Source organism: Tachyglossus aculeatus, chromosome 19 (assembly GCF_015852505.1).
Source record: "Tachyglossus aculeatus isolate mTacAcu1 chromosome 19, mTacAcu1.pri, whole genome shotgun sequence".
NCBI lineage: Eukaryota > Metazoa > Chordata > Mammalia > Monotremata > Tachyglossidae > Tachyglossus > Tachyglossus aculeatus.
In genome coordinates, this window is record NC_052084.1 from 28,154,474 (window position 1) to 28,287,972 (window position 133,499).

The 133,499-nt window shown below is 44.3% G+C and overlaps 1 protein-coding gene across 2 annotated transcripts; it reads left to right on the top strand.

Annotated features, from left to right (window-relative positions):
* Positions 1–28,447: 28,447 nt before the first annotated feature.
* On the top strand, positions 28,448–120,883 carry FILIP1 (filamin A interacting protein 1). 2 transcript variants are annotated; one of them, XM_038761158.1, is made up of 7 exons: positions 28,448–28,721; positions 62,956–63,237; positions 79,110–79,283; positions 81,701–81,879; positions 101,454–104,259; positions 109,208–109,432; positions 120,178–120,883. In XM_038761158.1, the coding sequence occupies exons 2-6, from the start codon at positions 62,962–62,964 to the stop codon at positions 109,412–109,414; spliced, it is 3,642 nt and encodes a 1,213-aa protein (XP_038617086.1). In that variant the 5' UTR covers positions 28,448–28,721; positions 62,956–62,961; the 3' UTR covers positions 109,415–109,432; positions 120,178–120,883. The 2 variants fall into 2 exon arrangements, with proteins under 2 accessions (XP_038617086.1, XP_038617087.1); XM_038761159.1 differs by having other exon boundaries at positions 109,208–109,265.
* Positions 120,884–133,499: the final 12,616 nt, after the last annotated feature.

Consider the following 133,499-nt stretch of genomic DNA (forward strand, 5'->3'; position numbering starts at 1 on the left):
GTCCCTGTCCCACATGGGGCTCACAGTCTTCATCCCCATTTTACAGATGAGGTAAGTGGAGCTCAGAGAAGTAAATAGACTTTTCCAAGGTCACACAGCAGACAAGCGGTAGAGCCAGGATTAGAACCTATGGCCTTGTGATTCCCGGGACTGTGCTCTATCACTACTCCATGCTGCGTCTACAATGTACCAAGTGGTTGGGAAAGTACAGTATAAAAATGAAAGGACACATCCCCTGCCCTAAAAAAGCTACTGGCCACATAGGCCTACTATTGGCGATGCAAATCTCCCAAAGCCGTGGAAGGATTCACTGATCTCTGGGGCTCACAGAATAATACTAGAGAAGCTGTGTAGCCTAATGAATAGAGTAAGGGCCTGGAACTCAAAAGGATCTGGGTTCTAAACCTCCGTTCCTCCACTTACCTGCTGTCTGACTTTAGGCAAGTCACCACTTCTCTGTGCCTCAGTTCTATCATCTGTAAAATGAGGATTAAGACTGTGAGCTCCATATGGGACATGGATTGTGTCCAGCCTGGTTAGCTTGCATCTAGCCCAGCGTTTAGTGCCGTGCCTGGCATGTAGTAAGCACTAAAGAAATACCATAAAAAAATTGGGGTGTGTGATAAGTGCTCACTAAGGGCCCGGCACTGAACTTCGTGCTGAGGTAGAGGAGACAAGAAAATCAAGTTGGACATAGTCCCTGTCCCAAATGGGGCTCACACTCTAAGTAGGAAGGGGAAATCAGGTATTGAATCCCCATTTTTATAGATGAGGAAACTTGGGCACAGAGAAGTGAAGTGACTTGCCTAAGATCACACAGCAGGCAAGTGCTAGAGCTGGGATTAAAACCTGGATCCTTTGACTCCCAAGCCGAGACTCTTTCCACTAGGCCACACTCAGCATCATTCTTATTCCCCACCCCGAAGCAGAAGGTTATTAACATTTATATATGTCTGTAGGTATGTATTACTCTGTTTATTTTATTTGTACATATTTATTCTATTTATTTTATTTTGTTATCATGTTTTGTTTTGTTCTCTGTCTCCCCCTTCTAGACTGTGAGCCCACCGTTGGGTAGGGACCGTCTCTACATGTTGCCAACTTGTACTTCCCAAGCGCTTAGTACAGTGCTCTGCACACAGTAAGTGCTCAATTGATATGATTGAATGAATGAATGAATTTAGCCAACCTCAGCTTGTCTTTTCCTCCTGGCCAGTTTGGGGGTCCTTCATTTTGGCCTTATGACTCAATCATCCCAGAAAATGATCCTTTCTCCTTTCGAGGGCCATTCCTGCCTAGTCCCCATTTTGCTTTGGCTGACTAATAATAATGATAATAATAATAATAATAATAATATTCTCTCTCCTCCTCCTCTTCCTCCTCCTGCCCCTCCTCCTCATCCTCGTCATCCTCCTTCTTTTCCTCCTCCTTGTCATCCTCCTCCTTTTCCTCCTCCTTGTCATCCTCCTTTTCCTCCTCCTTGTCCTCTTCCTCCTCCTTCTCCTCCTCCTCTTTAAACTTTTTCTCCTCCTCTTTCTCCTCCTCCTCCTCTTCTGTTATATTGTACTCTCCCAGGTGCTTAGTACAGTACTCTGCACACAGTAAGTCCTCAATAAATAAGATTGATTGATTTTTAAATTAAGACCTTGGCTTCTAGGTGACTCTGGCCCCTTTACCTGGTTACCTATTTTTTTTTCCAGAAACAGCCATCACCTTTATTCTCTGTAAAGGTTCTATTTAAATCTATCCCTTAGCAGATTGGAAAACTCCTAGAATCCTCGCTTGGCTTGCGCTGCCTGTCTCCAGGTCTCCCGGGCAGAGCCGGGCAGGGGGGAATCTCTCAAGGGACCCACGCTGAACCAAGAACTTCCTCTTTGGCTTCCAAAACTCCTCACCCCTTCCCACTCCATTTTCAGCCGCCTATTGTTTACCATATTTATCTGCCATCACTGCTGTTTTGTTCACAAACAGAGAGAGAAATGCCAGGACTCCGTTTCAGCTCACCCCCGGAAGGTTGGCGGTGGGCTTCAGGAATTGTATGACAGATGGTCTTTGAATGATATACGGAACCTCTGCCCTGGGGCCCTGCTTTGGAGGAACCGTTTTGGATTGCCGCTCAAAAGAGTGGGAGGTTGTTGTGCGATATGCGATTCTTCCATAATAATTTTAATTATTTTGCCTGTTTTCAAACAATGGTCTCTGCCTCTTTGAATTTTCACACTCACTGAGTTGGGACACAGGCATTCTTTGCTCTCTGTTAGCAGAGATTAAAATCAAGTCTTGTAACCCTTCCCGTTTTTTCAAATAGCGCACATTTAAGTGAATTACCTGGTATAGATAACTGAGTTACAGGACAGTCTCTTAGCAGGCAGGTGGGCAAGAAAAGAATCTATCCGTGTCAGCTGCTAGGAGAGGAAAGCCTAAGTTACAATTTAACGCTCTTTTTAGCCACGGAAAATGAGATCCTGGGACTGGCTTTTCTTTGCAACTGGTCTCTTTTTGTGGGCATCCTTGGGATAGTGCAAAGACATGTTCCTTACCCACAGCAAACTTACAGATTAGAGGGAGAGATGGACATTAATATAAATAAATTGTGGATCTGTACATAAGTGCTGTGGGGCTGAGGGATGAGGGGTGAATAAAAGTGCAAATCCAAGTGCAAGGGTGATAAAGAAGGGAGTGGGCAAAGAGGAAATGAGGGCTTAGTTGCAGAAAAGCACTTGGGAAGGTGCTTTGAATTGGAGTAGCAGCCTGCCTTAGTGGACAGAGCACAGACCCGAGAGTCAGAAGGACGTGGGTTCTAATTCCAGCTTTGCCACTTGTCTGCTGTGTGCCCTTGGGCAAGTCACTTCATTTCTCTGTGCCTCAGTTACCTCATCTATAAAATGGGGATTAATACTGAGCCCCATGTGGGACAGGGGTTGTATCCAACCTGATTAACTTGTGTAGTAATAATAATAATAATGGCATTTATTAAGTGCTTACTATGTGCAAAGCACTGTTCTAAGCACTGGAGAGGTTACAAGGTGATCAGATTGTCCCACGGCAGGGCTCACAGTCTTAACCCCCATTTTACAGATGAGGGAACTGAGGCACAGAGAAGTTAAGTAACTTGCCCATAGTCACACAGCTGGCAATTGGCGGAGCAGGGATTTGAACCCCTGACCTCTGATTCCAAAGCCCGGGCTCTTTCCACTGAGCCACACTGCTTCCCACTCCTTGTATCTACTTCAGTGCTTGGAAAAGTCCTTGATACATAAGAAGCGCTTAACAGTACTCTTATTATTATGATTATTATTAATGAAAGGGCAACCAAAGTAGGTATCAAGACCTGAAAATCCAAGGATCTGCCAACATGGACTCCCCCTGTCCACCTCAAGCCCCTTAGGCTGCATTAAAAACTGTCAGGCATAATAATAATAATGGTATTTGTTAAGCACTTACCATGGGCCAAGCACTGTTCTAAACGCTGGGGTAGGTACAAAGTAATCTGGTTGGACAAAGTGCCCATCCCCCATGGGGCTCACAGTCTTAATCCCCACTTTACAGATGAGGTCAGTGAGGCACAGAGAAGTGAAGTGACTTGCCCAGCGTCACACAGCAGGCACGTGGCAGAGCCAGGATTAGAGCCCTCATCCTGTGTTTTTTCCACTAGACAACACTGCTTCCCTAATCTCCACCCGTCCTGTCATACGTGACTCCAGACTCGTTGTGGTTACAGGAATATGGGAGGGAGGTCAAGGGGTTACCCCCCTCCGCCCCCATCTCTGAGCAAAAAGTCATTTTTGCTCTTGCGATCAACGCCCAAGTTCCAATCAGAATCACCCCCAAACCTCCCCTCATCTGTTCCCCAACTCCAGCCGAGACCGGGTTTTCCCCTCTAGCCATCGCACCCCACCTCCAGTTCCTTTCTCTGCCCGTCATCTCGAGCCCCCCGAAATTTTGGCCTAAAGCAGGTTAACACGCTCCTTTGAAGGGAAAATTGCGGGCCGGGATGGGAGAGTCCTGTTTAGAAACAAATAGCTATTATTACATCGCAGAAAAGCCGGTGTCACAGAACGCTGTGGGATTGAAAAGCCGGGAGATAAAAATCAAAACGCGAGGAGCGGATGAGAATACGGCTTTTCTTCCAGCGCTGCCTATTTTGTCGTGTCGGTTATCTTACCCTGTAATTAGGGTGGCATTCAGAAAAGGGGGAGAAAGTTGGTATTCTTTTCACAATCCTCCCCCCGCCCAATCTTCGCACTGCTGCGTGAAACTTTGGCTTTAGCTTTTCCCTGTTCATTAACCATGCCCAAATTTTTAATCTAACACCACTGTTAAAGAGTGGCAGGCTTCCAGGGAAATAGATCAGCCAGCCTTATTAATTTCATGCCAAGTGCTGGAGGCGTGAATGTAGAGAATGCTGTTTGACTTTGGATAATAGGAATCAGGCAGCTTAAAGGCAAGGGATAAAGATCAGGAGCCTGAGATCTCCTGAGGAAGAGCAGGTGCAGGATTTAAGCAAGGCCTTCGAGCCCAAAGGGGAACCCGGGCTTAAAACAATCTGCGGTGGATTTTTTTTTTTTTTAATTTGGCATGTGCCTCTCACAGCTTAACAGACCGCTGCTCCACAAAGACTGGTAAACAGAGAAAGGGAAATTAAAAAGGGAAGTCCCATGATAGACAAAAACAAATTAGGGCAAACAAATTACACAGAGTCAACAAATAAACAAGGGAACATCTGTGAATCTATTTCTTGGATTTTTCTCATTCGGAAAACAACCCGAGAAATGGTAAAGTAAAGGGGTTCGGTCTGGCCCCAAGTAATGTCTTGGTAAAGGAGGGTGAAGAGGGAATAATAATAATAATAATAATGGGGCTTTGAGGGGTCACTGGCTCGTAACTTTTGGGGTAGACTGGTGGAAGTTAGGGTCGGGTGATTTGATCCCGTTAATTCCCAGCGTTTTGTACACCGCTCCTCCGAGCGGTGGTACGACACTCGGAGAATTCATTCATTCAATCGTATTTATTGAGCGCTTACTGCGTGCAGAGCACTGTGCTAGGCGCTTGGGAAATACAAGTTGGCAACATATGGAGACGGTCTCTACTCAACACCGGGCTCACAGTCTAGGAGGGGGAGACAGACAACAAAAGAAAACATGTGGACAGGTGTCAAGTCATCAGAATAAATAGAAGTAAAGCTAGATGCACCTCATTAACAAAATCAATAGAATAGTAAACATGTTCAAGAAGAGAAGCAGCATGACACAGAGGAAAGAGCCCAGTCCTGGGAGTTGGGGAACCTGGGTTCTAATCCCGGATCGGCCAAATGCTTGGTGTGTGTCTTTGGGCAATTTGTTTAAGTTCTCTGCCTCAGTTTCCCCATCTATAAAATGAAGATTCAAGACCCGTATGCCCTCTTACTTTCATTCGTTCATTCAATAGTATTTATTGAGTGCTTACTGTGTGCAGAGCACTGTACAAAGCGCTTGGGAAGTACAAGTTGGCAACGTATAGAGACGGTCCCTACCCAACAGTGGGCTCACAGTCTAGAAGACTTAGACCATGAAGAGGGACTGTGAGACAGGGACTGTGTCCGGCCTGTATCTCCTATCTACCCCAGCCCTCAGTACCCTGCTTGACACATAGTAAGCTTTTAACAAGTACCATCGTTATTACTAATAGTAGTATTATTATTACTGCTATTATTATTATTATTATTACTATTATTAAAGCACTTAACAAATACCCCTTCCTGTGACCCGCTGAGGGCCTTCTTAGAACCAGGACCACCCTGTTTACGAGAGGGATGTGGAGACGGTTACAGATGCTAGAGAAACAGCGTGGCTCGGTGGAAACAGCCCGGGCTTGGGAGTCAGAGGTCATGGGTTCAAATCCTGGCTCTGCCGCTTGTCAGCTGTGTGACTTTGGGCAAGACACTTCACTTCTCTGTGCCTCAGTTACCTCATCTGTAAAATGGGGATGAAGACTGTGAGCCCCACATGGGACAACCTGATCACCTTGTATCCTCCCCAGCGCTTAGAACAGTGCTTTGCACATAGTAAGAGCTTAACAAATACCAAAATTATTGTTTTTATTATTATTAATACTGCCGCACAAGGTCAGCAAAGAAACTTGAGTTTCAGACTTCCAGGGCATTAGAAGCAATATCAGTACAACAACTAAGACTTTCTTTCGTTATTTCAGCTGTACGGGAGTGTGGTATTAGCATTTCTGAAGGTAGAGACCTTCACCCTCTAATAATCGGTATTTCATGTGCCAAGCACTGTACTAAACAATGGGGTGGTTACAGAGCCATTAGATAAGACACAATCCCTGTCTCACAGGGGGTTCACAGATTAAGGGGGAGGGAGATCAAGTATCTCCTAGACTGTGAGCCCGTTGTTGGGTAGGGACTGTCTCTATATGTTGCCAACTTGTACTTCCCAAGCGCTTAGTACAGTGCTCTGCACACAGTAAGCGCTCAATAAATACGATTGAATGAATGAATGAATGAAAGTATTTACAGACGAGGGAACCAAGGCACAGAGAAATGACTTGCCCAGGTCTAGTCCCGGGTTGGGACTAGAACTCAGGTCCTCTATCTCTTTCCTGCTGCTTAGGTAGTAATTAACTTATGCACTCGTACACTTTTTCTTCTTCCTTCTATTTGTAAATTATTTGTGTGTGACTCTCCTGTTAAATTTCTTGAGGGCAGGGATCATGCCTACTAACTCTATCGTAATAATAATTATGGTCTTTGTTACGCGCTTACTATGAGCCGAGCACTATTTTAGGTTAACAGGTTGGTCTCAGTCCTCGTCCCACAGAGGGCTCACAGTCTAGGTAGGAGGGAGTAGAATTTCATCCCCGTTTTACAGATGTGGGAACTGAGGTGCGGAGAAGTGAAGTGACTTGTCTAAGGTCACCAAACGGACAAGTGGAGGGTCCAGGATTAGTGTCCGCATCCTCTGATCCCCGGGCCGTGCTTTTTCCACTAGGTCACTTTGATTCTCTAATTGTATTCTCCCCAAGCCTTAGCACAGTGATCAGTTCCTAGCAGACACTCAGTAAACACTACTGATCGATTGATAAATTCATTGGTGTTTGTTTCTTCAAAGCCCTAGACTTCTGGAATACCACTGATATGACTTAATCTCAAACCTGAGAGTGATGGATACTTTCGCTCTGTAATTTATATCTGTAATCTATTCAATCATATTTACTGAGCGCTTACTGGCTGCAGAGCACTGTCCTAAGCGCTTGGGAAGTACAAATCGGCAACCTACAGAGACGGTTCCTACCTAACAACGGGCTCACAGCCTAGAAGGGGGGAGACAGACAACAAAACAATCTGTAATGTATTCATACATCTGTAATTTATTTATTTGTATTAATGTCTGTCTCCCCCTTTAGACTATAAGCTCATGGTGGGCAGGGAATGTGAGCGCTTAAAACAGTGCCAGTGCTTAGAACAGTCCTTGGCACATAGTAAGTGCTTAACAAATACCATTATTATTATTGTTATATATGTTATATATTATATATTTGTATATATATATATGTTATATTGTACTTTCCCGACACACTAAGAACTCAATAAATATGATTGACTGACTTCTTGGCGATCAGTCTCACCAAGAAACTGTGCCCCACGAATGCTGTCAGTAAACCAATCAATCCGTGTTATTTACTGAGTGAATTCTTTGTGGAGGGCATTGTACTAAGTGCTTGGGAGAGTATAACAGTACCAGATACATTCCCTGACCCCAAGGATCTTACGGTCTAGAGAGAGACTGAGTTAAAACATGAATGGAGAAAGCAGACGTTACTATATTGGTGTTTTGATCTAGGAATAATCATTCCAGGTTGAGGCAGGGGAAATGACACTGGTGGTGGTAGTTGAAGTGGTAATGGTGTTTACTGAGCACCTTCTGAGTGCAACGCACTCAGCGAAGGACAAAAATTAACGGCAGGGGAGGAAAGCACCTAACTGAGTCTCCCTTAACAATAATAATGATAATGGTATTTGTTTAACACTTACTATATGCCAGGCACTGCACTGAGTGCCATGCTCTATCTTACCTCCTTCCCTTCCCCACAGCACCTGTATATATGTTTGTACATATTTGTTACTCTATTTATTTATTTATTTATTTTACTTGTACATATCTATTCTATTTATTTTATTTTGTTAGTATGTTTGGTTTTGTTCTCTGTCTCCCCCTTTTAGACTGTGAGCCCACTGTTGGGTAGGGACTGTCTCTATATGTTGCCAACTTGTACTTTCCAAGCGCTTAGTACAGTGCTCTGCACACAGTAAGCGCTCAATAAATATGATTGATGATGATGATGATGCTCTATCCACTAAACCACAAGATAGAGCCTGGCTGTGCCACTTGTCATTTCACTTTTCTGTGCCTCAGTTCCCTTATCTGTCAAATGGGGACTAAGACCAGGAGCCCCATGCGGGGCAGGGACCGTGTCCAACCCGATTAGCGTGTAATAATAACGTTGGCATTTATTAAGCGCTTTCTATGTGCAAAGCACCGTTCTAAGCGCTGGGGAGTTTACAAGGTGATCAGGTTGTCCCACGGGGGGCTCACAGTCAATCCCCATTTTACAGATGAGGGAACTGAGGCACAGAGAAGTTAAGTGACTTGCCCAAAGTCACACAGCTGACAAGTGGCAGAGCCGGGATTTGAACCGATGACCTTTGACGCCAAAGCCCGGGCTCTTTCCACTGAGCCACGCTGCTTCCCTAAATGTATCTACCCTGTATCTAAGTGTATCTAAGTGTATCTTCCCTGTTGTATCTACCCCAGCGCTTAGTTCAGTGCCTGGCACACAATAAGTGCTTAATATATATCATTAAAAGAAATGTCACTTCTCTGTACCTCAGCCCCTTCATCTGTAAAATGGGGCTGGCACACAATAAGTGCTTAATATATATCATTTAAAAAATATGTCACTTCTCTGTTCCTCAGCTCCTTCATCTGTAGAATGGGAATTAAGACGGGGACACGGACTGGGCCCAACCTGATTAGCTCATATCTACTTCAGCACGCAGTTCAGTGCTTGGCACGTAGCAAGTGCTTAACAAATACCACTAAAAATAATAAATAAATACCTCCTGGTGGTTACTGAGTCTCTAAGTTTGGCTCTAAAAATGTTCAAAGGGTGCTTGGGCAGACGTCTGAGTTTATACCCCCTCCATGCCACACCTTTGATTCATTTTCCAGACCGTTCTGGTGTAAAACATCTATTTTTTTTTTTTACCCTGCAGTCCCCTGCAGTAAGTCTGTTCTTGTTTCCTATTTATATCCAGAGAATAATTGTCTATTGATGAGTTGGTGCAAGGGCTCTGATGTGTTATGGATGAGTGAACCCAATGAATATTTATAATGTGTTAATGTCTACTCACCCCCTGCTTCCCCTTGTTCCAGAGGGATCCCCAGGGGCTGAATGCATCCTATCAGTTGGAACCCGCAGGTGAACTGAGGTCCGGGAGCACCTGAGAGAGGTTTTGTACCCTGGAGTTGGTCTGGAGATGAGGAGAGCAGGGATGGAGTGGAAGACACAAGGGGAAATGGGAAAAAGAACAGGGAACTGGAGAGAGATAAGGGAGGAACAGGAAACAGGGGAAGAGATCAGGGAGGGAAAAGAAACTGAGGAAAACCCAACGAATATGCCGTAGATCGCAGATGGATTTTCTCTTCCTCGACATCACCGGGATTCTTGCGGAGAATGTTAGTGGGGCATTCATTAAGCATTTTCAGTGGACGAAGCATTTGATTAAGTCTTGGGGAGAAATTCAAGGACGTTGATTTCCATCTTGGGAAGGGGAAGAGAGCTATGCACGACTTAAAGGGCTGAGGATGAATTTGTGAACATCGCTGCTGTCTTTTGGTTCTGAGATAAAAGCAAGCCTCCCCGGATACTCCCCTGATCCATCAGTGGCATCGCTTCTAAGTTGAGGTTTTAGGAATTATTATTTGTGGTATTTGTTAAGCGCTTAGTATGTGCCAAGCACTGTTCTAAACACTGGGGTAGATACAAGATAACCGGGTCGGACATGGTGCCTGGCACATAGTACGTGCTTAATAAATACCATAATTATTATTACCATTATTGTTAATGATAATAATAATGTCGTTATTTGTTAAGCGCTTACTATGTGCCAAACACTTGTTCTAAGTGCTGGGGTAATAATAATAATAATGGCATTTATTAAGCACTTACTATGTGCAAAGCACTGTTCTAAGCGCTGGGGAGGTTACAAGGTGATCAGGTTGTCCCACGGGGGGCTCACAGTCTTCATCCCCGTTTTGCAGATGAGGGAACTGAGGCACAGAGAAGTGAGGTGACTTGCCCAAAGTCACACAGCTGACAACTGGCGGAGTCGGGATTTGAACCCATGACCTCTGACTCCAAAGCCCGGGCTCTTTCCACTGAGCCGCACTGCTTCTTATTATAGAGGAGCAGAGTGACCTAGTGGAAAAACCACGGACTTGGGAGTCGTGAAGCCTGGCTTCTAACTGGGGCTAGGTCATTTAACGACTCTGTGCCTCAGTTTCCTCATCTGTTAAATGAGGATTAAATTTCTGTTCTCCTCCCTTAGACTGTGAGCCCTGTGGGATAGGGGCAATATCCAATTGGATTATCTTGCCTTTCCTATGATATTTAGTACCTAGCAAGCACTTAATAGTTACCACAATTAGTTTTATTACCTGGTTTCTAATCCCTACTCTGCTACATGTCTGTTGTGTGATTTTGGGTGAGTCACTTAATTTATGTGTGCCTCATTGTCCTCATCTGTAAAATGGAGCTAAAACCTCTGTTCTTCCCCTTTGGCTGTGAGCCCCATGTGAAACAGGGACTCTTTCTAATCTATCTTGGGTCTCCTACAGCAGATAATATAGCAATTGGCACTTAAGTGCTTTATAGATATTATTAAAAGAGTAGACACTTTTCGGTCATTAATAATAGTAATGATTGTGATATCTGTCAAGCACGCATTATGTGGAAAGGACTGGGGCAAATTCAAGACACGATCCCTGTCCCTTTTGGGGTGTTGGTTTACAAATTTCAGGATTCAGAGACATAGCTTTTATTTTTTTATGGCTGCCGTTCTTGAGCAAAGACTTTGTGAAGATTAGGATAGCAAGAAGCACCTCAAACACACAGACAGTTTTTGGGATCAAGAGTTTATCTCAGCAATGATTAGTCAATCGAAGATATTTGTGCAGAGCATTCTACCAAGTGCTTAGTAGAGCACAGTAAAACAGAGTTGGGAGATAGGTTCCCTCCCCATAAGTAATTTAAAATTTAGAGGGGAAGGCAGCTCCTAAAATAAACAGTGCCGAAGGGAGTTGATCAACCTTTGCCACACCTGATACTAGCACCATCTTCTAAAAATTATGGACAGCTAAACATAATAATAATAATGATGGTATTTGTTGAGCGCTTATTATGTGCCAAGCACTGTTCTAAACCCTGGGGGGGTGGGGATAGAAGGTGATCAGGTTGTCCCACGCAGGGCTCACAGTCTTCATCCCCATTTTACAAAAGAGGTAACTGAGGCCCGGAGAAATGAAGCGACTTGCCCAAAGTCACACAGCTGACAGGTTGGAGAAGCAGGGTGGCTCAATGGAAAGAGCCCAGGCTTTGGAGTCAGAGGTCATGGGTTCGAATCCTGGCTCCGCCAATTGTCAGCTGTGCGACTTTGGGCAAGTCACTTAACTTCTCTGGGCCCCAGTTTCCTCATCTGTAAAATGGGGATGAAGACTGTGAGCCCCCCGTGGGACAGCCTTATCACCTTGTACCCTCCCCAGCACTTAGAACAGTGCTCTGCACATAGTAAGCGCTGAATAAATGCCATTAAAAAAATTGTCAGCTGTGTGACTTTGGGCAAGTCACTTCACTTCTCTGGGCCTCAGTTACCTCACCTGGAAAATGGGGATTAAGACTGTGAGCCCCACGTGGGGCAACCTGATCACCTTGTATCCTCCCCAGCGCTTAGAACAGTGCTTTGCACAGAGTAAGCGCTTAACAAATGCCATCATTATTAAGTGGCGGAGCCAGGATTAGAACGCGTGACCTCCCAAGCCCACGCTGCTTCTCTGATGGGCGAGTCTTTTGACTTTTTTTTCCTGTCACTTTGAGACTTCCTTTGGCAAAAAATGCATATTCCTTCTTTCATTCAGTCGCATTTATTGAGCTCTTACTGTGTGCAGAGCACTGTACTAAGCGCCTGGAAAGTACAGTTCAACAGAGACAACATGTGTTGCCACTAGATGTCAGGGTTGTATCATTTAAAATACCGAATGTCACAACCCAAGTGACAAAGTTTCTAGATACAGGATAATCCAGTTGGACACAGTGCCCGTCCCGTATGCAGCTCACAACCTATAGAACAGGGAGAACAGGCATTAAATCCACCATTTGGGGGCACAGAGAAGTTAAGTGACTTTCCCAGGGTCAAACAGAAGGCAAGCAGCCAGAGCAGGGATAAGAAACAGCAGTGACCGGTGGGAAGAGCAGAGGCCTGGGAATCATAGGGCCTAGCTTCCCAACTTGTCTGTTGTGTGACCTTAGGCAAGTCACATCACTTCTCTGTGCCTCAGTTACCTCATCTGTAAAATGGGGATTAAGAGAGTGACCCTCTTGTGGGACATGGACTGTGTCCAACCTGATTAGCTTGCATCTACCTCAGCACTTATTACAAGACCCGGCACACAGTAAGTGCTCAACAAATGACGCTGAAAAAAAATCTAGGCCCTCTTACTCCCGGGTCAGTGTTCTTTAAACAAAGTAAGGCTGCTTCTCTGGCTCAGAACTCCACTGGTTCTCGTAATAAATATTGTGGCATTTGTTCAGCACTTACTATGTGCCAAGCACTATAATGGAAACGAGCAATCCGGGTAGGACACAGTCCTGTCCCACTTGGGGCTCACAGCCTTAATCCCCATTTCACAGCTGAGGCACAGAGAAGTTCAGTGCCTTGCCCAAGATCAAAGCCCTACTCCTCCCTTCAAAGCCCTACGGAGAGCTCACCTCCTCCAGGAGGCCTTCCCACACTGAGCCCCCTCCTACCTTTCCCCTTCTTTCCCCTCCCCATCCCCTCCATTACCTCCTTCCCCTCCCCACAGCACCTGTATATATGTATATATGTTTGCACGTATTTATTACTCTATTTATTTGTTTCTTTTATTTGTACATATTTATTCTATTTATTTTATTTTGTTAATATGTTTTGTTTTGTTGTCTGTTTCCTCCTTCTAGACTGTGGGCCAGCTGTTTGGGTAGGGACCGTCTCTGTATGTTGCCAACTTGTACTTCCCAAGCGCTTAGTACAGTGCTCTGCACACAGTAAGCGCTCAATAAATATGATTAAATGAATGAATGAACAGCAGACAAGCAGCAGAACCGGGATTAGAATCCAGGTCCTTCTGACTCCCAGGGCCATGCTCTAGCCATTAGGCGACACTCTCTGAGTGCTTCTTTTTCATTTATTTTTGACGACTGGTCTTCTTCGGGCCTATTTGTTTGGGTGGGACTCCAGGTTCCATTCTGGATTCTTCGTTCTTCTCACTTTCCCCCCTCTCTCTCTCCAGAAGTTCACGTTCTTGCTTTTTTTCCACTACTATTTCTCTGCAGATTGATTCCCAAGGGGGCATCTCCAGTCTGACCCTCACACCTATTCTGGGATTATCATTATTGTACCTACTGAGCACTTAATGTTTTAAGCGCTGGTGGAGATACAAGCGTGACTCAGTGGAAAGAGCTCGGGCTTGGGAGTCAGAGGTCATGGGTTCTAATCCCGGCTCCACCACTTATCAGCTGTGTGACTTTGGACAAGTCACTTAACTTCTCTGTGCCTCAGTGACCTCATCTGTAAAATGGGGATTAAGACTGTGAGCCCCGTGTGGGACAACCTGATTACCTTGTATCCCCCCAGCGCTTAGAACAGTGCGTGGCACATAGTAAGTGCTTAGCAAATGCCATCAATATTATTATTACTATACAAGGTAACCAGGTCAGACCCAATTCCTACCCCACTTGGGGCTCACTTGAAATAGAATTTAATTTCCATTTTACAGAGGAGGGAACTGAGACTCAGAGAAGCGAAGTGACTTGCTCAAGGACACACAGCAGACAAGCAGGGGAGCCGGGATTAGAACCCATAACCGTCTGACTCCAAGGCCTGGGCTCTATTTACTAGGCCGTGCTGCTTCTGCACAAGTAACTTGGGCAGTTACTTGTCCTGGACTCAGTTTTCTCCTCTGGAAAATGGGGATAAAAAGAGATTGTGAGATCTGTGTGGAAGACAGTCCGGATCCAATCACCAAACCTCGTATCTAACCTGATTTGTCTTACGGAGAAGGAGAAAGATCAGGGCTGGAGATGGAGACTGAAGAAACATCTGCACCGAGATGATTGAAGCATGAGGGTGTAATCTCACTGTGGGTAGGGAATGTGTCTGTTAGATTGTTGTTTGTACCCACCCAAGGGTCTAGTACACAATAAGTGCTCAATAAATACATTTGTTTGATTGATTGATTGATCAGAGGAGTCTTTGAGGGAGTGGGTGTGGATGGAGAATGGAAGGTGACTCCCACACAGTTAAGAGGTGGGAGACAGAGGAGGAGCCCTTGAAAGAGACAAACTGAGCAGCCAGAGAGATAGGAGGAAAAGCAGCACGGTCTCAAGGAAAGAACTCGGGCCTGAGGGTCAGAAGACTTGGGTTCTAATCTCAACTCTGCCGCTTCTCTGCTTTGGGACCTTGGACAAGTCACTCAACTGCCTGGTGTCTCAGTTACCTCATCTGTAGAATGGGATTTGATACCCAATCTCCCTCCTGTTTAGGCTGCCACATGGGGCAGGGACTGGGTCCAACTTGATTATCTTGTATCTAACCCACTGTTTAGCGTAATGCTTGGCACAGAGTGTTTCCCCAATACCACAGTTATTATTATTATTAGATATTCCTATAGTTATTTTATTCACAGGTTCAGCATGTCAGATGGACACGAGCTTTGTGACATGTTGTCCGGGGAATATCTCCATGCTTGTTTTGACAGGGGGAAGTAAAACGATTGTTTTCGCTTAGTTTAATCTTTAGATTGAAAAAACACTTTCTCTGTGCCAGTTCATCACAAAAGCCGCACTCTATATTGGAAAACCAGGCCTCCGCACAAGCTCGACACGGTCTCTGGGAACAAAAATCTGTTGAGAATGGCAAATATGTGTTTCGTGCATGATTTCCACCCACTGGGAAGGCAATGAGAACTGACCCTATTCACCGGTCTCTGAATTAATCTCCCTGGTAAGATGCGGCCACTCGGGAGGGAGACACAGCTTCCTACACTGAACTAGAAGCTACAGCTTATTTCAAAGTTTTTCAGACTCGTAAAATGTGCAGACCAGTTTATGATCTTCTCGAACGCCCCATCAAGGAATTCTCTTCAAAGTTGAGCGAGTGGTTTGGTTCCATGAACAGAAGGCGCATCTTCTCCTTAAAAAACAATCTGGAAACATCTCTGATTCTTCTTTTTTTTTCTCCTGTCTCCAAATTCCTCAGCTGAGGACGATGCCCAGAAATCTCTGGAAGCTCGTGGCAGATGCTGTGGTAAGAGTTTCCATTCTGCTATTTCTGTGAGCAGTTGAGGACCTTCATTTTGCTTAGATCCCAGAAATGCCACACGATGCCAATCGGTGGCATTAATCGTTTCCTCTGGGAATAAAGGAGTGATTGAGTTGGGCTCGGGAGAGTACTTAATTTCCCAAGTGCCGATTAGCTTTGCCGATTAGCTGAATGGAAATGGTGAACATATTTATATAGCGTTAAACCTTCAGCCAGTCACCTGTCACTCACGTTCCTCTTGGTTAACTTGGTATTTGGCTATGAGAAGCAGCGTGGCTCAATGGAAAGAGCCCGGGCTTTGGAGTCAGAGGTCAGGGGTTCAAATCCCGGCTCCGCCAACTGTCAGCTGTGTGACTTTGGGCAGGTCACTTAACTTCTCTGTGCCTCAGTGACCTCATCTGTAAAATGGGGATAAATTAAGACTGTGAGCCTCCCATGGGACAACCTGATCACCTTGTAACCTCCCCAGTGCTTAGAACAGTGCTTTGCACATAGTAAGTGCTTAATAAATGCCATTATTATTATTATTATTATTATTATTATTATTAGAAGCTCCCTGAAGGTAGGAATTGTGTATATTTTATTGTCTTATCCCAACTGCCAACTCTGGTGTTTTGCATGCAGTAGGTGCTCAAGAAATGCTATTCATTCATACATTTAATTGTATTTATTGATTGCTTACTGTGTGCAGACCACTGTACTAAGCGCTTGGGAGAGTACACTGTAACAATAAACTGATGCATTCCCTGCCCACAACGAGCTCACAGTCTAATCAGATCCTTTGTGCTGTGCTGTGATTTGGAAAGCTAAGTAGTAATGGTCTACTTCTGCTCTTTGAATGGGTCACGGATGGGCATGTCAAAGCTGAAGGATTTAGAGAAGCAGCGTGGCTCAGTGGAAAGAGCACAGGCTTGGGAGTCATGCCATGAGTTCAAATCCTGGCTCCGCCACTTGTCAGCTGTGTGACTTTGTGCAAGTCGCTAACTTCTCTGTGCCTCCGTTTCCTCATCTGTAAAATGGGGATTAAGACCGCGAGCCCCATGTGGGACAACCTGATCACCTTGTATCCTCCCCAGCGCTTAGAAGAGTGCTTTGCACATAGTAAGCGCTTAACAAATGCCACCATTAATTAATTAGAGATGTGCTGTTGGCCACCAAACTCTGGAATTTTACTCATCACCAAAGCCTCTTTATGATCCCTTTCACACTTCCACAGCATCATTACAGGTTTCAGATGAAATCACCCTCACTGTGGGCAGAGGGAATCGGATATGTTGCCGATTTGTACTTCCCAAGCACTTAGTGCAGTGATCTGCACGCAGTAAGCTCTCAATAAATATGATTGAATGAATGAATGAAGTAGTGTGGCCTAGTGGAAGGTTCTGGGGCCTAGGAGAGCTGGGTTCCAATCCCAGCTCGGCCACTGGCCTGCCGTGTGACCTTGGACAAGTCACTTCACTTCTCTGTGGCTCAGTTTCCTCACCTATACAGTGGTGATTAAAATGGGGATTGGGTCTGAACTGACTATGGCGCTTCTACTGCGGCGCTTAGTACAGTCCTTGGCGTGTAGGAAATATCACAGGTAACATTGTTATAAGGTCACTGAAAAGAACAGAATGATGAATTTTTGATAGGTTGTCACCATTAAGATTCTGAGAGGGATAGAAAACTGGCTACCTTTGGAGGCTTGGCTTTAGCCCTGATTTTTTGGGGAGGTCAGTAAGCTGCAGTCAAAGTCATAAAACATGAGAAAACACCACAATCTGATACCATCCCTCCAGATATCTCCAAGCAGCGTGGGTTAATGGATAGAGCACAGGGCTGGGTGTCAGAAGAAACTTGCTTCTAACCCTGGCTTCGCCACATGTCCGTTGTGTGAACTCAGGCAGGTCACTTCACTTCTCTGTGCCTCAGTTATCTCATCTGTAAAATCAATCAATCAATCAATCATATTTATTGAGCGCTTACTGTGTGCAGAGCACTGTACTAAGCGCTTGGAAAGTACAAGTTGGCAACATATAGAGACAGTCCCTAGTGGGCTCACAGTCTAAAAGGGGGATAAGAGTGTGAGCCCCATGTGGGGCAGGGACTGTTTCCAACTTGATTATTCTATACTTCCCAAGCACTTAGTACAATGCTCGGCACACAGTAAGCGCTCAGTAAATACGATTCAATAAATGAATTATGTGCTATCTATCCCAGTGCTTATTCAGAGTCTGGCACTTATTAAGTGCTTAAAAATGACCACAAATAAAAAGGACCAGTGATGTCTGCCTCTTACCTTGTATCTACCCAGCGCTTAGAACAGTGCTTGGCACATAGTAAGCACTTAATGCCAACATTATTATTATTATTATTATTATTATTATTATTATTATTATCATCATTATATCCAAACCTCAATCAGGAAGAGCCACAAGGCGGCGTTATGGCCCTATTCAGAAATTGCGAGGATGGTCCACTGGAGTTCCAAGTGGAAGAATTAGTTTGCTGACAAACAGAATATCTATCATTCATAAAAAGTAGGATGGCTTGACTACATCCCTCAACAACCATCTGCTCGAATCCTTTAAGCGTCATTAAATAGCCTTAAACAGCGCTATATAAACGCCATCACCCCTCACCCCATCCTCTCCTCAAAAATATAGCTGTGTTATTGTGTTTTCTGATTCCCGGGTCCTAATAGTGAAACAGTCTTAACTCTTTCTCCTGCAATTCCTACACTTGAGTTCATTCATTCAATCGTATTTATTGAGCACTTACTGTGTGCAGAGCACTGTACTAAGCACTTGGGAAGTACAAGTTGGCAACATATAGAGACGGTCCCTACCCAACAGTGGGCTCATAGTCTAGAAGGGGGAGACAGAGAACAAAACAAAACATATTAACAAAATAAAATAAATAGAATAAACATGTACAAATAAAATAAATAAATAGAGTAATAAATACGTACAACCATATATACATGAGTCTTTAGCATTTAAGAATTAACCTCCTAAATGAAGCTAGGAATGTGTAATCTGTTTTAAACTTCAGAAGTCTACTAAGTCCCTAAAATATTTTCAGATCACTTTTAATGTACACACTCTGAATGGATTGCGAGGAAACATTCAATCAATGATATTTATTGAGCTTCAACTGGGTGTACTAAGCGTTTGGGAGATTACAATATAAAAGAATGATTAGACACATTCCCAGCCCAGAATGATATTCAAAAAGACAAGAAACACTTAGAACTTCAATATTTTTAGCTGCATTTGAGCAGGCTGTACTTGTATTTGTGCTTCCAAGGATTAGCGCGGGACATGGAGAAAGTAAGAAAAACTATGATCTCCTAACCTAAATAAAAACCCCCTCAATTTTAACATGTCCATGAAACTTACTTTTTATTTGTACGATTCTTTCCACAAAAGAATAATGCTTCCTCATTTCTGAGGGCAATGTCACGTAGTTTGCTGACACACATCTTGCAATAGCCATAAAAGATGTATAACAGGTTCTGTATTCATAAGTAAGGTTGTAGCTTTGTATTTTTCATTTTTCTAGTCATCACAGGTCTAAAATTAAGTTTGAGTTCATCCGCTAATCCCTGCCTGCTATGAGACACATGCCATTTTGATGCCCAGTTTTGCTTATTCTGGCTTCCATTTTTTCAGCCTCAGTGTGATGTAATGTTCCTTAGAAAAACCTTGTATAAACAAAGGTAAAAGCGGAGTCGTTTCATTTTCCAAAGAAAATTCAGCTTTTGGACTTTCGGAACTTACTCCATGTTCTACCCGTGTTTACGTTTGCTTTGACTGAGGCAAGCATGACCACAGAGAGAGTTTACCTCAAGTAACCAGAGCTTAAGATGAGGTTTCGGGGTTCGGCTATGACTGAGAGAGGCAGACTGTGGCGTAGAGTAAACAGAAATGTCATTGCGTATCTCCTTGGGAATGCAGGCTTCGGATTAGAATGAAATCCAACAGAGAGCCAGTGGCACCCTTTTCTTTTGAGCCTGATGATCTTCCTCTCCATTTCCCACACAATCCGTGAACACAGGGGAGACAAAGGACAGTGCCAGCATTGCGGCTGTTCACTTCATAATAATGATGCTCCACCACATGTCAGCTGTGTGACCTTGGGCAAATCGCTTAATTTCTCCGGGCCTCAGGTACCTCATCTGTAAAATGGGGATTAAGAGCGTGAGCCCCACCTGGGACAGGGACTACGTCTCACCTGATTAACTTGTATCTAGGCCAATGTTTAGAACGGTGTTTGACACATAGTGAGCACTTAAGTACCATAATTTTCTTTTAATTTTTTGTTTCCCATCCAACTTTGTTCTCTGAGTTCTCACCCCCATTCAATCCCCAAATAACTGTCACCTCAGAAGAGGGAATTGTGGGCAGACAAATTGTCAGGTGTCAGTGCCAATGCCTTGCTTAAATCCGGGTCCATCATATTTAAATACGACGCCTCTGATGTTCATCTATCGATCAATCAATCAATGATATTTATTGAGTATTTACTATATGCAGAACACTGGATTATGTACTTGGAAGAGTACAATACAACGGAATTAGCGGATACGTTCCCTGCCCATAACACGTTTTCCATTTAGAGGGAGAGAATATGGTTGTATCCGTGGTTGAAAAGGTACAGACAAAAACTTCCCCTTATTATATGCCATGCTTGCTTTTGCAGTCATGAACACTATATGCAATGATTCTTATTATCCTTTTTAGGTGATTCTGCTAATAAAGAGCTGATCGTTTCTTGATTTGCTGTACATCTTACTTGTCTGCTGCAATGTTCTCCCAGCATTCAACTTTCTGCTGTCTTGCATTAGTGGTCTAAATGGCCATGAATCAGTCATTCAATTGTATTTATTGAGAGCTTACGGTGTGTAGAACAGTAGAGAAGCAGCGTGGCTCAGTGGAAAGAGCCCGGGCTTGGGAGTCAGAGGTCATGGGTTCTAATCCCGTCTCCGCCACTTGTCAGCTGTGTGACTTTGGGCAAGTCACTTAACTTCTCTGTGCCTCAGTTCCCTCATCTGTAAAATGGGGATTAAGACTGTGGGCCCCACGTGGGACAACCTGATCACCGCAGTGCTTAGAACAGTGCTTCGCACATAGTAAGTGCTTAACAAATACCATCATTATTATTATTATAAGACAAGACAATCAAGGGGTAAGAACAGACATAGAGTTGTGTATGATGGTTGAACAACGTGAAACAACTGTATTTGTTGAGCGCTTGCTGTGTGCAGAACACTGTACTAAGTGCTTGGGAGAGTGCAATATAATAGAGTAGGTAGGCATATTCCATGCCCACAGTGAGCTTATCATCAATAAATCAATGGCATTTGTTGAGCACTGAATGTGTGCAGGCCAAGCATTCATGTATTAACAAACTATATGTCTGAAAAAGCAATCAAGTTCCTTGCTGACCAAACACAAGCCCAATCTCCTAATCACCTTGTATCCTGTATATGCTTGTACGTATTTATTACTCTATTTATTTATTTTACTTGTACATATCTATTCTATTTATTTTACTTTGTTAATATGTTTTGTTTTGTTCTCTGTCTCCCCCTTCTAGACTGTGAGCCCACGGTTGGGTAGGGACCATCTCTATATGTTGCCAACTTGTACTTTCCAAGCGCTCAGTACAGTGCTCTGCACACAGTAAGCGCTCAATAAATATGATTGATCGATTGATTGATCCCCCCCACCCACTGCTTAGAGCAGTGTGTCTGTCTCCCCCTTCTAGACTGTGAGCCCATTGTTGGGTAAGGACCGTCTCAATATGCTGCCAATTTGTACTTTCCAAGCACTTAGCACAGTGCTCTGCACACAGTAAGCGCTCAATAAATACGATTGAATGAATGAATGTATGAATGAACAGTGCTTGGCACATAGTAAGCGCTTAACAAATACCAACATTATTATTACTAAGCTCTTGGGAGAGTACCATACAACAATATTACTGAAACGTTCCCTGCCCACAATGAGCTAACGGGTCTGCCACCTCTGTTATATTGTACTTTCCCAAGAGCTTAGTACATGCTCAAATAGAATTGATGAGCAAGTGCGGTCTATTCTTTCTTGTAAACAGTTGGAGAGAGTTTGCAGAAAATGCACTGATATTCATTCATACACTGATAGTCCTCACTGTGGTAGCATGAGAATAATTACAACCAGTCTCTCTTAAGCACTTACTATATGCCAAGCACTGTACTAAATCCTGGGGTAGGTAAAAGATAATTAGATTTGGGTCATGGTCTAAGGGAAAGGAGAACAGTTGTTTAATCACTATGTTACAGATGAGGAAACTGAGACACAGAGAGGCCAAGTGACTTGCTAAATGATTTAATATTCTCCGACAGTCCCACAACACTCATGTACATATCTTTAAATTATATCTTGTAAATTACTATTCACCTTAATGTTTTTCTCCCCATCTAGACTGTAAGTTTGTTGTGGGCCAGAAGCATGTCTGCTGATTCTGTCGTTGTACTCTCCCAAGCACTTAGTATTGTGCTCTGTGCATAGTAAGTTCTCAATAAAGATGATTGATTGATTTAGGGTATAATGTAACAGTTGGTAGACTTGTTCTCAGACCACAATGAGCTTACAATCTAGAAGGGGAAAACAGACACTAATATAAATACAAAATTACAGTTATATACATGAGTGCTGTGGGGCTGAGGGTGGGTGAAATACTCTCTCTCTTTCTTTCCCTCCCGTTGATATCCTCTCCTTCCTTTCCCCCACCCACTTATCTTTTCTTACCCTTTTTCACTTTTTCCCTTTCCCTCCTTTCCTTTCCTCTCCCCCTCCCTTTCTCCCCTTGTCTTTTGTCCCCAGCCTCAGGATCCAGAACACCCATTTAGATGATGTCAAAGGAGAAATGATGACGATGTCAGAGGAGAAGGGCTGCTAGAGTATCTGGTATAAATTTATTTAAACCAGGAAAGACAGTGCTGAAAATGCATAGGCAGCTTACAAAGTTTCAGGGAGAATGTGCTGTTCACACTTCCTAACGAAACCTAGACATGCCTACCAGATGGTACATATGCCATTTATTAGCTATATTTGGAACGTGAGCATAACCATTTTTTTAGAGCTAACTAGTTGGAGGAGCCAAAACTTAACAGAAGCAGTAGAAAATCCCTTTTCCCTCGCTTTGGTTGGGTGAAGAGTAAGTTGGGAAAGCGGCATGGCCTAGTGAAAAGAGCACAGGCTTGGGAGTAAGAGGTCCTGGGTTCTAATCCCCGCTCCACCACGTACCTGCTGGGCAATCTTGGGCAAGTCACTTAACTTCTTTGTGCCTCAGTTCTCTCTTTGCAAAATGGAATTCAATACTTATTCTCCCTCCTACTTAGACTGTGAACCCCACGTAGCAACTGGTGGTCTCTTATTTACGCCAGAACTTAATACAGTCCTTGGCACATACTAAGTGCTTAACAAATACCATTGTTATTATTACCATTATTATTAATAAATCTCTTCAAGCTTGCCTTAACAGAACATGAAATAAAATGCACTCCGACTTCTTCAAACCCTTTCTTTAAGGATGAAAGCATTTTGCTAACGAATCCTATATGTTCCCAGATTAGTTCCTTTCCGTGTAGCATTGGCCTGAACCTAGGAATAAGACCATTTGCTATAGCTCAGACCCCTGTTAGTGTCTGTTTGGCTCTTGAGATGGTCCAAAATCATTTTAAGTTTGTCAACAGTCTGCACCTGGGGAGAACCTGGTCCTTGAAGATGCTATTTATCGAAGTGACAGTCCTTAAAGATGTTATTTATTGAAGTGACAGTCCTTCAAGATGCTATTTTATTGATGTGATCTCTCTAGAGGAGCAGAGTGGCCTGGTGGAAAGAGCGCAAGACTGAGTGTTAGACCACCTTACTTCTAGTCCCTGGCTCCACCACTTTCCTGCTGTGTGACCTTGGGCTAGTCACTTAACTTCTCTCATTTACCTCATCTGGAAAATGGGGGTTATGACTGTGAGCCCCCAGTGGGATCTGGACTGCGTCCTACCTGATTACTTCTATTACTCTACTGCTTAGTACAGTGTCTGGCACACTATAAATACTTAACAAATACCATATTAAAAAAAGCATTGTAATGAGCACTGAGGTAGATAAAATATAAGCAGATCAGAGATAGACCCTTTCCAGTATGGGGCTCATAGTCTAAGGGGGAGGAAGTGATATGGAGAGTACAAATAACCTATTGGCATGAACCCTGCCCTCAAGTAGCTTCTGATATAATAGGGAATCAATCGGTGAATGGTATTTATTGAGTTCTTTCTGTGTGCAGAGCACTGTACTAAGCATTTGGGAGAGTCCAATACAACAGAACCCCTCTCAGTGTATCACCTGCAGAGTTTCCAGTAGTCTACCAGTGTCGGCTACGGGAGGGATAGTCAAGCAGGGGCATGAGAAGCAGCGTGGCTCAGTGGAAAGAGCACGGGCTTGGGAGTCAGAGGTCATGTGTTCAAATCCTGGCCCCGCCACTCGTCAGCCTTGTGACTTTGGGCAAGTCCCTTAACTTCTCTACGCCTCAGTTCCCTCATCTGTAAAATGGGGATTAAGACTGTGAGCCCCACTTGGGACAACCTGATCACCTTGTATCCTCACCAGCGCTTAGAACAGTGCTTTGCACATAGTAAGGGCTTAACAAATGCCATCATTATTATTATACCCATTCCATTCCTAGCTTGGGCAGTGGCTAGTTAGTGGAAGGCGATCGGCTACAAGTCAAAGCTCACCCATGCTGGGTAGCAGCGGTGTGGAAGAGAATCGAGGGTGGAGATTCAAGTTTACTGCGTGGAAGGAGGCAGTGGTAAACCACTTCTGTATTTTTATGAAGAAACCTCCGTGGATACAGTACCAGAACGATTGTAGATAGAGGTGGGGCTTTCTGGGAGAAATATGTCCGGGGCATCGCTGTGGGTCGGAGATGACTCGACAGCGTAAGACAAGACAAATACAGCGGAGTTGGTAGAAGAGTTCCCTGCCCACAAGGAGCTTACAAACTAGGGGGATGCTTTTGGCTCTCCTCTTCCTCGTCATAATGAAATCCCAGTTTTGGACCCCTAAGCCTATAGGGGAGTCATGAAATAATCTAGTTGACACCCCTGGGCTGAGAATTTCTAATTTTTAAAATTGCTACAACTTTGAAGTGTTTGGGTGGGGGTGAGTTGCAGTTTGAGTCTTGGTAGAGAGTTTCTAATTTTTAAAATTGCTACAACTTTGAAGTGTTTGGTTGGGGGTGAGTTGTAGTTTGAGTCTTGGTAGAGCAGTTGTTCAGTGGAGGCAGATAATATGTCAGATCTCTGTTTCACTTGCATTTATCTACTGTCACTATGGATCGATTGTATTTACTGAGTGCTTACTATGTGCAGAGCACTGTACTAAGCACTTAGGAGAGTACAATGCGACAGATTTGGTGGTCACATTCTCTGCCCACAATGAGTTTACAGCCTACTCATTACACGGTTTTATAAAGAAAGTTGCACCATGATCCACTTGAATAATTGGGAGGAGAAGGAAATCCTTCCTCGGCAGTGAAGTTATCAATCTCCCTGTCTTTCTAACCGGCTTTGAGATTGTGGAAAAAGATAGGCCAAGCATTCATGTATGAACAAACTATGTGTCTGAAAAAGCAATCAAGTTCCTTGCTGACCAAACACAAGCCCAATCTCCAAATCGTTTTTAATGGCTCTGCTTCCTCCACGGATTACCTAGGAAATGGCTTTTGTTTGAATAATCATGCCCGGAGGGTAACAGCCTTAAAAATAAATCCACCGATAACCGTGTCGAGAAGAGATTCAGAAGGTGGGACGGCTCCCAGTTCTATGAAACATATATTCGATGGCTCAAAGGTAATTTTCAAATGGAGAATAATAATAATAATTATGACATGTGTTAAGCGCTTACTACGTTCCAGGCAGCACTGTACTAAGCGCTGGGGTGGATACAAGCAAATCGGGTTGGGCACAGTCCTTGTCCCACATGGGCTCACAGTGTCAACCCCCGAGGAAACTGAGGCCCAGAGAAATGAAGTGACTTGCCCAAGGTCACACAGCAGACAAGTGGCGTAGTAGGATTAGAATCCATGACCTTCTGACCCCCAGGCCCGTGCTCTATCTGCAATTATGTCTCTGCTGTGGCAAGAAAGAAGACCCAGTCGAGACCAAGCCAGGACCACTGCAGTGTTTCTTGGGTCAGGGATGGGATGCAGTGTGACCCAGCCGAAAGAGCCTGGACCCAGAAGTCAGAAGGACCTGGGTTCTAATCCCGGCTCAGCCACTTGTCTGCTGTGTGACCTTGGGTAAGTCACTTCACTGCTCTGGGTTGCAGTTCCCTCATCTGTAAAATGGGGATTAAGACTGTGAGCTTTACGTGGGACAACCTGGTTAGCTTGTGTCTACCCCAGTGAGTAGTGCAATTCAATTCAATTCAATCGTATTTATTGAGCGCTTACTTTGTGCAGAGCACTGTACTAAGCACTTGCACATAGTAAGTGCTCAACTAATACCTTAAAAAAGGTATTAATTTAATACCTTTAATTTAAATTAAATTAAATTTAAATTTAAATTAATTTAATTTACCTGTTAATGAAGGGAAGCAGAGAATTATTTGGATTCTTGTTCTTTCATCAAAATTATAATGCTAAGAAGAAGAATAAAGACTGTCAATTTGTTGTGGGCAGAGAACGTATCTACCCAAGCACTTAGTACAGTGCTCTGCATACAGTAAGTTCTCAATAAATACCGCCGATTGATTTTGGTCCATAATTTATTTATTTATATTTATGTCTGTTCCCCCCCCAGGCTGTGAGCTCATTGTGGACAGGGAATGCGTCCACTGACTCTGATATACTCTACTCCCTCAGGTGCTTAGTACAATACTCTGCACGGCGTAAATGCTCAGTAAATACAATTGATTGGTTGTGGCCTCTTTTTAAGCACTTACTATGTGTCGAGCCATTATCTGACATCTACTACTCGAGATAATGTGGATGAGAGAATAAGAATCCAGATAATTATCTTGGATCTCTGCTACATTTCATTAGCATTAGGGAGAAGAAGCATTTTATTGCCATCTTCCAAAGCCTTTCTGAAATCAACTCTCACTCATTCATTCAATCGTATTTATTGAGCACTTACTGTGTGCAGAGCACTGTACTAAGCGCTTACCTCCGAGAGGCCTTCCTCATTTAAGACCTCCATTCCCCTTCTCTTGCTCCTTTCTGCATCACCTTTGCATTTGGATCTGTTCCCACTAAGCACTGTGATAATTACTCCACCCCCAGCCCCAAAGCATATATGTGCATAAACCCCTGTAATTTAGCTAAACGTCTGTTTCCTCCTCTAGTCTGAAAGTTCCTTATGGACAGGGATATTGTACTGTGCCCCCGCCCCCCCCCCCCCCCCCCCCCAAGCATTTAGTACAGTGCAATAAATACCACTGATGGATTGATTCACCATCAATCAAGCAATGAGATGACTCTGTCCAACCTGATAACTTTGTTACCTACCCAGCGCTTAGAACAGTGTTTGTAAGCGCTTAATGGATATCATAATTATAATAAATTATTGTTGTTTAGTGAGTGTTTCTGTGTGCAAAACACTTTCCTAAGTCCTTGGGAGAGTGCCACAATAGAATAGGCAGATATGATCCCTGCCCTCAAGGAATTTATAATGTAGTGGTGTTGATAACCTAGTCCATAATCCACATTCATTCATTCATTCAATCGCATTTATTGAGCGCTTACTGTGTGCAGAGCACTGTACTAAGCTCTTGGGAAGTACAAGTTGGCAACATGGAGAGACACACATTTTACAGTGGAGGAAATTGAGGCCTAGAGAGGTTGAGTGACCTACCCGAAGTCACCCAGCAGGCAAGGGCAGACAGGACTCAGACCTAAATAGCCTGCCTGCCAGTCCCATGATATTTCATTATTATTGTTATTAATAATAATTATAAGAATATGTAATATACTTATAGATATGCACTTATATATACTTATTATATATATGTATAATAATTATAATTATTTGATAATAAATATGATAATAATTAATTATTGTTATTAATAATAATGGTACTTGTTAAGGGATTACTATGTGCCAAGCACTGGGGAAGATACAAGTTAATCAGGTTGGACACAGTCCTTGCCCGACATGGGCTCACACTCTTAATCCCCATTTTACGGATGAGGTAACGGAGGCCCAGAGAAGTAAAGTGACTCGCCCAAGGTCACACAGCAGCCAAGTGGCAAAGCCGGCATTAGAACCCAGGTCCTTCTGACCCCCAGGCCTGGGCTCTCCACAACTTTCCTCTCCAGCAGGCTCTCAAACAAAAGCCCTCCATCGCTTTTAATGCCAATCATCACTTGGGCAATATCAGCCCAAGCGATCTTGGGAAAAGGGATCTTGGGATCTTGGGAAGCGATCTTGGGAAAAGGACTGGGAGGGCCCTCTCCGCCTTTCCCCTTCTCTCACCCCCACCCCAATCTTGCAGGGAGGCAGGGCTGGAGTCCAGCAGTTATGCCTCCTTGATAACTCAGCTGCCGAGGAGCAGAGACTAGAGACAAGCCGTTTGCAAAAGTTCAGCTGTCGACAGGATTGACTTGCTGAGAACACTGTTTAAATATAGCCCAGCAGCCTAGCTCTGTCCCTGCTCTGACTGGAGGGGAAGAGAGCAGGAAGAGGGGAAACGTAATCTCAGACCCAACCGTCCAGAGCCAAACAACACCTAGCAACAGTTGGGGAAAAAAAAAAAAAAACTTTGAAACAAAAGTCTGGGTGGGAGAAGAGCGTGTGTGCACCCTTCTGTTTCTGCTGCTTGGGATTTCAAGGAGAAGAAACCGCATTCCTGTTCTGCTTTCTCCTCTGTTTCCTGCATGACTTCAGCCGCCGGTTAGTTCTGGGAGGGTTGGGGGAAGCTTATCTGTGTATTCTTCTGGACTGGATCCCGTTCCAGACCTCAGTCTGCCTCGTGCTTGAGAATCATTCTGCCGGCCCCCAAAACTCTTTCAACGGTGAAACTCTCTCCGGATGACCTGCCGCTTGTGAAGCCTCTGCCAGCAGGTAAGGCTGACCTAGTCATCTAATTCATATATATATATAATATATATATATAATTAATTAATATATATTAATCATCTAGTCATCTAATTCATATATATATTAATTAATTAACTAATTAATTAATATATATATATTTCCCTTGCAAGGAATGATTTTCCCATCTGCATGTTCCCTGCCTCTTGGTGTCGGAAAAAATTCCTGGATAATGAACTTTGTGAACCCAGGGCCAATCTTCTTGAGTCTCTCTTCTTCTGTTTTTGGTGTGGGTAGAGGTCTGTATGTATCACAGAAGCAACTGTGTATGCTGTTTGTAGCAATCAGAAGAATAATGCCATTATCTCAGACAGAAATCAGGGATTGTGGAATTTAAGACTCCCTCTCTTCTCCTTCCCCCATGCATTGCTTTCCTATTAAAGCACTTATTATCAAAAGCACCAAAGAAATATTGTCCTCTAACACCAGTAGAATTTACAGTTATTCAGCTAATGCCCCTGAGTGGCAAAGAAAGGAAATCCCCACTCAGTGTCTAGGTTGATGGACTTGAGATTGGTTGGTCTCTACATCCCACTTTCTGCGTGATTCTCCGATCACGCTGTTATGCTTTGGATCTTGACCTTGTGGGGTGAAACCCCTAAAGAGGTCCTGTCCAGAGATCAGAAAAGTACCTACTCGTAAAATCTCTCTCCTATTCTTCAGCTGGAGAATGCAAACAAACCAGAGAATGTCCCGATCATCATGTCAGTGGGTGTGCATAAAACTTAGAACAATTTGCAGACAGATGGGGCCGATTCTACTCCTCTTGAGCCAGATCAAATGAAATTGAAAGCCTTCTATATTGCTCGCCCGCGTCGCCTAAGAGAAATCTGTTTCTTATCTGTGAGAAATCGTTTTCCTCCCACTAGTTCCTGGGTGACTTTAAGAAGAAATTGTCCAGTGAGGTTAGTTCAATATCCAATCTGGCAAAAGGGGTTGGGTCATGTTGGAGACGATTTGCAATGACGCCTGATCTCATGTCTCTGCGTTATGTTGGTGAGGGAATATTGTCCCTCAGAAAAACTGACGTCCCCCTTAGGGCAATTTTACATACTCAAATGATAATGTGCAAATGTACACATTAGCCTCAAAATTGATAGGCACTTCAATGGCATTAGAAAACCATGGCCTTTCAGAGTCAGTTCCAAGAAATTCTAGGAATTTTCTTCTCTCTAATTACCGTTTACCTGTATTTCATCCTGAAAGACGGGTGTTTGCTCCCGAGTAGCAATGGACTGAGTCGCTGGGCTGATCAACATGACTCTCTGAGGTGAAGGCAAACAAACATCTCTTTGATGGGATAATCATTAAGAGTTTGCACGTTCAGAAGAGGTTCCCTTCACAGGTACCCTAGCACATCACCCCCCTTAAACTCTGAATGAAACCATTCATGTCCAGAAAGGAGTCAATTGATGGTGTTTATTGAGCACTCACCGTGTTCAGAGCACTGTAATGAGAGCTTGAAAGAGTACACAGAGATTTTGTGAACAAGGCCCTGGCAGACAAAGGAGCTTTGGACATGTTTCTGTAGGATGGTCAAAGCCCCCCTGGACTCCTGCTGGGTGAGTACCAGACACCTTCTTGCGGACTTTGAAACCTAAATTACCCTAAACATGGATCATAATGTAACGGAAAGTGATGGTGCCGGAAAGATAATGCACAACCAGGCTCTTTGTGGAAGTTTGCCAGAACTCTAGAGTTACTCAAGGGAAGCGGCATAGCCTAGTGGATAGAGCTCGGGCCTGGGAATCAGAAGGACCTGGTTTCTGATCCCGGCTCCACCACTAGTCTGCTGTGTGCCCGTGGGCAAATCACTTCACTTCTCAGTTCCCTCATCTATAAAATGGGGATTAAGACTGTGAGCCCCATGTGGGACAGGGGACTGTGTCCAACCTGATTAGCTTGTATCTACCCCGGTGCTTAGAAGTGCCTGGCACGTAGTAAGCACATAAAAAATACCATTATTATTATTATTATTGTTATTATTAAATTGGAAACCTGGGGATGGATAGACTGGGTTAGTGGCTGGGGACCCACTGGCTGTCAACATTGTTTAATGGCTAGCCGGAGTTAGGCGAACCTCGTTCCCTGCTAGGCTTGCCCAGCAGGGCATAGCGGATAGAGCACAGGCCTGGGAATTAGAAGGACATGGGTTCTAATCCCAGCTCAGCCCCTTGTCTGCTGGGTGAACTTGGTCAAGTCACTTCACTTCTCTGGACCTCAGTTACCTTACCTGGAAAATGGGGATTGAGACTGTGAGTCCCCCGATTTTCTTGGATCCACCCCAGTGCTCATTACAGTGCCTGGCACATAGTAAGCGCTTAACAAATACCACAATTATTATTTTTATTGTAGGGCCTGTGTCCAACCCGATGTCCTTGTATCCACCCCAGCGCTTAATAAAGTGCCAGGCACTTAGTAAGTGTTTAACAGATAGTATCATTATCGTTATAATTATTATACCATCCTGCCAGCAAGGTTATCTACCTCTGACCCACAGTGGTCCTTTGCATGAACCCCACTGGAGGCCACTGGATGTCTGAGATGCACAGAGAGCTGGACTCCCAGGTCTCCAAGAGTTCCTGTTCTAAAATAATAATAATCATAGTATTCATTAATAGAGATGGGGAAGAACCCTCTGCCCCTCTTTAATGGGTAAGGAACAAGGAACGGCCAGGGGAGCCCGTGATTTGGAGCAGGAGACCAAACAAGATGGAGACTGAGAAGTCGAGCAGAAGGAGGGAGAAGTGACTGGGGGTCAGAGGTCAGGTGACTGAAAGCCTCCTGCAGCCCTGAGGAACTTTAGGGCTTCCTTACCCTGTTGGGGGTTGAGGGAAGAGGGTCGGGGCTGGCCTAGTAATCCTTCCAAGGACCAAATTTACCCCCCAGGGTCTCTGGCCCTGCGTTTGCTCTCCCTTTTAGCAGGGCTTGGCTTCCCCGTGGGGATCTGGGGTGGATTGTGAGAGGGTCATAGGCTCATCCCATCAGAAACACAGACTCCCACTGCCCCCCAGCCCCCACTCCAGCCCTGCTCCCCATTTCCCTGGGCAGCAGCCTGGCCCATTTGGGAAAGGGCTCTCAGCTGCTTCTTGGCCGGTCAGAATCACCACAGAAGCAGCTGCAGCTGGAGAGGGGTGGTTGGGTTGATGAGCCCATTTGAGGGACAGCAGGGGAAGGGCTGGTGTTGGGATAAAAGCGACAGGGGTAGGTGCTTCTCTCTCTCTGTTGTTCTTCTTTTGGATGACTGATAAAAGGTGGTCAGGTAAGATGGAGGGTCTGAGGAGCAGGAGCGATCTGTGCTCTCCAAGGGTGAGTCTAGTCTGGAAGAGACAGGGAGTAAAGATTGTAATCCTCATGAGGGCAGGGATTATGCCTATCTGCTCTACTGTACTCTTCCGAGTGCTTCGTGTGGTGCCCTGAATGCAGTAAGTGCTGTGTGGCCTTGGGGAAGTCACTTTCACTTCTCTGTGCCTCAGTGACCTCATCTGTAAAATGGGGATTAAGTTTGTGAGCCCCACATGGGGCAGGGGCTGTGTCCAATTTGATTTGCTTGTATCCTCCCCCGTGCTTAGTAATAACTATGGTATTTGTTAAGCACTTACTATATTCCAGGCACTGTATTAAGTACTGGTGTGGATTCAAGAAACTCAGTTTGGACACAGTCTCTGTTCTGCAGGGGTTCACACTCTTAATCCCAATTTTACAAATGAGGTAACTGAGGCCCAGAGAAGTGAAGTGACTTGCCCAAAGTCACACAGCTGACAGGTGGCGGAGCCAGGATTAGAACCCATGATCTCTGACTCCCAAGCCCATGTTCTTTCCACTGAGCCACGCCAATCTCACCGACTTCTTCTCTTGATTTCAGTTCCAGAACTCTGTGTCAATCCACTTTTCCTAGATCTGGATAATGATTAAAAGCTCTGAGTTTGATGGTGAATCCCTTGTGTGACAGGAGTTGTCTCCTATTTGAGTGCATGCTCCCTTAAATTGGAAACCCCTAGGGCAGGAATCGGGTCTATCAACTCTCTTGTCCTCTCTCATGGGCTTAGTCCAGTGTTTAGCACACAATAAGTATTCAGTCCAATTCATTGATTGAACTGTTTATTGGCATTTTTCCCAGTGCTCAATACTCAAAGGTGCAGAGAAGCAGCATGGCCTAGTGGATAGAGCGTGGGCCTCTGAATTAGAAGGACCCTTGTTCTGATCCCGGCTCTGTCACGTGGCTGCTGTGTGACCTTGGGCAAGTCACTTCACGGGGCCTCAGTTTCTTCCACTGTAAAATAGGTGGGAACCCCATGTGGGACAGGGACTGTGTCCAACCTGATTAAGTTGCTGGGGATTGGGACTGACAGATGTTAAAATGTGGAAGATAGCTGCAGTTAAATGCTCTGGAGCAGTAGCTGATGATACTCTTGTTCCATTTAGGGTGAGTAACTTTTATGTGGAGTTGACTCTCAAACTTTTGTATTTGTTGAATTAAGTAGCTTGCCTTAGTGGAAACAGCACAGACTTGCAAGTCACAGGATGTAGGTTCTAATAATAATAATTACGGTATTTGTTAGGCACTTACTATGTGCCAAGGACTGTCCTAAACTCTGGAATAATAATAATAATGGTACTTATGTGCTTACTATGTGCCAGGCACTGTCCTAAGCACTGAGGCAAATACAAGCAAATTGGATACACAGCCCCTGTTCCATGTGGGGCTCGCAGTCTCAATCCCCATTTTACAGATAACTTTTCTGGGCCTCAGTGAAGTGGCTTGCCCAAGGTCACACAGCAGACAAGCGGCAGAGGCAGAATTAGAATCCATGACCTTCTAACTCCCAGGCCCGGGCTCTCTCCACTATACCATGCTGCTTCTCTCCGCCACTTGTCTACTGTGGGACCTTGGACAAGTCACTTAACTTCTGGACCTCAGTTTCCTCATCTGTAAAAATGGACTTTCAATCCTACTCCCCTTCTTAGACGGTGAGTCCCCATGCGGGATAAGGGAACTGAGCTCCCTTTTATCTTTCCCAGCTCTAAGTACAGTGAGTGCAGTAAATTATAAGTTACTGACAAGTGCTATAATTATTATTAGTAGTAATAGCAACCTAAGGATGCTTTCACACCAAAGGTGGAATATGCTGGGAAACCAATTGATCTTCTTACGCATGCCCTTATCTGAACTAAATTGTACTTCCTTTGAGGGGCAGTCCATAACTTGCACTGATTGAAACAAATCATGAGGCCCCGTGGATAGTGTCAGTGGCTTCAATAAAACATAAATATGAAGCAATCCATTATCAACTACTACTAAGCTAAGTCATGGGCTTCCCAAGTTCCATTGTGATAACTTAAATTAACCCAACCACTTTTGGGCATTAGCTTTCAGGCTAGATCTGTAAACCAGGCATAGAAAACAGCTGTGGGTTTTTGTTGGGGTTAGTGTAAAGTTGTGTAAACTAGTCATAATGACTGCTGATATGTGTCAGCACCAATACTGGATTTTGTTTTTGTTTCGGATAGTGTTAAGTTGTGTATACTAGTCTTAATGGCTGCTCATACTCTTCAATTTCAGTACTGCATTAGCTGCCAGGCTACATTGCACTTGGGGAGAAATTATTTTGGTCAGATTTACACTCCTTTCAACCCGTATGTTGAGGTGTAGACTCTTACCAACTCCCAAGGGCCAGCACTTGTCTGCATCAGGTCAGCAGCTTGGGTCACTCTGTTGCCAACTTGTACTTCCCAAGCGCTTAGTACAGTGCTTTGCACACAGTAAGCGCTCAATAAATACGATTGATTGACTGAGAACTAGCTCCAGACAATGGTGTCCCATGTTTCTTTGGAACTTGGGAAGAAGAGGCTTTCTGGAGCCAATTCAGCTCTCCCCAGGTGTCCTCCAAATGAAGAAAGATAGGTCCAATTCAAGTAGAAAGGTTGCCTAGTGGTTGATTTGCTTTCATCAGCCAGGGGATCTATTTTCCCCCCTCAAAACAGTTGTATGCTATTTCAGCTGGGCATCACGCTCCCATAGAAGGGTGGTGGGATTGGCATAGCCATGTTGAAAGGCTGTTTTTGGCAATCAAATAAAGCCCCTATCATTAAAGGCTGCACATTCATTCTTTAAAGTGAGATGATGTTTACTGCGGCAGGCACCTGGAGTTTAGGTCAGATCTGAGGCTCTGTAATACTACCTGCATAAATCAATCAATCAATTGTATTTATTGAGCACTTACTGTGTGCAGAGCACTGTACTAAGTGCTTGGGAAGTACAAGCTGAACAACATATAGAGACAGTCCCTACCCAACAGTGGGCTCAAGAGCTGAACATAGTGGGCTTCATAGAGGGGAGGACTAGGTCTCCCTGTGAGTCCAATTTTCATTAGGTGGATGCCTTGGGTTTTATTCTGAATATAAAGACTACTGAACTTGGGCTCATTCAAAACTTTTTATTGAATTGCACTACTAGATGAAGAGAAAACTGGGGATTTGGTGCCAAGAAATAACCTCTTTGGTCAAGAGAAAATTGGCTGAGGTTAGAAGTGATGCTACAGTGTTACCTAGGTCCCACTTCTTAGAGATGAGGTTCATAAGCAAATTTCTAACCAGGCAGGGTCTTTTGGGGGCACTGGTCTGTTTTGAGTTTAACTGTTAGTCAAATTAGTCGATGGTATTTTAGTGCTTACCTTTGTGGTAAGCACAACCGTGTGCCAAAGACATGATCCCTGCTGTGGATATAGAAGGCCAAGTGCTTAGTACAGTGCTCTGCACACAGTAAGCGCTCAATAAATACGATTGAATGAATTTATTACTCTATTATTTATTTATTTTACTTGTATGTCTTTATTCTATTTATTTTATTTGGTTAATATGTTTTGTTTTGTTCTCTGTCTCCCCCTTCTAGACTGTGAGCCCACTGTTGGGTAGGGACTGTCTATATATGTTGCCAACTTGTACTTCCCAAGTGCTTAGTACAGTGCTCTGTACACAGTAAGCGCTCAATAAATACGATTGAAAGAATGAATGAATTTATTACTCTACTTATTTTAATTGTACATATTTATTCTGTTTATTTTATTTTGTTAATATGTTTTCTTGTCTGTCTCTCCCTTCTAGAGTGTGAGCCCACTGTTGGACAGGGACCATCTCTATATGTTGCCAACTTGTACTTCCCAAGCGCTTAGTACAGTGCTCTGCACACAGTAAATGCTCAATAAATATGATTGAATGAAATTTTTCCTCTATTTATTTTACTTGTACATCTTTATTCTATTTTATTTGGTTTATATGTTTCATTTTGTTGTCTGTCTCCCCCTTCTAGACTGTGAGCCCGCCGTTGGGTAGGGACTGTCCCTATATGTTGCCAACTTGTACTTCCCAAGCGCTTAGTACAGTGCTCTGCACACAGTAAGCGCTCAATAAATATGAATGAATGAATACAGCCTAAATGGGTGACACAGACAGATGTCAATCATGTAGGTATAACACAAAGATGTAGTGGTTAGTAACACCAGTATATTGTGTTGAAGTGACCAAATGAATAATTGAATATGTACATTTGTTAATGCTGAGAGTGGAGGGCAAGAGCATGCACTTGGGAGTCAGAGGACATGGGTTCTAATTCTGCTTCTGCCACTATATCTGCTGTCACCTTGGGCAAGTCACTTTACTTCTCTGTGTTTGTTATCTCATGTGAAAAATGGGGATTGAGACTGTTAGCTCCATGTAGGACAGGGACTGTGTCCAAACTGATTACCTTGTATCTACCCCAGTGCTTAGAAAAGTGCTTGGTACATAGTAAGCACTTAACAGGTACCATTATTTTCTACTCCAGCACTAAGAACAGTGACAGCCACATAGTAAGCATTTAACAGGAACCATAATAATTATGTGAGCTTGGTTTTTTTTAATGACATTTATTAAGCATTTACTATGTGCAAAGCACTGTTCTAAGCGCTGGAGAGGTTACAAAGTGATCAGGTTGTCCCACGGGGAGCTCAGTCTTAATCCCTATTTTACAGATGAGGGAACTGAGGCCCAGAGAAGTGAAGTGACTTGCCCAAAGTCACACAGCTGACAATCGGTGCTCTTTCTACTGAGCCACACTGCTTCTCCCTGCTTGTTATGGGGAGGGATTGTGTCTATTGTTATATTGTATTCTCCCATGCTTTTAGTATAGTGCTTTGCACACAAGCACTCAAATATGATTGAATAAATAAATGCCTCAATCAAGAGATGGCATGGATGAGAAGGGCTAGGGAGGTTCCTCTCAGTGACTGTGTGGCTCGAAACTCCACTCTTGCCAATTCACTCAGCAAGGAGCCCCACCTGTATTTTGCTGTGCAGACTGGTAAGTGGAATTGAGAAGTGAAAAATCAAGAAGCAACAACCAGGAGGAGAGCGATGACCACAGTGGGTCCTGAAAAGAGTTTGGGAATTTATTGTGCAGCCGTCAGGCTTCTTTCTCCTCATGCTACTTAAATTCCAGCCACTAATGCCCCTGGATGAGGAAATTCCCGACTGGCCCATCTTGGTTACTCACTTGGAGCGAAGGATGGGGGCTTGACCAGAGAAGCAGTGTAACCTAGTGGAAAGAAAAGGGGCTCGGTAGTCAGAGGACCTGATTCTAATCTTGGCTTCTGTAGTTGCCTGTTGTGTGACCTTAGGAAAGTCATTTCACTTTTTTGGGTCTCAGATTCATCATCAGTAAAATGGGGATTGAATATCTAGTGTCTGTCCCTCCATATATTGTGAAAGCCGTGATAAAGACAGGGACTGTATGCCCACCTGATTAGCTTGTATCTCTCCTCGTGCCAAGTACGGTGCACGGCATGTAGTAAGCACTTAACAAATACCAAACTCATTTTCATTAGGTGAAAGGAAGGAAGCTTCTGTGAACTCTGGTTATCATCTGTGAGCAAGTAAAGACCACATGTGGATGTTCAACCACGAAGAGGAGATCTGTCCTCCACATTCTGCTCTGATTACATTTGGGTGATATTGGTAAAAATCTGAATTCATTTCATTAATGAATTTGGCCTTCAGTAACCCCCAAACATGATTCAGGATCATCAAAACTCATTTTTCTAGCACTTTTAAACCATCACGTCAGATGTCTTCGAAGGAGCAACTAGATCACTGACATGGCTTCTTGCACGAAGAGATTTTTTTCCAAGGAAAGCAAAAATTTGTTTCTCTCTCAAGCGCTGAGCAGTCATGTCTGTTTTGCCAATGGGAAATCCTTCTCTTTCTATTTTAGGATGGGCCCACGGCTAAAATTACTCCTCTGAACAGGTGTCTGGTGAAAGTCACTATGGAGGTTTCTAATCAAATTGGCAAACCAGCTAATGGAACCCTTAAGAAACTGGTTTACTTGTGGTTCATTAGATCTCGTCTTTAGCAGGAAAGGAGGTTCTGAGACGTGAGCCTCTTAAACTAATTCTGAACCAAAAGGATTTTTTTCTTTTTGAAGGTAGATATTTCCCCGCTCAAGAGCTGTCCCCTTGAAGCGCCTGACACCCCCTTATCGGTATTCTGTTTCATTGGCTATTTCAGTGATTACTCAGTCTGTGGCCTTTGAGAAAGTGCAGAGTAGGAAGGTGAAGAGGAAAAACAGAGAGAGGGTGAGGTCATTTTTACTGAGCAGTTATGGAGGAAAGGGGATTATAAATAACTTGAGAGAAATGAGTTGTGTAATCGTCTTTTATAGTCCAATACAGAGGTGCTGCTTTTTAACACCACATGGAATCCAAAGGGGGCTGATCATGAGAGGTCATCTACACCAGTCCCCTGCCTCCATGCAGATGACCAGCCAGGACAGATGAGTGTCCATTCTTTTCTTAAAGATTCCACAATCTCCTTTGAAAATCATCCTGATGATTGGGAAGTCCTTTATTCTGTCAAACAAAATCGCTCCTAAAAAAGACATTAATTCATACCACCTTGGGTTTGCACCGCACTTTGTTTTTTGTTAAACTAAGCCAGTTTACAATCTCATCTCATTTGGTCCTCAGTGGACCCAAAGTCAACTCTTTAGCATTCTCCCCACAAGCCCTTCATAGACTTGAAGAGCATTAATTTTTGTTTTGGTTTGTTTTTGCTGAGTGCTTACTGTGTGCGGAGCACTGTACTGATTGCTTGGGAGTGTACGATTAAACAATGAACAGACTCTCCCGATTGATTATACAGTGCTCTGCTCAAAATAAGCACTCACCAAATTCCAGTTCTTAGACTTCTTACTCCAAGCTCATCCCCAGTTCCTTTAACTTTTTCTTCCCCACCTCCCCCTGGTCTAGGCCTCTGGGTCATCCCTCTCCCTCTCACTAAGCAGAACCTAGCAACTGTTAGCAGCCTCAACACTCTTTGGTTCCAGAACTGGGTTTCAAGTTTTGTTGATGATGATGGAATTCATTAAGCACTTACTATGTGTCAAGCACTATTCTAAGCGCCAGAGTAGATACAAGCTAATCAGGTTGGACAGTTTCTGTGTCCCACATGGGGCTCTCAGTCTCACTCCCCATTTTGTTGCATTCCTATGTTGTGAGACTTAGACTCTTTATTTCTCCTCCTTGGAGAATGCATCCTGCTAACCTCCGTATATTTTCTAAACTCTAGGTTTTACACATCATATAGGACAGACGGGGAATGTATACACTGAATCTGGAATCCTGTTGGAATGCACTCCCCGGCTGGATCGCCTAAAACCAGAGTGAATAGCAGCCAAATCTATAGAATGGAATTTTATTTCACCCGTCTTCCTCTCCCTTATCATTCAGCAGCTAGTTATCTTACGGAAGAATGAACGATAATGTAGGGAAATTGTAATCTATCAGTGTGTGTTATTACATGTTTTTGTTATGTACATGTGAAGAGACATTTATAATGAATTCTTGGGAATATATGGAATACAAGATTCCACTGTCTAGTTGTATTTGGAAACTCTTCCTCTGGGGAAGTAAATGCTATTAGACTTTTTTAATGCCTAATTTCTCCTCTCCTTACCCCAAATCTTGTATGTTTCATCTATTCATTTTCTTCTATGACCAGTTTAATGCAAACCAAACTGAATTAGTATTAGACGCGCCAATACTATTGATCACCCCAAAACTGTGTAGAGAGCGCTGTACTCAACCAATAATAATTGCGGCATTTGTTTAGTGCTTACTAGGTGCCAAGTACTGTTCTAAGCGCTGGGCTGGAAGCAAGCAAATAGGGTTGGACACAGTCCACATAGTGCTCACAATCTTAATCCCCATTTCACAGCTCAGGTAACTGAGGCACAGAGAAGTGACTTGCCCAAGGTCACACAGCAGACCAGTGGCAGAGCTGAAATTAGAACCCAGATACTTATGATTCCCAGGCCTCTGCTCTATTCACTAGGCCATGCTACTTCTCTACCTTTGGAGAATATGTAGAAGAATCAATCAGTGGTATTTATTGGGCCTGTACTGTGTTCAGAGCAGTGTACTAAGCGCTTGGGAGACTACGATGCGGTTGAGTTTGGAGACGTGAACCCCGATCTCAATGAGTGTTAAAGGACAGAAGACTTTTCTCAGGCACATTAAACTCTATCACACTAACTTCTAATCCTTATCACACTAATTCTCAGTGTGAGAATTAGGTACTAAACCTGTTTCCACCACTTGTCTGCTGTGTGACCTTGGGCAAGTAACTTCGCTTCTCTGTGCCTTAGTTACCTCACCTGTAAAATGGGGATTAAGACTGTGAGCCCCATGTGGGACAGGGACTGGGTCCAGCCCAATTTTCTCAGATCCACCCCAGAGTTTAGGATGGTGTCTCATACATAGTAAGTACCTAACCAATACCACACTTAAAATGGTATTCACTAATAATAATAATAATGATGATGATGACATTTAAGAGCTTACTATGTGCAAAGCACTGTTCTAAGCGCTGATTACCTGTTCTCCCTTCTGTTTAGGTTGTGAGTCCCGTGTACGACAGGGATTTTCTCTAACCTCGTTATCTTGCATCTATCCCAGTACTTACAACAGAGCTTGGCATCTAGCAAGTGCTTAACAACAATTACAATGGTGGCATTTGTTAGGGGAATCTGTCTGGCATCTGACAGAAGAGCGTTTCCAAGTCCTTGCTGCAGCTGGTGAAAACTCAGACCTGGAAAAGGTTTTGGAAGTGATTCACCCGAGCAGTTACCAATTGGTTTAATCAATCAATGGTATTTATTGAGGGCTTACCGTGTGCAGAGCACTGTACTAAGCACTGAGACTACAATGTAACAGAGTTGATAGACATGTCCCTCGCCCACAGTGAGCTTAGGGTCCAGGTGGGGTGAACCTTTTTGTCATAGAGCGGGAGGAAAATCCAGGTGGATCTTAAATCCTTTGCACTGGACTAGAACCTTCACACTACCCTCTCAACTCCACATTGCCAAAGAATTTTTTGAGAGTTTTCCCTTTCTGGGAAATGGCATCAGAGTGGAGAATGTTGAATGATTTATATGTTTCTTGGGTCATAGAACTGGAGACCGAGTCCTCTGTCGAGACAAAACTAGTCATCTAGATTGAATGGTCTGATTTTGAGCTCTCAAAGTTCAGGGATTTTTTTCCGGTTTTGCTCTGTTGCCTCAAGTGCTGCGGTCTGGATGGAAATGATAGCAGAATTGGTTCATGTTTAAGCTCTTTGGCTCATCTGTCTTTGAAAATTTTATTCTGTTCTACCTCACTGGTGGTCAATTAGCTTGTTAGAACTGAATTTATAGAAATACATTTGCAACAGAAAATCCCAACAGACCCTCTCTGTTGCTATCAAAATTGGACGGACACAATTTTTTATGACGATCTTGGAAAAAGTAAAGCAAATGAATGTTTGATTTAAGTCAGTAGATGGTTGACATCACCAGGACAATTAAATTACTGCCAACTTGCCTTGTTTATCCAAGAGATATCTGAGGAAATAAAGTCTTTCCCACATATCCATGAGTCATAGGGCATAAAAGGTCCAAGTAGACTTTTCTTCTCATTTTTTCTCTTTATCACTTTTTCTCCTGCATTATGTTCGATTGAGCCTTGTTTTAGACCACGGTTTCTCTAAGCACCAGCTAATGCGAAGAAAAGTAGAAGTAGAAAGTAATAGTCATAGTAGAAGTAGCAGTGTTAGTAGTATTTGAGTGTCCACTAGGTGAAATCAGTCGGTGGTATTTACTGAACGCTTACTGTGTGCAGAGAGCACTGTACTAAGTGCTTTGGAAAACAATATAATGTCGTTGGTAGATGTGAGGGCAAAGTTGCCCTCAAAGACTTATCTAAAGGAGAACACAGACATTAAAAAAATTATGGATAGAAGATGACAGTGAAACACACTCTACTCAGCACTTGAAGTACAAAATAAGCAAGTGACATATTCCTGCCCACGAGAAGTTTCTCCTAGAAAATATTTACATTTAGAGTAATCAAAGGTAATATTTGAATGTGTAACTGAATAACCTAGATGCTCAGGGTGGGTATAAATCGTGTCTCAATGGAAAGAGCCCAGGCTTTGGAGTCAGAGGTCATGAGTTCAAATTCCAGCTCCGCCACTTGTTAGCTGTGTGACTTCGGGCAAGTCACTTCGCTTCTCTGTGCCTCAGTTACCTCATCTGTAAAGTGGGGATTAAGTCTGTGAGCCCCACGTGGGTCAACTTGATTACCTTCTATCTACCCCAGTGCTTACAACAGTGCTTTACACATAGTAAGCACTTAATAAATGCCAGCATTATTAATAAATACTGGAGATTACTGGGAGGGTTGTACTACTTACGGTGCTGGGAAATAATCAAAGGGTGCTTTTGGGAGGAGGTGGGATTTTTAAAATGTGGGGAGAGATTTATTCTGTCAGACTGGGGGAACAGTTTTAGAAGTAGTGAGTCGCTAGTCCCGTAAAGAACTGCCTGTGGAATTAAGGAAGTGATCTAATCGCTCTTCCTCTGAAAGTCTGCGGTTACTATGACGACAAACACAAACTAGTGGAAAACAAAAAAAACTAAGCTGGTGCCGCATAAACCATTAACATGAAATTCAGTTTCTTTGCACAGGTTTTCTTCGGTCCAGATGCTTCAGGAGTGGGGCTCACCCATGGTTCCTAATGGGAGACTCCCTCCATCCATGAGTCTTATTTATTGTGCACTGTACTAAGCACTTGGGAAGGTACAATACATCAATAAGCAGACACATTCCCTGCCCACAATGAGCTTAGAGTCTAGAGTCTGTCCATCTGTCGCCAAGCAACATAGTCTAGTGGATGGATAGAGCATGGGCCTGGGCGTCAGAAAGACCTGTGTTCTAATCCCTGCTCTGCCACTTGGCTGCTGTGTGACCTTGGGCAAATCACTTCACTTCTCTGGGCAGTTCCCTCATCTGTAAAATAGATTGACTGTGAGCTTTATATGGGACAGGGACTCCATCCAACTTGATTAGCTTGTGTCTACCCCAGTGCTTAGGACGGTGGCTGGCACATAGTATGTGCTTAACATATACCACAATTATTATTATCCATCCATCCAATTTCATCTACTTTTCAAAAGCCTTACACTGGGCTTCTGAATCGGTTTGCTTGGGTAGGGGGCCCAATGCGTGGAGCACTAGAAATTTCACTGAACTTTGAGCATCGCACCAATATAGTTGGCTAACCCTGTTTGAGGTACAGATGTATCTCTGAGGAATTGAAAAGGGAGATTTAAGGCTTCTCTCTGCTTTCTTTACCGGTAGAGCAAAAATGAATGCTTTCCCCAACTCACCAGGGCAATCTTCCACAGTGCTGAAATTTCAAGAGTAACTAATCGCTAAACTTCTAGACCTCTGGAAACTAGAAAGGCTGGGAGATTTGATCTCTTGGCATATCTGCCCCTTTGGAGTCTAACTTTTCAAGGGTAGGGGTAGTAGTAGTAGCATTTTCTCAGCACCCATTTGGCCCAATAAACTACATTAGGCCCTCAGGAAATACAGAATAATGAAGTGACACAATCCCTGCCTACAGGGAGCTGACACTCAAATGACTTTAACTTCTCATATCAGTTCTTAAGCACTGAGAAGTTCTATGTCCTTAAGAACTTAGTTCAGACCTCTGCATCTAGGAGATATACCCCAAGTTATATTTATCCCTTCAGCCAGTTCCAGCACTTGTGAACTTCTTTATATTCTCTTTAGCACTCGGTTATTTTGTTGTAAATATTTTTGTGATTTATCTCATTCATTCAATCTTATTTATTGAGCGCTTACTGTGTGCAGAGCACTGTACTAAGCAGTTGGAAAGTACAAGTTGGCAACATATAGAGACGGTCCTTACCCAACAGTGGATCTCCCTTGTCAGAATGGAAGTCGGTCCTTTCGTCTATATTTTCCTCACACCTAGTACAGTGTGCCACACTAAGGGACTCAATAAACATTACTTCTAGTGATGATGATGATTCTTTAAAGTAGTATTTAAGTGCTTATTATGTGCCAGGCACTGTATTCAGGGCTGGGGTAGGTTCACCCTAATCAGATTGGATATGGTCCTTGTCCCTTTGGAGCTCCCAGTATTAATCCCTATTTTTACAGATGAGGTAACTGAAGCACAGAGTGACTACCTCCATATTTACTATTCTATTTCTTTTATGTTGTTAATGATGTGCATCTAGCTTTACTTGTATTTATTCCGATGACTTGACACCTGTTCACATGTTCTGTTTTGTTGTCTGTCTCCCCCTTCTAGACTGTGAGCCCGTTGTTGGTTTGGGACCGTCTCTATATGTTGCCAACTTGTACGGCCCCAGTGCTTAGTACAGTGCTCTGCACACAGTAAGTGCTCAATAAATCTGAATGAATGAATGACTACTTCTTTTAAAAGTCCATTCTGGAATTGATATTCAACAGGAAAGGAAATATTCCAAAAATACCCAGCAAAGTAACGTGCTAATGAGTTATCTGCAAAAACACCCAGTTCTATAAATTGGAGAAGGAAAAGTGATTTGCAATTTGCCTTTGAATGAATGGAATAATACAATTTTCCCTCAACTAGCAGAGCAAGGCCAGACCATTATTAGTCATTTAATTTACCCCCCCATCTTACCTCCTCCCCTTCCCCACAGCACCTGTATATATGTATATATGTTTGTACATATTTATTACTCTATTTATTTATGTTTTTATTTTACTTGTACATATCTATTCTATTTATTTTATTAGTATGTTTGGTTTTGTTCTCTGTCTCCCCCTTTTAGACTGTAAGCCCACTGTTGGGTAGGGACTGTCTCTATATGTTGCCAATTTGTACTTCCCAAGCACTTAGTACAGTGCTCTGCACATAGTAAGTGCTCAATAAATATGATTGATGATGACTTAATTTAGTGTATTAAAGAGCTAGACCAGCAGAGGACAATTAGATAGCCATGTATCACGTCCCAGGATTATCAGTCCAGTTTCCCTGGATTGTACATGCACCTCAGTGACAATCTTATCATCCTAGTCTAAAAATCCAATATGGCTCTCCATCAGAGCCATGGGGCCTGAAAATCTATTTTGGAGGTAGTGGGGAAACAGCTGCTGTTTCTGAAATATTTTTGCCGACAGCTACAGCTGACAGATTCCATTTTAAAACGTGTCCTGCCATCGACACGACCCTCTAGCGTTGATTAGAACTGTACGCTGACTAGGGGTTTCTCACTGATTTTTAAACTACGGTCATTGTTTTGCCAGCCAAACAATGCCATTTATTGAGAGCTTATTCTTTGCTAAGCACTGTACTGAGTGCTTGGGAGATAGAGAAGCAGTGTGGCTCAGTGGAAAGAGCACGGGCTTTGGAGTCAGAGGTCATGGGTTCAAATCCTAGCTCTGCCAATTGTCAGCTGTGTGACCTTGGGCAAGTCACTTAACTTCTCTGGGCCTCAGTCACCTCATCCGTAAAATGGGGACTAACACTGTGAGCTCCCCGTGGGGCAACCTGATCACCTTGTAAACTCCCCAGCGCTTAGAACAGTGCTTTGCACATAGTAAGCGCTTAATAAATTTCATTATTATTATTATTATTACCCACTCAGCCATGCTGGGTGTCACCTTTTGACCTCAGTCAGGCTCAGACTCATTCTAGGTCAGCTTCAGTTTTTCCTTCCTTCCAAAAAACCTTTTACTTTCTGCTCAAAAATGTAGAATTGCCACTCCGGCTAGTCAAAGGGGCCCCCTAAGGAATGTGTCAATGTTTGAGTGCCCTCAGCCACTTCTCGAAAGAATTCGGCCAATCTCTAAGTGCACTTGAGCCACAAAGCAGCCTCTTTCAGGGGAACTTGGGGCCTTTGGTTTAGGCCTCCTTATCTGACTCAGAAATCAAGAGTCTGTGCTTGTCACGGCAAATATGTGGCTTTTTCTCCCCATTTGGGACCTACACAAGCCTTGGCTTGCAACTCTAATGAATCCTTTAGGAGGTCAGATTTACTTGGTCTTGGAAAATAAAACTTAATTCTTCCCATAAAACTTTCACGCAGGCAAACCGCAGAAACGGGGTAAGGGCCAGGGAAGCTTAGGAGCAGGCTGATTCAGGACTCTTCATGAGGAAAAAGTCCTTACGTCTCAAGGAGGCTTCTCCCAATCGATCATTCGTGTTTATTAAGCACTAGCTGTGTGCAGAGCACTGGATTAAGCACTTGAGAGAGTACAATATAATTGAACTGGGCATTCGATCGTATTTATTGAGCACTTACTGTGTGCTGAGCACTGTACTAAGCGCTGGGAAAGTACAATTCGGCAACAGTTAGAGACGATCCCTACCCAACAACGGGCTCACAGTCTAGAAGGGGGAGACAGACAACAAAACAAGTAGACAGGCATCAACAGCATCAAAATATATTAAGAGAATTATAGATATATACACATCATTAATAAAATAGAGTAATAAATACGTACAAATATGCGCAAATGCTGTGGGGCAGGGAAGGGGGTAGAGCAGAGGGAGGGAGTAGGGGTGATGGGGGGGAGGAGGAGCAGAGGAAATGGGGGGCTCAGTTTGGGAAGGCTTCCTGGAGGAGGTGAGTTAGTAGGATTTTGAAGAGGGGGAAGAGACCTAGTTTGGCGGATGTGAGGAAGGAGGACATTCCAGGCCAGGGGTCCACTTATTGTGTGCAGAGCACTGTACTAAGTGTTTGAAGAGTATAATATAACAGAGTTGGCACCTTCTCTGCCCACAGTGAGCTAACAGTCTAGACAAGGAGGTGGACATTAATGTGAGAAGAAGAGAAGCAGCGTGGCTCGGTGGAAAGAGCCCGGGCTTTGGAGTCGGAGGTCATGGGTTCAAATCCCAGCTCTGCCAATTGTCAGCTGTGTGACCTTGGGCAAGCCACTTAAATTCTCTGGGCCTCAGCTACCTTATCTGTAAAATGGGGATTAAGACTGTGAGCCCCCCCCCGTGGGACAACCTGATCACCTCGTAACCTCCTCAGCGCTTAGAACAGTGCTTTGCACATAGTAAGTGCTTAGAACAGTGCTTTGCACATAGTAAGCGCTTAATAAATGCCATCATTATTATTAACAAACACTATTATTATTATTATTTCTCTTTCGATACAGAGACAGCAATTAGAGGTAATTGCAGACTGGTGTTTTCTTCCCTCCCCACAGCTCATTTAGCTTCTCTCCTTTCGGAATCCTTTACATTCTCCTTCAGACTTTTTTTTTTTTTTGGTAATACTATTTGTTTGGCACTTACTACATGCCAGACACTGTACTAACCATTGGGGTAGATGCAAGACAATGAGGTTGGACACAGTTCATGTTCCACAGTGGTTTCACAGTCTTAATCCTCATATAACAGATGAGGTAACAGTTCCCTCATCTGTAAAATGGGGATTCAAGACATGTTCTCCTTCGCTCTTAGACTGTGAGCCCCATGTGGGACACAGACTGTGTCCGATTTAATTATTTTTGCATCTGGCACCTAATAAGTGCTTAGTAAATGCCATCATTGTTTTTACATAAAGGAAACACTTCTTTACGCAGTGGGTGGCAAGCATATGGATTTGATTCCCACAGGAAGTTCTGAAGCAGGCAGAAACTATTAGTAGTTCAAGAGAGATCTGAATAACTTGTTGGATGAGTTGTCTATGAAGGATAATTCAAGGGAAAAGTTTGGGATTTAAACTTTCCATCCCAAACGGGCATGTCCTCCCCCTCTAGACTGTAAGCTTACTGTGGGAAGGGAATGTGTCCTCTTATACTGTTACATTATACCCTCTCAAATGCTTAATACACTGCTCTGCACACAAGTGCTCAATAAGTGTGATTGAATGGAGTAAATACAATTGATTAACTGATTCTTCAAGCAGACAGTTTAGGTGAACCTGTCAGCATCAGTGAGAGAAAGAATGTCTCAAATATATATATAACTAATTATGGGGGTCAGACAGACCTGTCATGGCTGATTTAGAGCCAAGGGAAAGGATGGGGGAGATAAAAGAGAGGTTTTGTTTGTGGAGGGACACAAAGCTTAGAGGCTGGAATGGGGGCACACATGAAATGTAATAACATCATTTATTAAGGTGATGTTGGAGAAGGCTTTTGCGAATACCATGGACTGCCTGAAAACAAACAATGGATTTTAGAGCAAATTAAAGTAAAGTGGTCTTTGGAAGCCAAATGACTCGATTTAGATTAGCATATTTTGGACACATTATCAGGAGGACTAATTCTCTGGAGAAGACACTAATGCTAGCAAAAGTCCAAGGAAAATGTGGAAGAGGCAGACCAGAAGCTAGATGGATAGAGACCATAACAACATTAACAGAAGAACCATTAATAAGGTTGCAGATTATGGCAGAGGACGGGATGTTCTGGAGAAAGTATATCCATGGAGTCGCTATAAATCGGAAATGACTCGTCGGCATTTAATAATAATAACTTTATGTTGAGCACTGAGATAGATATCGGCACTTAATAATAATAACTTTATGTTGAGCACTGAGATAGATATAAGACTCTCAACTTGGTCATAGGCCCTATCCAAATGGAGCTCACAATCTCTCTTATCCTTATTTTGTAAGTGAGGAAACTGAGACCCAGAGAGGTTGTGACTTTTGCAGAGCACTGTACTAAGTGCTTGGGAGAGTAGACCTGTTCCCTGTCAGTCTCGAGCTTACGTTCTTTCCCTTTTTAATAGCTATAATCATCTCACCAGGGCAATGAATTGTAAACTTCCTGCCAAGTGAGGCAACTGCCAGGTGGAAGAGCATTAATTAGTTCAAACTTCAGCTCGCTAAGTTCTATCCTAAAATTATTTTCAGGAGCCTGAATAGGATCCCTGTGCTGCATTGGCATTCGGTCTGGAGAAGTTAGAGCTTGAGGCTGGTAGATATATTTTTCCTTTATGTTTTAATCAATCAATGGTATTTATTGGTTGCTTATTATGTGCAGAGCACCGTACTAAGCCCTAGGGAGAGGTGCAATCCAACAGATGACACTTTTTTTCCATGTCTGTACTGAGCTGAGTCTAGAGGGGGAGACACAATAACATAAATAAGCAATTTATAATAATTTAGAGATATGCACACAAGTGCTGTGGGGCTGGGGGGGTCAGGTGAATATCAAATGTCCAGAGGCCACAAATGGAAGTGTGAAGGCAATGCAGAAGGGCGAGCGATCTGGGGAAAAGAGGGCTTAAAGGGGGAAGGCCTCTTGGAGGAGATGGGATCTTTATAATGCACTGTAGGTGGAGTGGTGGTCTGGTGAAAATGTATCTTCACGGTATGAATTTAAAAAAAAGGAATGAGCAACCAAAAAGAAATAGAGTTTTCAGCAAGGCTGAAATCTGCTAGCACTCTTTCTGAAAATTCTTAATCGATGGGTACTTGTTTGGTGTTGACAATTTTTAAATCGCCTAAATGAGGTCGCCTTAAAGTTTCCTCATCCAGTGCAAAAGTTCCTGTGATGCAGCATTAAGATTTACAATGACCTATTTGCCATCTTTTGACTTACTGAGAAGACTTTTTAGGTTGACATTCATTTTAAAGCATGGTTCAAAATGGTATTCTAATGAATAGAATTCCTAGGGCAATCTGAAAATCCCTGGAATCTGTTTTAAATGCCATTCAGAACACATCATTCCCCTTCTCAGAAACCTCCGAAGGCTAACCATTTATCTCTGCATTAAACAGAAATTCCTGGCCATGGCCTTCAAGTCTCTCCACAGGTGGCATCTTTCTCACCTCTTTGTTCTACTTTCCCAGTACACTCTGACTCTCACTCTTTGTTATGAAAGGTATTTATTGAGTGCTTATTGTGTGCAGAGCACTGTACTGGATGCTTGAGAAAGTACAACAGAAGCATTTTGGAGTAGTGGATGTAGCACAGGCCCAGGAGTCAGAAGGCCCTGGCTTCTAATCCTGACTCTGCCACTGGTCTGCTGTGTGACCTTGGGGAAGTCTCTTCACTTTTCTGGACCACAGTTCCCTCATCTGTAAAATGGGGATGAAGACTGTGATCCTTCCATGGGATATGGACTGTGCCCATGCTGATTAACTTGTATCTATCCCAGCGCTTAGTACAGAGCCTGGCTGGGAGAGATAAAAGATATCAATCGTTCATAGTGAGTGCTTACTGGGTGGGGAGCATCGTACTAAGCATTTGGGAAAGTAAAATATAACAGTTGGTGGACGTGTTCTGTGCCCACAACAAGCTCACAGAATAGAGAGGGAGACAGACAATAATATACATAAATTAAAGATATGTGCATAAAGACTGAGGGGCTGAGAAAGGGGTGAATAAAGGGAACAAATCAGAGTGACAGAAGGGAGTAGGAGAAGAGGAAATGAGGGCTTAGTCAAAAGACATCTTGGAGAAGATGTGCCTTCAATAAGGCTTTGAAGGTGGAGAGAGTCATTGTCTGTCAGATATGAGGAGGGAGGGCCTTAAAGTCGACGGCGATGAGCTTCTGTTTGATGTGGGGGTATATGGGCAAGCACTGGAGATTCTTGAGGAGTAGGGAAACGTGGACTGAGTGGTTTTGTAGTATAATAGTCTGGGCAGCAGAGTGAGGTATGGACTGGAGTGGAGAGAGATAGGAGACAGGGAGGTCAGCAAAGAGGCTGATACAGTTCTCAAGGCAGGATTGGATAAATGCTTGGATTAACTTGGCGACAGCCTGGATGGAAAGGAAAGAATGGATGTTAGCGATGTGGTGAAGGTTGGACCGGTAAGATTTAGTGATTGAATTTGTGGATTTAATGAGAAAGAAGAGTCAACGATAGCACCTGTCTTACAGACTTGGGACACAAGAAAGATAGTGGTGCTGTGATGGGAAAACCAGAGGGAGGACAGGGTTTGGGTGGGAAGATAAGGAGTTCAGTTTTGGAAATGTTAGGTTTGAGGTGCCGGACACAATTCCTGTCTCACATGGGAGTCACAGGTTGAAGGTGAGAGAGAACGGGTGTTTCATCCCCATTTTAGTAGTCGTCATAGTATTTATTAAGTCCTTTCTATGTGCAGAACACTGTGCTAAGCCCTGGGAAAGAATACGCAGGTGGGAATTAATCACAGTCCCTGACTGTGAAGCAACTCACAGTCTAGGGGATTAAGTGGGGAGGAGGCATTGGAAGTGTTTCCTAATCTTACAGACCAGGAAACTGAGGCACAAAGAAATGACTTTGCCAGGGTCACTAAGCTGACAAATGGCAGAGGCAGGATGAGACCCCAGGTCCCCTGACCCCCAGGCCCAAAGCTGAGCAAAGACGTTTCAGTGCGGTGAATTCGATTTTGATCCTGCCTGGTTTGGCAGTCTGGTTCAGTCACGTTCACCGGGTCTACCAGCATGGCCTAGTTGACAGAGTACGGGACTGGAAGTCAGAGGATGTGGGTTCTAATCCCAGATCTGCCACGTGTCTACTGTGTGACCTTGGACAAGTCACTTAACATCTCTGAGCTTCAGTTACCGTAGCGTGGCTTAGTGGAAAGAGCCCGGGCTTGGGAATAAGAGGTCACGTGTTTTAATCCCAGCTCCACCACATATCAGCTGTGTGACTTTGGGCAAGTCGCTTAGCTTCTCTGTGCCTAAATTACCTCATCTGTAAAATGGAGATTAAAACTGTGAGCCTCACGTGGGATAACCTGATTACCTTGTATCACCCCCAGCACTCAGAACAGTGCTTGGCACCTGATAAGCACTTAATGTACCATAATTATTATTATTATCCGTAAAATGGGGATGAAGACTGTGAGCCCCATGGGGGACTGGGACTTTGTCCGATCTGCTTACCTTGTATCTATCCCAACGCTCAGAACAGTGCTTGGCACATAATAAGTTCTTAACAAATACCGCAGTTGTTATTATCACTACTACCCAGGACCTGGTCGACTCAGCCTTCGATGAGAGTGAAAATAGGGTGATAGGTCATTTTTAGCCCCAATTTGGTGGTGTTCAAAGTGGCCTCAATTTTCATTCCTTTGGTTTTTTTTTTTTGTCTGCCTCGCCCCTTCTAGACTGTGAGCCCCTTGTTGGGTAGGGACCATCTCTGTTGCCAATTTGTACTTACCAAGCGCTTAGTACAGTGCTCTGCACACAGTAAGCCCTCAATAAATACAATTGATTGTACAGTGTTCTGCATAGAGTAAGCGCACAATAAATACAATTGAATGAATGAATTCCCAGTAAAAACCCAAGTCGGGGTTGATTGAAATTTAAGGGGACACCCTGGAGTCTATACCAAGTTTGCCTGTAATTTGGAGGGTGTTGAACCCAAACAGGTTGAGAGTCCAAATGATAGGGAAATTCCAAGTGAAAATCAATTGTTTCCCTTTGGCTTGTCTTCTCTGAAATTGGTCGTTTCTTCTCTACTCTGTGGGTCCTTGCCCACTGATAGGTTTCCGTCATACCTCTCAGCCTGTTGGGGCCCAGAAAAATGGGAGAGAGACTAAGGGGGCAGAATAACTCCCCAGAATCTTTTTTTTTTTTTTTGGCGGGGGGATGCTACTGGGGCATAGAGCCCTGTCCTGATCTGGCCCATCTATGGATAGAAAGGAAAGGGAAAAATATTCCTGAAATACTGGAAAAAATATGTTTTTTCCTCATGGATACTTCATCCATGACTCTTGAAAAAGATGGAGACTTTTCTGTTTTTGTGTGACTTGTTTTTTCAGACTTTCTCACAGGGAAACACAACCCAGATAGGGGAAAAAATTGTGGGTTGGGTTTTTTTTTTTTAACTACAGACCATTTCTGCACCTTTCCCTCCAAAACTCATATATTCTGGGAAAGTGACAGAAGCAGAGTGGCAGAAGCAGAGTAATTCCGGCTCTGCCACTTGTCTTCAGTGTGACCTTGGGTAAGTCACTTTCCTTTTCCTTTTCTTAGCCCTTAGAACAGTGCACCCCACCAAGTGGGAGATTACCATTAGTAGTACTAGCATTACTGCTGCTACTTGTAGAACGACAAAGACTGCTACTACTACTATTTGAACAACTATTACTCCTTGTATTCATTCAGTTGTATTTATGGAGTGCTTACTGTGTATAGAACACTGTATTAGGCGTTTGGGAGAACACAATATAACAATAAATGGACACATTCCACGCCCACAATGAGTGTAAGGTTTGGAGGTCTTGAAGCAGCGTGGCTCAGTGGAAAGAGCCCAGGCTTGGGAGTCAGAGGTCATGGGTTCTAATCCCGGCTCTGCCACTTGTCAGCTGTGACCTTGGGCAAGTCACTTAACTTCTCTGAGCCTCAGTTCCCTCATCTGTAAAATGGGGATTAAGACTGTGAGCCCCAAGTGGGACAACCTGATCACCTTGTATCCCCCACAGCGCTTAGAACAGCGCTTTGCACAGAGTAAGCACTTAACAAACGCCATCATTATTATTATTAGAGGGGGAGTCAGTCAATTGCATTTATCGAATGCTTAGTTCATTCATTCAGTCGTATTTATTGAGCGCTTACTGTGTGCAGAGCACTGTACTAAGCACTTGGGAGAGTACAATATATGACACATTCCCTGCTCACAATGAATTTACAGTCTAGGCGACCATTAATATGAATAAATACGTTACAGATATAATATAGTAGAACTACTGCTTCTACTACTAGTAGTAGTGTGTTGCCAACTTGTACTTCCCAAGTGCTTAGTACAGTGCTCTGCACACAGTAAGCGCTCAATAAATATGACTGATAGTATTACTTCTTCTATTTGTACTATTGCTACTACTATAAGTCAGGTTGGACACAGTCCCTGTCCCCCCCGGGCTCAAAGCATTAATCCCCATTTTACAGATGAGGTAACTGAGGCCCAGAGGAGTGAAGGGATTCTGCCCAAGCTGATTTGGCAGGCAAGAGGCAGACCCACTCCTTTCGGCTCCCAGGCCCATGCTGTATCCACTAGGCCAGACTTCTTCAAGGTCTTTCAGAAACAGCGTGGCTCAGTGGAAAGAGCCCGGGCTTTGGTGTCAGAGGTCATGGGTTCTAATCCCGGCTCTGCCACATGTCTGCTGTGTGACCTGGGGCAAGCCACTTAACTTCTCTTGAGTCTCAATTACCTCATCTGTAAAATGGGGATAAAGACTGTGAGCCCCACGTGGGACAATCTGATCACCTTGTATCCTCCCCAGCGCTTAGAACAGTGCTTTGTGCATAGTAAGTGCTTAACAAATGCCATTATTATTATTATTATTAAAAAGGAGCTCTATTTTGTCCTCAGGCTCAACCCAACTAGTGGAAAGAGCGGATAAATCAAGAAAGACGTAATTGAACGGACTTAGGAACAGATCCAGCCCAGGGCTCCATACATTCCAATTTATTTTTAAGGTTGGTCTTTTGCTTTTAAAAACAGCCTGGGGATTTTTAAACTATCAAGTCACTGGAAAAGACACCTGAATGCAGTTTAAATATCTGCAAACAATTAGAACATATGAAGTCATCTTCAATGCACAGATGGGGATATCTGTGCAGTATTTCATTTTTCCCCTTGTCAGCATGAGGCAGTGATATCATCCAAGCCCTTGAGAACATTTTACCCAGGGCAGATTAACTCTTTCTCTGTTTCAGTTGCCCCCAGTTTGGGGTTAGTTTCCACGGTCCCTGGGAGATTCACTGAATCTTCTCCCATTGCCTGTCTCGGAAAGTTGTCTCCCTTACAGCTCCTAGTCACAGAGATCCTAAAGAGCAGCGGAGAAGCAGCTTGGCTCAGTGGAAAGAGCACAGGCTTTGGAGTCAGAGGTCAGGGGTTCAAATCCCGGCTCCGCCAATTGTCAGCTGTGCGACTTTGGGCAAGCCACTTCACTTCTCTGTGCCTCAGTTACCTCTTCTGTAAAATGGAGATTATGACTGTGAGCCCCCTGTGGGACAACCTGATCACCTTGTGACCTCCCCAGCGCCTAGAACAGAGCTTTGCACATAGTAAGCGCTTAATAAATGCCATTATTTTTATTATTATTATTAAAGTTCAGGGGGTGGGGGAAGTTGTTTTTCCACAGAGAAGTGGAAATGATACAGGAAGCTGGATTCATGGCTTGTTGGGAGCAGACATGTGAGGGCTGTCATCTGGACAGAGTAGCACTGAAGTTTAGTGGTGAACTGAGAAAAGCAGCACGGTGTAGCGGAGAGAACACAGTCCTGGGAATCTGAAGGTCATGGGTCCTAATCCCAGCTCCATCGCTTCACACCTGTGTGACCTTGGGCAAGTCACTTCATTTCTCTGGGCCTCAGTTACCTCACCTCTAAAATGGGGATTGAAACTGTGAGCCCCACGTAGTACAGGGACTGTCTCCACCCCAAATTGCTTGTATCCACCCCGGCCTGGCACATAGTAAAACAAACAAAATTAACAAATAAATAAAATAAAATTAACAAATAGCATGATTATTATTAATTATTGTCAGCTGAGATTGTACATAGCAGGTGTGTGTCACTCTTGGGAAGCAGAGTTAGCTGGGAGAGAATTGTACCTCTCTGTAAGAAAATTATGTTATCTGCAGCTCCCAAGCTTGCTTGCAAGCAAAATAATTCTTTAGGAGACTGCGGAGTACCATATCGGCTTTTGATGCCTGTTTGAAATTCCTGTTAGCACAATGGACTGGATTTAGTCAACAGGGATTGAAAGGGCTTCCATTGTTCCCATGGCAGAGCTTTGAAATGAAATGTGTTTGCTGGTTTAAGTTCAGATTTTGCATCCTGTTTACTTCACCCTGCCTTGGGAGTTGGCTACGTTTTTTTTTATGGTATTTGTTAAAGCGCTTACTATGTGTCAGGCACTGTTTTACTATTTTCAATGCCCTCAATAACTTAGTAGGAGTGGGAAATGGCTTCTAAACCCAATAATAGCAATGGTGTTTGTTAAACGCTTACTGTGTGTCAAGCACTGTTCTAAGTGTTGGGGTAGATAGAAGCTAATCAGGTTGGACACTGTCCCCGTCCCACGTGGGGCTCACAGTCTTAATCCCATTTAATCGTTGAGGGGACTGAGGCTCAATGAAGTGACTTGCCCAAGTTCACACAGCAGACAAGTGGCAGAGCAGGAATTAGAGCCCAGGTCCTTCTGATGCCCAGGCCTGTGCTCTATCCACTAGGCCATGCTGCCTGAATTCTGCCTAAAAGCCTCAGTCTAACCAGCCTTATAGGATCCATTTGGGTTTTCCTACTCCTAGAAGGTTTTCCACTGGCAGCCTCTAGCTGCTGGGATAGATACAAACTAATCTGATTGGATCCATTCCATGTCCCACACGGGGTTCACAGTCATAATCCCCATTTTACAGATGAGGGAAGTGGGGCACAGAGAAGCCAAGTGACTTACCCTAGGTCACACAGAAGTCAAGTGACGGAGCTAGGATTAGAATCTGGGTCCTTCGGACTCTCAGGCCTATCCACTAGGCCACAGGACTTCCACAGCAGTAGTTGACAAAAGTCAACAGTATTTATTCTTAGTTTAACCTTAGGAATTGTTCACAAATCAGTCAATGGATTGTATTTACTAAACACTTTTACTGTGTTCAGAGCACGGTACTGAGCACTTGGGAGAGTACAATATAACAATAACAGACACATTCCCTGTCCACAATGAGGTTACAGTCTGGGTATTCCAAGATAAAAGGATACAGACTGATGTTTCTTGACTCATTTTCAGCAGCACCCATTGACTTCAGCTGTGGAGGCGGAGGAGCCCAAGACTCTCTTATGCCTGATGGGAAGATGGCACAGTGGATAGTGAACCGTTCATTAGTTCTAATCCCAGTTCAGCTACTTGTCTGCTGTGTGACCTTGGACAATTCACTTTACTTCTTTAATCCCAGCTCAGCTACTTGTCTGCTGTGACCTTGGACAATTCACTTTACTTCTCTGGGCCTCAATTCCCTCATCTGTAAAATGGGGATTGAGACTGTAAGCTCCACGTGGGATGGGGACTGTGTCCAACCCGATTTGCTTGTATTCATCCCAGCGCTTGGTACTAAGTTACCTCATAGTAATTTAGTTACCACTGTACTGTTAGCCACATAGTAAGTACTTATACCACGATTATTATTATTTACTATGGTAAAGCAATCTGAATGCCAATTTTATTTTTGTATCCAGCGTGCATTTCTGTTGGGAGGGTGCGATGCTGTAATGGCCAGGGAAATTGGGTGCTGTTGAAAGTGAGTAATGCAATATTAGTTTGCTCCCTTTTATCTTGGGCTACTCTTGTGAGCAAATCCTAAACACAGACTAAGAAGTAGCGTGGCTCAGTGGAAAGAGCCCAGGCTTTGGAGTCAGAGGTCATGGGTTCAAATCCCTGCTCCGCCAATTGTCAGCTGTGTGACTTTGGGCAAGTCACTTGACTTCTCTGGGCCTCAGTTCCCTCATCTGTAAAATGGGGATGAAGACTGTGAGCCCCCGGTGGGACAATCTGATCACTTTGTAACCTTCCCAGTGCTTAGAACAGTGCTTTGCACATAGTAAGCGCTTAATAAATACCATTATTATTATTATTAATAAATACTGCTGACTACTTTCCACTACTGTTAGGGAAACAGCCTGGTCTAGTATACTGGACCTAGGAACCTGAAGGACCTGGGTTCAAATTCCAGATCTGCCACTTGTCTGCTATGTGACCTTGGGCAAGTCACTTAACTTTTCTCTTCCCCCACCCCCGGCCCAGCCCCACAGCACTTGTGTACCTATCTGTAACTTATTTATATTAATGTCTGTCTCCTCCTCTAGACTGTAAGCTCGCCGAGGTCAGAGAATGTCTGTTTATGATTCAGTTGTACTCTCCCAAGCGCTTAGTACAGCGCTTAATAATACAATAGGGTGACTCAGTTATCTGTAAAGTGGGGATTAAGACTGCGAACTCAGTGGGACAAGGAATGTGTCCAATCTGGTTGGTTTGTATCTACCCCAGTGCTTTGAATAGTGTCTGGCCCATAGTAAGTGATTCATAAATACCATTAAAAAAAAGACCACGATTTCTAAACAAACGTTTTAGTATGCAGGAAAAAAAAATGAAGAGAAAATGACTTTTTCCATATTGTTGCTGATTGATTCTGAGGGGAAAAATAATGAAAAGCTGTAAACATGGCAGATTCATATTTGGTAAACACATCTGAAGTTGTTTTGCTTGGGGTTTCAAAGTCACTTTCAAAATCTCATCTAATACTGTGACTGAAATTGGGCTTGTTATGAGCTCTAACAGATTTCAGCAAATTCTGGATTCTTCCCTGCACCTAAAAGCCCCTTGTGTGTGGTTCTTTTCGAGTTCCCTGCTGTCCACGTTTCGTGACTTATCATCTGAGTTTTTGTAAATATGTGATCCACAGTGATGCTGTCCAGCTGAGATTTGACACATGGCGAGGAAAAGCCGTCAAGCCAGTGTGTGGACCATGATTTCAGATAGAAGGAATTCAATTAGAAGAGACCTGCTGGTGACTGATTTGGGGAAGATCATGTATCCTCGCTGTGGTATGGGAACAGGTCACCAGCCCAATTCAAACCTCTTTCTTCATCACCTTTATTCGGAGAGTTGAGTCACTTCTCTGGCCAAAAGCCGGTTGGAGTTTAATAGCATTGGTGTTTGGGCTCCCAGTCTGAGGCAATCCTTTGAGTAAGATTAGATTATGGGCAGGGTTCATTCATTCATTCATTCAATCGTATTTATTGAGCACTTACTGTGTGCAGAGCACTGTACTAAGCGCTTGGGAAGTCCAAGTTGGCAACATTCAATGCTTGAATTCAATGATTGAATGAAGTGGCAGGGCTGTGATTAGAACCCAAGTCCTCAGGCTCCTGAGCCCATGCTCTTTCCGTGAGCCCACACTGCTTTTCTATGTCCAGGGTGGAAGCGATTTGGGTGGAGAAGAAGAGGTGAATCCAGGAGACGTGTTTCGTGAAAGAAGAACTGATAGGATTTGAGAGTAGACAGAAGTGAGGAGTTGAACAATAGTGAAGAGTCTAGGATGACATCTGGGCTGTGGGATTCTGGGCCAGTGAGAAAGGGGGTACTAGTCACCGCTGCCTGTTTCTTGCTTAATCAATCAATCAATCAATCGTATTTATTGAGCGCTTACTGTGTGCAGAGCACTGTACTAAGTGCTTGGGAAGTCCAAGTTGGCAACATATAGAGACGGTCCCTACCCAACAGCGGGCTCACAGTCTAGAAGGGGGAGACAGAGAACAAAACATATTAACAAAATAAAATAAATAGAATAGATATGTACAAATATGTACAAATGTACAGATATGTACAAATAGTATGTACATTGCTCCTGTGGACAATCAGGGGGAGAGGGTTTAGTGATGTATTTAAGTGCTTACTGTGTGTCAGGCACTTGGGTGGATACCAGCTAATCATGTTGGACACAGTCCCTGTTCCACTTTTTTTGGTATTTATTAAGCACTTACTATGTGCCAAGCACTGTTCTAAGAGCTGGAGTAGACACAAGGTAATCAGTTTGTCCCACATAGGGCTCACAGTCTTAATCCCCATTTTACAGATGAGGTAACTGAGGCACAGAGAAGTTAAGTGGCTTGCCCAAGGTCACGCAGCAGACAAATAGCGAAGCCAGGATTGGAATTCACATCCTCTGACTCCCAAGCCTGTGCTCTTTTCACTTAGGGTGCAGAGTCTTAATCCCCATTTTACAGATGAGGTGACTGAGCCACAGAGAAGTGAAGTGACTTGCCCAGGGTCACCCAGCATAAGAGTGCTGGAGCCAGGATTAGAATCCAGGTCTTCTGGCTCTCAGGATTGGGCTCTTTTCACTAGGCCATGCTGCTTCCTATCAGAGCCAGAGCCCACCACCTGCCCTCATCAATCAATCAATCAATCAATCAATCGTGTTTATTGAGCGCTTACTGTGTGCAGAGCACTGTACTAAGCGCTTGGGAAGTACAAGTTGGCAACATCTAGAGACAGTCCCTACCCAACAGTGGGCTCACAGTCTGAAAGGGGGAGACAGAGAACAAAACCAAACATACTAACAAAATAAAATAAATAGAATAGATAGGTACAAGTAAAATAAGTAAATAAATAGAGTAATAAGGCTCGATATACATACTGCTGAGGGAGTCAGATCAGGCTGACCAGCAAAATGGTGGACTGGCTTGGAATCTCCTCAGGAATTGGGGTGGCAGCCAGCTCCGGCAGGCCGTGACGGGACAGAATGCGGCTGCTTAGCCTGACAACTGCCATCCCTTGGAGGTGGGGAAGTGGAGTCAGACTGGGGAAGGTTTTTCTGTTTGAATTCCTCCAACTGGGAGAGGGAGGGAGAGAGAGAAAGCATACACCCATCCAACGTGAGAGATCCAAACAGAAAAGGAAATATGGGTGATCCTCTCACTCTCAGCTACAATGAAAATAATTGAAGAATCATCTCATATTTATTTTCCCGTTACAAACCTGGAGCTGCCAACAGCTTTCCCAAGTTCCTCAGGGATTGACTTTGTTCATCATGGAGGTCTGATTTTTTTGACAATGATCCCCGGGACCACTCCGATATACGCGCTGAAAACACATGGGCATGCCGGTCAGGAAATGGGCAAATTTCTAGGCGTTGTGCTGGTCTGATAAACTCACATGGGAGGGCATCTTGCTCATGGATTTGATATTTCAAACATCACGAGGATAATGACGGCAGAGAAAACTGCTTCACTATATACCCGATGCTCCGTGGAATGTGTCTGTTTATTGTTGTATTGTACTCTCACAAGCGATTAGCCCAATGTTCTGCACACAGTAAGCACTCAAATACCATCGACTGACTGCACTGTATAATAAGATTCCTTAATAATTCATCCCATGCATTTACCACCCTGAATTGAACTTTATGGAACCCTTAATTTGCGACCGCTTCAGTACAAAAAGTTTTCATATTAACACTCTCCGTATTTCATGTCTGCATACCGACAAGGGTATCTTTTATAAAATTAGTCTTGGTAAAGGAAAAAGCTAATTAGTGGGTATTTCACATGAAAAGTGTTTTGAGGTAAAAGGGGCAGACTTTTTTTTTTATCCGTTGATTTGGGTGATGTAATGATTCTGCTATAAGCCTTGAAACATTTGGCAAGACTGAAGAGCAAATAACTGCAATGAAAATGACTTAATTTCAGTGGTGAGAAGTCAATGCCCTCATGTCCAATGAACCTCAGTCCAAGAATAACAATTGTAGTTGCTGTAAGCAGTTACTCTCTGCCAAGCACTGTACTAACTGCTGGGGTAGATCAATTAGGCATATTTATTGTGCTTACTAAGCCCTTGGAAGATAGAAACCAGATAATCAGATTTGAACACAGTCCTTGTCCTAAATTGGGCTCACAGCTTAAGTAGGAGGGAGAACGGATATTGAATCCCCATTTTACAGATGAGGAAACAGAGGCTCAGAGAAGTGAAGTGACTTGCCTAAGGTCACACAGCAGACAAGTGGTGGAACCAGGATTAGAAGCCATCCCCATGGGGGACAACCTGATCACCTTGTATCCCCCCCAGCACTTAGAACAGTGCTTTGCACATAGTAAGCGCTTAACAAATGCCATTATTATTATTATTATTATTATTAAAAGAAAAAAGTGTGATTTATTCACTAGAATTACGCTCTATCCACTACGCCACACTGCTTCCCACAGCTATTCATGCAGTTTGACACCTTTTTTCCTCCCTTCATCCCCTATGGTACTTATTGACCACCTTTTGTGTGCAGAGCACTGTACTAAGCGCTTGGGAGAGTACAACACAGAGTCATAGACGCGTTCCCTGCCCACAATGATCTTAGAGTCTAGAGGACTCAAGGATCAGGGTGACACAGAGCTTTTGAAGCGGCAGTGGAGGGGAAAGAGGGTGAGGAGATGAAGGGGTCAGTCAGGGAAGATGTTTTGAAGGAGGAGTGATTTTTAAGAAGGGCTCCAAAGATGGGGGATGCAGCGATCTGCTGGATGGGAAGGGAGAGGGACTTTCCAAGTCAGGGGAGGGTGTGATCAAGAGACATCTTGACTTTAAGAAGGTTGGAATTAGAGAAAGGAAGTGAGGATAAATTAGAGAGAGGAATGAGGATAAATAGCTTGGTTTGTGAATCTCGTATGGGACAGAGACAGGGTCTGGCTTAATACAAGTCTTGATATATAGCGCTTTGATACCTCACAAGAAAGCAGCTTGGCCTAGTGGAAAGAGCATGGGTTGGGAGTTAGAGGACCTGAGTTCTAAACCTAGATCTGCTGCTTCCTTGCTGTGTGATCTTGGGCAAGTCACTTAACTTGTCCGTGTCTGTTTCCTCATCTGTAAAATGGGGATTAAATCCTACTCTCTCCTACTTAAATTGGGAGCCTCATGGCGGGCAGGGACTGTGTCCCATCTTGTATCTATCCCGTGTCTAATACAGTGCTTGGCACCTAGTAAATGCTTCATAAATATCAAATTATAATTATAAAAAATAGGGGAGGGAAGGACTTTCTGCATGAGCCTTTGGGTATACAGTTTGATGTTGTAGTACAATCTCATGGCCTAGTGAAAGGAACACGGGCCTTGAAGTCGGAGAACTGGGGTTTGAATCCTGCTGTGCCACTTGTCCACTGTGTGACCTTGGGCAAGTTACTTCTCTGTGCCTCAGTTTCCTCAACTATAGAGTGGGGCTTCAGTACCTGTCCTTCCTCCTAGTTAGGCTGGGAGCCCCATGTGGGACATGGACTGTGTCTGACCTGATTGACTTGCAACAATTAGAAAAGCATTTGAAATGGAGTGAGTGCTTAACGAATGCTGCAATTATTAAAGACTATCTTCTCTCTCTTGGTGCTGCAGGCAGGAATGAGATCCCGAAACCAAGGAGGCGAGAGTTCGTCCAATGGCTACTTCTCTCGCCTCAAGCCCTCCACCATCGGCTGTCCCGAAGGAGAAGGTCCTCAGGAAGGGGCCAAGAAAAAGAACAGACCCAGTAGAAGAAAAGAAGGAGACATGACCGTGTCGGGAACTGTCAAAAGGCACCTTAAACAGGCCGGGGATGGAGAACAGAAGAAGAAACCCCTGGAGCTCTCCAAGGAAGATCTCATCCAACTTCTCAGCATCATGGAGGGTGAACTGCAGGTAAGGAGAGTGACATTCAGAGCCTAACGAAGGCTCTTCTCTGAGCGCTTCTCCCTGCAGCACATAGTGAGATGCAGGAGAAGCTGGGTTTGAAGAATGGAGAGAACTTGGGCCTGGGAATCTGAAGGACCTGGATTCTGATCACGGCTCTGCCACTTTTCCATTGTATCTATTCATTTCTCTGTGCCTCAATTCCCTCATCTGTAAAATGGGGATTAAGACTGTGAGCTTCATGTGGGACAGGGACTGTGTCCAATCTGATTAGCTTGTATCTACCCCAGAACTTAGAACAGTGCTTGACACATAGTAAGTACTTAACAAATACTATTCATTCATTCAATCATATTCATTGAGTGCTTACTGTGTGCAAAGCACTGTACTAAGCACTTGGGAAGTACAAGTTGGTGACACATAGAGACGGTCCCTACCCAACAATGGGCTCACAGTCTAGAAGGGGGAACTTATTATTATTAATACTACAGTACAACAGAGTTGGTAGGCATGATCCCTACCCATGACAAGCTTTCAGTCTAGAGGGAAAGACAGAAATTTAATAGAAGTAAGTATGTGAATGAATGCACGTGCCAGTTTGTGAGTTTTAATGGGGAAGTGTGTTGGTAGCAGTGTTTATTTCAGTGGATGCTTTAGACTAGGGCCAGAGGAGAGAACTCATCCATAAAAGAGAGACTTGGGGTGAGGGATGTTTCCATGTTGGGGTGAAGTGGTTGTTTTTGGACTGGTAGAGATGCTCTTCCCCAGTTCCTGCCTGATTTGTGGTAGATTTGAGCAATTTGCTACTCAGGAAGCAGTTAAGGTTTTGAGTTTGGGTTTTTTTGTTTAGCTTGTATTTTAGGATGGTGTTTAGTGATATTTGTTAAGCTCTGACTATGTGCCAGGCACTTTACAAAAGCACTGGGGTAGATAAAAACTAAACAGGTTGGACAAAGTCTGCATCCCACATGACACTCACATTCATAATCCTCATTTTACAGATGAGCGATCTGAGGCACAGAGAAGTGAAGTGACTTGCCCAAAGTTACACAGCAGACAAGTGATAATTCCCAAATCAAAATTCTGACCCCAGGATCGCTTCTTTATCTGTGCCAAAAGCAGCCCAAGAAGACTTTAAAGAAAGCCTAAAGCAACTGGCAGCCAGGGAACAGGACACAATTTTTATTTTCCTTCCTGTCCTCGGCACTTAGGTTTAGTTGGTTTTAGTGTTTCTGAGAGGCATGCAGCTGGGATGTCACCTGAGGACGATTCTTTTTCATCTGTCCATTCATCGATCAATTAATGGTGTTTAGTGCTTACTGTGAGCAGGGCACTGTACTAAGCATTTTGGAATGTACAATGCAGTAGAGTTAGTAGTCATAATCCTTTCCCTCAAGGGACTTTAAAGTTTAAAGGCAAAGAGAGACATTAAATTACAGAGTGGCAGGGTATAAGGATATCTACCTTGCCCTCAAAGGACTTCAAAGTTTAAAGGGAAAGAGAGACATTAAATTACAGAGTGGTAGGGTATAAGGATATCTACCTAAGTGCATTGGAATAGGGACTCCTTATCATAGGTTTTTAAAGCTTCAATCACTCTTCTCCCTCTCAGATTTCCTAATACAATCCCACCCGCACGCTTCATTCCTCCAATGCCAACTTACTCACAGTACCTCGAGCTTGCTTATCTCACCACTGACCCCTCGCCCACATCCTTCCTCTGGCCTGGCACGCTCTCCCCCTTCATAACCGACAAACCATCGCTCTCCCCACCTTCAAAACTTTATTAAAAATCAAAACCCCTCCAAGAGGCCTTCCCCCTCTAGACTGTAAGCTCCTCGTGGGTGGGGAACATGCCTACCAACTGTCCAAAGTGTTTAGAGCAGTACTCTGCACACGGTAAGAGCTCAATAAATACGATTGATTGGCCCAGGGATCACAGTCGAAGGGTGAGGGAGAACGGGTATTTTATAGATGAGGAAACTGAGGCCCAGAGAAGTTAAGGGATTTGCCCAAGGTCCTATAGCAGGAGAGTGGTGGAGTTGAGAGAAGATCAGGTCTCTTGCATTTAGCAGGACAAAGTTTGAGAGAGGGCCTGATTTGAGTTACAAACCAATGAAGAATATGAGAAGCGTGAACGTGGAATTGTTGCTCACCAAATCCATAGCTCCAGAGGAGGGGACAGCCAGTGAAGCCTGAAAGTGGTAGGCTCCAAACAAATAAGAGGAAACACTTCTTCACACAATGAAGGGGAAACATATGGAATTAATTCCCAGAGGAAGTTGTGGAGGCGGAAAATTTTAGCGCGTTCAAAACAACCTCATGAATGATACATTCATGGAAGCAGCATGGCCTAGTGGATACAGCACAGTCCCGGGAGTCAGAAGGACCTGGGTTCTAATCCCTGCTCTGCCACCTGTCTGTGTGTGACCTTGAACAAGTCACTTCACTTCTCTGTACCTCAGTTCCCTCATCTGTAAAATGGGGATCAAGACTGTGAGTCCCATGGGGAACATGGACTGTGTCCAACTTGTAACAGCCCCAGTGCTTAGTACAGTGCCTGGCACAGAGTAAGCGATTAGCAAATACAAAAAGAGCCCCCCAAAAATCAACACTCCAAAGAGTGAAAGTTGGAGATGTTGGGTAGTCCGTCCTTAGCCTGAGGACGGATGTAGCAGTGTGGTCTAGTGGAAAGAGCGTGGGTCTGGGAATCAGAGGACCTGGGTTCTAATACCTGCTCATTCATTCAATCGTATTTCATCAATCGTATTTATTGAGCGCTTACTGTGTGCAGAGCACCGTACTAAGCACTTGGGAAGTACAAGTTGGCAACATATAGAGGCAGTCCCTACTCAGTAGTGGGCTCACAGTCTAAAAGAGCACTATTGAGCACTTACTGTGTTCAGAGCAGTGCACCAAGTGCTTAGGAAGAACAAATCGACAACATAAAGAGATGATCCCTACCTGACAACGGGCTCACAGTCTAGAAGCTGCTTGCCTGCTGCACTTGGGCAAGTCACTTCGCTTCTCCATACCGCGGTTTCCTTTTATGTAAGATGAGGATTCGATATCTGTTCTCCCTCCTACGTGGACCGTGAACTCCATGTGGGACAGGGACTGTGTCTAGATTATCTCGTATCTCTTCCAATGCTTAGTACGGTGCTCGACACACTGTTAAGTACTTAATAAATACCACAGATCTCATTAGTATATCCAAACGTCCCGGTAACACCGTCCTTGGGGCTGGCAGGACCGTGGATCTGACCCATTCTTAGCCTCTGTGACAGGTTAAATCCCCTCCGTTGTGGGAGATTGGAAATACTAACAAATGGAGCGTTCCTATTCTAAACGACTATAAGAATGGCCTGAAATAGATGGAGAGAAACCACCCTGATAACGGATCAAACCACTCTCAACCCAGGGGCCTACTGGACTCTTATCTTAAGTGCCCGGGCTCCAGCCGGACAATGTGGAGGCTTGTTGGGGCAGGAGAATTGCCGTCAAAATACCCACCCTGAAGCGCTTCATTTCCTGCTCGGAGGCTGAAGGGAAACAGGAAGCGACGTGTCCAGATTTCAACAGACCCTCCCCACCCCTCTTATTTTAGAGTCATAAGAGCTCATTTGCGAACCCGTCTATGGCTCTTTGGGGAATAGCTAATTTAGGAGGAAATCGTTTTTGAGCCAGGTTTGTGTGTGTGCTGCCAAACAGATGGAGAAAACACGCTCTGGGATTCTGACAGACCCCCTCCGCAGCCCCCCAACCCCTAAATAAAGGGCCAGATCCTCCCCCCACTTCTGGTCTTGGGATCCTATGCCACCTTCTAATGGAGCTTATTGGCAGTCATACCACTGATGTCATCAATTAGTGCATTGTGGGCAGGGAATGTGTCTGTTTTATTGCCCTATTGTACTCTCCCAAGCAATTACTACAGTGCTCTGCCTTCAGTAAGTGCTCAAATTTGATTGAATCAATAGTATTTATAATAATAATAATGGTATTTAAGTGCTTACTACATGTCAAGCGCTGTTCGTCCCATGTGGGGCTCACAGTCTTAATCCCCATTTTACAGATGAGGTAATTGAGGCACAGAGAAGCGAAGTGACTGGCCCAAGGTCACAGAGCAGACAAGGGGTGGAGCCGCGATTAGAACCCAGGTCTTTTGAGTCCCAGGCCAATGTTCTATCCACCAGGCCACACTTCTCCACCTCCCCAACTTTATCTCCCAACTGCCATATCAGCCCTTCCATGCCACCGACACTTTTAATACTCAAAAACACCATAGTATTTATGTACGTATCTCACAAAATTACTTCCTCCCATCTAATTTTAGCATATGTTTCAAGATGGTAAGCTTTTGGAGAACAGGCGTCACTGTACTCTCCTGAGAGTTTAATATAAATGCTACTGATCGACTGATTGATTGACTACAATTCGGATTATTCCTATATCACAAGAATAGGGGACTGTCAATAAGCATGGCCTAGTGGATAGAGCGTGGGCCTGGGATTCAGAAGGTCATTGGTTCTAATCCCAGCTCCACCACTTGTCTGCCATGTGATCTTGGGCAAGTCACTTCACTTCTCTGGGCCTCAGTTACCTCCTCTGTAAAATGGGGATTGAGACTGTGAGCCCCACGGGGGACAGGGACTATGTTCAACTCGATTCTCTTGCATCCCTCCACCCCACCAGTGCTTAGAACAGTGCCTGACACATAGTAGGTGCTTAACAAATACCATCATTATTATTATTCTCTGTGCCTCAGTTCCCTCATCTATAATAAAATAGGCATGAAGACTACGAGTCCCATATGGGATGGGGACTGTATCCAACCTGATTATCCTGTATCTATCCCAGCTCTCACAATAGTGCTTGAAGAATAGTAAGCATTTAATCAATCAATCGTATTTATTGAGTGCTTACTGTGTGCAGAGCACTGTACTAAGCGCTTGGGAAGTACAAGTCGGCACAAATGCCACGATTATTATTATAATTGGGTTTAGAGAGTATTTGAAACTCATGAGGCAGTGAAGAATGAAAGTTTCAGTAGGGCTGAACTCACTGGAGAACAACTTGCTGCAAACCTGCCTTGTGATAAGGGGCAAGTCAGTTAACATCTCTGGGCCTCAGTTTTCTCATGTGCGGAGAATGTGTCTGCTAATTCTGTTGTGTTGTACTCTCCCAAGCGCTTAGTACAGTGCTCCAGACATAGTAAGCCCTCAGAAAATACCGTTGATTGATAGTAAGCCCCCAGTAAATACTGTAATTATTATTTTAAGTTGGTACGAAGAGCAATCTCTTAAAGCTTCGCTGGACTCCTTGGCCAATTATACTCTTCCAAACTGGCATTTTCACTAGTGAAATGTTAAACAAGTTGGCAACATGCAAATCAAGTTGCTCTTGGAACATGCTCTGAGATTGGGAGTAGTTGTCTGGCTCTCTGAGATCACCACAGTGAGGAAGAAACACGACATACACAGAAGTTCTAAAAGGGGACATGTTTTCCTGTCAAACTTGGCCCCGTCTAGACGCAGCTAATTCTACCAGAGCTGATCTTTCAGATGTTTGGAGAATCCTTTCGGCTTATTCGCTGAAAACCAGCGACTGTGTGTCCTCTCGCAGTACTTGAGCATACAGTTGTTGTATCTGTTACAGTGCTGCCAACATAGTAAACACGTATCAAACGCTGGGGTGGAGACAAGATCATCAGGTCACATGTAAGTCTAATTAGGAGGGGGAAGCAGCGTGGTCTAGTGCATAGAACACAGGCCTGGGAATCAGAAGGACCTGGGTTCTAGTCCTGACACTGCCATTTGTCTGCTGCAAATCACTTCCCTTCTCTGTGCCTCAGTTACCTCACCTGTAAAATGGGAATTGAGACTGTGAGCCCCATGTGGGGCAGGGACTGAGTCCAATCTGATTACCTGGTATCTACCTCAGTGCTCAGAACACATAGTGCTGAATGAATGCCATTAATTAAAAAAACACATTGAATCCTCATTTTGGAGATGAGGGAACTGAGGCACAGAGAAGTTAACTGGCTTATTCCAGGTCACACAGCAGAGATGGAATCAGAACCCAGGTCTTCTGATTCCCAGACCAGTGCTAGGCCATGTTGCTTCTGAAAATAGCCTTACTCCCTGTGACCCGTAATGTAATTTATACTAATGTCTGTTTCCTCCCACTGGTTTGTAGACTCCTTGTGAACAGGGATCATGTTTACCAACTCTTTTATGCTCTAAGTACTTAGTGCAGTGCTCTACATCCTGTTGATTATAAACTCCTTGAGGGCAGAAATCATGTCTACCAACTGTATTGTACTCTTCCAAGCTCTTAGTACAATGCTCTGCATAGAGTACAAGCTCGATAAACACCACTGACTGATTGATTCCCTCTGCTTCGACAGTGGAAATGGCGGAGAATCCTAGTGGATTCTTGTCTGATCAAATCTCCAATAATTGCTCTCCGATCACCGATACTCTCTGTGGCAGGCCTTGACTTGTGCTGGTCTCACCTAGATGACGTTTTTATAAATGGCCAAGGTTTCATTTATTTAATTTCATTATTAATCGACTGTTCTCCTCCCTTCCACTTTCACCAGCCTCATTATCTGTCTCTATATGTTGCCAACTTGTACTTCCCAAGCGCTCAGTACAGTGCTCCGCACACAGTTAGCGCTCAATAAATACGATTAATTGATTGATTGGTATTTATTGAGCACTTGCTGTTTACAAGTCAGTGTACTAAGTGTATTTGGGGAGTGCAGTATAACAGACACATTCGGAAAGAGCCCGGGCTTTGGAGTCAGAGGTCAAGGGTTCAAATCCCGGCTCCGCCAATTGTCAGCTGTGTGACTTTGGGTAAGTCACTTAACTTCTCTGTGCCTCAGTTACCTCATCTGTAACATGGGGATTAAGACTGTGAGCCTGCCGCGGGACAACCTGATCACCTTGTAACCTCCCCAGCGCTTAGAACAGTGCTTTGCACATAGTAAGTGCTTAACAAATGCCATTATTATTATTATTACAACAAGCTTACAGTCCAGAATCATCGTCCTCATCAGTGGTATTTATTGAGCACTTGTCAAGTAGTTAATCATATTTACGGAGCACTTACTGTGGGCAGAGAGTTGTCCTAAGCACTTGGGAAAGTACAATATAACAACAGACACCTCCCCTGCCCAGAATGAATTTACAGTCCAGATGGGGAACCTATAGTCTGGGTGGTGGGGGACTGTTCAGAGCCCTATACTAAGCACTTTGTAAGTTCGTTGTGGGCAGGGAACGTGCCTGTTTATTGTTATAGTGTACTCTCCCGAGCACTTAGTGCAGAGCTCTGCAAGCAGTAAGTAATCAATAAATAGGATCGAATGAAGTACAACACAACGGAATTGGCAGACATGTTCCCTGCAGCAGGTTTGACACGCTGGAAAACCCCCCCACCGATAACCAAAAGTGCCTTGGTTTGTGTTTGTAGCCCGAGGTGACCTCTTTGGGTCCCTTCCCCTTCTCCGCCAAAAGTCACCTCCGGGAAATAACCAGCAGCAGTTGGCCCCGCTTCTCTGTCCCCTCGGGATAGAGCAGGACAAATACCTTCATCTGCGTCAACAAACAAGAAGGGTTGGGGCTCCTCAAGCCCCTTGAAATTGATGCTTAGAACAGGGACAGGAAGAGGAGGGGGTTGTGTGGAAATTTTTCTGGGCCTGCCCCAGATTACAGATAATTAATTATGTCAGCGAAAGGCTCCAGTGGCCTGTACTCCTCGGAGGAAAGTGACCTCATCCATAGAATGCTCTGGCAATCAAACAGAACGAAGTCCTGAGGACAGGAAATAACAGACAGATGTTTATCGGCTTCAAAGCTCGCTGTGAGGCATTCTGTGCGGGCCCAGGGGTCTTTTCTCCCCTTCTCCCCCCTCAAAAAAAAAGAATGACTAGTGTTCCTGGGAGCTTCATTCAATTATATTTATTGAGCACTTTCTGTGTGCAGAACACTGTACTAAGTGCAGGGGGAAGTACAATATAATAAACAGACACATTCCCTGCCCACAGCAAGCTTACATTCCGGAGGATTTACAGGCTAGATGGAAAGATTAGGGGGCCGTTTCAGTTCCATGTGTACTACTAATTATGGGTGGGAAAGCCATGTTCTGGGGAGAAATTTTAGAGAAACAGCATGGCCTGGTGGATAGAACACAGGCCTGGAAATCAGAAGGGCCTGATACACCACATATCAACTGTGTGACCTTGGGCAAGTAACTTAACTTCTCTGTGCCTCATTTACCTCATCTGTAAAATGGGGATTAAGATTGTAAAGCCCATATGAGACAGGGGCTGTGTTCAACCCAATCTGCTTGTATCCACCCCAGCTCTTAGAACAGTGCTTGGCACGTAGTAAGCACTTAAATACCACAATCATTATTACTGTTATTGTTATTAGGAGATGTTACTCTATTCATAGCCAAGGACTGCTAAATGGCCTCTGCAATGTTGGCCGTGCTGTATTTGCACAATATGGTTCAGGTGGAAGGAAGCAGGGTGGCCTAGTGGATAGAGCATGGGCCTGGGAGACAGAGGGCCTGGATTTTAATCCCAGCTCTGCCACGTGGCCTGGGCAAGTCTCTTCACTTCTCTGTGCCTCAGTTCCCTCATCTGCAAAACAGGGATTCCATCCCTGTTCTCCCTCCTACTTAGACCAGGAGCCCCATGAGGGACTTGATGATTTTGAACCTACATAGTAAGCGCTCAACAAATGCCACAAGTATTATTATTATGGAGCAGGCTGCCTGAAGAAAGGCAATTTTCTAACACTCCCCGGGAAAGCCAACCTTGGCCACGAGCCAGTGCGGAGGAGGAGAAAAGTCTGGGCATCCAGGGTCACCAAGGTCCCTATCCCACACTCAAGTTCTCCCCCTTAGACTGTGAGGCTCACGTGGGACAAGAACTGTGTGTGATTTGAATATGTTGTATTTTCACTGCTTGGCACTTAGTACTTAATAAACACCCCCATAAGGGCATGTGTTAAATTCCTCTCGGGAACTCGGAAGTCAGCGGTCTTAGTCTAGGGAGTGAAGAAGAGTCATGTTTATGCCTTTCCACTCCCTTGACTCAATTCAAGCGCTTACTCATCATCATCAATCATATTTATTGAGCGCTTACTATGTGCAGAGCACTGTACTAAGCGCTTGGGAAGTAGGGAAGCAGCGTGGCTCAGCAGAAAGAGCCCGGGCTTTGAAGCCAGAGGTCATGGGTTCAAATCCCGGCTCTGCCACTTGTCAGCTGTGTGACTTTGGGCAAGTCACTTCACTTCTCTGGGCCTCAGTTACCTGCTCTGTAAAATGGGTATTAAGACTGTGAGCCCCACTTGGGACAACCTGATCACCTTGCAAATTCTTCAGCGCTTAGAACAGTGCTTTGCACATAGTAAGCGCTTAATAAATGCCATCATTATTATTATTATTAATTGTACTATCCAAGTGCTTAGTACAGTGCTCTGCACAAGTAAGCGTTCAGTAAATATGATTGAATCAATTGTCTCAACTTTCATCTGCCACCTCTCATCTCTGCCACCATCTCTCTTCCATCTGTGGGTCACTCTCCACATCTTTAAAGACTTATTGTTTGTTTTATGGTATTTGTTGATCACTTATTATGTGTTGAAGACCGTTCTAGTCCCTGGGGTAGGTACAAATCACTTATGTTGGACACAGTCCCTGTCCCACATGGAACTAACTCACAGTCCAAGTAGGAGGGAGAATGGGAGAACTGGGGCTCAGTGAAGTGACTTGCCCAAGGTCACACAGTGAGCAACCGGTAGAGCCAGGAATAGAACCCAGGTCCTCTGATTCCCAGACCATGCCCTTTTCCGACAAAGCCCTCTTTTCCCCTATTTCCTCTCCCATCTCTGTCACCTGGGCTCCTGGATCAATGCCCATATCAATATCAATACGAAAAGCAGCGTAGCTCAGTGGAAAGGGCACGGGCTTTGGAGTCAGAGGTCATGGGTTCAAATCCCAGCTCCGCCAACTGTCAGCTGTGTGACTTTGGGTAAGTCACTTCACTTCTCTGGGCCTCAGTTACCTCCTCTGGAAAATGGGGATTAAAACTGTGAGCCCCCTGCGGGACAACCTGATCACCCTGTAACCTCCCCAGCACTTAGAACAGTGCTTTGCACATAGTAAGCGCTTAATAAATGCCATCATTACTATTACTATTCTCTGGGCCTCAGTTACCTCATCTGGAAAATGGGGATTAAAACTGTGAGCTCCCTGCGGGACAACCTGATCACCCTGTAACCTCCCCAGTGCTTAGAACAGTGCTTTGCACATAGTAAGCGCTTAATAAATGCTATCATTATTATTATTATTACCCTTTAAGCACTGGGTTTCCATCCCACCCTCAGCATCCATAAAACTTACATACATATCCATAAGTTATTTTAACATCTGTCTCCCCCACTAGATTGTAAGCTCTTTGTGGCAGGATTGCATCTATCACCTCTGACGTATTATTTTCTCCCAAGCTCTCAGTACAGTGCTCTGTCACAGTAAGCACTCAATAAATATCTCTGCTCGAATGTTTAGTTTTCAAGAGGCGCCGTGAGCACCGACCCGCGCTCACAGCCAGCGACGGATTAGCTTCCCGTTTGCCTTTCGTTCAAGCGCCTATGTTCTTCAGAATAAACACGAAGGGGAGAGAGTCTCTGACCCTCATGCCACCCCATCGCCCAGGCGGGGTTTGATACCCTGAGCTTATTTAGGGGTGAGTAGGCTGAAGGGCACTGGGCAGCTAGCCCAGCTCTACCCCTGTTGGCATTCGAAACTACAAGGCGTTTGGAATAAGTCTAAAAGGAGGAGGAGATAAAAAATAAAAATAGATCATTGCGTAAATGTCGCCTCGTGAGTTTGGTATTAAGCTACTGGAGGCATTCTGTTTGGCTTCTCCCTCCATATTGCTGTCCACAGTGAGGGTGGGTCAGACAGCTAATTAGGCTACGCTACGGCTGCGTGAAACATAGCTCCGTTGTTAATTTCCACAGGTATGAGGACACGTTAGGGCCTCACTTTGGTTGCATTATCAATCAATCAATCAATCAATCGTATTTATTGAGCGCTTACTATGTGCAGAGCACTGTACTAAGCGCTTGGGAAGTACCAATTGGCATCACATAGAGACAGTCCTTACCCAACAGTGGGCTCACAGTCTAAAATTATGTCCATTTCTCTTCTGAGATGTGCTTCTTTCTCCCTCGTAATTCTCCCTAAGAGAAAGGCCATAATCCTACTGCTTCAGAGACTAAACAGAAGCAGCGTGGCTCAGTGGAAACAGCCCGGGCTTTGGAGTCAGTGGTCATGGGTTCAAGTCCCAGCTCCGCCAATTGTCAGCTGTGTGACTTTGGGCAAGTCACTTCACTTCTCTGGACCTCAGTTACTTCATCTGTAAAATGGGGATTAGGACTGTGAGCCCCCCGTGGGACAACCTGATCACCTTGTAACCTCCGCAGTGCTTTGCACATAGTAAGCGCTTAATAAATGCCATCATTATTATTTGCACATAGTAATAGTAAGTGCTTAATAAATGCCATTATTATTATTATTCAGTCAATCAATCAGTGATATCTGAGTGTTTACTGTGGGCAGAGCACTTTACTAAGCACTTCTCTTTCCTAGACTGTAAACTCATTTTGGGCAGGGAACGTGTCTGCTGACTCTGTTGCATTGTACTCTCCCAAGTGCCTAGCAGAGTGCTCTGCCCATTGCGAGCACTCAATAAATACCTCTGATTGATTGATTGGGAGACTACTATCGAAGAAATAGGTAGAAGCAGCATCGCCTAATGGAAAGAGCAAAGGCCTAAGTCAGAAGACTTGGGTTCTTATCCTGGTTCCACCACTTGTCTGCAGTGTGACCTTGAGCAAGTCACTTAACTGCTCTGTGCCTAGGTAACTTCATCTGCAAAATGGGGAGTAAGAGTGTGAGCCCCATGTGGGATAGGGACTGTATCCAACCTGTTAGCTTGTATCTACCCCAGTGTTTGGAAGCAGCGTGGCTCAGTGGAAAAGAGGCCGGGCTTTGGAGTCAAAGGTCATGGGTTCAAATCCCGGCTCCGCCACTTGTCAGCTGTGTGACTTTGGGCAAGTCACCTGACTTCTCTGTGCCTCAGTTCCCTCATCTGTAAAATGGGGATGAAGATTGTGAGCCCCACGTGGGACAACCTCATCACCTTGTATCCCCCCAGCACTTAGAACAGTGCTTTGCACATAGTAAGTGCTTAATAAATGCCATCATCATCATCATCGGAACAGTGCCTGCCACATAGTAAGCCCTTAACAAATACCATTAAAAAAAAAAGTAAATAGACAAGAATCCAGCCGTCAAGGAACTCACTTGTAGAGTAAATCTTTTCTACTCACTAAGGAACGGTCTCAGGGTGGCTGTGCAAAATTTGCATTCTGTAGGCTTTTGATCATGTCATATTTACTTTTCTAAATAATTGGAAATATTGAGGCAATATTTAAATCACTGAAAAACTTAGTTTTCCAATTCTCCATCAACTTCATTCAATAGTATTTATTGAGCGCTTACTGTGTATACAGCACTGTACTAAGCATTTGGAAGAGTACAATATAACAGTAAACTTCGTATCTTCATCCCGCAATCCAATTCCAAATGGATATTCCGGAATTTAATGTAAAATTTCTTTTCATCACACACTCCTCCCTGTCTAGTTTTCCTGATGTCTATCCAAAAGCTAAGAGGTCTCTTTGAATGACAGAAAGATTAACCAAAGAGGAGGGGAAAAGCTCTTCTCCACTTTCCCAGAGACCTGAAGAGGAAGAATGGATTGAAATAGGAGAGCAGTAGGAGTGGTTATAAACAGGGAGTCAGTCTAGGGATTTCCCCTTTTTTATGGTGTTTGTTAAGCGCTTACTATGCTCCAGGCACTGTACTAAGTGCAGAGGTAGGTATAAACTAATCCAGTGCTTAGTACAGAGCCTGGCACCCAGTAAGCACTTAGCAGATACCACAGTTAATCAGGTTGGACCCAGTCCCTGTTCCACATGGGGCTCACACTCTTCATCCCCATTTTGCAGATGAGGTCACTAAGGTGAAGTGAAGTGACTTGGCCGAGGTCACACAGCAGACAAGTGGCAGAGCTAGGATTAGAACCCAGGTCCTTTTGACTCCCAGATGTGTTGCTCTATCCACTAGGCCACATTGCTATGGAAATAGGTAAGAGTGGGAGGAAGAGGAGTCTCCTTCCATTCATTCAATCATATTTACTGAGCACTTACTTTGTGCAGAGCACTGTACTAAGCGCTTGGGAAAGTACAATACAACAATAAACAGACACATTCCCTGCCCACAGTGAGCTCACAGTCTAGTGTGGGGGAGACAGACGTGAGTATAAATAAATTAATTACAGATACACACATAGGTGCTGTGGGGCTTCCCAATTAAAAGGGAAGTGATGATTCAAGTCTACCCAGAAGGGACTGGGCTGCAGTTCCCTTCTACCCTATCAGTAGTATAATTCATTCATTCAATCGTATTTATTGAGCGCTTACTGTGTGCAGAGCACTGTACTAAGCGCTTGGGAAGTACAAGATTTATAATAATGATAATAATAATTGTAATATTTAAGTTCTTGCTATGTGCCGAACGCTGTCCTAAGCACTGGGGTAGTTATAAGATGATCAGATCAGGCATAATCCCCATCCCAGTTTAAGCGAGAGGGAGAACTGGCATTTCAACCCCTTTTACAGATGAGGGAATTCCACACATCTGGAAGATTCCTGGGGTAGACTGGTGCACAGAGGAAGGCTTCCTGCTGCTTCCCAAAGCTTCCCGTTAGCTAATGCTAACCGTCTCACTGTACGTCCATCTCATCTATCTCGCCACGAACCTCTTGCCCAGTCCTGCCTCTGGCCTGAAATGCCCTCCCTTCTCATATTCACCAGACTACCACTCTCCTCCCTTTCAAAGCCTTAATGAAGTCCCATCTCCTCCAAGAGGCTTTCCCTAAACCCTACTTTCCTCATCTCCCACTCCCTTCTGAGTCACCCTGACTCGCTCCCTTTATTCATCATTCCCGGCCCAGCCCCAAACCTCTTATGTCCGTATCTGTCATTTATTCATTTATATTCATGTCTGTCTCCCCGTCTAGGCTGTAAGCTCATTGTGGGCAGGGAATGTGCTATATTGTTATATTGTCCTCTCCCAAGCTCCTTGTTCAGTGCTCCGCGTACAGTAAGCGCTCAATAAATACAACTGACTGCTTCCCGCGTTGTCACTTTTGGACACTCCCTCTAATTTCAGATCCCTGTGTTCGATGACTTTCCAAGAAACCAGAGCAGGCTTTTTTCTCATTCAGTTCTGAGCGGCTTGCCCTCCCTGATTCATGAAGCGCCACAAATTCTATCTCCGGGGTTTCCCTTGGGATGAATGCATCCTCGTTAACCATCTGGTGTTAGAAGCTGATGTAATTACTCCATGATTTTTCCTTAGTGTGTGTTCAGAGACCAGGCAAATGAAATAAATCTATTCCGTGTCTGAGAGGGAGATAAATCCACCAGGGCTGCGGAGCAGCCAACAGACAGCTTTTCATCATGGTTTTGACACGGAGAGAAGGCTCGGACTGGATGTGGCGTGGTCGTCTGTATACCGTGGTCCGTGGGGCACGGAGTTATATCTTACGTTTTCTTGAGATACTCGGGCAGTTGCCAAATATGCTGGCCAAAGAAGAAATGACAAGGCATCCCAAGCTCCCTCATCCTTTCGGTAAACTGACGGAGACATGCAATGCTAGTGGGTTTTAAGGGTGACTATGATCGCTTGGGAAAGCCCAAAAAGCATGTGAGTTTTCATTCATTTGTTTCAGTGGAAAATGAATCATCTGAAGGAAACATGAAATCATTGAATTCACAGGAAGTTCCAGCTATTTTGGTTAATTCCCCAGCGTTTCCCTGGGATGAGGGGCTTTTCGGGAGGGAGATGAAGCTTACCGAATTTAAATTTGGAATGGTGGAATTGATCGTTTGGCCCATAAAACCCTGACAGACTCCCTCACCTTTCTGGTCATGCTGCACCTAATCAGCCATTGCAGTCTTCGCTTGATTATCTGCTTGTTGCTTTCGTTTTACGGTTTTGGAGACTGTGAACCCCGTGCGGGACGTGGACTGCGTCCAACCTGATTACCTTGTATCTTAAGCGCTCAGGAGAGTTCAACACAATAGAATTAACAGATGAGATCCCTGCCCTTGCGGAGCTTACGGTCTGGTAGAATCTGCTGAAAGTTAGAGTAAGGAGTGTGGCTCAGTGGAAAGAGCATGGGCTTTGGAGTCAGAGGTCATGGGTTCAAATCCCGGCTCTGCTACTTGTCAGCAGTGGGACTTTGGGCAAGTCATTTAATTTCTCTGGGCCTCAGTTACCCCATCTGTAAAATGGGGATTAAGACTGTAAGCCCCCTGAGGGACAGTATGATCACCTTGTAACCTCCCCAGCACTTAGAACAGTGCTTTGCACATAGTAAGTGCTTAACTAATGCCATTATTATTATTATTAAAGGAGATAAAGAGAGCTGGAAGGGATGAGGGTTTGAACAACAAGCAAGTTTTCCTTCAAGAAGCCCGGGGCCAATCAATCCATCGATCATATTTATTGATCGTTTACTGTGTGCTAAGTCCTTGGGAGAGTGCAACCTAAAAGAGTTGGTCAACACATTCCTTGCCCACAATGAGCTTACAGTCTAGAGGGGGAGACAGACATCCATATAAATGACGGATAAATTCTCAGCCTGGTGACCATGTTCCCTGCCCTCCAGGAGCTTCGAGTCTAGATCCCGGTTGTCCCCTATCTAACCGCCCCGCAATGCGCTCCCACAGGCGAGAGAAGATGTGATCCACATGCTGAAGACGGAGAAAACCAAGCCCCAGGCCTTGGAAGCTCATTACGGATCAGCTGCCCCCGAGGGCATCCTCCGCGCCCTGCATCGGGATGCCATCCTTGCCGAAGACAAATCCGTAGGAGAAGACGTCTACGAGAAGCCCATTTCGGAGGTAATCCCCACTCAGAAAATCAGCCGACTTGGGAGCTTGTGTGAGTGCTTCCAGAGGGTGGATGCCAGCAAATCGGGATGGACGCAGTCCCTGTCCCACGTGGGGTTCACAGTCTTAATCCCCATTTTACAGATGAGGTAGGTGGGGCACGAGAAGTGAAGTGACTCATTCAAGATCACACAGCAGACGAGGGGCGGAGCCGGGATTAGAACCCAGGTCTTTCGGACACCCAGGCCTATGTTCTATCCTCTAGGCCAAGCTGCTTCTTAGATGTGAGACCATGTTATTGTAAAATTGCTACAGGTCATTTGTGATTTCTGAGCAGCCTTGAAGCCGGGGGATGCTTGAGAAGAAAGGACTTGTTTGGGGGTGAGTTTCCATAGTTCCCTTGTTTGAATGTTCCCAACCCTGAACCAGAGAGAGGAATCAGTGCTACCTCCTCCTGTCTGAAGAATTTCTTGATTATCAAAGTGAGCTTTCCTGAAGTGTTAGATTGAAGACCAATTCCCCAGATTTCCCTGAGCTATTCCCCCTTGAAACTAACAGAAAAAAAAATCAGGGCACAATAAATATTGCCTTGGTTTTTGTATAGTGCATTTTAAATTCCCAAAGCACTCTGGTAACATTTATCTCATATTTTCCTTTACAGCAACAACCCTTTGGGGGGTAGGTAGGAAGGCAGATTTTTTTTTTTCTCCATTTTACAGATGAGGAAACGGGTAGAGAGAGGTTGAATGACTTACCTGAGGAGGTACAGCAGTCTGGAGGCAGAGTTTGGAATCGAGCACCATCTTGACTGGCAATCAGTCAATCAATCAGTGATATTTACTGAGTATCTACTGTGTGCAGAGCACTGTATCAAGCGGTTGGGAGAGTACAATACAACAGAGCCGATAGACCCATTCCCTGATCACAACAAGCTTACAGTCTAGAGGGAGAGACAGATATTAATAGAAATAAATATGTACTCTTCCAAACTAAACCAACTGCCTTCATTGCCAAACTCCCGGTGGACACTGATTTAGTAGGAGTTCCTCGAGACCTTAGCCTTTCACAGGATCAACTTCTTATTTGATCATATTTCATATTAATGTCTGTCTCCCACTGTGCTGTAAGCTTGTTTTGGGCAGGGAACATGTCTGCCAACTTTGTTGTATTGCATTCTTCCAAGTACTTAGTACAGTGCCCTCTGCACATAGCAAGAGCCCAATAAATAGGACCGATCGATCGAATATTGTCCGGTCGGTACTGAGACTGTAAAATCCTCGGGGGCAGGAATTGGGCCTTTTACTCTTCTGCCCATCCTCTGAATGCTTATCGCAACACTCTGTGGACGGGAGAGTCAGAAAATCCTGTTGATTCTAATAGTGAGAACATGGTGCCGCGTTAGGATTTTGAGAATTGCCTCAAATCTATCCTTTAGTTATCACTGTAACTTCGTGACTGACTGTGAAGCATCTGTAAGGACTGAGAGAAGTAGAAAGACGGGTGGATTTTCCTATATCTCTATTTTCCAAGTAAGACAGCCTCAGGTAATAATAATAGAAATGATAAAAAATAATAAAAATCGTGGTACTAGTGATGTTTGTTAGCCACTTACTATGTGTTAAGTCCTGGGGTGGATTCAAAATAATCAAGTATCTGTCCCACATGGGGCTCACAATCTAAATAGGAGGAAGAACAGATCCTCATTTTAAAGATGAGGAAACTGAGGCCCAGAAAGGTTAATGGACTTGCCCAAAGTCACACAGCAGGTCAGTAGCAGAGCCGGGATTAGAACCCAGGGCCCTTGACTCCCAGCTGATAGTAATAATAAGGATGGTATTTGTTAAGCGTTTTTTATGTGCCAGGCACTTTACTAAGCCCTGGGGTAGATTCAAGCAGATCGAGTTGAACACAGCCCCTGTCCCACGTGGGGCTCACAGTCTTATCCTCATTTTACAGATGAGGTAACTGAGGCACAGAGACATTACAGAGAAGCAGCGTGGCTCAGTGGAAAGAGCACGGGCTTTGGAGTCAGAGGTCATGGGTTCGAATCCCGACTCCGCCACATGTCTGCTGTGTGATCTTGGGCAAGTCACTTAACTTCTCTGGGCCTCAGTTACCTCATCTGTAAAATGGGGATTAAGACTGTGAGCCCCATGTGGGACAACCTGATCACCCTGTATCCTCCCCAGCGCTTAGAACAGTGCTTTGCATGTAGTAAGCGCTTAACAAATGCCAATTATTAGTATTATTATTATTATTAAGTGGTTTGCCCAAAGTCACAAAGCTGAACCCATGGCCTCTGACCCCCAAGCCAGGTCCCCTGACTCCCAGAGAGCTAGCAAACAGCAGGAAGCACACAAAGCCCACACGAGTAAAGGATTCCCATCTCCCCTGCCGCTCACTTCCACCCGCGGCTTTTGTTTCCGCAGCTGGACAGACTTGAAGAAAAACAGAAAGAGACTTACCGGCGCATGCTAGAGCAGCTCCTTCTAGCAGAGAAGTGTCACCGACGCACAGTGTACGAACTCGAGAGTGAAAAACACAAGCACACGGATTACATGAACAAGAGCGATGACTTCACCAACCTTCTGGAGCAAGAGCGGGAAAGGTGAGAACGGAGGGACGGATACCCACTGTCAGGAAACGGCCGTGGCCTAGTGGAGACAGAAGGACCGGGGTTCTAACTCCGGCTCTGCCGCTTGTCCGCTGTGTGACCTTGGGTGAGTCACTTTACTTCTCTGGGTCTCAGTTACCTCATCTGGAAAATGGGGATTAAGACGGGGAGCCCTATGAGGGACAGGGGCTGTGTCTAACCCGATTTGCTTGTATCCACTCCAGTGCCTAGTACAATGCCTGGCACATAGTAAGAGCTTAGCAAATACCGTAATTATTATTATTATCTACAGAATCGTCCTGGAGTCCTGGCTGTTAGCCTTTCTCACGCACAACTGTAAGCTCACTATGGGCAGGGAATCGTGTCTACCAACTATATTGTTGCGTGCTCTGCCCACAGTAAGTGTTCCATAAACACTGTTTTTTATGGTATTTGTTAAGCGCTTACTACTACTAATAATGATAATAACCATGGTATTTGCTAAGCACTTATTATGTGCCAAACACCGTTCTAAGCGCTGGGGTAGATACGAGTTCATTCAGGTTGTCCCATGTGGGGCTCACAGTCTTAATCCCCATTTTAAGGATGAGGTAACTGAGGCACAGAGAAGTTAAGGGACTCACCTGAAGTCACAAACCAGACAAGTGATGGAGCTGAGATTGGAACCCAGGTCCTCCTGACTCCCAAACCCGTGCTCTATCCATTAGGCCGCACTGCTTACTCTGGGCCAGGCACTGTTCTAAGCACTGGGGAAGCTACAAGGTTGGACAGAGTCCCTGTCCCATCTGGGACTCACAGTCTTAATTCCCACGGTGGACAGGAAAAGTGCATCCTATATTGTTATAGTGTCCTTTCCCAGGAGCTTAATACAGTGCTCTGCATGCAGTAAGTGCTCCATAAATACAGTCAGTTGATTGGTTTTACAAATGAGGTAACTGAGGCACAGAGAAGCGGAGCGACTTGCCCCAGGCTACACAGTGACAAATGGTGCAGCCGGGATTAGAACCCAGGTCGTCCGACTCCCAAGCCCCTGCTCTATCCGCTAGGCCATGCTCCTTCTCCACCATCGCCAGTGCTCTTCCTTCAGCGTTCTCAGGTGGTCCAACCGAATCAGCCCATTAAAGGGGCTGAGGGGGAGAAGTGCGTGAGGACTTTCTCCAAAATCGACCTGCCCCATGTACGCTATACCCGTCATATTTACTGAGCGCTTACTGTGTGCAGAGCACTGTACGAGACACTTGGGAAAAAGTACAATATAAAAGAGTTGCGTTAAAGCCCGACTTCTTTCAACTTTGAAAATAAGCAGTCCTAACCAGATCCGCTTGTAGATACTGACAGAAAGCTGACAGTGGTGTTCTCTTCTCCAGAGTTTTTCCTTCTCCCGGACAGCAGTTGCCTTTTAGGTAAGGAATGCATTAGCGAGTTTCCCCGGGTTTTGGGGTAATCCATTCCCTTCTGCATCAGTCATCCTGGCGTGTTAGCGGTCTTGGCTGTTCTTCTGATGTCATTCTGGGCCTCGATCACCTGCAGGGGAAAGGGATCTGCACAAAATAGAGAGTCCCTTGGTTTTCTCACACGGTTCCTGTTAGAAACGGCCAAACTGTCTCTGTTTTCTGCTTTTCTTATTAAGATCCCCTTCTTCCTTCTTGACTCTTCAGTTGACGGAGGAAACAGTCCCAGTCTTTCCTTCAGAACTGTTTTCTTTTCTTCCCTTCTGCTTCTCTGGTAGAAGCACCGTGGCCTAGTGGATAGAGCGCTGGCCTGGGAATCAGAAAGACCTGGGTTCTCATCCTGGCTCCTCCGCGTGTTGCTGTGTGACCCCAGCGCTTAGAACAGTGCTTTGCACATAGTAAGCGCTTAATAAATGCCACCATCACCATCACCCCCGGCCTTCAAAGCCTTTGAATGGAGAGTGAATGGAGACGATCTGAGGTGGAAAAGGAGAGGGTTTGCATCATGCAAACAGCCTTCTGCTTTGATTTCTCTACCTCAGGTCTCCTAGGCCATCAAAGAGAGAATGTCTGAGGGAAAAATGAATGAATTTGCTTCATGCGGACAACCTCCAGATTTGATTTCTCTATGCAAGGCAGACCTTCAAGTGCTGCTCCACGTCCTGTGCATTTCTCCTCCTCAGGCCTAATAGGCCTTTAATTTGAGAATGAACAGAGAGTGCTTGAGGGGCAAAAGGAGAAATTTGCTTCATGCCAACAAACCATCTCCAAGATATTACTTTTCTATGGTCTTAGGGGTGGAAAAGAGGGTATCTGAGGTGAGAAAGGAGCAATTTGCTTCTTGCAAACAACTTCCAGCTGTTATTTCTCTACCTCAGGTCTTCACAGCCAGAAAAGAGAGTATTGGACAGCATTTCTAGACTGTGAGCCCACTGTTGGGTAGGGACTGTCTCTATATGTTGCCACCTTGTACTTCCCAAGCGCTTAGTACAGTGCTCTGCACACAGTAAGCGCTCAATAAATACGATTGATTGATTGACTGACCTTGGGCAAGTCATTTCACTTCTCTGTGCCTCAGTTTTCTCACCTGTAAAGTGGAGATTAAGAGTGGGAGCCCCATGTGGGACAGGGACTGTGTCCAACCTTATTAATTTGTATCTACCCCGGTGCTTAGAACAGTACTTGGCACATAGAAGCGCTTACTAAGTGCCATAATCATTATTATTGTTATCATCATTCTTTTATGAGGGGGATGTGAGAGGCAACGTGGCCTAGTGTGAAGAGCTCCAGCCTCGGAGTCAGAGGTTTTGGATTCTAATCCCTGCTCTGCCACTTGCCTGCTGTGTGATCTTGGGCAAGTCTCTTAACTTCTCTGGGCTGCAGATTCGCCATCTGCACATTGGGGATTCGATTCCTGTTCTCCCTCCCTCTTACGCTGTGGGGTTCAGATAGGACAGGGAGTGTGGCTGGCCTGCGTACCTCGTATCTGCCTCAGAGCTGGTAGGGACTGTCTCTATATGTTGCCAACTTGTACTTCCCAAGCGCTTAGTACAGTGCTCTGCACACAGTAAGCGCTCAATAAATACGATTGATTGATTGAAGAAACTGAGACACTGAAAAGTTGCTCGTCTTGGGCAGGGTATGTGTCTCTTATATTGTCACAGTGTACTCTTCCAAGCAAGTAGGCACTTAATACAGTGTACGCACTCAATAATATGATTGACTGACTGACAAGTTAGGTGACTTGCCCAAGGTCACATAGGACGTAAGGGGTGGAGCTGGGATTAGGACTCATTTCTCCTGTGTGACTTTGGGCAAGTCACTTAACTTCTCTGTGCCTCAGTTCCCTCATCTATAAAAATGGGGATTAAGACTGTAAGCCCCCTGCTGTGGTACAACCTGATCACCTTGCAACCTCCCCCAGCGCTTTGAACAGTGCTTTGCACGTAGGAAGCGCTTAATAAATGCCACCATTATTATTATTATTATTCCAGTCCTGGGCTCTATACACGTTCATACTACCGCAAAAGGTTTGGTCCGTTGAGAAGGTATTTGTTCAGCACCGTCTATTTGAGTGGAAAAATGAAGAGAAAACACGTCAGGAAACGTAATTCTTTGGAGCCAGTAAAACAGGGAGGAGAAAGCTTCTGAAGTTCAATCTTTTTTTTACGTTCACCTTTCCAGTCCAGTTGAACTGTAAATGATGATGTGCAGTTGTAAACCCATTCCATGAGGTTTGGACTTCAGTTCAGTTTATGCACCACGAGACTTTTGATCTTGAGCCTGGACAGCTGCTCCCAAATGTCTAAGGGGAAACCACCGACAGATTGAGCGGGCCCAGCCCCAAACCAGGGCTTGTTTCAGAAGCAGCTCCAGACCCCCCAGGGCTTCTGAAGGCCCAAATGGAAATGGCTTTGTTTTCAATCATTCCCCCTCCACACCTGCAGCCCGGCCTAATGGAAAGAGGACGGGCCTGAGAGTCAGAGGATGTGGGTTCTAATCCCTGCTCCGCCACATGCCCGCTACAAGCGCTTAGTACAGTGCTCTGCACACAGCAAGGGCTTAATAAATATGGTTGAATGAATGAATGACCCTGGGCAAGTCACTTCTCTGGGCCTCGGTCACCTCATTTGTAAAATAGGGACAGGAATTGTGTCCAACCCAACTATGTTGTATCTACCTTAGTGCTTAGAACAGTGCTTGGCACATAGTGAGTGTTTAACAAATGTCACGATTATTATTATTATTATTATTATTGAGACATCCTCAGCCGGGAGAACTCCATTTTTTTTTTAATCAAGGCTTTTGACTCTATCACATCATGAGCAGGGAACGTGCCTGCTAATTCTGTTGCATCGTACTCTCCCCAGCGCTTCATACAGTACTCTGCACATAGCAAGCGTTCAATAAATACCATCATCATCATCATCAATCGTATTTATTGAGCACTTACTATGTGCAGAGCACTGTACTAAGCGCTTGGGAAGTACAAATTGGCAACATATAGAGACAGTCACTACCCAACAGTGGGCTCACAGTCTAAAAGGGGGAGACAGAGAACAAAACCAAACATACTAACAAAATAAAATAAATAGAATAGATATGTACAAGTAAAATAAATAAATAAATAAATAGAGTAATAAATATGTACAAACATATATACATATATACAGGTGCTGTGGGGAAGGGAAGGAGGTAAGATGGGGGGATGGAGAGGGGGACGAGGGGAAGAGGAAGGAAGGGGCTCAGTCTGGGAAGGCCTCCTGGAGGAGGTGAGCACTCAGCAGGGCCTTGAAGGGAGGAAGAGAGCTAGCTTGGCGGATGGGCAGAGGGAGGGCAATTATTGATTTATCGATAAGTGCCATTATTGTAGCTGACATCCAAGAGACATCGGCATGCCCAGGCCAGTTAATAAAAGACTTACACACAACAGTTGTAAAGTCAGCATCCAGTAGGTGAAGGAGTGTCGGATTGAACAATCTCTTCGGATATAACACAAGTTATAATTATAATGATTTTTATATCATGTGAGATGAATATGATCATGGAACAAGGTAGAGCAAGCCGGTAAGGTCTGGCTGTCAACAAAATGGGAATGTAGAATATCAGCGTTTTGATGATGACAGGAGCAGAGGATTAAGATAGATCCCTAAAGCCAATGGGACAACAAAAATGTGCTCTAGGAAAATAGCCGCAAAGAAAGGAATGTGGAACACTCGGATCGATACAAAGTGAGAATCTGCCCGACTGAATTAGAACAGCATCCGTCAGAGAGCAATGCGGTAGATGGGATGGAGAGTACAGGGGGGAAAATGCAATGGAAAGAGTGACTCAAACACATAAATAGACCAGAGGGCAAACGGGCTTGTCAAGGTTGTTAAACAAAGCAGACCAGCCGGATGCAGATAATCAGGAAGACCTACTCGGCTCTTAGGTACCTATTTTAAAATTATATATTATAAATCACTTATATCAGTGTCTGTCTCCCCCTCTAGACAAAAAGCTCATTAGAGGCAGGGAACTTGTCTGCTAATTTGGTTGTATTGTACTCTCCCAAGTGCTTAGTACAGTGCTCTGCATGTAGTAAGCGCTCAGTAAATATAACTGAGTGCCAGAAGGAATGTTGGTGACCCACTGGTAGCTGAAAACACAGGCTTGGTTTATGTCCGGCCGAAGTTCTGCACTCTCCCAGGTACAGGGTACAGTGCTTAGCACAAAGTAAGCCCTAACTAAATACTGTAGATCAGTTGAGGCCACCTGAACCTTTCGTGGTTAGCAGGAAGAGAAAAAAAACCCATCGGAGGGAACGAGGAGGTGTATCCAAGTGAGGAGGATAGGATACTGCACACAATAAGCGCTCAATAAATTTGGTTGGTTGAATGACTGAATGATGGAGTTCTAACAATCAACCCTGTCTTAGTTATTCTCCCTATTACATTATTCGCATATGTGTGTTACAAATTCTTAGGCTCTTAGGAATACTCCAGAGGTAGATTGGAATGTGTGTGTTTTGGATGTCCTCATGTGATTTCTCAAGTCCTTTGAAGTGCCCCAATCATTTTTCTACAAAAGTGCTCTGGTCACGTCTCCCCACTCCTCAAGAACCTCCCCAGTGGTTACCCATCCACTTCCACATCAAAAAGAAATTCCTCCCTACTGGCTTCAAAGCACTCAAACACCTTTCCCCCTTCTACCTCATCTCGCTACTCTCCTGCTACGATGCAGCCCTCACACTACTCTCCTTAATGCTAACCCTTTCACTGTACTTCTCTCTTGCCTGTCTCTCTGTCACCCTCTCACCCACATCCTGCCTCTCACCTGGAATACCCTCCATCCTCATATCCGACAGACAATGACTCTCTCTTCCCCTTCAAAGCCTTAGTGAAGGCACATCCCTTCCAAGAGGTCTTCCCTGACTAAACCCTCTTTCCCTTTCTTCAACGCCCTTTTGTGTCACCCTGACTTTCCCCTTTTACTTATCTCGCCCTCCCAGCCCCACAGCACTTATGCTCACATCTGAAATTAATTTATATTAATGTCTGTCTTCCCCTCCACAGTGTAACTTTGTGGTGGGCAGGGAATGTATCTTTCATATTATGCTGTACCCTCCCAAGTGCTTAGTACATTGCTCTGCACACAGTAAGCACTCAATAAATATGATCAACTGATTAAAGATCACAAAAACGCGATGGGTGTAGATAGGTAAACCCAGAATGCCTTTCACCGAACACCACCATCTTAAGATACGTCCTTGAGCAGACATGATGGTGACCTTCATCATCATCATCAATCGTATTTATTGAGCGCTTACTGTGTGCAGAGCACTGTACTAAGTGCTTGGGAAGTACAAATTGGCAACATATAGAGACAGTCCCTACCCAACAGTCAGCTCACAGTCTAAAAGGGGGACCTTGGCAGTTGTCTGACCAAACTAGACGTCCTAGAAATCTGAATGAATGGGAACTGCTAAGATTGCCAAATACGTGTAGTCCGGTTGTTGTTCCGTCCGTTCCCATTCAAAATGGCCACCCAATGGACCAGTTCATCTGTGGTAGCAATGGAAACGGCTGGAGGGGTGCCTGCTACCTCCAAGGAAGAGAGAGAAGGGGAAGGAGAAAAGGATGAGCGACTTCTCCCCTGTGGACAAGAGGTGTTCGGTTCTACTTCAACTCTGGTCCCATTGGGTCTCCTGGGATATGAACTCTGAAATTCAAGATCATTTCACCATTTTGGGATGATTGGTCATATTTATTATTAATCCAGGAGGATCATTTGGAGGGACGGGGGCGTTGTGAAATGACTGGAAAAGGCAATCGACAGCTCTTGAAATTCCAGCTGTATTTCATCTCATGGTCTTATTTTGGTTTGGATTATCTGATTTCTTCCCATTTTAAGGACATTTTCACATTAATATAATTTCCAAGCCTAAATGGCCCCTGTTCGGTGTTTGTTAGATCTCTGGGGTTGTTCAACATGTTGGATACGGGCATTCTTTCGTACCTCTGCACTTTTGTAACTTCCTGGCCATCTCCGCCTATTTAATTTTCACATCCAAGTGGGAGGACTTGCACTGACTGGGCTCTGTGAGGTATTTTCTTTAAAAAAAAAAAAACCTGGGAGGACCATCCAAGTCATATTTTAAACAATTCTTCTCCCTATCTATCACTCATGCAATTTATCAGTGGTATTTTTGAGTACTTACTCTGTGCAGAGCACTATACAAAGTACTTGGAAGAGTACAATACAAAAGAGGTGGCAGACATGATCCCTGCCCTTAAGGAGCTTTTACATTCTTATTCTTCCACTTTCCTTTCATGTACCTTATAAAATAATAATTGTGCTAACTGGGTTTTTTTTGTGGTCTTTGTTCAGCACTTACTATGCATCAAACACTGTTCTAAGCTCCTGGATAGGTACAAGTGAATTAGGTTTGACACATTCATGATCTAAGTAAGAGGGAGAACAGGCATTTAATCCCCATTTCACAGCTGAGGAAACTAAGGCACAGAGAAGTTAATTGACTTGCCCGAGTTCACACAGCATGCAATTTGTTCAGAACTTATTAGGTGCCTTGCACTGTACTAAGCTCTGAGGTAGATATGAGATAATCTCGCACGGGCCTCACTTGAAGTAGGAGATAGAACAGGTCCCGAATCCCCATTTGAAAGGCAAGGGAACTGAGTCACAGAGAAATTAAGTGACTCGCTTGAGGTCACACAGCGGGCAAGTGGCAGAACCGGGATTAGAACCCAAGTCCTCTGACCCCTGGATCCGTACTCTTGCCACTGGGACATGCCTCTTCCCAGAGGCTGGGCATTTTAGGGAAAGCCTGAATAGTCTTTGATGTTCCCCATGCCTGGAGGGAATGTGTCTGTTTATTGTTGTATTGTACTCTTCCAAGCGCTTAGTACAGTGCTCCACACCCAGCAAGTTCTCAATAAATACGACTGACTGAATGAGCGAACAGACCTCTCCCTTCTATCTGCCCAGGGGAGATGCAGGGACCGGAAGGTTGACATCATGATTTAGGGCTCCTAGTTACCTTCCCTTATCATGATGACGTGTTGGAATATGTCAGCTCATTCCAGAAGGACAGGAGGTTAAATAGGACAAGCTAGAGTTGAGCAAACTCCTATATCCTAGGCAAATAATAAAAAGGCCAAGATAAGCTTAAAAAAAAAAAAAGGAGAGAAAGAAAAAGTCTCCCAGGTTTCCTAATTATAAGGTACAAAAGTCAAGATCTGTTTTCATTTCGTAGACATTAGTTCCTCTGGAACATGTGCATTTCATTCGTTAATAGGTTTTCCTGGCAGCTAACCCGACTCCGAGTGTTATTGCAAATAACATCTTGGAAGCTGGGTTCGAGTATTCGTAGAGCCTGTCTGATCTGATAGGGACTGAGAGGAGAGGACTCTTCGACCCTGGCGCTGACGGGAGCAGATTTTGCTCGGTTCAGAGAGGAAAAGCCCATCAGAACGCGACCTTTCCTGAGGTTCCTACCCCGTAGGTAGGAGCTGAATTAACCCGCCTCATTTTGGTAGGAAGAATGCTCCTGTTTGTCTTTTGAGGGAAGAAAAACCACCTTGTCCTAAGGGCTCCTTGGGGAACTGGATCTGACTAAAACTCGGGGTGTCTCTTTTCTTATAAGCATCGTCAACGTTATTTATTGAGTGCTTACTTTGGGCAGAGCCTTGTGCTAAGCTCTTAAGTTTGTCATCCCCATCTCTCCACCTGGAACAATTCGGCGCCTTTTTCTTTCTGGTTCCTTGGAGTAATGAGTAGTGGTTAAAACGGGTTTTGGGAAGACGTTCTGCTTAATTGTTTGTGTTTGGAAGTGTGGGAACCTTTGCCGTAGGAGCAGAAACTGGAGCTTGTGAGGCTGAGGTTGGGCGTGTGTTGATTCTCTGACAGCGGGGAGAGGAGGATATAGGTTCGCTGAGCAGAGACGGTAGCGATACGGTTTGGTCGTTTCTAAGCCAATAGGGTGGAAATTTCAGCTCTGGGAATTTCTGAAGAAAATTCCCAAAACTGAGCTGGGCAGAGCGTATCTGGATAAATAGACGTGCATCGTGTTCGCTATCCCTGAGGAATGAAAGGGCGGCTAATAATTAAGAAAGGACCTGCAATGTTTCTAAGTCAGAGTTCTGAAGTGTGATTTCATGTTCACTTTAACTCGGTCAAATTTATTTATTTAGGAATAGATAGAAAGGTTTTCAGGATTTTTGTAGCTCGAATTTCAGGTAACTCGGTCAGTTAAAATCATTTGGTCCCAGGGTAAAAATCAATCGTATTTATTGAGCGCTTACTGTGTGCAGAGCACTGTACTAAGCGCTTGGGAAGTACAAGTTGGCAACATATAGAGACAGTCCCTACCCAACAGTGGGCTCACAGTCTAAAAGCAGGCAGAGGTTTGGATTTGATGATCACCTTTGATTGCTTAGGCCCCTGTGCAGTTTTGAAGTAAATGGTCATCTTTCCATATCCATAGCATCTTTCAATTTTTTTCCTAGGCCAGTAAGTGGCATCAATCCGGGGTTAATTCTTCAGACCAATAAAAATGTTCATTCAAAAAAGAGAAGTGGGACAGAGAGAGAAAATGAGAATATGAAATACTTGGGATCCATGGGGAAAGTGTGAGGTGGAGGTTGATTATATATCTATTATACTAGGAAAACCCTGCTCAAAACTACCCTGAGCCCTCCCAACAAATTGCGTATTTTCACCTTCCTTATTTTTCAAGCTGTTCTTTCTAACTCGAGAGTCCCAAAAAGTTGGCAACAGTATGAGCGAGTAGGTGGTATTAAGGAGAGGATTTGGCTGTCTGATGTTCAAAGCTTAAGTTTTACAAAGTTACTTAGCCACTCCTCTTGCGATGAATCCATGTTTTCTAACACTGCTTTCAGAATCCAGGCCTGGGGTGTGGTTCACACTAAAATTCTGAAATTCTAGGGGAGACAGTTTCAGCTCCAGGCCAAGCTGTCAGAGTTGTCTCATCCCCAGAAATCATTTCCCGGGTGCCGAACCCTGTATTAAGCTGCGGGGAAGTGCGATACCTTAGAGCTGACGTGGATTTCCAGGGCACGGCTGGGGAATTATAATTCCACCCGGAATGCGTGAGGTAAGCGAGACGAGGATCTTCATCTCCCGACACACGGCAGGGGAGTGGCTAGCAAAATTATGACTCCCTTGACGATGATGCGTTTTCGGACAGCTTTTGTTTTTTGGATTCCTCCAGCAAAATCAATCCTTAGTGGAGTCTAGCGAGGGAATGATTGTTTTATAAAGCTGCCTCTGGAATCATCAGTTTGGGGGAATTAGACGTTTGATATTTGAACGATCCTTTCCCCCACAATCCCACAGCATTTATATACAGCTCAGCACAGTGCCTGGAACATAATAAGTGCTAACTAATATCATATTTTTTTATAATTTACATATCTTTAAATTATATATTATACATTACGCATTCATATTAATATCTAGCTCCCCCTCTAGACTGTATACTTGTCATGGGAAGGAAATGTGTCTGCTAATTCTGTTGTATACATTCATTCAGCTGTATTCATTCATTCAGTCAGTCGTATTTATTGAGTGCTTAATGTGTGCAAAGCACTGTACTAAGTTAAATCGTATTTATTGAGCACTTATCTTTAAATTATATATTATACATTATGCATTCATATTAACATCTGGCTCCCCCTCTAGACTGTATACTTGTCATGGGAAGGAAATGTGTCTGCTAATTCTGTTGTATACATTCATTCAGTTGTATTTATTCATTCATTCATTCAGTCGTATTTATTGAGTGCTTAATGTGTGCAAAGCACTGTACTAAGTTCAATCGTATTTATTGAGCACTTACTGTGTGCAGAGCACTGTACTGGGCAAGTCACTTAACTTCTCTGAGCCTCAGTTACCTCATCTGTAAAAATGGGGATTAAGACTATGAGCCCCACATGGGACAACTGGATCACATTGTATCCCCCCCAGAGCTTAGAACAGTGCTTTGCACATAGTAAGCACTTAATAAATGCCATTATTATTATTACTAAGTGCTTGGGAGAGTACAGTATAAATAGACACATTCCCAGTCCACAGTGATATTGTAGTCTAGAAGGGAAGACAGACATCAATTTAAATAAATGAATTATATACTGTACTCTCATTCATTCATTCAATTGTATTTATTGAGCACTTACTGTGTGCAAAACAGTGTACTAAACACTTGGAAAGTACAACTCAGCAATTAAGAGAGACAATCCCTGCCCAAACTGGGCTTACAGTCTCACAAGTGCTTAGTACAATGCTATGCACATAGTAAGGGCTCAATAAATACGACTGATTGAACGAATGAACGTGAAGATCACTATCTATAAATTCGACTAGCTTCATGTTATCTTATCTTTTTCTCAGTATTTAATAACGATTGTATTTGTTAAGCGCTTACTATGTGCCAAGAACAGTTCTAAGCACTGGGGTAGATATAAGGTAATCAGGTTGTCCCACGTGGGGCTCACAGCCTTAATCCCCACTTTACAGACGAGGTAATTTAGAGAAGTGAAGTGGCTTTTTTTTTTTTGATGGCATTTGTTAAGCGCTTACTATGTGCCAAGCACTGTTCTAAGCGCTGGGGAGATCAGGTTGGGCTGTGTGGGTCTTGCAGTCTTCAACCCATTTTACAGATGAAGTAAGTGAGGCCCAGAGAAGTGAAGTGACTTGCCCAAAGTCACAAAGCCGACAAGAGGTGGGGCTGGGATTAGAACCCACAACCTCTGACTCTCAAACCCACGCTCTTTCCACTGAGCCACACTGCTTCTTCGTTGAGCGCCTACTATGTATCGGGCCCTTTTCTAAGCACTGAGGTGGATACAAGTCAATCAGGTTGGACGCAGTCCATGTTCCACCTGGGGCTCCGAGTCTTAATCCCCATTTTATTGATGAGGTAACTGAGGCACAGAGAAGCCAAGTGACTTACCCAAGGTCACACAGCAGACACGTGGCAGAGCTGGGACTAGAACCCAGGTCTTTCTGACTTCCAAGCCATGGGGTAGATACAAGATTTCATTCAATCGTATTTATTGAGCACCTACTGTGTGCAGAGCACTATACTGAGCACTCGGGAAGTACAAATTGGCAACATATAGAGATGGTTGCTGCCCAACAACGGGCTCACAGTCTCAGACACAGACTCTGTCCCACATTGGGCTCACAGTCTATTATACAGATGAGGAAACTGAGGCACAGAGAAGTTGAGTGACTTTTTAATGGTGTTTGTTAAGCACTTACTAAGAGCTGGGGTAGATACAGGCTAATCAGGTTGGGCACTGTCCCCGTCCTGTAACAATCAATCAATCAATCAGTCGTATTTATTGAGCGCTTACTGGGTGCAGAGCACTGTACTAAGCACTTGGAAAGTACAATTCAACAACAGGTAGAGTATGGGGCTCACGGTCTAATCCCCGTTTTGCAGATGAGGTAACTGAGGCACAGGGAAGTGAAGTGACTTGCCCAAGGTCACACAGCAGGCGAATGGTCGAGATGGTGCTTTGCACATAACACGCGCTTAATGAATGTCATTATTATTATTAGAACCCAGGTCTCCTGGCCCCCAGTCACGCACTCTTTCGGCAGTAGATCTCCGGGATCCGAACTTCCACCCCCACAGACACTTCACGCGAAGCAAAATCTTTCAGGAACAGAATCCTTTGACTCAGGAAAGCGGAGAGAAGGAAATATGATTCAAGGAAAGGAAATTTAGAGGATCATCTGGGAGGACATCAGACACGTCTGCCTGGGGCAAAACTAAGTTCGGTGCGAAAATAATCGAAACCTCAGAGTTTATTTCTGGAGCCGAGTTGCTTGCTTCTGCTTTCACTCAAACCCCGGGACGTTCTGGGAAGAAACGTCAGTCTGATTGTAAAGGACTTCTCTTATTTCCCCCTTCTCAGAAAGAAAACCAAATCTTTCCCTCCTCACCTCGCGGAGCATTCCTTACTTGTACATTCATTCAGTCAGTTGTGTTTATTGAGGACTTACTGTGTGCAGAGCGCTGTACTAAACGCTTAGAAACTAGAATTTAGCAATGAGAGAGACAATCCCTGCACGCAACGGGCTTACAGTCTATGCAGTCTACAGTCTAATGCACATTCTTTGAATTGAAAAATGAGATTGCGAGAAGCAGCGTGGCTTAGGGGGCAGAGCACGGGCCTGGGTTCTAATCCTACCGCATGTCTACTGTGTGACTTCTCTGGGTCTCACCTGTAAAACGAGGATTAAGAGTGTGAGCTCAATGTGGAACAGAGACCGTGTCCAACCTGATTACCTTGTTTCTACCCCAGCACTTAGAACGGTGCTTGACACACCGTAAGCTCGTAACATATACCTGTATATATGTATATATGTTTGTACATATTTATTACTCTATTTTATTTGTCCATATTTATTCTATTTATTTTATTTTGTTAATATGTTTTGTTTTGTTCTCTGTCTCCCCCTTCTAGACTGTGAGCCCGCTGTTGGGTAGGGACCGTCTCTAGATGTTGCCAACTTGTACTTCCCAAGCGCTTAGTCCAGTGCTCTGCACACAGTAAGCGCTCAATAAAAATGATTGAATGAATGAATGAACAAATACTATTATTATTATTATCATTATGTTGCTCTCCAGCCCATCATGCATGCCTAGGGTTGCCAGTTATCCACGACCGGGACCCAGTTTCCTGACTCCGAGGCCCATGCTTTTTCCACTAGATAATAATATTAATAATAGCATTTATTAAGTGCTTACTATGTGCACTGTTCTAAGCACTGGGGAGGTTGCAAGGTGAACAGGTTGTCCCACGTGGGGCTCACACTCTTCATTCCCATTTTACAGACGAGGGAACTGAGGCCCAGAGAAGTGAGGTGACTTGCCCAAAGTCACACAGCTGACAAGTGGCGGAGCCAGGATTTGAACCCATGACCTCTGACTCCAAAGCCCGGGCTCTTTCCACTGAGCCACGCTGCTTCTCGTAATGTCATTTTTAATCAATTTCTCACCTTTCCCTCCCTGGCCTATTTAATTTCTCTTCCAACAAACCCCTAAATTTCCCAGCTGACCAAGGTTTCAAACTGTTCTGTTGCAACTTCCGCCCTGGATTTCGTGTGTGTATATCTGTTTGTGTAAGTGTGTGTATGTGAGCACATGCAGGTGTATGTGTGTGCTTGTGTGCATGTGTAGGCACGTGTGTTTCTATTTGTGTGTGGTTTATCCAGGGTTTTAGAAGATAATGTTTGGCGGATGAGTGTAAGTGTGGCTGAAATGGCCAATTTACTAACACTTCACTAAATCCTCGATCTCAGGTAAACCAAACACATATAAAAACGTTCCACCCATAACATAATAATAATAATAATAGTAGCAATGGTATTTGTTAAGTGCTTACTATATGCCAAGCACTGTTTTAATAATAATAATAATAACAGTATTTGTTAAGCACTTACTATGTGCCAAGCACTGTTCTAGTCACTGGAGAGGTTACAAGGTGATCAGGCTGTCCCTCGGGGGGCTCACAGTTTTAATCCCCATTTTACAGATGGGGGAACTGAGGTACAGAGAAGTTAAGTCACTTGCCCAAAGTCACACGGCTGATGGTTGGCGGAGGCAGGATTTGAATCCATGACCTCTGACTCCAAAGCCCGGGCTCTTTCCACTGAGCCACGCTGCTTCACACTGAGCCACGCTGCTTCAAGCGCTTTAAGTGCTGGGGGGGGATATAAGGTAATCAGGCTGTCCCACGTGGGGCTCACAGTCTTAATCCCCATTTTACAGATGAGGTAACTGAGGCTCAGAGAAGTTAAGTGACTTGCCCAAAGTCACACAGCAGATAAGTGGCGGAGCCGGGATTAGAACTCATGACCTGATTCCCAAGCCCGGGCTCTTTCCACTGAGCCACGCTGCTTCTCAATCACCCATGCACGCACACACACGTCCAAGTCTCCTGGATGATCACAGAGTGCCCAGATGCCTCATTAATGAGTTTTCCGGAAAAGGGGAGTCTGGATTTGCGCATTTCGCTATGGCATCACTACCAGAATTTAAGACAATTAGCCCGTTAGCGTGATAGCAATCTGACTCCATCTAATTTTCAATCAGTCTGTCTGGCGCTCAAGAGAGGCCTAAATACCTTCAGGACGTGTCTGTTTTACTGACTCTCGCTGCGGCAAGAAATTCTGCTTCAGGCAATTTTGTATTGGGAAAGGGAGGCTGGTGTACATTGTTCAGAGCCGGTCTTTGGAACAAGACTGTCTGCAGTTGCTTCTTGGAGTTCTGGGTTTCCTCTAAAACCCAAAAAGTTGAGGCTTTAAGAATTACCCATCTAAATGGAATCTATCGATGTACGTGACTTTTGAGAAGGCGGTTGTTCACCCAACTCTCTAGGCTAGTAATAGAGTCAGAACGGGGTTTTTTGTTATTTATTTGTTTTCTGTGGTATTTAAGTGCTTACCTATGTACCAGGCACTGAACTAATCGCTGGGACAGAAGCAAAAACTCCTCACTCTGCTTCAAGGCTGTCCATCACCTCGCCCCCTCCTACCTCACCTCCCTTCTCTCCTTCTCCAGCCAAGCCCGCACCCTCCGCTCCTCTGCTGCTAATCTCCTCACCGTACCTCGCTCTCGCCTGTCCCGCCATCGACCCCCGGCCCACGTCGTCCCCCGGGCCTGGAATGCCCCCAGTCCCTCTGCCCATCCGCCAAGCTAGCTCTCTTCCTCCCTTCAAGGCCCTACTGAGAGCTCACCTCCTCCAGGAGGCCTTCCCACACTGAGCCCCTTCCTTCCTCTCCCCCTCGTCCCCCTCTCCATCCCCCGCATATTACCTCCTTCCCTTCCCCACAGCACCTGTATATATGTATATATGTTTGTACGTATTTATTACTCTATTTATTTATTTATTTATTTTACTTGTACAAATCTATTCTATTTATTTTATTTTGTTAGTATGTTTTGTTTTGTTCTCTGTCTCCCCCTTTTAGACTGTGAGCCCACTGTTGGGTAGGGACTGTCTGTATATGTTGCCAACCTGTACTTCCCAAGCGCTTAGTACAGTGCTCTGCACACAGTAAGTGCTCAATAAATACGATTGATTGATTGATTTATTGATCAGCCAACTTAGCACTCTTCCTCCCTTCAAAGCCCTACTGAGAGCTCACCTCCTTCCAGGAGGCCTTCCCAGACTGAGCCCTCTTTTTCCTCTCCTCCTTTCCATCCCCCTACCTCCTTCCCCTCCCCATAGTACCTGTATATATGTTCATACAGATTTATTACTCTATTTATTTTACTTGTACACATTTACTATTCTATTCATTTTGTTAATGATGTGCATATAGCTATAACTCTATTTGTTCTGACAATTTTGACACCTGTCTACATGTTTTTTTGTCTATCTCCTACTTCTAGACTTTGAGCCTGTTGTTAGGTAGGGACTGTCTCTATATGTTGCCGACTTGTACTTCCCAAGCGCTTAGTACAGTGCTTTGCACACAGTAAGTGCTCAATCAATCAATCAATCAATCCTATTTATTGAGCAGTTACTGTGTGCAGAGCACTGTACTAAGCGCTTGGGAAGTACAAGTCGGCAACACATAGAGACAGTCCCTACCCAACAGGGGGCTCACAGTTGAACGAATGAATGAATGAATGAATACAATATCATCAGGTCAGACCCAATCCCTGTCCCTCATAAGGCTCATAACCTTAATCCCAATTTAACAGATGAGGTAACCGAGGCACAGAGAAGTGACTTGCCCAGGTCACACAGCAGACAAGTGGCAGAGCCAAGCTGATAACCTAAATATACGTTCATTTTATTTATGATTAGATCTGCATTCACATATCACCATTTCATTTTCTCATCGGATCATTCTAACACTTTTTAAAAGGAAAGTCTGAGACTTTAGACAAATACTCTACTGACTTTTGTTTTTATTTTGTGTAGGATATATTTGTTCTTGGCTCTTGTGCTCTTTTAATGATGTATTGCTTCATTGTTCCTATTTGTTTCATTGCTCCTATGTATCTGTCTCCAGTCCTCTCCCCCACCTATATTCAGAAATTGCGAGCATTGATGAACAGGGTCTGTGGCTTCCCAGTGCTTAGTACAGTGTTCTGCACACAGTAAGGGCTTATTTTTATCGTCATTATTATTACTAAGAATTATAATGATACCGATGTAACTGTCAAGCACTTTTCTAAGCTCTGAGATAGATACAAGTGAATCGAGTCAGGCACAGTCAGTGTTCCACAGGGTTCCCACAGGTTTAAGTAGGAGGGTTGACAGGTATTGGATCCCCATTTTTCAGATGAGAAAACTGAAGCAAAGAGAAGTTGAGTGACTTACCCAAGGTCACACAGCAGACAAGGGATAGAGCTGGGATTAGTACCCAGGTCCTCTAACTTCCAGACCTGTGCTTTTTCCATAAGGCCACATTACTTGTCTAGTAAATAATAAACACTATTACTACTACTACCTCTACTAGGAGAAGCAGCGTGGCTCAGTGGAAAGAGCCCGGGCTTTGGAGTCAGAGGTCATGGGTTCAAATCCCAGCTCTGCCCACTGTCAGTTGGGTGACTCTGGGGAAGTCACTTAACTTATCTGTGCCTCAGTTACCTCATCTGTAAAATGGGGATTAAAACTGTAAGCCCCCCGTGGGACAATCTGATCACCTTGTAACCTCCCCAGCACTTAGAATGGTGCTTTGCACATAGTAAGCACTTAACAAATACCATCATTATCATTATTATTATTACTGCTACAAAGTACTCACAGTTATCCTTGTCTTGGATTGGACGGGGTTGGGGAGTGTTAAATTTGGATAGCTGAACATAATAGATGCTCCATAAATTTACACACACTCAACAATTTGTGGGGAAAAATGTCAGAATCAAGATTGGGGGAGGATAATCAATCAACTGAGCCAGTCTCTTGTATATAATCGGAGAGTTGACGACATGAATTGCACTGAATGTTGATTCTGTCAGACTGAGCCCCTTCTGCCTAAGGAGCTTCACGGAAAGTCTGGGCTCCCTCCCCCCCCAGCACAAACCCCTGCTCAGACAGTTGAGAGACCTTGTATTTTAAACTATGAGGCAATCAATCAGTAGCCATTAAAGAACAATCGTTTGCCTTATCATCCTGAAGTGTTTCACCACATTAACGTTTTGCTGCGTTCACTCATTCAATCGTATTTATTGAGCGCTTACCGTGTGCAGAGCAAAAAGTCCACCAACCCATCATGGAGCCCGCGGAACCGTACTCAGAAAATGATCAACAGGAATCAATCAATCAATCAATCGTATTTATTGAGCGTTTACTGTGTGCAGAGCACTGTACTAAGCGCTTGGGAAGTACAAGTTGGCAACATATAGAGACAGTCCCTACCCAACAGTGGGCTCACAGTCTAAAAGGGGGAGACAGAGAACAAAACCAAACATACTAACAAAATAAAATAAATAGAATAGATATGTACAAGTAAAATAAATAGAGTAATAAATATGTACAAACATATATACATATATACAGGTATACAGGTACATATATACAGGAAGCCACTTGCTTACCCTTTTCTATTTAATGGTGCCTGTTAAGCCCTCACTATGTGCCGGGCACTGTTCTAAGTGCTGAGGCAAATACAAGCTAATCAGATTGGACAGAGTCCCTGTCCCACATGGGGCTCACACTCTTCATCCCCATTTAACAGATGAGGCAACTGAAGCACAGAGTGTTAAGTGACTTGCCCAAGGTCATACAGCAGACAAGGGGTGGAGCCGGGATTAGAACCCAGGTCCTTTTGACACCCAGGCCTCTACTCTATCCAATAGGCCTTGCTTCCTTCTACTCCAGCGATCCGGCAACCCCATTCTGGCTGTGAAAGCGTCCAGAAGAAAATACGACTAGTGGGGGTTGTGATTTTTAAAATGCGATTCGGGGGGAGAAAATGGTTTTAAGTAGGTTGGACCCTAAAAACCCACACCCTATCATAAGAAGTCAGATTCTGCAGAAGGAAATCCCATTCTTAGGAAAAAGTCCGACTGTGCAAATGCCTAGTCGGTATGTTAAAAACCCACCGTGTTGTATTTTCCAGGTTAAAGAAGCTTCTTGAACAAGAAAAAGTCTATCAGGCCCGCAAGGAGAAGGAGAACACGAAGCGACTCAATAAACTGAGAGATGAACTAGTGAAACTCAAGTCATTCGCACTAATGTTGGTGGATGAGAGACAGATCCACATTGAACAGCTAGGTCTGCAGAGCCAGAAAGTTCAAGACCTCACACAGAAGCTGAAGGAGGAAGAGGAAAAGTTCCGAGCCGTCGCTTCCAAATCGAAAGAGGAGAGGCAGAAGTTGCTCAGGTTAGAGGCGGATTTGGAGCACAAGACGGCCCGATTTTCTCAAGACCACGAGGAGTTGACGGCCAAACTAGCCAGCCAAGAGTCGCAGAATCGTCAGCTGAAGCTGACGCTGGGGGGTTTATCGCGCCGAATCGAGGAGCTGGAGGAAACCAATCAGGGCCTCCAAAGAGCTGAGGCAGAGCTCCAGGAATTAAGAGAGAAGATGGCCAGGGGAGAGTGCGGGAACTCCAGCCTCGTGGCCGAAGTGGAAAATCTCCGCAAGCGGGTGCTGGAGATGGAGGGTAAGGATGAGGAGATCACCAAGACGGAAACCCAGTGTCGCCAGCTGAAGAAAAAACTTCAAGAAGAAGACCAGCACAGTAAAGTGCTCCAGCTAGAAGTGGAGAAACTGCAGAAGAGGATGTCGGACCTAGAGAAGCTGGAAGAGGCTTTTGGCCAAAGCAGGGTGGAGTGCACGCAGCTGCATTTAAACCTGGAGAAAGAAAAGAACTGCACCAAGGACCTGGTAAGCGAGCTGGAGGCGGTGAAGAGCCGCGTGAAAGACCTCGAAAGCTCGGAGAGCAGGTTGGAAAAGGCCGAGCTGAATTTAAAAGACGACTTGGCGAAGCTGAAGTCGTTTACGGTGATGCTGGTGGACGAGAGAAAAAACATGATGGAGAAAATCAAGCAGGAGGAGCGCAAAGTAGACGGGCTGAACAAGAGCTTGAAAACGGAGCAGGGGAAAGTCATGGAGGTGACTGAGAAGCTGATCGACGAAAGCAAGAAGCTGCTGAAGCTGAAGTCGGAGATGGAGGAGAAGGTGTACGGTTTGACAAAGGAGAGGGATGAGCTGACGGGCAAGTTGAAAAGCGAAGAGGAAAAATCCTCTGAACTGAACTGCTCCGTGGAGTGCTTGAAGAAGAGGCTCGACGGTATCGAGGGGGTGGAGAGGGAAATGGCGAGAGGCAGGTCTCGAAAAGGGTCAGAGCTCACGGGCGCCGAGGAGAACAAGATTAAAGAGCTCACCCTTGAAATCGAGAGGCTGAAGAAGCGCCTCCAGCAGTTGGAGGTGGTGGAAGGAGACCTGATGAAAACAGAGGACGAATACGACCAGCTGGAGCAGAAGTTCCGAACCGAGCAGGACAGGGCCAACTTCCTCTCGCAACAGCTGGAGGAGATCAAGCTTCAGATCGCCAAAAACAAGGCCATCGAGAAAGGGGAAGCAGTGAGCCAGGAGGCAGAACTGAGGCACAGGTTCCGGCTGGAAGAGGCCAAAAGCAGAGACCTGAGAGCCGAAGTTCAAGCTCTTAAAGAGAAGATTCACGAGCTCATGAACAAAGAGGACCAGCTGTCTCAGCTCCAAGTTGACTACTCGGTCCTGCAGCAGAGGTTCCTGGAAGAAGAGGGTAAAAATAAAGCCATGGGGCAGGAAGTCGTCCATTTAACCAAGGAGCTGGAGCTCTCTAAGCGCTACAGCCGCGTTCTGAGGCCCAGCATGAACGGGAGGAGGATGGTGGACGTCCCAGTGACGTCCACCGGGGTCCAGACTGACGCGGTGAGCGGCGAGGCGGCGGAGGAGGAGACCCCCGCGGTGTTCATCAGGAAATCTTTCCAAGAGGAGAATCACATCATGAGCAACCTCCGGCAGGTGGGCCTGAAGAAGCCGCCGGAGCGGGCGTCGGTCCTGGACCGGTACCCTCCGGCCGCAAACGATCTGTCGATGAGGAAATCTTGGATTCCGTGGATGAAGAAAAGGGAGAACGGATCCCAGGCGCCTCCAGAGAAGGGGGCCCGTCCGGGTTCCGGCCCGGGACGTCAAAGGGAGGTGGTCCTCTCCCCAAAGCAGGGGCAACCGCTTCACATCCGCGTGACTCCGGATCACGAGAACAGCACGGCGACGCTGGAGATCACCAGCCCGTCGGCCGAGGAGTTTTTTTCCAGCACCACTGTCATTCCCACCTTAGGGCATCAGAAACCGAGGATAACCATTATTCCCTCTCCAAGCGTCCTGCCTCATAAAGCCAAAGGCGGAGACACTAATCTGGGTCCAGAGCGGGCTAGGTCTCCGGTCACGATAACCACCTTCTCCAGAGAGAAGGTCCCGGAGGGCGGGAGGGGACCCTTCACGGGTAGGCCCACGTCGCCCATCCAGATCATGACGGTCTCGACTTCGGCGGCCCCGGCGGACGGCTCCGCCTCTCCAGAGCCGCCGGACGTGGCCCTGGGCAGGACAGTCATCAAGGTCACCCCAGAGAAATTGGCTGGTCCGATGCCAGCGCGGAAGTACAACGCCAACGCCAACATCATCACCACGGAGGATAACAAGATTCACATCCACTTGGGGTCTCAGTTCAAACGGTCGCCCGCTTCCCCGGCCGAGGGGCCCGGCCCGCTCATCACCGTCCGGCCGGTCACTGTGGCCGCGGAAAAAGAGGTCGCCGTGGGCACCGTCCTCCGCTCCCCTAAGAACGCTCTCTCCTCGAGGCCTGGAGCCAACATGGTGACGAGCACCATCACCATCAACCCGGTCACTACGTCGTCGACACGAGGCACCCAGTCAGTGGTAAGGGAGAGACGGTCGGAGAAGACCAGAAAGGAGAATTTTCCAGAAGGAAGGAGGAATGGGTAGGGTGGAAGGGGGAGCCACCAGTACCACAGCGTTAAACTTTCTGGGTTGAAAAACGCAGCACTCACGAATGCATCTGACATTTATTCATTTACAATTAACATCCGTCTCCCCTCGCGACTGAAGACTCGTTGTGGGTGGGGATCGTATCTACCAACTCCGCACTCCCCCAGTGCTTAGGACAGTAGTCTGCACGCAGTAAGTGCTCCACAAATGCCATTGATTGATTGAAGAATGCTTTAAATCCTGTTCATTGGGAGATCTTTTGCAGTCAGTAGACTGCTGTGGAAAAATATGGGAAAAAGACATTAACAGGTCGTCTGGTAACTTAACCTCTAGAGTGATTGGGGAAAGTCCGAGGGCTACATCTTAGGAAAGGTGTTTCAATCTAGGTAGAGTTAGAATTCCAACAATGACATCTCAAGTTTGGGTTCCTCGATATGTCCCATTTAATAGTCAATCCATCGGTGGTATTTACTGAGCACTTACTGTGTGCAGAGCACTTTTCTGAGAGCTTGGGAGAGCACGGTATGACGAGCTCGCAGTCCAGAGGGGGAGACAGACATTAATACAGATAAATAATTATGGATGTGTACGTAAGTGTTGTGGGGCTGAGGCTGAGTAATGAGCTCTACGCTATCCTCTCATCGTTTGTGGGAAGCAAAGCAAGGACAGAGATTATTCTCCCCATTTCATAGATGAGGAAACAAGCTTAGAGAGGTTAAATAGGCCAGTTACAGACTCCCTGCTCTTCCCAAGAGGTCCCACCTTTATATTCCAAGGATTTTTATTACATAGCACCATTCAAATTTTTCCAGACACGCGATTTTCCCCTGCTCACAAGATTGAAACAACTTGTGTTGGGAAATATCTATTTCATCATCAGTCAGTCAATCAATCATATTTATTAAGCTCTTACGTGTGCAGAACACTGTTCTAAGTGCTTGGGAGAGTACAATAGAACAGAGTTGGTAAACATTCCCCGCCCACAACAAACTGACAGTACAGAGTCTATTTAGATAAGGTCTGCTTAAAAGGGGAAAGGAGTCTGAGTCTTAAAACTAGTGAGTGCATTTTGATAAATGGACATTGTTTTCCCAGAATAATCTTCTTTCTGGTCAAGTCATCCCATCAGCCACTTTAGCATTTGTGCACTTCGCAATGTGTTGCGCCTTGCCCACCTGCTCACTTGTTGCCAGCCACTGCCCCAGTGGGAACGTGACCGAAAGGGAGTGTGAGTGATATCATAAAAATCTCTAGCAATGTAATCAATCTCTTTGTGCATGTATTCGGTCCCAAAGTTTCCGTGGCTGGGCAGAATCTTATAATGATATTGGTCGCTGTAGCATTTGTTATGCACTTGCTATGTGCCAAGCCCTATACTGAGTGCTGAGGTATCTACAAGATAATCAAGTCGGGCACGGTTCCCCTCCTACATTAATTAATTAGTCAATCAATGGTAATAATAATAATAATAATAATAATGGTATTTGTTAAGCACTTACTATGTGCCAAGCACTGTTCCAAGCCCTTGGGGTAGATGCTAGGTCATCAGGTTGTCCCATGTGGGGCTCACAGTCTTAGTCCCCATTTTACAGATGAGGTAACGGAGGCACAGAGAAGTTAAGCGACTTGCCCAAAGTCACACAGCTGGAAAGTGGCGGAGCCGGGTTTAGAACCCACAACCCCCGGCTCCCAAGCCCAGGCTCTTGCCACTAAGCCAGGCCTGGCTATCAAGCTCTTACTATGTGCAGAGTCCTGTGCTAAGCTCTTGAGAGAATACAATTTTAAAGCTGAGATAACTGCAAGAAAATCAGGTCAGGCCAAGTCCCCTACCCAAATCAATCAAGCAATCAATGATACTTACTGAGCTTAGGTGCAGAGCACTGTACTAAGTGCTTGGGAGAGCCCGGGCTTTGGAGTCAGAGGTCATGGGATCAAATCCTGGCTCCGCCAATCGACAGCTGTGTGACTTTGGGCAAGTCACTTAACTTCTCTGGGCCTCAGTTACCTCATCTGTAAAATGGGGATTAAGACTGTGAGCCCCCCGTGGGACAACCCGATCGCCGTGTAACCTCTCCGGCGCTTAGAACAGTGCTTTGCACATAGTAAGCGCTTAGTAAATGCCATCATCATCATCATCATAATAACAATGCAACAGAATTAGCAGACACAATCCCTGTCCATAAAGAGCTTATGTGGTACTCACATCCATTCCTTGGAGGTGGAGATTCCATCCATTTTAAGTGGTCTTTCCCATTTTTCTTCTACAGTCTACTGAGAGTGAATTCACTCATTCATTCAATGGTATTTATTGAGCGCTTACTGTGTGCAGAGCACTGTATTAAGCGCTTGGGAAGTACAAGTTGGCAACATATAGAGACGGTCCCTACCCAACAGCGGACTCACAGTCTAGAAGGGGGAGACATAGAACAAAACAAAACATATTAACAAAATAAAATAAATAGAATAAATATGTACAAATAAAATAAATAAATAAATAGAATAATAAATACATACAAACATATATACACATATACAGGTGCTGTGGGGAGGGGAAGGAATCACAGGAACCTGATTTTGATCGATTTATTCAAGGCCTGAGAGTTTAGCCCTGTGGGTTTTGGTGTGCTGGTTTAGTCACAAGATTCATTCATTCATTCAATCATATTTATTGAGTGCTTACTGTGTGCAGAGCACTGTACTAATCGCTTGGGAAATACAAGTTGGCAACATCTAGAGACGGTCTCTACCCAACAACGGGCTCACAGTCTAGAAGGGGGAGACTGACAACAAAACAAAACACGTGGACAGGTGTCAAGTGGTCAGAACAAATAGAATTACAGCTAAATCAATGCACGTCATTAACAAAATAAATAGAATAGTAAATATGTACAAGATCTGTGTGGGTGTTCTGTCTCCTTCTGCAAAATGGGGATGACATTCTGGTATTCTCTCTTCTAGCCATCCCCTAGAGAGATGAGGGAATTTATCGTGTCGAGTCACTTGAATTCCAAGTTGCAAACGGTCCATATAAGGACCTACTACCGTTCTATAATAGTACACCCTATGAGATGTCGGACAAAAATATCGTGGAGATAAGTTAGTAACTACTCGGAAAAATAAAGTCAATATACCTAAAGTGATGTTGCTCAATAGTCTGTAGACAAATAGGTAAGTAGAGTTGGAACCGGCTATATCAGCTCTGTTCCTTGCATTTAACAGGAGGAGAAATACTTATGATTCCCGGGTACTTCTTCTATCAGCTACTGGAGAAGGCTTTGAAGGAGAATTGAAGACTTCTCATTTTAGTCACTTCATCTGTTAACTGCTCTGATGGATTTCATTTTTCCTCCATATTGCACACTGTGTTCAGACCTTGATCTGTTGGTCATAAACTTGTGATTTACTAATTTATTTTTAACGGTATTTGTTAAGCCCTTACTACGTGCCAGACACTGTACTAAATGCTGGGGTGTAGGTACAAGTTAGGTTGGACGCAGTCCCTGCCTAATATGAGGCTCACAGTCTTAATCCCCATTTTACAGATGAGGTGACTGAGGCATGGAGAAGTGAAGTGAGTTGCTGGGATTAGAATCCAGGTCCTTCTGATTACCAGCCCCGTGCGCTGGACCATGGTGCGACTCACTAGGCCAGAATGGCATAGTGGATAGCGCACGGGCCCGGGAGTCAGAAGGTCATGGGTTCTAATTCTGTCTGCTATGTGACCTTGGGCAAGTCACTTCACTTCTCAGATCCTCAGTTACCTCATCTGTAAAATGGGGATTGAGACTGTGAGCCCCACATAGGACGGGGACTGTGTCCAACCCGATTTGCTTGTAGTCATCCCAATGTTTAGTACAGTGCCAGGCACTTAGTAAGCACTTAACAAATACCATAATTATTATTATTATTAGGAAATACTGCCTAATAAGAAGGTGGCTTGAAGTTAGAAGACTTAGCAGTACCCGGGCGAGAGAGTAAGCAAGCCCTCATCTCCAGAGTTCGGGCATTGTTTGGACAGCTGAAAACCAGAGAACATTGTTTCCAACAGATTGAGCTTTGGACATGGAAATGTAGAATTAGAAATATAGAATTCAAAATTGTGCCCCCCATCCCTGCGTACTGCATAGCACTGCAAGCAGTGATATTCACAGGGATGTTACAGAAGTTTGCCTTCTTCCTTCAAACCACTGGCCCAGCCTCTGACGGCTGTTTGAAGGGCTAACCAATTTCTGGGTATCATCGGAAAGGGGAAAGAAAACCAATCAAGAAGCCCCTGTAAAAAACAGCGGTTCAGTTCCGGTCAGTTTGGCTTAAGACGGACGAGCTAGAGTTGGAGGAGGAACAGAAGAGGACAAATGAGGTGATCGGGGACACTGAACAGACTCTGTATAAAAATAGACCAGGATTCTTCAGGCAGAGAAGAGCATTTGATCGGTCTGATTTCCCCTAGGCTTGGCCTAGGGAATTAATTGAGTGGAACTCTTTTATCCTGCTTGATGCATTTGGGAGTCACAGCTGGGGATGGCCAAGTCAGAGTCGGGGTCCCGAGAAGGTGGTGATCTTTAGAGGGAGGGGCCGTGAGTGTTGAGCTCACAAATTTTACCTTGGGAACCCAAGTTTCTCCTCAGGCCCACAATGCACCCTTTGAGAAAATTCGAATGAGAAGATTATCTCCCCTGAAGGAAGAATTAGCAAAGGGCAGAATCCATCTTGGATCAGTCCCCATCAGTACCAGGCTTCATTTCTGGCTCTTTCCCGCCACACTGGAGTAGAAGGATCAGTCCCTCCCCTTTCCACCTCCAGGGCTGCTCAGGCAGTGACCGAGTGAGGGAAAACCCTTCCGCGGAAGTTGACACCAGATTCCTCTTTTCTCTTCCAGTCAGGACAAGACGGGTCTCCCCAGCGGCCTGCTCCCACCCGAATCCCCATGTCGAAAGGTATGAAAGCAGGAAAGCCGGTAGCGGCAGCCCCAGGAGCGGGAAATCTGACAAAATGCGAGCCTCGAGCTGAGACTCAGTCAATGAAAATAGAACTGAAGAAATCTTCAGCCAGCAGCTCTACACCTCTGGGAGGGTACAAGGGATGAAAGGCAGTGGCCCAGGGGGTATGTTATGGCGCTTACTGCTTCTGTCTCCTGGAAACCAGCCCCTGTCTGTGAGTGGCAAGCACTGACTGGTACTGATCCGTGTCCCGAATATACCATTCACCAAATAACCAACTAATACGCGTATGCCCCACCCGATTGTTCTGCTGTTTCCATGCTGGAGGGAAACCTGGGAGTTAAAACGATGTTTGCAATCAGGAGACTCCAAAGGAAAAATCGCTCTGGCCCAACATTGAGCCAAGCTGTCCGGTTATAATCTTTGACTAAGCTTTGGGTGGGGGGAGAAACGCTCTAAAATCCCTCTTGACCAGGGCCGAGACTGACACGCCCCCGGTGACCTGGGACGTGGATTTCCAAAGTTTTCTTTAAAATGATTTCTCCCAGTCACCGGGTTGGAAATGCGAAGGCCACAGAGGTCGCCTTTGCCCCGGGCTTTTTCTGGAAGGCCTGGCGTGGGCCCACGGTCCTACTAAACGTCCCTCTGTCCTGACTGAGCATCTTTCTGAAGGTCTTCTGTGAAGTCCGGACTGATTGCAAACAGAAATTCTTCTCAGGTCTGGGAGAACCCCCACTGTGAAACAGATTCTCCTATTTTCCCTCCCCCAGAGGTAGTGTTGTATTTGCCCCACTCAAATATGTTTTCTCTGTGGATTAGGATTTGGGGGCAGGGGCTGTTTTCAGAGACCATACATTTTTCTCAAGTGCCTTATCTTTTCTCCTTATTTTTGTGGCGGGCCAGTTTTATTAAGCATTACAGGGGGCAGGATGTGGCCACACAAGTCAGTCGGCGCTGAGCCCAAGATCCAGAGCCATGAGTCACAGTGGAGCAGGCCCAAAGGTTTGGCTGTGATCCTTCCCTCCCATCCATTAGAGAAGCAGCATGGCCTTGTGGATAAAGCCCCTGCCTGGGAGCCAGAAGGACCTGGGTTCGAATTCCGACCGTGTTGTTCGTCTGCTGCGTGACCTTGGGCAAGTCACTTAGCTTCACTGTGTCTCAGTTACCTCACCTGCAAAATGGGGATTAAGACCCTGAGCCCCACGTGTGTCCAACCTGATACCTACCCCAAAGCCATATTTGTCTCACATGATCTACTTTTAGACAGATTCTCCATTTAGGCAATGATTTGGCTTTGAGCCACTCAGAGGGAAAATTTTCAGTCAGTCTGCGGTATATGTTGCCAACTTGTACTTCCCAAGTGCTTAGTACAGTGCTCTGCACACAGTAAGCGCTCAATAAATATGATTGATTGATTGAGCATCTACTGTGTACAGTACTCTGTACTATACTAAGAGTTTGGGATTCCGTTATGCAACACAGCTGGTAGGCATGTTCCCTGCCCATAAGGAGCTTTAGGGAACTGAGGGCAAAGAGTTTACTGCACAACAGATATTGGTTTAATTAGCTAGTGTAACATTTTAGGAAGCTGCTGGGTAAATTTTGTTGGGCAGGACACGTGAATTCTGGTCTTGAAATCCTGTCTTGTCAAAAAGAGCCTTCCAAAGCTGTATTCTTCCATGTTCAACCTCTGAGTTTCCATGGGGATATACGAATCATTTTAAAAGTTGAACGGAATCTTCTCTAGACTGTAACCTCATTGAAAGCTGGGAATGTGTCTGCTGATTCTGTTGTGTTGACTCTCTCAAGCACTTAGTACAATGTTTTGCAAAAAGTAAGCCTCAATAAATACTATTGATTGGGTCCCAAGTCCCTAAGGTCGTGGAATCTAATGCAGCCTGCCTGGGACTTCATACTTCTTTTTACATTATTTGTTAAGTGCTTACTATGCGCCAGGCACTGTACTAAGCCCTGGGGTAAATACACAATGATCAGGTTGGACACAGTCCACTTTCCACAAGGGCTCACAGTCTTAATCCCCATTTTCAATGAGGTACCTGAGGCACAGAGCAGGGAATTGACTTGCCCAAGGTCACGCAACAGACAAGTGGTGGAGCTGGGATTAGAATCCAAGTCCTCTGACTCCCAAGATCCGTGTTCTTTCCAGTAGGCCACGCTGTATCCGGTCAGATGGGAATGAGGTTTCTCCGACATGATAACTGGAAATTCCTTTAGAAAGATTAGAGGAAATTTGTCGTGTCCGCACAGCCCGGGGGGGAACACTCTGTCACCGGATGACAAAGAAAATAAAAGTGACTTTCAGTTCCATGATTCTAAGGTATGCCCCAGATTGAATTTAGAATTACCCCAACACTGCAAAATGTACTGTGGATGCATTTCCCCAGTTACTGAATAGGATCTGGTGAAAATCCATTCTACATTTTGCAGGTTCCTGAATGATTCCAAAATCTTCACACAGGACATAGACTCTGGCTTAAAGAACAGTTGTTTTCTCTGAAGCAAGTGAGTGGGTCTTTAGATCTTCAGTTACTGCAATAGTAGATTGTAGAGAAGCAGCATGGCGCAGTGGAAAGAGCACGGGCTTTGGAGTCAGAGGTTTTGAGTTCAAATCCCACCGCTGCCACTTGTCAGCTGTGTGACTTTGGGCAAGTCACTTAACTTCTCTGGGCCTCAGTTCCCTCATCTGTAAAATGGGGATGAAGACTGTGAGCCCACCATGGGACAACCTGATCATCTTGTAACCTCCCCAGCGCTTAGAACAGTGCTCTTCACATAGTAAGCACTTAATAAATGCTATCATCATCATCATTCTCTGGGCCTCAGTTCCCTCATCTGTAAAATGGGGACTAAAACTGGGAGCCCCACATGGGACAGGGATTGGGCCCAACCCGATTTGCTTGTATCCTCCCTGGTGCTTAGTACAGCGCCTGGACATAGTGCTTAACAATACCCCAATTATTGTGTTTTTGCCTGAAAAAGTAATTATCAGTGGGCCTGAACTTACAGGACTGTCTTCCCTCTGAGGGGAAAAAAAAAAGGAGAATACCAAATCTATCCCCTAAAAGCATGTTTCACGTGAGAGCGCAAAATGAGTTTTTAGTGGCTAACCCAGAAGAGTTCTTAAAGAATTGAATCCAGGGGACATTTTAAAACATATTTAGATATATATAACTGGATGCATTCAACAGCTCTTTTATTAGAACTTGCCGTTATTAAATGCAGAAAAAAGACAATTCTCAACTGTTCTTAAACCTCCTCCTCAGCTTCCCCTTTCCCACCTCCACCCTCTCAAATACACTAACCTTTATGTTCTACTGCCCTCTGCTGCTTCGATCGCCTTCCTAAAATATCATCCTTTTAGAGGCATATTTTATTATTATTATTATTATTAATAATAATAATAATAGCATTTATTAAGTGCTTACTATGTACAAAGCACTGTTCTAAGCGCTGGGGAGGTTACAAGGTGATCAGGTTGTCCCACGGGGGGCTCACAGTCTTCATCCCCATTTTACAGGTGAGGGAACTGAGGCCCAGAGAAGTTAAGTAACTTGCCCAAAGTCACACAGCTGACAATTGGCGGAGCCGGGATTTGAACCCATGACCTCTGACTCCAAAGCCCGGGCTCTTTCCACTGAGCCACGCTTTTAAGCATTTACTAAGTGCCAGGCACTGTACTAAGCGCTGAAGTAGATACAAGCAAATTAGGTTGGACATATTCCATTGGCCCACATGGGGCTCACGGTCTTATTTCCAATTTTATAGACGAGATAACTGGGGCACAGAGAAGTTAAATGACTTGCCCAAAGTCACAGCTGCCTAGATCGACTTCCTAAAATATCATCCTTTTTAAGACATATATTAAGCACTTAGTAAGTGCCAGGCACTGTACTAAGCACTGAGGTGGTAATAATAATAATAATGATGATGGCATTTATTAAGCGCTTACTATGTGCAAAGCACTGTTCTAAGTGCTGGGGAGGTTACAAGGTGATCGGGTTGTCCCACGGGGGGCTCACAGTCTTTATCCTCATTTTACAGATGAGGAAACTGAGGCCCAGAGAAGTGAAGTGACTTGCCCAAAGTCACACAGCTGACAAGGGGCAGAGTCAGGATTTGAACCCATGACCTCTGACTCCAAAGCCCGGGCTCTTTCCACTGAGCCACGCTGCTTCTCTGCAGTGATAGGTAGATAGATACAAGCGAATCAGGTTGGACATATTCCATTGTCCCATATGGGGCTCATGGTCTATTATTACTCTATTTTACTTGTACATATTTACTATTCTATTTATTTTATTTTGTTAATATATTTTGTTTTGTTGTCTGTCTTCCCCTTCTAGATTGTGAGCCCGTTGTTGGGTAGGGACCATCTCTATATCTTGCCAACTTATACTTCCCAAGCGCTTAGTAAGTGCTGTGCACACAGTAAGCGCTCAATAAATATGATTGAATGAATGAATTCCAATTTTATAGACGAGATAACTGAGGCACAGAGAAGTTAAGTGACTTGCCCCAAGTCACAGCTGCCTAGATCACCTTCCTAAAGCATCATCCTTTTTCAGGCATATATTAAGCACTTACTAAGTGCCAGGCACTGTACTAAGCGCTGAGGTAGATACAAGCGACTCAGGTTGGATATATTCCATTGTCCCACATGGGGCTCACGGTCTAATTCCAATTTTATAGAAGAGATAACTGGGGCACAGAGAAATTAAGTGACTTGCCCAAAGTCACACAGCAGACAAAGAGGTAGGACCGAGATTGGAACTCAGGTCCTTCTGATTCTGACTGTGCTGCTTCTCTTAATCAATTACTAATATTTAAAAAATACCCAAATGCAACTTTTGATGACACCCCATGAGTCCATTAAAATGAGGTTCTTCACGCTTAATTGGAAGAGATAAAATACACTCATCTCTGAAGTCTGGCTTCAGTTTGGCTTTCAGTTCCTTCTTGACTGCTGACCTTGGTATCAATGGACTTACTGATCCCTCTATGACTTCCCAGACCTGGGTTCTAATCCTGACTTCACCAGGTACCTGCTGTGTGACCTTAGGCAAGTCACTTTACTTCTCTGTGCTTGTTTCCTCATATGTAAAATAGGGATAAAATATCTGTGCTTTTTGCCCCCTGAGACTGTGAGCCCCAAGTGGGGCAGGGATGACCCAATTATTTTGTATCTATCCCCAGCATGTGGCGCAGAGTGAATGCATAACTGATGCCACAATTATTATTATTATTACCTGTTCAGAGTATCTTAAAGTCTAAGGACTATCTCTCCGAGTCACTCAAGTACAGAGCAGCACTTGTAATGAAATTATTCACTGGGTTTGTGACTCAAAGTCATCCCTTAGCTCATGTTTTCAAATTCAATTCTGAGGAGACACGCGAACTCTAAGGTATTCTTCCTTGAAGCCAAGCCTGAGATTTATCAGAGACGAAATCATTGTCGACAGTTTCATAACTCGGGGCAGGCCTCATTCTTGTTTGGTCATTAAGAAAATAATAAGGAAACCACAGAAACCAGGCATTAGTTGAACTGTTTTAGGTAAATAATGCACTCTCCTTCGTTCTGCTAATGTCACATTTTCCTCTTTTTGAGAGCGGACTAGAATCTAGCAGGTTTTTCTGTCAATACTCTCAACTGTGGGGGTCAGGAACTCCGGTTTTGTAAAAGAATCGTCACCGATACACGCTAGCCTTTGCCATTTCCGTCCCAAGGAAATCTGTTTTAAATCCTTCTACCCCCTTGCCTGGACACAGATGTGTTTTCAGAGTAAATCTGCCCAGATGCTGGAATTCCTTTGGCCTGCCAGTTGCTCAGATGTTAAATCAATGGGCTGTATCAGTTTGGGGGATTTATAAAGCACTTGTAGGATTTATAAAGTCCATTCATTTCCAGTTTCTCCCGGTGGGACTTTAGGAGAGAAATCCACATATACAGGCCAGGCATGGCTGGCTCTGAAATTCTTGTGAGGAAATCCTGATATGAATTCTTGAGAGTAGGTGGGGTGAGGCGTTGTTGGGTAGAAATCCCATTATTTCTGCCTATCTCTCCAGCCCAACTGGGTCCATGTAGCTCCTGATTTACTCCAAACTCCGGGTTCTAATCCCAGCTCTGGCACTTGCCTGCTGTGTGACCTTGGGCCAGTCACTTCACTTCTCTGGGCCTCATCTGGATAATGGGGATTGAGACTGAGAGCCCCACGTGGGACAGGGACTGTGTCCAACCTGACAACTTTGTATCTACCCCAGTGCTTAGTGAAGTGCCCGGCACATAGTAAGAGCTTAACAAAATACCATAAAAAAATGTCGCAACTCATCTGTGCCTCAGTTTCCTTATCTTTAAAATAGGGCATTAAATTCCTGCTCTCCTTCCCCTGGCCGGGATTATAGTCTGAGCTGACTGTCCTGAATCTTTCCCAACCCTTAGCACTGTGCTAAACTCATATCAAGCACTTAACAAACCCCTCAGTTTACTATTACCATTTTCAGAAAGGCAAGGTGGTTCAGATTTTAAATTTCAGAGCAGAACTTCAGTCTCTGTGGACTTCTGCCCTTGGCTCTGTCCAGGAGAGTGTGTCATTTCGGACTTACAAGTGCGGATGGTTGAAGGAAAATACGTGCAGTCAATCACACTAAGCCCGCTGACATCATGGTACGAGCTGGAAAGTGTGTCGTCAACCGTACAGCCAGTCACTGTTGAACGGGTGATCCTCGTAAGAGAGGCATCCCCCTTCCCACCTGCAAAATGAACCTTCCCATCCCCTTCTTCCCCTTCGGGACTCACTCAGAACTGGAGCTCTGACAAAGAGGATTTATTTGACATGTGAACTTCACAGGCACTCTTCTCCTTCCCTGCCTGTGCCCTTGGGGTGCTTTTCATTTTTACTGTCAACGGGGATGACTCCTTTCAAATGAGATCAGGACCGTGCACATCTGCATCTGTTTCCCCTGGCTGTGGAAAGACTGACGGATCATGGGCTCTTCAGCTGTAAACCTAACAAAGAGGAGTCACTCCAGCCCCGAGGCACTTCTGTACATATCCTTAAACTCTATTTCTCTCTCAGTAATTTCTTTTAATGCTTGTCTCCCCCTACAGAAATGTAAGCTCCTTGTGGGCAGGGACCATGACTCTCAACTCTTATTTTTTATGGTATTGGCTAACAATAATAATAGTAATGATAATGATAATAATGGTATTTGTCAAGAGCTTACTATGTGCCAGGCACTGTACTAAGTGCTGGAGTAGTTAAAAACTAAACAGGTAGGACACAGTCCATGTCCCACATTGGGCTTACAGTCTTAATCCCCTACTAATGAGGTACCGGAGGCACAGAGACATTTAGTGACTTGTCCAAGGTCACACAGCAGACACGTGGAGGAGCCGGGAGTAGAACCCGGGTCCTCTGACTCCCAAGCCCGGGATGTAGTTGTCACAAGAGGGCCGAACTCGATCATCCTCTCCTAAAGGACATACTAGTCTTCTTGATTTCGTTTTCTCTTTGACATTGTTGCATCACGGAGCAGTTTAGTGCATCATCATCATCATCAATCGTATTTATTGAGCACTTACTGCACAGGTAGCCGAATTCAAGGACAGCATTTGGCCCTCTATCACCAACGGAGATCCTTGGTTGTGTGTAGAGTTTGCTGGATGGAAGGTGGGGTTGACATTCAGTCTTCATTTGCTAACCGTTTAGAACTGTGGATACGACGGAAGTTTTCAGGGAGGAAAGACATCATGAGGACTCAATTTAGCCTGGGGGGACAGGGAAAACGGGAGGACAATGCTGAGGGGGAGAGGGTCACAGATGGATCATTGATTCATTTATTCAAAAGCATTTATTGAGTGCTTACTATGTAAAGAGCACTGTACTGAGCACTTGGGAGAGTACAATATAGCAATAACCAGACACATTCCCTGCCCACAAAGAGCTTACAGCCAAAGGGGGAGAGTTGCCTTGTCTTATGCCGTTGAGTCGACTCCGTGGACAAATCTCTCCCAGAACTCCCCATCTCCGTCTGCAATCTTCTGGTAGTGGATCCAAAGAGTTTTCTTTGTAAAAATACAGAAGTGGTTTACTATTGCCTCCTATGCAGCAAACCTGAGTCTCTGCTCTCTATTCTTTCCCATGCGCTGCTGCTGCCCAGCACGGACAGTCATTAATGTGAATAAATAAATTACCGATACGTACATAAGTGCAGTAGGGCTGGGAAGGAAGAATGAATAAAGGGAACAAGTCAGGCTGACGCAGAAGGGAGTGGGAGAAGCGGAAAGGAGGGCTTAGTCAAGGAAGGCCTCTTGGAAGAGGTGCCTCCAATAAGGCTTTGAAGTGGGGGAGAGTAATTTTCTGTCAGATATGAGGAGATAAGGCGTCCCGGGCCAGAGGCAGGACGTGGGTGAGAGATCGGCAGCAAGAAGCAGCGTGGCTCAGTGGAAAGAGCCCGGGCTTTGGAGTCAGAGGTCATGAGTTCAAACCCCAGCTCTGCCAGTTGTCAGCTGTGTGACTTTGGACAAGTCACTTCACTTCTCTGGGCCTCATTTTCCTCATCTGTAAAATAGGGATGAAGACTGTGAGCCCCCCGAGGGACAACCTGATCACCTTGTAACCTCCCCAGAGCTTAGAACTGTGCTTTGCACATAGTAAGAGCTTAATAAACGCCATCATTATTCTTATTATTCTCCCCCTTCTAGACTGTGAGCCCATTGTTGGGTAGGGACTGTCTCTATATGTTGCCAACTTGTACTTCCCAAGCGCTTCGTACAGTGCTCTGCACACAGTAAGTGCTCAATAAATATGATCGAATGAATGTATGGATGAGATGAGATCGAGGTAAAGTGAGGAAGTTAGCATTAGAGGAGTGAAGTATGCGGGTTGTAGTGAAAAAGTAATGAAGTGATAGGCCATAGATGGAGCAATTATGAGGTCAGTGGGTGCTACGTCTCATTACTGTGTTTGAGTCATCAGCGGGCTGCTTCGGCGTGTGGCTCAGGCCAGCACTGTGAGACGTTCCTGTGAAACCTGGACAGAAACAACTCACTAGCGATCCATGAACCCGGGACTCACACTGCTCATTGTGGACAGGAAATGTGTCTATTGTAAAATTGTACTCCCCCAATGCTCAGTCCAGTGCTTCGCACAGGAAGCGCTCAATAAATAGGATTTGAATGAATGAATACGTGAACTGAAAACAGGAAACCTTTTCTATGTGTGCCGAGTCCCCTAGGCTGGGCTAAACTTCATATCCTTGCACGCCTGTTTCTGTCCTTTGGGTTTGGGAGGGACGCTGCTAACCGTGAAGCTTTGATTTATGGATGCGAGTGTGGGTTGCTACACCAGCATGTGACCAACAGTCCCTCTGCATTGTGTTGCATGTGAAAATTGTCACTAGATGCCCTGTTGCGTTTGTGACCCTTCAGTGACTAGTGCTGGTTTTGCTTCACCCTTGGTGTGACGGTGGTTCCTGCAACTTCTTTTCGAAAGCCGCTGTCCTGTTTCTGACTCCTTCTGCCCCAGCTCACCTGTCTTCTGCAGCCGCCTTCCAACTGTCCGCCGTTACGTCACTGGGGAAGAGACGCTTTTCACTTCTTACTTCACTTCTCTGGGCCTGTTTCCTCATCTGTAAAATGGGGATTGAATGCCTGTTTTTCCCCGTATTTAGATTGTGAGCCCCATTTAGGACAGGGACTGTGTCTGACCTGATAAACATGTATCTGCCCCAGTAATTAGGGCAGTGCTTGACACTTAATAAGTGATTTACAAATACCATTGTAATTATTATTATGTACACAGGTACAATTAAAGCTCTGTACATAGAGCTGCCAAAGGTGATATTTTCTGTTTTAACTTGCCATTTTGGTAAATCAAGAGCTACATGCACCATGGCCCTAGGATGAGTAATAATAATAATCATCATCATCATCAATTGTATTTATTGAGCACTTACTATGTGCAGAGCACTGTACTAAGCGCTTGGGAAGTACAAATTGGCAACATACAGAGACAGTCCCTACCCAACAGTGGGCTCACAGTCTAAAAGGGGAAGACAGAGAACAAAACCAAACATACTAACAAAATAAATAATAATAATTGTAGCAGTTTTTAAGCACTTCCTATATGCCAGACACTGTACTAAACATTGGGGTGGATAGAAGGTAATCAGGTTGGACACAGTCCGTGTCCCACAGAGCGCTCACAATCTTAATCCCCATTTTACAGATGAGGGAATTGAGGGCCAATGAAGTGACTAACCCAAGGTCACACAGCAGACAAGTGGCAGAGCCAGAATTAGAACCCAGGTCCTTCTCACTCCCAGGCCTTTATCCGCTAGGCTAGGCTGCTTTGAATAATGGAGATGGTGAACGTTATTCAAAAACCAGGGTCTGAACACCAGAGCAGGTCCAGGGGGCCGAGGTTATTTCTTCACCCTTTCGTGCTCTACCACTCATCCCTGAGACCTCTCACAAAGCTGCCTTGTCTCCCAACTGGTCCGTGGGACTTAGCCCTTCCCGCTTAGTACAGTGCCCTGCACACAGTAAACACTAAATAAATACTCTGCAACTCTGGCCACATGGACGTTTGCTTAAAGGGTTGTAAAACCAGCTTCCAGAAGCTGCGCGGCCTTGTAAGGTTGTTCTCAGCTCTGCTGTTGGCCCCGGTTCTCAGATTTGAAGTTCCTCCCTAATAAATATGATTGATTGATTGATTAATCTGATCCACGAAGGAGTTCAGAGCGGTGACTCAAATGCGAATTCCAAAGGGCAGGAGGCGGGACTAAAATCATATCTCCTTCAGCACGGGTGAGGGGTTTGTTTTCAGGGAAATGGACCGAAATGGGGTAGATAATAGACGCCACTTTGCTCTCTTTCCTCTCTTTTTAGAAAGCATCATCATTCACCAGTTACGGATGAACCCCAGGTGAACTTGCCAAACACCTGTTGAATGGTAGCCCTTCCTCTGAACTCCGTTTGGATGGATGACACTTCCGCTCCGGTCCACCTTCACTGTGGCCTTCGATGTTTCCGACCGCTTCTGGAATCACTCTTTCTCCAGGGAGTGTCCGGGGGAAAGAGTTTTCAAGCTTTCCGTGGACTCGAAGAAAACTCTGGAAACGGGGGCGAGAGCAAGTTCTACCCTGTGCGAAATAGGATTTGACAGTTCTTTGGCAAAACCTTCAGGTCTTTAAGCACACGCTTGATAGTGTTTGTTGTCTGCTACATAATTTATTTTTATAATCCACTTCGTAATGTGATTTCCCTAAGGTTTTCCATTTCCACACCCCACGGCACGGCTCGCCGTAGGCTAGGCTGTCGGTTCTTCCACGCGCTGGAGCGTTTGGGGTCAAGATTGTGAAAATCGGTTTGCCTCATTTCCGTCGGCTAAACATTTGGAAGGCAAAGATTCAGTGCTCAGGAGGTCTATTCCAGAATAAATTGGTAAGTAGGAGGCCTGGAGATGCTATCGAGAGATCTGCTTCTGATGCAGAAGCGCAATTGTGAATGTGGTTTCCCCAGTGCTTCCAACCATGCTTTGCACGCAGTAAGCGCTCAATAAATACCATTGAATGAATGAATGAATGGAGCCAAGCAGCCCAGTCTTGTGGAAAGAGCACAGGCCTGGGAATCAGAAGACCTGATTTCTAGTCTCAGCTCCACCACTGACTTTGTATGACTTCGGGCCTCAGCTTCCTTCTGTGTAAAATGAAGATTTAATACCTGCCCCCTTTCCTATTTAGACTGTGAGCCCTGTGTGGGATAGGGGCTACATCTGGTCTGGTTATCTTCTGCTTGGTTCAGTGCCTGGCACATAGTAGGCACTTAACAAAAACCACAATTATTATTCGTTATTATCATATAGCTGTCCTTTGTTTTTCGAAGATGCCACTACTGCCAGTGAGATCCTATGAGGGAAAGTGTGGCCGAAAAGGTGAACGTGTGGCCACCCTAACCTCAGCCTCATATTGGCATGTAAAAATAGTCCCTTTTCTGTGGGAATAGATTTGTCCCATTCAGGGCTCTTTTGAGCCTGCTTCTTGTCACCCTGAATTTTTCAAAGCGACCTCTCAAGGAGATACAGACCCCAGTTGCTCCTCTGAAATTTTGGCCACAGTGACATTTGCGTAAAACGTTGTAAACCCGGCTCACTGAAGCCACGGGTCCTCATGGGGGTGTTCTTAGCTCTGCTGTGGGCCCCAGTTCTCAAATTTGAAGTTCCTCATGTCTGTAGCCCAACCATTTTTCGAGGAAATTAGTCCTGGGTTTTAGACTAGTAGTGCCTGGGAGGTAGACAGGCGGGTTTGGGGAGTTCTAGTTTGTGGTAGATTGTACAGGTGAAGCCAGAATCAAGTGCAGTTCAGGTTGTTGATGAGAGTGGGGGCTTGTAGGGAGGGGACTTTCACCAAATACAGCCCTCAGCACTTACTACAGTGCCTTGCACATAGTAAGCGCTTGACAAATACCTTCATCATCATCCCGCTCCCCACATTGGTCTGTAAGCTCGTTGTGGGCAGGGAATGTGTCTGTTTATTGTTCTTTTGTATTCTCCCAAGTGCTTAGTACAGTGCTTTGCACACAGCACATGCTCAATAAATAGGATCGAATGGATGAGCGGTCCAGGAAGGGCAGTCGACGTCCTCAAATGGAGAGGGCCGAAACCTCCTCATGCGACTTCCCATCTCCAAGGGTTCGGGGATTTTTTTTAATTTTAAGTTTAAATTCATTCATTCAGTCATATTTATTGAGCGCTTACTGTGTGCAGAGCACTGTACTAAGCGCTTGGGAAGTACAAGTTGGCAACATATAGAGACGGTCCCTACCCAACAGTGGGCTCACAGTCTAGAAGGGGGAGACAGAGAACAAAACCAAACATACTAACAAAATAAAATAAATAGACTAGATAGGTACAAGTAAAATAAATAAATAAATAGAGCAATAAATATGTACAAACATATATACATATATACAGCGGGCTCACAGTCTAGAAGCGGGCTCACAATCTAGAATTCTTAATTTAATTCTTGGAAAAGCAGGAATAGTAGCCTACTGCTCCTCTCTGATAGATTGATCTGGGCCCAAAGCAGGGTTTTCAAGAGGAAAATGGTCTTCAAAAGTTAATCCTGTCCCACCTTCATAGTATTCAAAATCCTTTTAGGTCGATCATATCTGAGGCAAATAATTAATAACTGTGTTATTTAAGAGCTTACTATGTGTCGGACACCGTACTAAGCACCAAGGGTGAGGAGGATTGCTGCAGAGCAGCTAGCAGGGACAAAGCACTCCCCTTCTAGAATGTAAGCTTGTAGTGGGCAGGGAATGTATCTGTTTATTGTTCTGTTGCACACTCCCAAGCACTTAGTATAGTGTTCTGCACCCAGTAAGGGTTCAATAAATATGCCTGACTGAATGACAAGTGGCAGAGCTGGGATTAGAACCCAGGACCTATTGACGCCAGGCACCATGCACTATCCTTTGGACCACGCTGCTTCTCTGTTAAATTGTGGGATCTGCCTGAAGCAAGACAATAATTAGGGTATTTGTTAAGCCCTTACTACGTGCCAAGCACTGTTCTAAGCACTGGGGGAGATACAAGGTAATTATACAAGACGTGGGGCTCGCAGTCTGCATCCCCATTTTACAGATGAGGTAACTGAGGCACAGAGAAGTGAAGTGACATGCCCAATGGGTGCAGCAGTAGATCAATCAATTGTATTTATTGAGCGCTTACTGTGTGCAGAGCACTGGACTAAGCGCTGGGGACATATAGAGACAGTCCCTACCCAACAGTGGGCTCACAGTCTAAAAGGGGTAGACAGGGAACAAAACCAACCATACTAACAAAATAAAATAAATAGAATAGATATGTACAAGTAAAATAAATAAATCATCATCATCATCAATCGTATTTATTGAGCGCTTACTGTGTGCAGAGCACTGTACTAAGCCCTTGGGAAGTACAAATTGGCAACATATAGAGACAGTCCCTACCCAACAGTGGGCTCACAGTCTAAAAGGGGGAGACGGAGAACAAAACCAAACATACTAACAAAAGAAAATAAATAGAATAGATATGTACAAGTAAAATAAATAAATAAATAGAGTAATAAATATGTACAAATATACGGAGTTGTTTACCTGAGACAGCAGCAGCAGGAAGCTTGGCGTCACATACGTGCCTTGTTACCAAGGAATCCAAACCCAATGTCCCCCATTTAAGGCATCTCAACACCCTGAAAATCGTGTCCGCTCCTGGATTATGTTGCCAACTTGTGCTTCCCAAGCGCTTAGTACAGTGCTCTGCACACAGTAAGTGCTCAATAAATACGATTGAATGAATGAATGAATGATTATCCCCAGGCAAAACCTTTGTCGTTGACAATCCTCCCCATCAAACTGGAAGCTGATGAATTTTTCAAAGACGCGGCCAAATTAAGAGATTTTCCCCGCACTCTCAAAGCCAGTCCAGTTCCCCCATTTTGGCACTATGAGATCATCTAGGGAAAATCACCGCAAGACATTGTTACATGGGGACTGTTAAAAAATTCCACCTCATTTGAATACTTAGTTGAAGCTAATAAAATGCCGCCGAAGTTGAAGGTAAGAAATATGTAAGGCTTGTCAGTCAAAGGGGTCGCCAGGTGAAGAAGACATTAGGGACAATACCGTACTTTGGGAAAATACGTAAGAATGAATTTATGATACGGAGTGGAGAAACTGACTCGTAAATAGGTCAAACTGCCTCGTGATGTTCTGTTAATTTAGAAGAATCTGGTCTTGGGAAGATAAAAGGAGGAAACATTAAAATGAACTACTTTTTTGGGAATCGCATAACAATTATTGCTCAGTGGAAAACTCCATTTTATATTTGAATTTCCCAAATTTTGGGCATTTCCTGGGAACTTAAAGATTTAATGACAGATGATTGTTTCTAGACTGTGAGCCCACTGTTGTGTAGGGACTGACTCTATATGTTGCCAACTTGTACTTCCCAAGCGCTTAGTACAGTGCTCTGCACACAGTAAGTGCTCAATAAATACGATTGATTGATTTCAAATGTTTTTCTTCACATGCTTTAGGTTCAGGAAGGACTAATTTGAACTGAAATACTCTGGATGCCAAAATTTCAAACATTTATTCACCAGTGTTGTTGTTGTTGGTGGTGGTTGTATTATTTGAGAGCCTTTATCTTATTGTTTATGCGTTTTGGTTTTTTTAACAGTAATGATTTATATTTATTTAGTCCCTATTTTGATCACGAGAATATCACTTAAGGCTCCTTCCATAAAAATAATTTTAGCAGGTTTAAAAATAAGTAACTCGGAAAATAATTGTGTGGTACATTTTTTCACAACACTAGTAGCACATTGCTTAATTTTGTCTTCTCCTTTAAGTTTTGTTTTCAGGTACCCAGGGAGGCTATTGCTATCCAGTAAAATCTAGTGAAGTTATACATTTATACTTAACCCGTCTTTTGTACAAATGCGATATCCCACCTTCCATCCTTTCACAGATCGTTGAATTAACTGAACTAATTAAGGGTGTTGGAGGTTTTCTTGCAAAGTCAAAATATCAGAGTTTCTCCACAAAATATGAGGAAAACGAGATGCGTAAGGGAAAAGCAATACGGCTTTTTACGTTGGAATAGAAACTCCGTAGAAAATAAAATCATGTTTCAAGGAAGACGGAGGACATCTCCTTTGCCTTATTTTCACGAGAATCTGTGGTATTTATTGAGCGCTTACTGTGAGCAGAGCACTGTATTAAGCTCTTGGGAGAGAGAGTTCAACAGAGTTAAAAGACACCTACCCTTCCCACTGTGTCAACACTTTGTTTTAACTTGTTTTCCAACTTAAAATCCTTGGAACTTCAGTCGGTCTTTATGCCAGACATGGAAGTGGCACTGTACCGTGATATATTTTTTTTATGGCATTTATTAAGCGCTTACTATGTGCCAAGCACTGTTCTAAGCGCTGGGGAGGTTACAAGGTGATCAGGTTGTCCCACGTCAGGGGGGCTCACAGTCTTCACCCCCATTTTCCAGGTGAGGGAACTGAGGCCCAGAGAAGTGAAGTGACTTGCCCAAAGTCACACAGCGGACAATTGGTGGAGCCAGGATTTGAACCCGTGACCCCTGACTCTTTCCATTGAGCCACGCTGCTGCTCTGATTGCTAGGTGAGCTCAAGTGAGCTACTGGTGCAGTGGCTCAAGGGGAGAATTTAGGATGCGCAGAGTTTCTGAAAAGCAGCGTGGCCGACTGGAAAGAGCACGGGCCTGGAGGTCATTAGGAACCTCAGCCCTTCCACTTGTCTGCTGTGTGACCTAGGGCAAGGCACTTACCTTCTCTGGGCCTCGGTTCCCTCATCTGGAAAGTTAGTATGTTTGAAATAGTTTGTATGTTTGTATGTTAGAAAGTTAGTATGTTAGTATGTTTGGTTTTGTTCTCTGTCTCCCCCTTTTAGACTGTGAGCCCACTGTTGGGTAGGGACTGTCTCTATATGTTGCCAATTTGTACTTCCCAAGCGCTTAGTACAGTGCTCTGCACATAGTAAGCACTCAATAAATACGATTGATGATGATGATGATTATTATTATTACTGGGAAGAACATAGTTCTGGTGGGAGGGGATTACAGAGGAACAAGAGTGGGTCACCTCCCACGAAAGGGGTCAACAAAAATTTGTCCGATAGACTCTTCAAACCCTCTCAACCTCTGCTGGCGTTTGGCTTATCTCTTTGTTCGATGCCCTCCCAACTCATCTTTTTCTCCCCACGTTGTGGAGTAAAGATATTAAACTCTGGTGTCATTGGCAACCTTGATTTTTCCATCTCCTGGTGTCTGTGGAGTCCTGCCAGGGGTGGAAACGCACTCCCATCGATAAGCAGAATAAATGAGATGGATGCACCACAAACGCGGATCACAGGACCATAAGAACGTTTGGTCCAGAGATATCGCCAAGTGCCGCGGGAAATCAGAGCGATGGGTTTGCATGGCGCGCTGCAAAGCAAACACAGTGGGATTTCGGGAGAGTGAATTTGTTCTGCTGCTCTGATTTTAACCCGTTTCTTCATGCCAAACACCGTCCCTTTATCTTCCTGAACTCTGTGACTGGCGAAGGGACCTCCTTGGCTAAGCGGGGTTGTCTAGTGGAAAGAGCCCGGGCCTTGGAGTCTGAGGACCCGGGTTCTAATCCTGACTCCGCCACGGGCCTGCTGTGTGACTTTGGGCAAGTCACTTCACTTCTCTGTGCCTCAGTTCCCTCATCTGTAAAATGAGGATGAAGCCTGTGAGCTCCCCGTGGGACAACCTGATTATCTTGTACCCCCTCCCCAGTGCTTAGAACAGTGCTTTGCACATAGTAAGCACTTAATAAATGCCATCATTATTATTATTATTCTCTAGGTCTGAGAACCAGAGGACTCGGGTTCTAATCCCAGCTCTGCCATTTGCTTCTGTGCTTGGTTAACTTAAATTCTCTGGACCTCAGTTTCCTCATCTGTCAAATGGGGATTCAGTAGCCGTTCTCCCTCTCAGACCATGAGCCCCATATTGGGCAGGGCCTCTTTCTGATCTGATGATTTTGTAACTACCCCAGAGTTTGGTAGAGCAATTCGCATATAGCGAGAGCGCAAGAAATATCACTGATTGATGGTCTCCCATCAATTAATCAATAGCATTTGTTCATTCATTCATTCAATTGTATTTATTGAGTACTTACTGTGTGTGGAGCACTGTACTAAGCTCTCGGGAGAGTAGAATATAGCAATAAAGAGAAGCAGCGTGGCTCAGTGGAAAGAGGCTGGGCTTTGGAGTCAGAGGTCGTGGGTTCAAATCCCAGCTCCGCCACTTGTCAGCCGTGTGACTTTGGGCAAGTCACTTCACTTCTCTGGGCCTCAGTCACCTCATCTGTAAAATGGGGATGAAGACTGTGAGCCCCATGTGGGACAACCTGATCACCTTGTAACCTCCCCAGCGCTTAGAACAGTGCTTTGCACCTACTAAGCGCTTATTAAATGCCATCATTATCATTATTATTATTCATTTATTCCATCATTTATTGAGCACTTGCTGTGCACAGAGTACTAAGTTCTCGGGAGAGTAGAATATCGCAATAAACAGACACGTTCCCCTCCCACAACAAGCTTACAGTTTGGGCAGAGCACTGTACTCGACATTTGGACAAGTTCAGTAGAATTAGTGTTTGTTATCCCTGCCCACGGAGAATCTACAATCCAGAGACGGAGACAGACCCTTAAATAAATTACCGATAGGGAGAGGTAATAGAGTGTACGAGTGTATCCCGGGTTACAATATCCTGGGATAGAGCAGTCAAGGTTTGTGATAACTTAGCCCAGGTTCCAGTTACCCCATGATGTGAATGTCTAACACCTGGAAAATCCAATGTGCCCCTGCAAAATGACCTGGATAGTTATGGTTTTTTACTCCACCAACTGAAATTTTGGCATGAGGAAAGCTAGCTTCCATTTTTGAGAAGGAAAATCACAAAGAGTTCAGGAATTGGCCAGCACTAAGGTACTTCATGAAGTCAAGGAGGAGGTCGTCGTTCAGTGTGAATTGGCCAATGCTTCTCAAAATTTGAGAAAGCTCTTCCAGTCAGCAGAGCAAGTTTCCACTTCTACAGCTTCTTGCAAAGAGTCGTAATTATACTTTGCTTCCTCATTTAGTGTTGCAGTGTCGTGCTTTACATTTGCAAAGAATAAACAATAGTTTAAACATGCTCAGAAAAGAAAATAGTTCAAAGGAGTTTCGCCTATTTTCCCAGAAGTTTTGGAATGGGTTCTGTAATCTGTCATCTATCACACGAAACCGAGTGATTTTATCTTTCACCTCAAGTATACTCTCCCAAGCACTTAGTTCTCAACAAGTCCTTTTGATTGATGAAGTGTCCCAATTACAGTGTAATTGCGATAGCTCAGGAGGCATTTTGAGAAAGAGGTTTGACAGTTGCTTAGGCTATAGTAAAGGCTGGGATAGACTAGGCATTGCCAATAACCCGCAGAAATCATTACAAGTGGATTTTAATTTAATTCAGGAGCGGAACTAAATGCAATATTTCAGAACACTAGCCAGTCGTATGTACTGAGCGTTTACTGTGTGCAGAGCACTGTACTGACAGACACATTCTGTGCTCACAATGAGATGTCCCCATGTACAGCAAAGTAGAAATCCCTCCAGCCTCTTATCAATCAATCAATCAATCAATCGTATTTATTGAGTGCTTACTGTGTGCAGAGTACACAGTAAATAAATAAATAAATAAATAAATAGAGTAATAAATACGCGCAAACATATATACATATATACAGGTGCTGTGGGGAAGGGAAGGAGGTAAGTAATAGATGTTCTTTCTATCCTGTTTTTTCACCATCCAGCTTTCGGATCCATACATTGTCCCTGGAAACACCGTAGAGTTGGCAATTTCTATTTTTGTGGCAATTGTTACATCAGCACATTCCATGACTTTTTCATTCATCGGAAGTACAAGTTGGCAACATATAGATACAGTCCCTACCCAACAGTGGGCTCACAGTCTAAAAGGGGGAGACGGAGAACAAAACCAAACATACTAACAAAATAAAATAAATAGAATACATATGTACAAGTAAAATAAATAAAGAGGGTAATAAATATGTACAAACATATATACATATATGTCTTTTCAAAAGCCCAGAATGGTGAGGGGATGTGGGAGGTTCTGGAAGCAGCAGGAAAAGAGGAATTGGGGGGGAAAGGGAAGTAGGAGAAGCCACGAAAGGTAAGTGGTGAGTCTAGCCAGAGGAGCCTGTGGGAGGAATAGAAGCAGAATTTCCATTATTATTATTAAGTGACGTCGAGTCGTTTCAGATTCATAGCGACTCCGCGGATATACGTTCTCCAGAACGTCCTGTCCTCTGTCATAATCCATAAACTTTCTAACAGTTCTTCCGTTATCGATGCTGTGGTCTCTAGCCATCTAGCTGCGGGCCTGCCTCTTCCACGTTTTCCCTGGATTTTGCTAGCATTAGTGTCTTCTCCAGAGAATTAGTCCTCCTGATTGTGTGTCAAAAACATGCTAATCCAAGTCATTTGGCCTTCCAAAGACCACTTTGGTTTAATTTGCTCCAGAATCCATTTGTTTGTTTGTCGGGCGGTCCGTGGTATTCGCCAAAGCCTTCCCCAACACCACATTTCAAAAGAATAGATGTTCTTTCTATCCTGTTTTTTCACCGTCCAGCTTTCGGAGCCATACGTTGTCCCTGGAAACACCGTAGAGTTGGCAATTTCTATTTTTGTGGCGATTGTTACATCAGCACATTCCATGACTTTTTCATTCATTCATTCAATCGTATTTATTGAGCGCTTACTGTGTGCAGAGCACTGTACTAAGCACTTGGGAAGTACAAGTTGGCAACATATAGAGATGGTCCCTACCCAACAGTGGGCTCACAGTCTAGAAGGGGGAGACAGAGAACAAAACAAAACATATTAACAAAATAAAATAAATAGAATAAATATGTACAAGTAAAATAAATAGAGTAATAAATACGCGCAAACATATATACATATATACAGGTGCTGTGGGGAAGGGAAGGAGGTAAGTAATAGATGTTCTTTCTATCCTGTTTTTTCACCGTCCAGTTTTCGGATCCATACATTGTCCCTGGAAACACCGTAGAGTTGGCAATTTCTATTTTTGTGGCGATTGTTACATCAGCGCATTCCATGACTTTTTCATTCATTCATTCAATTGTATTTACTGAGCACTTACTGTATGCGGAGCACTGTACTAAGCGCTTGGGAAGTCCAAGTTGGCAACATCTAGAGACGGTCCCTACCCAACAGTGGGCTCACAGTCTAGAAGGGGGAGACATAGAACAAAACAAAACATATTAACCAAATAAAATAAATAGAATAAATATGTACAACTAAAATAAATAGAGTAATAGGAAATGAAAATAGGAAATTCCATTGGGGATTTCCGTAGGGAACCATTTTGGTGACCTTTTCTCTCCTTTCTTCTGACTGCTCCCACGCTCAATAAGTGCCATTGATTGATAACTACAAAAGAAATATTTTTAAGTTGAGGGAATTGGTTGCAGGCCCTTAACCATTAAGTGTTTAATCCGTGGTGTTGACTGAGCGCTCTCACTGTGCGTAGCCATTTACTAAATGCTTGGGAGAGAATGATAGAGTTATGAAACATGACCATTGACCTCAAGGAGTTTACAATCTCCTAGTGCAAAGCAGGGGAACTCCAACGGGGAACACGGGGAATCTGGGAATAGATAACCGCAAACGGAAGATCAGAGGGGCAAACTCGCTTAGAATAAAAACAATGATAATTTTTTAATAATAATAATTGCGGCGTTTGTTAAGTGTTTACTATGTGCCGGTCACTGTATGAAGCATTGGGTTAGATAAGTTAATTGGGTTAGATACAGAGAAGCAGCGTGGCCAAGTGGTTAGAGCCTGGGCCCGGGAGCCAGAAGGTCATGGGTTCTAATCGTGGCTCTGCCACTTGTCTGCTGTGTGACCTTGGAGAAGTCACTTCACTTCTCTGGGCCTCAGTTCCCTCATCTGTAAAATGGGGATGAAGACTGTGAGCCCCCCGTGGGACAACCTGATGACCTTGTGACCTCCCCAGCGCTTAGAACAGTGCTTTGCACATAGTAAGTGCTTAATAAATGCCATCATTATTATTATGATTATTAAATGAATGAATGAATGATAGTAAGCGCTTCATAAATGCCATCATTGTTATTATTATTGTAAACTCCCCAGTGCTTAGAACAGTGCTCTGCACATAGGGAGAACTTAATAAATGCCATCATTACTATTATTATTGAATGAATGAATGATAGTAAGCGCTTCGTAAGTGCCATCATTACTATTATTATTGAATGAATGAATGCTAGATAGGAAGCGCTTCATAAATGCCATCATTACTATTATTGAATGAATGATAGTAAGCGCCTCATAAATGTCATAATTACTCTTATTGAATGAATGAATGATAGTAAGCTCTTCATAAATGCCATCATCATTATTATTATTGAATGAATGAATGATAGTAAGCGCTTCATAAATGCCATCATTACAATTATTATTGAATGAATGAATGAATGATAGTAAGCGCCTCATAAATGCCATCATCATTATCATTGAATGAATGAATGAATGATAGTAAGCGCTTAATAAATGCCATCATTACTATTATTATTGAATGAATGAATCAATGACAGTAAGCACCTCATAAATGCCGTCATTACTATTGTTATCGAATGAATGACTGAGAGTAAGCGCCTCATAAATGCCATCATTACTATTATTAGTGAATGATAGTGCCTCATAAATGCCATCATTACTATTATTGAATGAATGATAGTAAGCGCTTCATAAATGCCATCTTTATTATTGAACGAATGAATGAATGATAGTAAGTGCTTCATAAATGCCATCATCATTATTATTATTATTGAATGAATGAATGATAGTAAGCACCTCATAAATGCCATTATTACTATTATCATTGAATGAATGAATGATAGTAAGTGCTTAATAAACGCCATCATCATTATTATTATTATTGAATGAATGATAGTAAGCACCTCATAATCGCCATCATCATCATTATTATTATTGAATGAATGAATGACAGTAAGCGCCTCATAAACGCCATCATCATTATTATTATTATTGAATGAATGAATGATAGTAAGCCCTTCATAAATGCCATCATTACTATCATCATTGAATGAATGTGATAGTAAGCGCTTAATAAACGCCATCATCATTATTATTATTGAATGAATGAATGATAGGAAGCGCCTCATAAACGCCATCATCATTATTATTATTGAATGAATGGATGATAGTAAGCCCTTCATAAATGCCATCATTACTATTATCATTGAATGAATGAGTGATAGTAGGCACTTAATAAATGCCATCATTACTATCGTCATTGAATGAATGTGATAGTAAGTGCTTAATAAATGCCATCATCATTATTATTATTGAATGAATGAATGATAGTAAGCGCCTCATAAACGCCATCATTATCATTATTGAATGAATGAATGATAGTAAGCGCCTCATAAACGCCATCATCATTATTATTATTACTGAATGAATGAATGATAGTAAGCCCTTCATAAATGCCATCATTACTATCATTGAATGAATGATAGTAAGTGCTTAATAAATGCGATCATCATTATTATTATTGAATGAATGATAGTAAGCGCCTCAAAAAGGCCATCATCTTTATTATTATTGAATGAATGAATGATAGTAAGCGCCTCAAAAACACCATCATCATCATTATTATTATTGAATGAATGAATGACAGTAAGCCCTTCATAAATGCCATCATTACTATTATCATTGAATGAATGTGATAGTGAGCGCTTAATAAATGCCATCATCATTGTTATTATTGAATGAATGAATGATAGCAAACGCCTCATAAACGCCATCATCATTATTATTGAATGAATGATAGTAAGCGCCTCATAAATGCCATCATTACTATTATCATTGAATGAATGAGTGATAGTAGGCGTTTAATAACTGCCATTATTACTATCATCATTGAATGAATGAATGATAGTAAGCGCTTAATAAATGCCATCATCATTATTATTATTGAATGAATGAATGATAGTAAGCGCCTCATAAACGCCATCATCATCATTATTATTATTGAATGAATGAATGATAGCAAGCGCCTCATAAACGCCATCATTATTATTATTGAATGAATGAATGACAGTAAGCGCCTCATAAACGCCATCATCATTATTATTATTGAATGAATGAATGACAGTAAGCGCCCCATAAACGCCATCATCATCATTATTATTATTGAATGAATGAATGATAGCAAGCGCCTCATAAACGCCATCATCATCATCATTATTGAATGAATGAATGATAGTAAGCGCCTCATAAACGCCATCATCATATTATTATTGAATGAATGAATGATAGGAAGCGCCTCATAAACGCCATCATCATCATCATTATTGAATGAATGAATGATAGTAAGCGCCTCATAAACGCCATCATCATTATTAGTATTGAATGAATGAACGATAGGAAGCCCTTCATAAATGCCATCATCACTATTATCACTGAATGAATGACGGTGAGCGCTTCATAAATGCCATCATTATTATTATTATTATGGAACGAACGATCGTAAGCG

Bases quoted from the DNA above. Each gene is read 5' to 3' on its own strand.
- FILIP1 (XM_038761158.1), top strand. From the start codon at position 62,962: ATGAGATCCCGAAACCAAGGAGGCGAGAGTTCGTCCAATGGCTACTTC. The intron at 63,238-79,109 runs GTAAGGAGAGTG...GCGCTCCCACAG, and splicing joins TCATGGAGGGTGAACTGCAG to GCGAGAGAAGATGTGATCCA. The intron at 79,284-81,700 runs GTAATCCCCACT...TTGTTTCCGCAG, and splicing joins ACGAGAAGCCCATTTCGGAG to CTGGACAGACTTGAAGAAAA.